This window comes from Acinonyx jubatus, chromosome D3 (genome assembly GCF_027475565.1).
Source record: "Acinonyx jubatus isolate Ajub_Pintada_27869175 chromosome D3, VMU_Ajub_asm_v1.0, whole genome shotgun sequence".
Taxonomy (NCBI): domain Eukaryota; kingdom Metazoa; phylum Chordata; class Mammalia; order Carnivora; family Felidae; genus Acinonyx; species Acinonyx jubatus.
This window is the reverse complement of record NC_069392.1, coordinates 852,722-974,617: the sequence shown is the minus strand read 5'-3', so window position 1 is coordinate 974,617 and position 121,896 is coordinate 852,722. Positions and strand designations below refer to the sequence as shown.

The 121,896-nt window shown below is 62.6% G+C and overlaps 1 protein-coding gene and 1 long non-coding RNA gene across 5 annotated transcripts; one reads left to right on the top strand and one right to left on the bottom strand.

The window, feature by feature from the left end:
- Positions 1-15,654: 15,654 nt before the first annotated feature.
- On the bottom strand, positions 15,655-118,433 carry GALNT9 (polypeptide N-acetylgalactosaminyltransferase 9). Of its 3 annotated transcripts, none has more exons than XM_053206771.1 (11): positions 118,290-118,433; positions 72,093-72,273; positions 57,399-57,565; positions 55,647-55,821; positions 51,618-51,815; positions 45,780-45,897; positions 27,128-27,313; positions 24,446-24,583; positions 23,401-23,496; positions 20,533-20,700; positions 15,656-17,735 (listed from the first exon to the last, which is right to left on the bottom strand). In XM_053206771.1, the coding sequence occupies exons 2-11, from the start codon at positions 72,215-72,217 to the stop codon at positions 17,589-17,591; spliced, it is 1,518 nt and encodes a 505-aa protein (XP_053062746.1). In that variant the 5' UTR covers positions 72,218-72,273; positions 118,290-118,433; the 3' UTR covers positions 15,656-17,588. The 3 variants fall into 3 exon arrangements, with proteins under 3 accessions (XP_053062745.1, XP_053062746.1, XP_053062744.1); XM_053206769.1 differs by lacking the exon at positions 118,290-118,433 and adding an exon at positions 97,120-97,498 and having other exon boundaries at positions 15,657-17,735; XM_053206770.1 differs by lacking the exons at positions 24,446-24,583; positions 118,290-118,433 and adding an exon at positions 97,120-97,498 and having other exon boundaries at positions 15,655-17,735.
- Positions 98,248-101,510, top strand: LOC113596968 (uncharacterized). 2 transcript variants are annotated; one of them, XR_008291955.1, is made up of 2 exons: positions 98,248-98,814; positions 99,442-101,510. It is a non-coding gene; the product is annotated as an uncharacterized LOC113596968 (long non-coding RNA). The 2 variants fall into 2 exon arrangements; XR_008291954.1 differs by having other exon boundaries at positions 98,248-98,818.
- Positions 118,434-121,896: the final 3,463 nt, after the last annotated feature.

Sequence of the window (121,896 nt, the reverse complement as noted above, 5' to 3'; positions counted from 1 at the left end):
CAAGGTTCCGAGGAAACCCTACACTGGTTTCACAGCAGGAGGGTATTGGGTCCCGGTTTCTCCACATCCTCACCAACTTCCGTTGTGTGCTGTTTTGTGACAGTAGGTTCCGGTGAGCATTTCCCTGGTGACCAGTGACATCGGGCTTGCTCTTTGCTCTTCGATGAGTGTGGGTTGGACGAGGCCACCCAGCTTCTGCAGAGTCTCTTGGGACACTCACCTCCGGGTCCTGAGCCGCTGTGGGAGCGGGGGGTCCCCAGGCCACCCTGCCACGTGCTCCTGACGGCATGGAGGAGCTGGGTCTGCGTGAGGATACAGAGATGGTCACCAGAACGCGGCGGCTCCCGGCCCTGCCGGCCCAGCCCCAGCCGTGGCACACACCAGACCCACCCAGGCCGCCCCGTGTTCCAACCCCCAGAGACCAGGGAGATGATAGAGTGATTGTCGTTGCTTTAAACTCCGGGATGGCTTGTTACGCGGCTTAGATGACCATACCCGTGGGCTTGAAGCGCTCGACCTCCCGCCAAAGGGCAAGGATCCAACGCGAAGGCAGGAAGATGCTGGCCCCTGGCAGCACTGTCTTCTCCCCTGGGGTGACCCCAACCCCCTCACTGCCCCTGGGGTCTTGGGGGTGCATTTTGGGAGGAGGGGGTGGCATTGGGCTGAGAGCTAACCTTATTTACATGCCATGGGGTGGCCACACAAGCTAGAATGGCTCCAATGGTTTCATTGTTCAATGAAAACAATTCCTGGGTGTCTCAGTCGGTTAAGCGTCTGACTTCGGCTCAGGTCATGATCTCGCGGTTCGTGAGTTCGAGCCCCCCGTCGGACTCTGTGCTGACCGCTTGGAGCCTGGAGCCTGCTTCCGATTCTGTCCCTCTCTCTCTGTTCCTCCCCGGCTCATGCTCTGTCTCTCTCTCAAAAATAAACTTTAAACACACACACACACACAATTCCCAAAGGGCCCGTCCAACAACAGCGAGGCTCCCAGCAGACCTGTGCGAACAGCCCTCCCGCGCACCGTCTGGGGCAAAGTCGAGTCTTTGGAGGGCCAGCTCAGGCTCCGGCGTGGGTCCCACGGTGGCAGAGGCCTGGCCACGCCACGGCCCAGAGCTGGTGTTCGGAGGGTGGGGTGAGGCTGGGCCCCAGGAAGACCCCATCGTCAGCGCCTCTCAGGCCACGATGGGGCCAGCGAGCCCGCCACACCGGCCTCCCCGCGCGTCCCAGCCCCTTGGGAGCTTTGCTGTGCTGTCCCGGTGTCGCTGGGGTGGGCTTGTGGTCGGCGTGGACAGGGCAGAGCGTGTGGGCTTGGAACCCTGGCTTCCTGCACCTGCTGGCCACCGAGCCTCAGCACCCCCCCCACCCCGTACTGCAGGGCAGAAAGAGTTTTTGCCACAAGATCTCTGCTGTAGGGAACCCGTGGCCCTCAGGCTGCCGTCGGCTCTCGGGGAGGCAGGTGCTGAGACAGGAAAGGGGTGCAGGGTGGGCAGGGGGGCTCGGACCCCACCGCTGGGGGCCCTCCTCCTGCACGAGGTGAGGTAGTTGGCCGGTCGGCCTCCTGGGGCTGGTGGGGGCGGGCGCGCAGACCTTGGGCTGTGCCCACACCACGGTCCTCCTCCTGCACAGACCGTCCTTCCCTTCCAGCCAAGATGGGAGGATCCCTGTCCCCGCAGGGAGGACCATCCCCTGCCAGACCACCACCGCCCGGCCCCCAGGAGCCTCGTAACTCGTCAGACGGAAAATGTCACCTGGTGTTTCTGCTTGGTGTGTGTGATCAGGCCTTTGGCTTCTCCCCAGCCAGGGAGGCTGGGTTCACGCTCGTTTAGCCATTTAGCCCAACAAACAAAATCGATGCGTTCTCATGAAACACCGCTGGCAGGCAGAGCTCTCCGAGGGGCTGGTCAGGAGGCTCTGTCTCTGATGGAGGCCCGTTCAGCTGGGGTGGTGGGGAGGGCCCCCAGCTCCTCCTGGAAGGATGGCCAGACACAGCGGGCAGGGGTGGGGGGAGTCGTGGAGACGTTCCGTGATTCTTCCAGAAAGGCGGCATTGCACAATGTGAGCCGGCCCTGGAGCTGCCCTGGGGGTGGTCACAGACCCCACTCGTGGCCGTGGGGCCGGGGGCTTGGGGACCTGTCTGGGGGCCATGGGCGGTGGCTGCTGACAGGCGGGTGGGAAGGGGGCGAAGGCCTCCAGGGCTGTCTCCCTCAGTGCTCGTTCATTCAACAGGCACTCGCGCACACGCCTGCTGTGTGCATACCGGTGTCCCAGGAAGTGGGGGTACTCAGGGGGCTCGCCAGACTCCTGTCCCGGCCCTCCTGGGGCTCGTTCTGCGGTGGAGGGGACAGATGGTGAGGGGACTTTAGTTAGTCTGGGGTTCTAGAGGCAGTCAGCGCCCTGGAGGTGGAAAGGGAGACGAGCCTGCCAGCAGGGCTGTTGCGCTAGACAAGGGGGCGTCTGAGCAGAGCTGGAGGGCGAGGGGGGAGACCCGGGGCTGTGGGGTGACGGGGAGAGGGCTCCAGGAACAGGCTCGCCAGTGCAAAGGCCCTGGGGCAGGAGTGTGCCTCGGGCACCAGAGACCATTGCGGAGGCCGCTCTTGCCAAGAGTGGAGTGAGGAGGGGGTGGCAGGGAGGCGGGGGCAGAGCCCCGGTCCGTCTTGCTGGCTTGGACGCTCTTTCTCAGTGGGGTGAGCACCGTCCGTAGGCCGGGACGGGCGCAGCCTCAGTGGGCTCAGCTGGGCGGTTGTGAGGGCGTCTTCCGTGTCTGTCGGCGGCACGGCCCGCTGAGGCTCTCGGAGAGGGTCCTGGGCGCGAGCTGCCCGGGCGGGGGTGGGGGGGGTGGCAGTCTGCTGCTCCTGGACCAGGCTGTGTGGGTCCCCGCGTCTCCCGGGGCTCGGCCCAGGGCGGGAGGGTGGGCGGCCTCGGTTCGCAGGCTGAGCCCGTCGGCCGCAGGGAGGGCGGCGGAAGCTCTCCTCTGGGCTCTTCTCTCCGTCTCTGGGGGTCCCGCAGCCTCCTGGAGCCAGACGGGCTGGCGGCCCGGCCCGGGGAGGGGACGAGGCCCTGCCCGCCGGGCTCCCATCGTGCCGGGTCAGGGTCAGGTCGGCCGTGCAAGACGAATTCGAGTTCTCCCCCCATTTTTCCGGGTCAGGGAAGGCGGGCCCCCGGGGCTCCAAGCTGCTACCCGGGTTTGGGGAGCTCACCCACACCGACCACGGGTGCCGCTTCCGGTGTGCGCCCTGCCCCGGCCCCTGTCCCTGCAGGTGGCTCTGGCGCCCTCCCGCGGGGGCTCCTGACCCTCGGCGCCCGTGCCTGGGGGCCCCACCCTGCGGGCTGCGTGGCCAGGCACCTGGCTCTCCGCGTCGCACAGTCAGCGCTCCCTGGGGAGGGGAGGGGAGGGGAGGCCCCGCCCCGGCTTCCCCTCCCCGCCTCCGCCCCTGGCTCCCACCCTCCTTCCTGCACCCGCTCCGTGCCCAGAAGCCCACCGCAGGGCGGCCCCGGGGGAGGGGGGCGAGAGGAGAGCGAGGGGAGGCCTCAGGCGGGACGCGTCCCCGCCCCAGCCCCGGCTGCCTCCGGGCGCCTCCCTCCGCTCTGCGCTCAGGTCCGCCTCTGCGGGGTGGCGAGGTGTCCTCCGGGGCCACCGTCACCGGCTGCAGGCCCTGCCGGGCGGATGCAGGCGGTTTGAGGCCATGACGCTGGCTAGAGGGGCCGTGAGAGAGCAAACACGGTGTTGTGACGGCTGGGGTGACGGACTCGGGACGGACGGCAGGGGCAGCCAGCGGCCGGGGCCTGGGTCTGGGCTTGGAGCCCGGATCCGGGCCGGCGGGGGCCTCAGCCACCCCCTCCCAAGCCTCGAGTCTCTGCTCCTGTCCCCACGAGGGGCCCGGGCACACCGGTGACTGACCCCTGAGCTTCCGCTCGTGGCCCTTCCCTGGCCTGCTGGTCCCCGGCCTCAGCACCACGCCGGATGCGGGGGGCCCTCCGCTCGGGGTCAGCAGGCCTCCGCCGGGGCTGGGACTTGGGGGCCAGGAGGGCAGAGGGGCCCCCTCAGCGGAGCAGCGGACACGCCCCTCGAGGCTAGCCATCCACGGCGCCCACAGACCGATGGCTTACGGGGCTGAACAGAAATGTCTCCTGTCCCGGCCCGGAGGCCAGAAAGTGGGGTGTCGGAGGGCTGTGCTCCCCCCGGGGCCCTGCCCGTCCCGGCCACCGCACGGCTCCCCTCCCTACAGGGTCACAGTCACAGGGATTCGGCCCACCCACTCCGGTTCCAGCTCATTTTAACCTGGCCGGTTACACAGAGACGGAAACGCCATGGAGACGTTGAAACGCCCAGGGTGCCGGTCGGGGAGGGATTGGGGTTGTAGACGGCAGAGCCACGGCGACAGCGTGGGCGGAAGGGCTGTAGCGAAGGGCAGACGGTCGTCCCCCGCATCCTCCTCGACAGCCTCTGCGCGGCGAGCGGGACACCCACCTGCACCGCGTGGCTTCCCCGGAGGACACTCCGTGGCTTCCACCTCCGTGGCCTTGGCGCGGAGGGACAGGTTTGGCTTTCCACACGCAGCGCGTGGCGGGACCTCTGTCTCGCGGTGTGGCGCAGCCTGGAGGGCACAGGGGCCTTGGAAGGGAGCTGGCGGGCTCGGGGAGGACCCCGCGTGATCCGGCGTGGAGGCTTCGTGGAAGGTTCTGGCTCTCTCACCACGGACACGCGGGACTGGAAGGGCACGTGGTCTCCCTATGATTTGCTTCGAGAAGTAAGTGGGAGCCCACCTGCGGACCGTATGCTCTGACGCGGGACATCACAGGCCGTTCTAGGCCCGTGAAGGGCATCCTATGCCCCCACAAGCAGGGGTGACGACAGTGAAGGAAGCTGTGGTCTGGGGGGGTTGGGATGCCTGCCTTCCCGTTGAGGGGGCGGCTCCAGGAGGGTGGCCGCAGGGCGGCGGGTTTCCATCTGCGGCTTAGGTCCTCGTGGCTGAGCAGGGTCCTTGGAGCCTCGCGGTCACCCTCGGCTGGTTAGAGATGCGGACGTGCGGGCCCCGGCAGCCTCCTCTGCCTGCTTATTCTGCAGGTGCACACGAGGCCTGTCTCAGGGCCCCTGATGCGCGGCCCTCCCCCAGTCCTGTCCGGTCCTTCATGGAGCTGGGGGGCAGCGGGTGCCGGTCCCAGGCGCCATCAGGCACAGGCAGCGGTGGGAAAGCCTCTTTTGGGGTGTGGCCCTCAACCCGGGACACTGCCCAGCACGTCTGTGGCAAGACCTCCTGTGTGTCTGATGCAGGGGTCTGCTGAGCACCCCCCCCCCACCGTGCTTCTGGGCCATCGAGGGGGTGTGGCTGGGCTTGAAGGGGGGTGCCGTGGACGAAGGACAGTAGGCTTCCCGAGAGGATGCCCCTGCCAGCCCACCCCTCATGTCTCTTTCCAAAAGGACAGCAAAGGCAGGGGGCCTCTGAGTCTCTGAGGCTCGGAGCCTTCCACCGGCTGGGTGGGTGCTGGGGGGGTGGGGGCTGGGGATGGGGGTGGGGAGGCTGGCAGACCTGGCTGGGTGGGGGCTGGGGGAGGGACTGGGAGAGTCTGGCGTCTGCCCCCAGCCCAGATGGGGAATTTATAGACCAGCTTGGTGTTTGATGAGCACAGAGCCCAAACGCATCTCATCAGTCAGCCTTACTCTGGAACTGATTCCGCGCTAAATTTTCTTTCCTTTGCCCCGGTCAATACCTGGGAGCAATTGGGGGCCACTGGCTCCGCGGTCTGTCTTTGCTTGGAGTCTAATTTCCCGTGTTTAAAGGTGCAAACTCTCTCCCTGCACGACGGAAAGTGCCATTAATTAGCCTTTCTGATGGTTACAGGAATTCTTAATCACACACTTACGTTCTTGGGTTTCTGGGCCGGGCGCCTCCCAGGCAGACCTCGAGCTGCACCCACGGTCGGCGGCGATGGGACGAGAAACGTGATTTCCTTTCCAGACCTAATGACCTCACGAGTAAATTGCCGTCAGCTGGTGGGACAGGCGATCGATCAGCCCTCCTGTCTCCTCGATGCTGCCTCCGGCTCAGAGGGGAGCGTGGGGGCTGCCCGGTCGTCCTGGGCCGGCTCCCGGGTCCCTGTGGATCCGCACGTGTGGTGAAGCCACTGGCTCCCCGGGCCCGATCACAGCCACTCTCCCGACACCACCCACCCAGGTCCTTTCAACACCAAGAGCGGGAAAGTCTCCGGGCAGAGCTGGTTCCGGGTGAGCCCAGGGCCGTCCCGAGCTCTGTGACCATGGCTTCTGGAAGAACGACCTGGACAAGAGGAGAGAGGCTGCGTCGCGGCCGGGGTCGTGGAGCAGCCACAGGGACGCGGGCAGCGGGAGGTGCATCACTGCCCCACAGACACATTCACGGAGCACCTGCTGGGTGCCTGGTGCACGCGCGAGGCCCACGGGAAGGCCAAGGACAGGCCACAAGGGGCAGTCAGCCCCCCTCCCCGCCAGAGACTGACCAGGAAATACTGGGAGAGCCGGGGGCACGTGAAATACTAGCTATGCCTGATGGTCGCCCCGACCACTTTGTACGGGCAGCTGTGTCCCCGTTTGGACGACTCCTTGGCGTTAACAGCAGATCCGGCCGCCCGGCCAAGGGCGGGGAGCCTGGGCCAGCCAGGAAGGGGGTCAGGACCGGAGACCTCTGCCACCCGGGGTGTCTCACGTAGGGAAGTCCACGGGGCCTCCTCCATCCCCACTATCCCTGTCACTGTCACTATGTGACAGCATGTCCACCCGGGGCCCTCTTTCCACAATCCAGAAACCTCCACGGCCTTCCAGAGAGACAGCAGGTGGGACAATGGGGCAGCTGTGAGGGTCGCCTCCCACGCCCCGCTCGGAACCACGGGGTGACCATGCCGTGGACTGGCTTAACCAGCATCTGTCCAGCCCTGTTTTCTGTTCTCTACTATTGAGCCAACAAGCTTGTCAGACTCTCTTGCAGCGGGAGGTGGCCACGTGAAACGCGTACCCCTGAGACAAAACCAGAAGTCTCCTGAGGACGTTTGGGAAAGCCTTTGTCCCTCTGATATACACCATTGCTTTCTCCTCCTTCCTCTTCCTCATTTGCATTGCCTAGAAAGTATGTGTGATGGTGGGAGCTGCAGCAGCCATCCTGGGGTCACCAGGAAAGGGTAAGGGAGTCTGAGACACTTGGTCCTGATCTCCTGGAGGCTCTGAAATGCTTCCCCAGGGGCTAAGTGTGTGAGAAAAACGGATAAATAGCTAAATGCTGTCTCGTCAAGTTCCCCGTTTCTCCCGGCCGAGAGAGACTGACCGTCTCTCCCACAGTGGGTCTCTGCTCTCCTTGGAAAGACACTCCCATTCTTCCACAAGACCAGATTTCCGAGTCACAAATGACCAAAAGATGGGGCTTTTTGTGGAAAGGATTTGTCGGAGAAAGAAAGTCAGGTGCAGGAACGCGGAAGCCAGAGGACCTGCTCTATGTTTTCTTTCTGCCGAGTTCTACCAGAACGTCAGCTCCGTTGGTGGACACACGCCCTTTGTAGTTTCTTCAAACAGGGAGGTGGACCCAAATGCCAAGTGAAACGAGCCCGTTAAGCAAACAACGAGCAGGAAACACAAGGTGTCCGTTGACGCTGTGCTGTCGATTGATGTAAATGCTGGGAAAGGAGAGAACACATCCAGAGCTCGTCTCCAGCAGAAGTCGTGTGTTTTGGTGGCAAATGGCTCGGCTGGTTCTTGGGGCTGGGCCTCCCCAGACGCTTACAGATTAAAGATGGTGGCGGAATGGCTCTCTGAAGCTGGGACGGGGGTCCCGGCTGGACGCCAAGCACCACGAGGCAGTCCCCCAGGACGCCCGCAGGTGGCCGGACGGCGTGTACCCAGGTCCCGGGGTCCCCGTAACAAGCGACCGCAACTTGATGTCTTCAGACAACAGACGCTTGTCCTGTCACGGCTCCGGAGGCCACGAGCCCGGAGCCAGGGTGTGGCGGGGCCGAGCTGCCCCTGAGGCTGTGGGGGAGGGTCCGTCCTGCCGCCCCGACCCCCCGGCATCACCGGGCCCCCGTGTCCTTGGCCCGTAGGCAGATGCTCTTTTCTCCCCGGCCGGTGCCAGGACGGACGCGAGGCTTCGAGGACGGGGCTCCTGCCCGCTGCCCCCAGCGGCTGCCTGGCCCAGCGTCCGTTTCCATGCCCCGCGTCGTCTGGGGCTTTGCGGACCCCGGTTCTTGTGGAGATCGGGGCCGCTGGCCTTGCCGGCCGCATGGACACACGGTCCCAGACGCCGGGCTCACGGCGCCGGCTGAATCCCCACAGAGGCCCAGAAGCGGTGCGGCCGTGGGCTGTGGTCGGAGGCACCTGGGGGCTGGGACCCATGTGTGCGCTCACGGCGGTGGCGGGGAGCACCCCGCACACCGGAGCGTCGCCGCGGCAGGCCGGGCGCCGAGGGCCCGGAGGGGGGGCCACCGGAGGGTCCGATGAGGCGGCGGACAGGCGCACACGCACCACATGCGCTGGCGGGAACGGGAGACGCCCGGGGGGGCCCTTCCGGGCTTTGCTAGCGTGCGTGGCTGCTCGAAGGGGACGGCAGGCAGCGCAGAGCGGGGGGCGGTGCGGGCGGGTGCGGGAGGACGACAGTACCAAGGCGGCCGGAGCGCCCGGTGAGCCCACCCCCGGGCTCCCGTAGGAGCAGCGGCGACCTCTGAGGGCCGCGTGCGTCGGGTCCCGCAGCTTCTCGGGAGGCCGGGGCCCCCGAGCCTGTTCGAGATGCCGGTGACGCAACTGCGGGGAGATCAGCCGTGGTCTGTGCGCCGGGACGTCCCGTACGCGGCCCCGCCCCCCCGGCACGGAGCCTCCCCCGCCGAGGTCTGATCAAGCCTGCCCGTTTTTCCACGTGACTTTTCCACGCAGACCCGGAGGTTCTCTGTATGTTTCGGTATGGTTCTTTGCGGTGGGTAGGACGATACCTTTTTGCTCTAAGAAAAGGGGTGCGGGTTCTGGCCCCAGCCGGCTCGGAACTTCCGGGGCTGGCTATTTTAAGTGAATAACATAGCCATCATCTTATTGTGCAGTTATTAATGATAGCTATATAATTTTTTTAATGTTTATTTATTATTGAGAGACAGAGAGAGGCAGAGCGTGAGCAGGGGAGGGGCAGACAGAGAGAGGGAGACACAGAATCCGAGGCAGGCTCCAGGCTCCGAGCTGTCAGCACAGAGCCCGACGTGGGGCTCGAACTCACGAACTGTGAGATCGTGACCTGAGCTGAAGTCAGACGCTTAACCGACTGAGCCACCCAGGTGCCCCTATAGCTATATAATTTAAGCACTCTAATTATTAGTTATTGGCAATAACTATATAATTAATACGCCGTTAATTTAAATAGTTTATCTCATTTATAGCAACAGTTAAATCTAAATTAATATAATTGCTATAGATACCATAACAATTATAATTCTGGGAAGACGATAGAATATTATTTTCTTACTATAGTTAAAACAGAAAAGCAAAAATAAGACGCGAAAAATCTGATGTGCTGTGGTGTTGGGGTACGTTTGCTTCCAAACCTTTCGGCGTGCACGTACGAACACATTTCACTCACTAAGCAGAATTATGCTTTATGCAGTTTTGAAATAAGTTTTTCTTTGTTGAGGTACGATTTACATCGGATAAAATGCGCATTCAAGAAAGCGTTTTCTGACTCTTATTCATTTCGAATAATTTCACAAGGACGCTGGTGCACCTCCCCCTACACACACACACCCCGCCCCTGCACGGAAGAAGTGAGCCCAGCCCGCAGGTGCTCCGGGCGCCTTGGCCTCCGGCCTGGCCGGTCCTGCCCGCCTGACCTGTTATCACAGGCCCCCCTGACCTGAAACGCAGGAGCCAGCCTGCCGGGGGGACGGGGTGTCCGTGCGGACGCTGCTCCCCCCACCGGACGACACCTCAGAGGCGGGTCCTGAGGTTCCAAAGGACAAAAATTGGAGCCCGCGCGGCTGTTACCTTTGAGAAACGAACCCAGGGTATCAGTCCCAAGCCCGCGGCACGGCCGGCCTCCCCGCTCCACGGCCGGCCTCCCCGCTCCACAGTGAGCTTGTAAGTGATCCGCGATCAATTAGTCGTAGAAGACGGATCGCCCTGTCGATTCGAATTAGCACAGATAAGCCACTTAATTTAATCTTAAAATGACTATCAGCTGCTTAAAACAGCAGAAGAAATAACAAACCAGGCTTCTCATCTGATTCCTCAAGGCGGTCGGTTTAATTAACTCCAGCCATCGGGAGAGGCCGCTCTTACCGCGAGAGGAAGTGCCCGTCGGCCGTGCAGCTGCAGTTCGGCCGGGGCAGGCTTCCGGGGCCCCCGCCACCCCCTCCTCCGCCGCCCCTGCTCTCAGACCCCCGGGCTCCCGGCAGCTCCCTCCCCTGCTTCCCGGGCCCGGCGCACACCCGGGCATCCGAGTTGGACCGCCGGAGCCACGTGCGTGCGAGAACACTCCTCGAGCGTTGAGGCCCCGATCGCCTCAGCGGCTCGGGGGCCTCCTCATCACCCTCCCAGCCTGGGTCTCCGGCCTCGCAGGCGTGACGGACGGACACCGGCCCGCCTGACCCTCGTAGTGCCAGTGCGCCATCGACAAAAGCCGCGAAGCTGTGAAAACAGGCACTAAATGGCCCGCGAGGACCCTTGTTCGCAGGCAACAGCCAGGTGAGAAGGCGGGTGGAGACGCGCGGCCGGCCGCTCACGGCTGCGCCGCTTGGGCTCCCTGGGGCGGATTGCAGAGCCGGCAGGTGCGTGAGGGCAGAGCGTGTGCGGGCAGGATGCCCGGCGGGGGCGGCTGGCCACACTCTGCTTAGCGCCCCGCTCTTGGCGATTGCGTCACGTGGAAATCATGCAACGCGGCCGTCATGGGAGAAACCCGCGGGGGGTCACTCAGCGTGGCCCTCGTGGCTGTCTCACCTGCCGATCGGTCTGGGTACTGGATGCACGAATGCCGGTGCGTGTTTCCTTCTCATAGTTTGCAACTGGCGGTTTCTGTGGGATCGGTGTCCTCTGTAATACTACGGACTCTATTCCACACACTAAAATACCTGACTGTGGTGCAAATGGCTGCCAATCCCCCCCCCCCCCACTTTCCTCCTCCCAGTGGGAGGCATCATCCGGGTCTCGGAGCTGCAGCCCCTCTTCCCCATCCTTGTGCAGTCTCCAGCACGGACATCTTCCGGACCAGGATTTGCAAACCTGACTTCTTGCTCTGCCGCCCTTCCGGGGGCGTCGGACGTGCGCAGGCGTGGCTGCTCCGGAATGTCAGGCAGAGAGTGGGAGGCCACGGGGGTCCGCTTGGGGGTGTGTGTCAGCGTATACATACGAAAGCCGCAGCCCCACTCAGACGTGTCCGGCGAACGGCGAACGGCTGGGCTTCGGTCCTGCTGTGTCCCCACGATGCTCTGTGCGGCCAACAACTCACCTCACGTCTCTGAGATGGGAGCGGACCACACACAGGTGGCTGACCCCAGCAGGTGCTTCTTCTCTGGAGCCCACGTGTCTGAGAGCAGGCTGTCACGCGGGGCGGTTCCGGGACTGGGGAGAGGTTCCGTTCCAGTCCTTCTAGCTTCTGGTGCCACTGACTCCGGGGCTTGTAATGCATCCCTCCCGCCTCTGCCTCCGTCTTCCCCGGCTTCTTCCTCTGCGTGTCTGTGTCCCAACCCCTCCTCCTACAAGGACCTGTCACTGGGTCAGGACCCACCTGACTTGCGGGCTCTCATCTTTACCAATTGCACCTGCGAAGACCTTATTCCCAACAAGGTCGCCTTCCGAGGTTCCAGGTGCCCACGATCTTGGCGGGGAGACCTTCTCACTGGCCGGCCCACAGCCACGGAAGGCATCGCTGAGCCAGTTGGTGGCTGTGGCTCCCGAGCCTTCTGACCCTCGCCTGGATCCCCCCCACCGCCCTGCTCTGGGGCTCCTGTTGCCCTGGGCTTTCCGGGTGGAAAGTGCCACCGCGCAGAGGCACAGGCCCCTGCCATCCCCAGGCCGCCCTCCGGGCTGTATCGAGAGCCCCGCCTGTGGAGAGCCTCACCCCTAGAAACCAGCCTGGTGAGACGAAGGTCTGTGTGTGCAGGACAGGCCGTCGTGAGGGCCTGGCCACCTAGTGGTCGGGCTCCTGAGCCGGCAGGCAGGTGACGCGGCTCCCGGGCCAGCTGTGGGCGCCTGTGATGTGCGCCCGGGGGCGTGGCTGGTGATCAGTCGCCCTGACCTCCTCAGTGCCCCGGGGCTGACCCTCGGGTGGACTCAGGACCCAGGCTGAGGTTCGGGAGAGGTGCACATGGCAGGCACCTGCACCAAGGCAGACCTGCAGACAGGACGCTTCCCCGTGGCTTCTAGGTGCCGTGGGTCACAACATGGGTGTTGAGGGCAGCTGGGACACTGTGTTCCTGGTGCCCAAACATGTGGGGGCCTCCCCGAGCTCCTTCGGGGGGTCTGTGAGTCTCGGGACTAGCACTAAACCCCTCCAGCTGGAGGAGCTCAGGGCCCAGGGTCGGCACGACCAGGAAGCAGCCGTGGCTGGCTCTCAGGGCACAGAGAGCCCGTCCCTGCCCTGCTGCCCCCCCCGGGCTCTGAGGAGGGGCCCTTCCCCCCGGAAAACCGCACCCCCAGAGACAAGGTTGGGGCTGTGTGGGATGTCCTGCTGCCTCCTTTCCCAAGCCTCAGGGGTTCCCCGGGCCCGTCCAGGGAAACATGCAGGCCCCAGACACTGTGACGGCCCATCCAGTGGATAACCGCCAACAGTTGAGGAGCCACATAAGAAAGCCACGCCAGCAGGGCTTTTGGAGACCTGGCGACCCCAGGAAACGGCAGCCGTGTCAGGTGTCAATGCAGGGATCCAGAGACCAGCCGGGCCCCTGAGACCGGTCGCCCGACCCCACTCCTGCCACCGCTGTGCTCAGGCCGCGGGGCCAGGGTGGCGGCTGCGTGGGGACCGGGCACCCGTGGAGCGAGCTTCAGGCTCCACGTGCACACGAAGCTGTGTGTGGCATCGACGGCTGGTGCCGACATCCACCTGGGCCACGGAGCACAGGCGTCCTTCTCTGGGCCCGGCTGGGGTGGCGGGGCTGGGGGCTCTTGCCGCCTTTGCCTCCCACGTTCCCTGCCCCCCCCTCGAGCAAGCGAGCAGGGGAATGAATACCCTGGTGAGTGACCCAGGCAGCCCCACGGGGAGGGGCTCGGGAAAGTCTTCTGGGTGCGGCGGGCGTGCACACGGGACCCTCCTGCGTGGGGCAGGCTCCTTTTTCCGACGTGACCGGAATCCCGGGTAAGCGTTCACTCGGGCTGGGGCCCTGCTGGGGCCGGGGCTGCGGGACTGGTGGGGGGTCTGGGCGGTCTGTGGGGGGCCGAGGTGAGCCCCCCTCGCCGCGCATCCTTCCAGAGTGCAGCCGCCGGGCCCTGAGATAGGCCGGTGCCCGGACCCGCACGCCCTCCCCGACTTCTTGTTCCTGCAGCTGGGTCAGGGACTCCCGGACTGGACCTCTGGGCGCTGGAGGCCCGAGGAGGAGGCCTCGGACCCCCAGCACCCCCCATCCCGTTTCCTCTTCCAAGCAGCCCCTCCTTTGGGGCCTCTGCTGCAGGGAGAGGGTGGGGGAGGCTTCCGGGCTTCTCAGAAGAGTCTTTCATCTCTGTGTCTGTTGGGTCCCTGGACAGGCCTGGGTCCCCACCGTCCCACCTCACTCCTGTCCTCCCTGCTCCCCCTCCTCGTTCCCCTTCTTGTGCCCTCCCCCCCCCCCCGCTCTCTGGGCCCCTCCACACCCTCCCGTGCCCCTACTTCCCTCTCCGCTCCCCTACCCGCTGCCCTGTCCTTCTCTTGGGGACCCCACCCCCAGGCCAAACCCCTGCTTCTCACAGGATCCACTCACCCAAAGGGCCTCAACCGTAAGTGAAGATTCACTGAAGCCATGAACGTTTTTATTAGAACTAAATTGATGTACACGATCAGTTCAAGAGCAGAGGGAAGGGAAAAAGCCTCTGTGCGTTCACTGCTTTTCATCAGAAACGTCTGTATATCAACAGCCTCTCCCGGAGCCCCGGTGGGTTATCACCAATGAACTGTCTTAAACAAACAACATGGGCTTTTTCTGAATTCGCTGCAGAGCCGATTTATAACTGAATTGATGGAAGAGGCGGGTCTGCTATTAAGTTTCAGCAAATTCTGTTTGTTTGTGTCTTTGCCATTTGAACATGAAAAAAAAAGAAAAACAATTGTTTAAAAAGAAAAAAAAATTCTAGGCAGCCAGGCAGAGTGGAGGGGACACCGGCTTGGGGTCGAGCAGATCTGAGTATGAACCCCTAGACCTGCCCCCGGGCAAAGTGTGCGCCTTGTGCCAAGTCATTTCAGTCCTCCGAGGCTCCGTTTCCCCATCTGTAAAATGGGCACAGAAGTCCTCAGCACTACTGAGGGTTATTTAAAGGATGTAGTGGGATTGTAACTCTAAACCTATGTCTCCCTCCTTTCCTTCCTCTCTCCCCTTCTTCCTCCTTCTTCCCAGAATGGGCACTTTCCCAAGCAGGTGGGGAGAGGAGGTTTCGTGGCCGTGCACCTTCTTCCCTCCCGCTTGCAGACTCACGCCTGATTTCATCATGGGCACCGCACGGCGGGACCCCGGGGGGTGAGGGGGTCACCTGTGCTGGAGAAGAGTCCCTCTGGCTGCCGGCCCCGGGTCGGCGCCCAGACCCTTTCCTGCCTCCGTTCTCCCTGCTGGGCTGAGAGGCGCCCACGGTCCCGGTCTTGAGATTCCCTGAGTCGTAGCTTCTGGGAGGCTCAGCCGCAGGGGCCGTCGGTGGGAAGCCGGGGGTGCAGCGGCCGGGTGTCCTCTCCCATCTCTGATGGGGGGGGGGGTGCTCCCATCGCTCCTTCTGTAGCGTCAGCCCCATAAGTGGCCGGGCTCCTGGGTCCCTTCAGCCGACAGAGGGTGCGTCTCCAGGATGCCCTAACACCCTGGCCAAAGCCTCAGCACCTCCCACCCCTGCATTAAAGTCCCTGTTTGACGGATGGGGTCTTTCCTGGGGCAACCAGGCGGCCTCAACCACAGACCGGTGTTTGAAAAGCGGACAAAGAAACATTTTTGTGCTTTAAGGCAAAGGAAGTGTGAACTAGAAGTCAGGGTCTCAGGGGACTGCGTTCACTTCAGCGCAGCCCGTGGATGGTGCAAGAGCTCCTTCTGAGTCCAGGGGGGCGGTGGGGGCCGGGGGACTACGCATCACCAGGAGTTAGAACACACAGGGATCTGCACAGGGTGGGGGGACGCCCACGGCCACAGCCACCGCCACGCTGTGACCGCTCAACTGTGCGAGAGCGTCTCCACAGCGCCCCCACAGGGCATGGGCTGTAACAGCAGCGGTGGTCGGCGGGGCCGCCCTCCTTCCTCCCAGCCTGTGACCTTTTGGGGTTCTCTGGGTCCAGTCAGCCACGCCCCCCCCAGGATCCTCGGGGCAGGCCTCGGTGGGGGGACACAGCTCTCACCAGGCAGCGGGGGCAGAAGTGAATGGAGGTGAGGGAGCTCCGTGGCCCTGCCCCATGAAGAAGGCGGTCTCTCCATCTTGGTTATGGTAGGCCAAGGGCCTCTCCCCACCGTGGTCCTGCTGCCTGTGGGCCCAGCTCGGCCCCGCCGACCCTCGTCCTCGTGCCGAGGCAGGACCCGGGGGCCAGCCAGTACCCGACAGCACGCTATCAAAACTCGCCGCCTCCCGCAAGGACGGGGCGTGGGGGGTGCTTGTCGAGACACCTTCCGCGTCCCGTGGGCTACAAACCCTCACATTGGCGGTTTCGATAATGCACGGTATGCAACAGCGAGTTTTCTAGGTTTCAGCCGAGATACTTTCTATTTTGAACCACGGGCAATTAGCTCAGTCTGCCCGCCAAGGGCTGCTACCATTTCACCTTCAGTTGGGAAACTTCTGGATGTGTGCCCAGGGCTTTGGCTAGAGGCTGACTCTCGAGGTCTCGCTCACTGCTGGCTTTTTGCCTCCATTATGGTCTTAAAATTTGGGCAAGATCTGAAAAAGACAGAGGGGCTTTTTGGGGAGTTGGGTGGGAGCTGGTAGAGTTCTCTGGGGAGAATGGGGAGGTTGGGGCCGGCCAGGGCTTCCCACAGTGGCAGGAAGCAGGGGACGGGACCCAAGGAAGGAGCAGAGGAGGATGGGGCTGGGGTGGGGGGTGCCCAGGGGGCAGGTCAGAGCCACCACCTTCCCCAGAGACTCAGAGCCTGAGAGGTGGAGAACGAGTGTGGTCTCACGGCTCCGAGCCCCCCTGGCACTCTGAGAACAACTTTCTGCTTCAGAAAGACACTGCGGGGAGCGGCTGTGACGCCTTCCCCGGAGGGGCAGCCGGGCTCCCCACCCCCCGGAAGGCTGACTGCCTGGTCCCAGCTCGGCGGGACCAGCTAAGTCCTGTGTGAAGCAGCCCGGGTGTCCAGGAACCCTGCTCCGGGCTGCTCTACAAGAATGGGGGGGGGGGTGGTTTGGAAGTCTCCAACACAGCCACAATTTCTGCCCCGGGGGAGACCCCTAGGCGCCGGGAGACCGCAGTGTGAGGGCTGTGCAGGCGTTGGTCTGGTAGCTGTCCCCACCGCTGGACGACTGAGGCCTTCTGCCCAGAATGAGGGCGCTAGTGTGGGGTACTGGTAGTACTGGGGAGCAGCTAGTGTTGGGCGCACCTGCTGCTGGGCGTAGCGGACGGTGGCTCTGCTGGGGGACAGGGACGGGCGGGGCCCTGTGATGTTCACCGCAATCATTAAGCGTCGGCCCGCCCAGAGACGGCATCTCGGAGCCCCTGGGACGGCCCCGTGGGGCACGTGCTCCTGCTCAACTCTGGCCCCGGGCGAGAGGGTCGCGCCGGACCATACAGAGGCAGGTGGGTGCGGCTGTGTGCCAATAAAACTTTATTTATAAAAACAGGCACAGGGCTGTGGGTCGCGGTTCACGGACCCCCGCCTTGGAGCAACAAGGCGGGGGGGGGGGGGGGGGGGAGGCGCCTGGCCCCGGGCGAGACGCTGGAACAGGGGCCCCGACCCCGGACGACCCAGCCGCTAGGGCTCCGGAGGACAAGACCAGCTCTGTCCTGTTTGACCCGCTCGGCGCTGGATCGGGGCGGCAACCAGCCTCCTCGTCAGCACTGCCTGGGACGTCGCCGGGACGGCCGCAGCCGCGTCCCCCCCCCCCCGTCCCCAACCTCGGAGAGGGGTCTGCTTTGCTCTTCTGGGCTTTTCCTTAGATGGTCAGAAGACGGGAGGAGGCCACGGTCCTGCCCGGCCGGGACGGGAGCTTGGGCCACCCACGGAGCTCACGGGGGTTATTTCCGCGAGTGGGGGAACGTACAGGGGGCTTCATGCAGAAGAGGTGGCCGGCCCGGCGGCCTGGACAGGAATACCGTAGAAAAGGCACGTGATTCCGAGGTGGGCTTGGTTTCGGGGTCTGTGCTCCTGCTGGGCCGGCCGGTCCCTGGCACCTGCCTCCGGACCGCACAGGGGGCCCCCGCGGTCCCAGGGACGCGGCCCAGCAGGCGGCCCGACGCCCTCCCCGGGTCCTCGGGGTCTGCATCCGGGAGGGCACAGGGCGGGGCTGGCGGTCAGTGTCGCCCGCGCTTGAGCCAGCTCCTGATGGTCCACTTCTGCCCCGAGCATCTCTGTACCACCAGCCGCAGCCCGAAGTTGGCGTCCTTGGACATTTCCACCTCCAGGCACCTGCCTGTGTCTCGACTCACAATAGGGCCGCTCTGCCAGGAGGGGAGACAGGTCAGCATGGACGCCCAGGGGGCCCGTCCTGAGAGCACCTCGGGAGTGGGGCGCTGACCGGCCCCATACAGGTGACTGCATGGCCACCCAAGACTCTGGGGTCTGTTTCCCATTCTTCTGTCCCCTCCTGGCCCTCTGTCCCCTCCTGGTCCCTCTGTCCCCCCACCTCCAATCCCTCTGTCCCCCTCTGGCCCCTCTGACCCCCCACCTCTCTGTTCCCCCCCATCCCTCTGTCCCCTCTCGGTCCCTCTGTCTCCTCCTGCTCCTCTGTCCCCTCCTGGTCTCTCTGTCCCCTCCTGGTCCCTCTGTCCCCCCACCTCCAATCCCTCTGTCCCCTCCACCTCTCTGTTCCCCCCCATCCCTCTGTCCCCTCCTGGCCCTCTGTCCCCTCCTGCTCCTCTGTCCCTCCTGGTCTCTCTGTCCCGTCCTGGTCCCTCTGTCCCCCCACCTCCAATCCCTCTGTCCCCTCTGGTCCCTCTGACTCCCACACCTCTCTGTTCCCCCCCATTCCTCTGTCCCCTCCTGGTCCCTCTGTCCCTCCTGGTCCCTCTGTCCCCTCCTGCTCCTCTGTCCCTCCTGGTCTCTCTGTCCCATCCTGGTCCCTCTGTCCCCCCACCTCCAATCCCTCTGTCCCCCTCTGGTCCCTCTGACTCCTACACCTCTCTGTTCCCCCCCATTCCTCTGTCCCCTCCTGGTCCCTCTGTCCCTCCTGGTCCCTCTGTCCCCTCCTGCTCCTCTGTCCCTCCTGGTCTCTCTGTCCCCTCCTGGTCCCTCTGTCCCCCCACCTCCAATCCCTCTGTCCCCCTCTGGTCCCTCTGACTCCCACACCTCTCTGTTCCCCCCCATTCCTCTGTCCCCTCCTGCCCCTCTGTCCCCTCCTGCTCCTCTGTCCCCTCCTGGTCCCTCTGTCCCCCCGCCTCCAATCCCTCTGTCCCCCTCTGACCCCTCCACCTCTCTGTTCCTCCCCATCCCTCTGTCCCCCTCTGGTCCCTCTGACCCCTCCACCTCTCTGTTCCCCCCCATCCCTCTGTCCCCTCCTGGTTCCTCTGTCCCTTCCTGGTCCTCTGTCCTCAGGCATCTTCACCCTATCAGCTGTGTCACCTGCCTGCCTTGTTCCTGGGGTCCAAAGAGTGACTAGCACAATGGAGACAGGGCCCCTGAGACGGGGGCTCCCGCAAGTGCATCCCCACTGCCTGGCATATCCGATCTGCCCACAGGTCACCCATGCAGGCCCTCTGGTCTCCCAGACATCAAGGACCCTGGCCCAAGCCTGAGGACCTCAGGATTGTACACTGCATGTTTTCCTTTCTTTTGCAGACAGCTCCTTCTAGCCATCCCGACCCCAACCCAGCCTCCTGGGGACCTCCGACCCTTGCTGGCTCCGCCCCCGAAACCGTGACCGCTCACCCCTGCAGCCCCTCCGGTCGCTGAAGGTCCCAGCCCCCAAGGCCCAGGGCAGGGCTGCCGAGGGTGTTTATTTGTCACAGGGCTGCCCGGTGGGAGCGGAGGCAGGGAGTGTGTGGGGTTGGGGCGGGGGACGAGACCCGGGATGTCCCCTGGAAGATGCCCGCTGTCAGGTGGAAGAGCCCGGGGCGGGGTGGTGGCGGGGCTGGGAGTAGCTCCCCGGGCCCAGAGCCTGGCTACCGAGTACCAAGGGCAGAGAGTTCTAGAGAAACAGGTCGGACGCACCAGGCCCTTGCCCCCAGGACCTGGCGCTGTGGCCCGAGCGTCTGAGCAGATGTGAGTGGTGAAGACAGGAGAAGCCAGAGCAGGGCGCCCTCGACTGACCAGGGGACAGGTTTGGAGACCGGGAGGCCAGACAGCGGGCTAAGGGAGGAGGGGTGGGGCCACAAGCCCAGGAGAGGCTGGAGAGGCAGGAAGGAGCCCCCAGGGCCCTCGGCACCTGACCTCAGATGCGAGAGCATGCACATCTGGGGAGTTCAGCTGCCAGGGGAGATGGCAGAGATTTAGGACACAAATGGCTTTGAGGGCGAGGGGTCGGGGGCACTCAGCAGGGCTGGAGGGAGGTGGGGTCTCCAGCAAGTCACCAGAGGGCGAGTCCTGGGCTGACCTGGGCGGAAGCCTGGACGCCGGAGAAGGGCGTGCGGTGTTTGGATGGAGGCATGTGGGGTGCAGGGGGAGCAGGGGGGCACAGAGGGCGGGAGGGGCTGCAGAGAGGGCCACACGGAGGAAGGCAGCCGGACAGAAGTGCCAGCGGGATTCGGCCCAGAGCCGCCCGGGGCTGGGAGGCCCCCTCCTGCCCCTTCCCTGGGGGCCGGCTGCCCGCGGCGACCCGCGTGTCGTTCTGGGCCAGGCGGCATCCCAGCCGGTGCCTGCTGTCGGGGAGGGGCCTGGGCCGGGGTCCCCAGGGGTGGGGGGGCGGGAGTCCAGGCTGCTGCACCAGGCAGGGAGGCCGCCACTGACTCGTCCGCCCCAGATGTTCTCGGGGCTGGAAATTCTAAGCCAGGGCCCAGCAGGGGCTGATTTCGGCAGGGAGTCCAGCCTGGCCCCGCTTGGCCAGGAGCTGCCCTGAGGGCTTCCCGGTGGCGGTCACACCCCGTACCCTCTGGGAGGCCAGAGGAGGCGGGAGCTTGGGCGGCCACAGTGCTGTGACCAGACCGGCGGGCCCCTCCCTGGCTGTGTGGCCAGAGGCAGGTCACCAGGGGGGGTGGACCCGGGAGCGGCCGATCCAGGACCCCTGTGCCCTCACAGCTCCTCCCCCGCACCTGGGCCCCGGGGGCAGGGGTGGGGGCGGGGGATGCTCAGTGCCCTGCTGACCTGGGTGAAGTCCCACAGCCGCTGCGCTGGCCGGGCCACGTCCTCACACGTTTTCAGGGCGGGCACGCGGCTCCTGCCGTCGTCCACCAGGCACTTGGAGTCGGGCAGGAAGGCGGTGGAGCCCAGGGGGCCCAGCTGCAGCAACCCCTCAGCGCTGTAGCGCACCAGCTGCGGGAGGACCGCGGGGACGGGCTGGGCGTCAGGGAAGGCAGGGGGGCGGGCACCGGGCGAGCCGGACGCCCCGCTCCCCTGGCCCCCCCATTCCTTCCACCAACGCCCCCCGCAGGACTGCCTCAGGCCCCTTTCCAGAACTTTGCTCAGCCCTTGGCTCCCCGGGGCCCCTCTCTCGGCCCAGAGGAGGGAAGCTCACACGTGCCCTCAGGGCGCACCATCTGCCCAGAACCACCAGGGGGTGAACGTTCACTTCCGCGTGGGGAGCGAACCCAAGTTCATGTGTGCCTGGGTCCCACTTGTTCGCAAAACACCACGAAAGTAACAACCAAACCCTCAGGCCAGGAGCCAGTTCATAGATGCCTGCCATTCCCCAGCCATGTGGCCTTGGGCAAGTCACGTCACCTCCCTGCGTCCGCGTCCTTGTCTGTACACAGGAGGTCGTGACAGCACCTGCCTGGCTGGGCTACCGGAAGGATCCAGGAGGCACGACACAAAAGTGCTTAAAAAGCAGCTCACGCTCAGTCAACAAGCAGGTGCTACAGCTGCGTCTCTCTCCCCTCCCTGCCCCATCTTTTCCCCCTCATGCGTGAGCACGTGCACATACGGGCACACGTGTGGACACGCACAACGCACACACACCTATGCATACACGTGCACACACGCATGCACGCACCCATGCACGTGCACATGCACACGTGTACACACATGCACCCACGCATATATGCATGTACACGCACATATGCACACGTGTACGCACACGCATGCATGCACGCACCCACACGTGTACACACGTGACGCACCCATGAATGCACACACATGCACACACGTACACGCGCACAACACACTCATGCATGCATGCGCACACATGCACACACGTGTACATACGCACACCCAAGCGCACGCATGCACGCACCCACACGTGACGCACACATAATACACACTGTACACACGCACCCACCCACATGCACACATCCATGTGTGCACACGTGTACACATGCATGCGCGCACCCACACGTGTACACACATGATGCACCCATGAATACACGCACCCATATACACACACTCATGCATGCACACGCACATATGCACACACGTACACGCACACGCACCCATGCACACACATGCATGCACGCACCCGCGCGTGTACACACATGATGCACCCGTGAATACACACATGCACACATACACACACTCGTGCATGCACACGCACATATGCACACATGTACACGCACCCATGCACACGCACACACACTGCCCGAATGCACTGCGGGCCCCCCCCCCTAAGGCTGTATTTTCCGGCACAATCTTATGGAACACAAGCTGTAATGCTGCCTCCCGCCCTGCACGCTCCGTAGCTGTGACTTTGACCCCTCCTGTTAAGGGTGGGGACCTACAGTCTCCCCCGGATCTTTCTGGGGAGCGAGTGGACACCACGGACGTGCCGTCTGACTCCTGAGGCTGGGTGTAAACGGTCGTGACGCCCCTGTTCTCCTGGGGTGCTTGCCCTGGGAACCAGCAGCCTGGGGAGAGGCCACGTGGGGAGGCCCCGAGGTCCTCCTGAGCTGACGGCCGGGCGAGCGCCAGCCCAGAAGGGGATCTGCAGCCTCGCCGTGGCCTGGCTGGTGCTATGCGAGCCCAACGGCACGTGTGAGCCCCTCCAGGAGGGTCGTGTGGGCCACGTCGTTTATGGTGTCCCCTCTCATGCCGCAGGACTTGCTGGGGAAAACTTTGGTCCACTGATCCCCTCCGGTGGCTCCTTGTCGGGCGTGTTCAGAGACGCCCAGCGGGACGTGGCCCCTCACATCGGGTGCCAGCCGGAGAACGGGCCAGTGGACCGATTTCCTCCCAGAGGCCACGCTTGCCTCCCGGTGGGTGACTGTCTTGTCTCAATCCCAGCTGCTGCGGGACGAAGCTGCAGGAGGCGGCCGGGGGCACCCACGCTCTCCGCTCCAGTGCCACAGCCCGCCATGAACCACCGGGGGCCTCGTGGACACGACAGCTTCTCGCTGCCCAGGCCGGCACAGGTCACCGCGAGGTTCCCCCGGACGACGTCCGAGAGCGCGGCTGAGACTCAGAGAGTGCCTTCGGGGGAGCTGAGGGTCATTTGGGGAAAGCACCCTGGGGTCTGGCTGAAATAACAGCAACATGCAACCAACAGAAGCACTGCCTTCGCCAGCGGCGGGTCCCCTCGGGGCCAGAATCCCCAGGCTCTCCGCCGGGGCCGCCTCGTCCGCATCCCCAGACCTGCCCCTGTGCCGCCTGGTGCCGCCGGCCCGGGCGCTGGGCATCGGTGTGCGCGTTGCTAAGTCCCCTCAGGTGATTCGGGCTGGAGCCCGGGCTGAAGATCACGTGGGAGGAGCTCAGCCGGTAAGGACCAGTGGGGACCGTGACACCTCCCCGGTTCTGCCCCCGCCGCGGCAGACGCCTTCCCACGTGATCCACTTTGGTCCGCACAACAGCCCCGACAGGTTAAGTACCTTTAGGGTCCCATCTGCTGGATGGGGAAACTGAGGCGAGGGATGTGACGTGACTCGCCCAGGGCTTGTTTGGCTCCAAAAGCCCTGGTCTCGGTGTATCTGGGGCGGGGGTTTCCCTGAGGGTCTCCGCGCTGCCCGAAGCCTGGACTCAGCCTGCTGCGACCCGCCCCTCCTGCACGCACCTCCCCCCGTCGTGGGGTGCAGCTGCCCCTCGCACCTGAGAGGACATCCCGTGGCAGGGGTAGAGGATCGCGTGGTCGTCGTCTTCCGCTCCCTGGTCCAGGCAGTAGCCACTGGCTTTGCTGTTTCTCACCTACAATCAGAAACCGAAGGAGAAACCCCGTTGTTGGGGGGGTCCCAAAGGCCAGCGCGAGGCCGCCCCCCTTCCCCAAGGGGCAGAGAAGCCTGCTCTGCCGGAGAACGTGAGCTCCAGGAACAGACAGGCCGGCCCACACTGTCCACCCGGGCACCCTTCTCGCCGCGCACTGAGCACGAGCCCAGGGCCAGAGGGCACGCGCTCCTCCCACACGGGGCCCGGGTCCCCCTGGAGCGGCAGACGCCCCGACTGAAGGGAGACTGCCCTCCCCGCCAGCACAGACCAGGGTGACGGGATGGGGACACAGCATCCTATTGCCAGCTCTACAGAGCTGCGTGCGCTGGTGCAGGCAAGGGCCCGTGTGGCGGGCGTGTGGACCCATGTGTGTGTTCTGTTTGCACTTACGTGCGTGCTCTGTGCATACGAGCCCGGCTACGTGCGTGTGGATGCGTTGGCCCGCACATCTCCGTGGTCAGGGAGCACCCGCTCGCCTGACGTTTTGTGTCGAGTATCGTGTGTCTTCGTGAGCGCAGGCGGGCACCTTTGGGTGTGTGCCCCTGAGGGAAGGTGTGTCAGTAGCTCCCTGTGTGTGCTCGTGAGCCAGACTGTGTGCAAACGTACCCTTTCAGGTCTCACACACGTACACATACGTGTGTGCAGACGCTAATGCACTCGGGTCCGCATTCGTGCACGTGGATGTGTGTCCACACACACGTGTGGATGTGTCTGTGCACACGTGCGTGCGTGCACGTGTCCCTGTGTCTACTCTGTGTGCTTCCGTACGTGTGAGTACCTGCGTGAGCCTGGGCTCTTACACTGCTTTGCGCACGCGTGCACGAGAACCCGTATGCACACTGTGCTGGCTGGTGGCGGGCACGTGGGTGCGCGTCCAGGCGGGAAGCCTGCCCGACCCGCCCGCGTGGGGCCCCCCAGGTGGAGGCGGTACCTCTCCGTACGTGAGGGTGTCGTTGTAGGTCCGCATCTCCGGGTACACGTTCTCTAGGTACCACTTGAAGCTGCGGCATTTCAGCCTCTGGCGAAGCGCCAGCCGCTCAGACACGTCCCCGAAGTCCACCCCTGGGTTCTGCAAGGCGGGAAGCGAGGCGGGAGCTGGCCGCGTCCCCCCCCCCACCGCCCGTGACAGACGGGAGCAGCCCCACCCCTCAGGGCTTGACCAGCGGCAGCCCCCCGCCCTCCCAGGACCCGTGCTGGCCCGGCTGTTCCCGAAGGGGAGGGCCTGGCCTGTCCTGCCTGCTGGAGACCAGCCCCGGCCTGACAGACGGCCACGGGCTGTGTGCTGGCTCGTCCCCACGCACACACTCCAAAGAAACCACTTGCCCTTGGCCCCCACCCCCACCCCCTGGGAGACGACCTCTGAGCCCTGGGATCATCCCGCCTGTCACCGAGCGTCTACCTGGGGTTTAGGCCCGACAGTCTATGCCGCAGGGCGATCTCTGGGGGGCTTTGGGCCGTGGTGGGGTATCAGCGTGACCTACGGACTACGGTCAGCCGTGCGGAGGCTGGCTCCTGCGTGGACAAGCCCCAGGCTTGGGTTGGTGTCCCTGGTTGTTGACCCGCCATGCGGACCGCCACACGGCGTGCCTGGGAGAGGTGCGTGCTGTCTATACGAGCCCTGGGACTCTGTATTCTCTCGCTGCAAGAAACCACAGGCTGAGCAGCACAGCTTTTTGGAGTTCTGGGTCCTTCCGGCCGAACGTTGAAGCCCAACACCGTGACAGGCACTGAGCCCTCTGTGAGTGGGTCTGGGAGAGTGCCTTCCCAGGCCAGGGTGCCCGGGGCTCCAATGCCAGCCAAGCCCGGCGGGGAGGTCGCTGCCCAGGGAGAGCCCCTCTCCCTCCTCCACGTGGTGGCCGTGGCTACAGAGGAGCCCCTCACAGCCTTCACACGAGCAGCAGGTGAGTCCGGGCAGGGGGCGGGGAGCGCGGGGCTACAATGAGATGGGGGAGGGTGTCTGCCAGCCTCTGGTCCGGAGCCGTGGACCCCGCGTGCACGCGGACTGCAGGCCCCGTGGTGACAATGCCCAGGTTCCCTTTTGAGGGGTAATGGGGTCGTTTCCTGAATGGGGTCCCTTGGTGGAATATGAGGGTTCATAAGGGACTGTGTGCCCTCCTTCCATCTCTGATAAACGTGTGTGTGTTTCCACGGTGTCGCTCACGTGGCTGGAAACTACCGCTCGAGGAGCCTCTGTGCCCCCCACCCCCGTCCCTGCCTGGGACAGCGGCCTTGTGAGCAGGTGGCCCAGCCTGGCCCTCCAGCAGCGTCACCCAGACTCTGGGCACGCCCTGTTGGTTTGGGAGGTTAGCTGGTGGCAGCGAGAAATGCACGTCACGGAGATCAGTGGTGTTTCTGCAACTTGTGTTACGTAGTGGGCGTTCTACACGTGGGCAGATAATCACACACACACACGTGTACACGTGTGTGCAGGCTCATGACGCGAGATCTGGCGCTTATGGTGTGTTTTTCACAAAGCCGTGTCCGGGACGGGTGTCCCCAGGGCCCCCAGCCTCGCACCCTCCGGTGGCCGGGGAAGCCACACGTTGAGTGAAGGCTGGTTCCACAGCCGATGCGCCGGGACCGGCGGCCTAGACATCGCCCCACGTGAGGGGCAGCCTCTGCTGGGTACCCGCCCTCATTACCGTCACGGAGGCCGGGGAACCGGGTCTTCTGGGTTTTCAAGAGAAGCCAGAATACAGGCTATTTACGGGACTCGGTTGACCACAAAGTAAAAACAAACAGCAACCCCTAACTAGATGTGGGTCGAAACTGCAAGGACCAAAGAGACAGGAAGCAACCCAGGTATCCGTGGACGGTGTCCGTGGACAGAAGGCCGGCTAGACCAACCATGGTCCATCCATATGTGGAACGTGACCCGGCCATGGAAAGGAAGCACTGATACCCTGACACCCGCCACACGTGGACGGAGCTGAGAACATGGTGCTCCGTGCAAGGAGCCAGACACAAGAGGAGAAATGAACAGGTAAATCCCGGGACAGAGCAGACGGCTGGGTGCTGAGGGCTGGGGGGCGGCAGATGGGGATTAGCTGCCTACCGGGTACCGTGATTTTTTGGGGGACTAGGCAGGTGGGTGGTCGTGCGGCACCGTGGGTGTGTGCAAGGCCCCAGAACTGCGCGGTTTAAAAGGGCTAAAATGGAGGGGCGCCTGGGTGGCTCAGTCGGTTGAGCGTCTGATGAGACTTCGGCTCAGGTCACGATCTCGCGGTTCGTGGGATCGAGCCCCGCGTCGGGCTCTGTGCTGACTGCTCGGAGCCTGGCGCCTGCTTCGGATTCTGCGTCTCCCTCTCTCCCTCTCTCTGACCCTCCCCCGCTCACGATCTGTCTCTCTCAGAAATAGTCAGAAACAAAAGGCCGCAATGCAGACTCTATACCGCATATAACTGGCCACGAGAAAGCACAAGCAAACAGCACGCAGGGTGCAGCGGGGCGGGCGGCGAGCTGGGGCTGCACGCACTGCCAGAGCCCGCGTCCGGCGAGACCCTGTGCTTGTGCGTCTGCACGTGGGCCCCGGGTCCTTGCTGGCATCACCACGGGGCGCGGCGAGGCTCGCTCGCAGCTGCCGGCCCCCCCACCCCGCCGCGCCCCGGCTTACGGTCATGGGGATGTTCCAGGCCATGTACACGTGGGACTTGAAGCTGTCCATCCACACCTCCGCTGCCCGCAGGGCGTTGCGCTTGGCGTAGTAGTCGATGTCGTTGTTGTAGGGCTTCTTGCTGCGCTCGATGTGGGCCACGCGGGAGCAGGGGAGCACCTCCATGCTGCCGCCACACTGCCACACCTGTGGGGACACAGCACGGCCGCCCGCGGCCCCGGGACCCATGCTCCAGAGCCTGCTCCGGGGAGATGGCCTCCCCTTCCGGGTCTCCCACCACATTCGTCTCTCCTGCCCGCTGCCCCCCTGCCCTGTGCTTGCTCCGTGCGGGGGAAGGGGGTCCTGGCCCGGGGGCTTCAACACCAGCCGCTGCCCCCCCGCCGGAGGAACAAGCCCACAATCCAGTCTGGAAAGAGCAGGCCAACCATCCAGACACCCTCGACCCGCGGTGCTGGCCGCGCAAACGCTGCCTCAAGCACCCCAGACACACCCGGTCTCGGCCAAAGAAAGCATCTTACAGCTGCTTCCCGGAGCGCAGGACTCCCTGAAGTCCCTAACTGTCCCCAAAGACCCTGACCCGCAGGCGCACCGTCCTCTCCTCGTCTGTCTCAGTGCACAGCCTGACCATCCAGACACCCTCTTGGGGCTGCCGCTCACTCACTACAGAGCCGAGCCCTCGTTTGGGGAAGGTGACGGGGGATCCCTGCCTCCTCCCCTGCCCGAATTTGCCTTCAGAAAGCAGGGGAAGGAGGAGGGACATCTCGCAGCTGAGGGTCCCCGTCCTGACGCCCCACACGGCCGCAACAAGTCATGTCTGGGCAGGTGGGACGTCCTGTGTGCGGGGGGAGGCTGGGGGTTCCTCACGGGTTCCCAGCACGCGGCCAACAGTCTCCCCCTGCTGGGCTCCTAGCCCGTGGGGGACCCGCGCTCTGCCCGCTGCACAGAGCCCAGGGGACAGCGCCAGCTCCTTCACGCTGATGGTGGGACCCTGCCCCCAGCGCCTGGTCCTGGGAGGCTGCAGGGCAGCGGGGAGGCTGGGGACGCAGCTGGATGCCTGCTGAGCCAGGAATGTTCCAGAAGGCAAACATGGAAGCGCCACAGTGGGAGCCTGGCGGACCTGCGGGGACGGCGCCGTGATTCCCCCCCCCCCCCCCCGCCTTCGCCCCGGGCCTTCTGCAGCCGCCATCACTGTGCATCCTGGAGGGGCCTCCGTGCCTCAGCTGGCCCCTGGTGCTCCCAGGGCTCCCTGCCCCCACCTGTCTCTCCTCTGCTCTCCCCACGGCCCCAGGGCCTTTGCACCTGCCCGCAAGCCTCTGCTCAGATGCCTCCTTTTTGTGGTCCCCTCCTCACTCTCTGATGTGACGCTGCAGCCCCTTGGTCCCGTCACCCCTGGTCTGTCTGTCCCTCTGAGGCCTGCGCTCCAGGACCATGGCCCCACCCACTGCACTCAACAAAACGGGTGCGTGGTCAGCACTCAACGAAGGCTGTTCAATGGATGAATGAATTCACGTTCAGGAATCTGTTAGCAACCCCCAGACCTGCCCAGCAGGACTTTCTGCGGTGACAGGCGTGTTCTAGATCTGGGCCGCTGAAAGGTGAGCCACAGCTGCGCCCGGCCACTGAGCCCTTGAAATGTGTGCGGCTGGTGCGGCCACCCTGGAAGGCACGGCCGCAGGACAGGATGGTGGGAAAGGCCCCACTCGGTCTGGTTCAGTGGCCTCAAGCCTTAGTTACGTGAGGGCGGCTGGACACAGACTCGCACGTGGGGCTTTGTGGGCAAGCTCAGGGCCCCGTCAGACCCCCATCTTTCCTGGGCAACACTCGGCCACGGTCTCTCTCCTCCGCTCAGAAAGGCGAGAGCGTTTCCGGATGGTGGGAGCTGGGGTCATTCTCCCCGTCCTCCGGGCTGGGCCCCACAGGGTGCTCAGGGTTGGGGGGCGAGGGCCGCAGGTGCCTGAGGTTAAGGGGGCATCTGCAACCTTCCCCAAGCCGCTGGACGTGCAGGAACACGCCCGCCTGGCATCCCAACAGCACCGTGGGCTCAGGGATTTCGGGGTGGAGGGGGGACATCCCCACTCGCTCTGCAAGCACCCCAACGGTGGAGGAAAGGACAAACGCCCGCCGACCAGGCCTCACCCAGGTCAGCGTGCTGGCGCACAGCCCCCATCCCGGAGCCCGGCCGTCAAATCTCTGCATTGGAGCCCGCGGACGACCCTACCGAGGGCAGAGACCGTCGCCTGAGCCCCCGGGTGCGTGATTTGCGCACACCAGAGAGGGGCAGAGCGGCCGAGTGCCGGGTCCCAGCTGGGGTCCCAGGACACCCTGCTCGGGCCTCAGCTCCTTGTGCCCCGGCCACCACCACGAGGACGAGCAGGGGCCGGCCCTCCGGAGAGGGCGTGGTCGGCCCATGGCTTCGCAGGCTAAGGAAATGGCTCCTAAGCCGCAAAGTCCGAAGGGAGGCTCCCCAGCCGGGAGCTACCTGATGCAGCTGTGAGGGGCGGCTGCACGTGGGGGCAACGCAGCAAACCCTAGTCAACACCTGCTGCCCGGGACAGGCCCTGTTCACGCCCGCTGACCTGGCGTCCTGGTCCACAGCAACTCTCGAGGGCGTCCCGGTGGACGACGAAGCACGCGGTCGCCTTGCTCTTGTCGGAGGCCTGCGCGCCCGTCACACCGGTAGGTGTGCGTCCGAGAGGGGGCTGCACCGAGGGGCCGTCCGCCTCCCCCACAAACACTCCCGGGGACATCGCCTGCAGGCCCCAGCGAATGACACGCTCCCCTGCGCCGAGTGGAGGCAGCGAAGGCCGCCATGGGGGGTGAAACCCCCCCGGGAGCCTCACCCATGCCCCTAAACCAGGACAGAGCGAGCAGGACGTAGGCAGGTGAGCTCGCCCGGGGTTCTGGGCGTCACCGGATGGAGAGCTACTGTGTGGGGCAGGAGCGAGGTAGGGCCAGCGGGGGCACTTCTACGTGGAGGTGACGGGGCCAAGGCTCCGGTGACATCATGGACCCCACTTTTCCACTCCCTTGTAGCTAGAGGAGGCCGTGCCAGACAGTTCTGGCCAACGAGACGAGAGCAGAGGTCTCGGGGTGGGGCTTGTAGGAAAGCTACGGCTTACCCTGATTAGAAAAAAAAAGAAACAGACTCAGCTGCAGGGCCCTTTGCCCTTCTTTCTGGATACAGACGTGAGGTCTGGAGGAGTGGCAGCCACTCTGTGGCCGGGAGGCAACCATCGTGAGGCTCAGGGTCTATACAGCAGGGCCGGCCGGCCGGCGGAAAGTTAGAGCCGTCAGCTCCGTGCTTCGTGAGAAAAGCGGAGCCCCCCATCTGCTCAAGCCTCTGTTGGTGGGGATCCTGTCGCTGTGTTCCTGACTGAGGAGGCTGGACTAGGTGGTGCCGGGAGGACAGAAAGCCCAACGACCCTGTGTCAGTGCGGCGCAGGGTTAATTCCGGTGGAAACAGGGGTGGAGGCACCGAGAGGTCACGAGCGGCCGGCTCGTGGTGCGGCAGGCAGCCTGGAATGTTGCGTGAACCCCTCTCAGCCCGGAGGCGCCACGGAACTGAGTCACACCCGCCTGTGTCTCAACCAGTAACTATCTTCGTCAACCCCGTCAACTGCCCCCCAAACAGAACAGCAGACGTGAAGGGGGGACCAGGCGTCAGGTCGGCAGGCAGCCGTGCAGAGGGAAGGAGTGCGGGGCGGGGGGACCTCAGCCCCTCAGATCCCAGCTCCTCGGACGTCCTGCCAGTGCCAGGGGGTGCGTGGTCACCGTGGAGCGGTCGGACGGTCCCCACCGTGGTGGCGCACTGTGGGCCCGCAGGGCTGGGACTGAGACCCGCCGCGGCCTGGCCGCCACGTCTGCCGCGGGCCGGCGCTCTCAGAACGTTGGGAAGCCAGGAGCCGCCTGCGCGATTCCCCGGTCCCTCCTCGCCCCCCCCCCCCCCCCCCCCGCCCCAGCACAGTCACCCCCGGGGGCTTCACCCGCGTCCACGCGGCTACAGGAGGGGGCGTGCCCCACAGCAGTTTCCGGAGACGCCCTCTGGACCCGGAGCTCATTCAAGGTGCCAGGAGCGCGGCCCCAGCCCTCAGGGCCCTGGGCTTCTCGGCCAGCCCGCCCGCCTTCACCCGCGCTGAGCTGTCCCCGTGCAGTGAGGCCGTCAGCCCGGCACGCGGAGCACCGCCTCTGGAGAGCGGCTGTCACCTGCCCTGTGCTCTCGGTCAGAGTCTCGGGGGCCTCACGCCCGTCCACTACGCCACGCACGCCCACGTGCACACGTGCACGCTCAGCCCTCAGTCCCTCCCGTCTGTGACAGCCCCCGATGGAACGGGCCGCGGTTCCACGGGGCCGCCCTCCTGCCCCGTGGCGAGGCCACTCCGGAGGCCACGGGGCCTCCGCTCTCCAGGCGGGGCGGGAGCCCCATGCCGACGCATCCGGAGGCCCCCGGCACACCCGTGTGCTCTCAAGGCTTTCCGTGTCGGCTCCACGCAGCATCGCTGTGGCCTCTGCGGGGCCCCCGACTCACACTTCACCCCGCGGGCCTCACCACCTCCCTGGGAAGACCCACCGAAAACGTCGGTTGCAGGCGGAGAGGCCCCCGTGGCCAACTTTGGCCATGCTGGACAGCTGGGGTGCAGCGGGAGAGGGCCCATGGAGGGCGTCCATGGAGGGCGACCACGGAGGACTGCCCGGGGTCAAGACAGGCAGAGCACACGTGGCTCCCGGGTGCTCAGCATGGCCTGGGCCATGAGCGGTGCGGACGGTTGGGCTCTCCTTCATCAGTGTCTGCATCACAACGTCTGAGAAGCACCTTGCGGAGATCGGCGTGGGCGGGGTGGGGGGCGGGGGCGGCCACTGTGTCGGCCACGCTCCCACCCACGGCTTGGGCACTCCCGACCCCTCCAAACAGATGCTGGCCCCGAAACCAGGCCAGCCCAGCAGCCCCAAAGTGCAGGGACAGGCCGGGCCATGGGTGGGGCTGGGGACACACCCATCCCAGGACTGTTCAGGAGGGAGGGCTGCCCCAACGGGGTGTGGAGAAGAGGGGGTTGATTCTGGAGCGCTCAGATGTTCGTGGCCGTGACGGGCTCATTCAGAAAGGGGCCAGTCCTGAGCCGCGTGGACGAGGCAGGCGGGGAGACCGGTCCCTGATTCCGCTGCTGCGGAGGGAAAAGCCAGGCCTGTGTGTGAACCTCGCCTGCTGGTTTTCTGTGTCTGATGACGTGACTCCTGGGCCTCGCTGTCCTCAGGGTGGAGGGACTGTCCTCCTGGACTAGCCGATTCCCAGGGGCAGCAGACAGCCTGCCCGAGGGGCTCCCTTGGCGTGCAAACCACCCGGCCCAGGACAGCCTCCGGCCCAGCCTCCTCCAGCCTGGCCTCCTGGCCTCCTGGCCCCAAATGCGCCCTGTGGCCTGGCTGCCCCACCTCTGGGCCCCCGAGGAACACCCTCTCCTCAGAGGCAGCCGGGCCCTGACCTGCTGGCCTTACCACACCCGAAGGCCGGCAGCCGGCCGGGGGCTCGGACAGCGGGACCTCGGGCCCGTTCCCCAGGCAGTCGCCTCACACAGGCCCCACTGTCATCCCACAGCTGGGGTGAGGAAGGTTCCAGCCTCTTGCAAAATCAGAGTGTGCTGCTTTGAGGGTGAAGACGCGGGCCGTGGAGGGGCCCTTCCCCGGGGCGTCCTCGCCTGGCTCTCTGGTCCAGCCCACGGGAAGCACACTCGGGAGAAAATGCTGCACAGACGTCCTGGGCCTTGCAGGCCCGACGGGGCCCACGTCTTCCAGCCACTTTGGCAGAACAGAAGTAACGAGGTTTCATCCGCGACCTGCCCAGGGTCCTCATCTCTTACTCGTGGGATTTGCAGGTGGCACAGCACAGGCTTCCAGGGACAAAAATAATTCCTTGCTCTGGGTGGCATTACTGCGTGTGCAGACGCAGTCAGCGTCTCAACTAAGGCTCCGTGGAATGCGTTCCCGGGCTCTCCGATGTGACTTCAGGCAGGAAGGACTTTCTGAGCACGGTCCTCAGCTCCCGGTGACACTGCTTCTTTAGTAGCCGCCTTGACTGAGACTGTTCGATAAGCCCACCTAAGGAGACACCCTTCCCCACCCACCTGGCCATCCCCATCCATTTGTTCACCTGCCCTCCCATGCATCCACCCACCCACCCACCTGAACACCCATCCCACCCCTCCCTCTCTCCCTCCCTCCATCCATCCATCCATCCATCCACCCATCCATTCACCCACCTATATACTCATCCATCCATCTCTCCATCCATCCGTCCATCCATCCATCCATCCCTCCCTCCATCTGTCCATCTGTCCATCCATCCATCCATCCACCCATCCACCCCTCCCTCTCTCCATCCGTCCATCCATCTATCCCTTCATCCATCCATCCCTCCCTCCATCCATCTGTCTGTCCATCCCTCCCTCCATCCGTCTGTCCATCTGTCCACCCACCCATCCCTCCATCCTTCCATCCATCCATTCACCCACCTATACACTCATCCATCCATCTCTCCATCCATCTCTCCATCCGTCCCTCCATCCGTCCATCCATCTGTCCATCCATCCATCCATCCATCCACCTGTACACCCATCCACCCATCCCTCCCTCCCTCCATCCGTCCACCCACCCACCTGTCTGTCCATCCATCCATCCATCCACGCGTCAGTCCACCTGTCTGTCCACCCACCCATCCCTCCATCCATCCATCCATCCATCCGTCCGTCCATCCATCCATCTATCCCTCCATCCCTTCATCCATCCATCCCTCCCTCCATCCATCTGTCCATCTGTACACCCATCCACCCATCCCTCCCTCCCTCCATCCATCTTTCCATCCCTCCCTCCATCCGTCTGTCCATCTGTCCATCCACCCATCCCTCCCTTCATCCATCCATCCATCCACCCACACACCTATCCCTCCATCCCTCCATTCACCCATCCGTCCACCCACCCACCTGTCCGTCCATCCATCCGTCCATCCACGCGTCAGTCCACCTGTCTGTCCACCCATCCCCCACCCATCCATCTGCATCAGTCTCTACAACCAGCCTGACTATCCAGGCACGATGCAGACCTCTCTTTTTAAGACGAGGGGGTCAGAACCAGATGTCCACGCCCGGCCTCCTCGCCGAGGCCTTCAGACAAGAGGCTGGAAGCCCAGAGGCTCAGCTGAGACCCAGCCTCACAGGCCATCTCACCCGGTGCAAACCCAGCAGGTGCCCGGCCACCATCTTCCTTTCGGGCAGCGCACAATTTCCCCCTTGAACAAGCAACCACTTGTAGTCCCTCAGGAGACAACCACGCGTAGCACTTTTAGAGATTTTGCGTCTGAACCTACTTTACAAGATTTACAATCAGCTCGGTGCCCCCCCCCCCCCCAACCCCAGCCCGGGTCCAGTGCTGCTGCCTCTCTCTTGTCCCACGAACCCCTCACTCTGCAGGAACGATCCAGCTCCAGGGAGGGGCAGAACAGACTGGGTTTAGCTTGGGAAAGGCATCTCCCAGGGCTCGGCTGGGCTCAACGCATGCATTTCTGACAAGTAAACGTCTCTCCCTGGGACGGTCTGAGCACACACACATATGCTTTCAAACAGCTGCTTCCCCGCTCCGTTCCCTGCGTCAGACCCACAGACACTCCGAGTGGGGCTTTCGTTCCAAGCTCCTGCCGCTTGTTTCCGTGAACGTGTCGAACGCTTCAAACAAACAAGAGAGAAAAAATAGCTTCCTTCCTTCTAAACGAGTGGTTCTCAAAGTGTGGTCACAAGACCAGCAGCAGCGTCACCTGGGGCACCCCAGAAACGCAGGTGGCCGTCCGCTCCAGACCTGACCTGCGGAGTCAGAGGCTCTGTGGCCAGCCCCGCAACCTGCACTTTAACAAGCCCTCCGGGGGGTCCCGACGTGTGCCGGGGTCCGCGGGCAGCTGTGCAAAGTGCTCAAGGGGGTCCCGACGTGGTGGGGTCCGGGGGCGGCTGCATGAAGTGCGCGAGGCCTCTGTCCCCGCCTCCGCCCTCTAACCACCTCGCACACTTGGTGCCACCGTGTGGCCCAGAAGCCCCGTCCCTCGGACACCACCTGAGGCTGCAGCTGTGTGGTCCTGCACTTCCTGTCCTCAAGCGGAGGTGAGGCTATACCTCTTAGGTGATGGCCCCCACGCGCCAAGCCCCCTGCAGCTGGACGAAGTGATGGAGGGCTCTGGTCAATACCACGGACGCGGGACTCTTCCCTGTCTGCTCTGAACACGCGGAAATGGTGGGTAGGCTGCTTAGGAGTTAAAAGCATCCGTGGAAAACCACAGTTAATTCCCCACCGCTCAGAAGGAGCAGAAGCCCGCCGGCCGGAGTGGGGCTGGCGCCACAGGGGCAGGACCCTGAGCCTCCCGGAGGGCCGGGGACCGGGTGGGGGGCCTGGGGCCGGGCCGGGTGCCCCAACTGTGAATGGAAGCTGACACACCGGCTCCGACTGCCCCCTGGGATGCAGCCAGACACGGTGAGAGATGAAGCAGAGACCGGAGCCGGCGACTGTGTGACGGGGGGAGTCTTGGGACGAAACCCCAGCCACCCAGTTTTGAGCGGAGGCCTGGGGTGGGGGTGGGGGCAGGCACGCAGAAATCTGCGACTCCCGTCCAGGGACAAGTGAGCGTGAAGGTGCCGTTCCCGCAAAAGGGAGATCTCCACACAAATGTACAGAGCACACGTGGAAAATCCAGTTCCGGAAGAGTCACCTACCAACCCAAGACGGGACTTCGGGAAAGAGAGAGAACGGGCAGGAAGGTCGTAAGCAGACCGCGAGGACTGACCGCGAGGACTGTCGGAGCCGAAGGAAGGAGGGAAAGCGTCCATCGAGAGAGGAGAGGAGGTTACGAGTTACGGCCAACGGTCACAGAACAGCCACGTGTGAGAAGCACCAGCGGAACACGGCGTACACACGACACGCGCTCGCGGACGTGAGCAACCACAGCTACGGAAGTGGCCTGGGTCGCCGTCTGGACATGGCCAGAGACACTGGTCCTTCACGGGGACGTGACTGAGCGGGGCACCCAGGAGGCACGGCCCAGCGGCGAAGGGACGGGAGGTGGGGGGGCCTGTGCGCGCCCGGCAGCACCCCGACGTGAGGGGGAGGCCTTCCCGCCAGCGGTCAAGGGTGGAGGTGTGGGGGGTGGTGAGGAGCCACGGTCTGCTGTGCAAAACAAGAAAGATGACGAAGATCCATCCCTCAGGGATTCAAGCCTATGCTGCGGTCAGACAGCTTCTCGGACAGGCCAGAGACGAAGGGGGACAGGCGTTTTCACGAACGTCCTGCCTGCGAGGGGCTGCGTCTGCATCGCACGGTGCAGGTTAAGACCAGCTGGAAGACCAGGAACGCCGTGGAAAAAACGGGCAGTGGCCGGAGCGTTCGTGCTCGTTAGCAACTGAAAAGACGCAAAGTGAGTCAACACAGACGCTCCCTTCGTGTCTGCCTCGTTTGCCACAGGTAAAAATTACTCAGATCCCGGGGCCCCGTAAGACCCGGGCAGTTGTCTCTCGCACGCACCGCTGATGAGAGTTCACACGCAGACACATGCACTCACACGCACTCACGCACACAGAGCAGAGAGGCGCAGGGAGGGAGATCTGGCAAGTTCCACAAAAGCCACGGAAACACAAAGTCCGTCTGGCTCAGCAGGTCCGTCTCCAGACAGTCCTCCGGAGGGAACCGCGACCGGAAGGCGCACACGGGGACACGGACCAGCGTGTGGCACAGAGCGGCGAGCCGGCGGCCGCGGACGGGGGTGTGAAGCCCGGTGGGCGCCGTCCCGACCCGCGGCCCCGGGAACGCCCCCCGCTAGTGCAAGGCACGGGGCCATGTCACGGGTGTGCGAGGGCACATGTGGACGATGCTCTCACGTGTGCGACACGGGTCCGATGAGAATCACCCGGACTGCGGTCCGGTTTGCCCACCGCGGCGTTTCCTCTGATAAAAGCTGCTTTTACGCAGGAGAGGAGAGGGTGTTCCGAAACGCCTGCATAAACACGGGCGCTCACTGCCCGTCTGTTGTCTCAGGCACAAAGTCCCCCGGCCCTGACTTAGGGTCACATCACGCCTGCGACAGATGGGGAAACGGAGGCTCGGAGAGAGGCCTGGCCAATGCACACAAGTCTCGAGGGGTCTTCCAGAATCCTCGTGTGAGCAGTGGGGCTTTTCCACAAACATGTTCAAGAGGACAGGGGCGTCCCCCCGCCTGGAGGCCTGCTTCCTCCGTCCAGGGGGACCTTGCCCTGTGGGCTGCTGGGCACTGGGGGTGTGTCCCCCCATGACCACTACCTTGTCAGGCAGACCCGCCCACTTGTAACTAGAAGAAGCCCTTCCTGAAGGCGGCGGGACGGGCACCTCACCGCCCGCCCTCCCCTCTGCCCGCTGCCCCCTGAAGGTCTAGGACTGGCCTGGAGACACCCTGCAGCCCTGTGATGCCTGACGGCAGAGCCCCCTGCCCCGAGCGTGGACGGCGTGGGCACACCTCCCTGGCGCCCCCCGCTGGGAGACACAGGAGCTCAGATAAATGCCCCGTGGGAAGACGAGGGAACACCCGCCCCCCCCAGCCCCCAGACGGTTAATGCCACCGCACCCCTCAAAGGGCCGGGCTTTGAAGGCACACTGACGGCCCCCAGGGCTGAGGGGGATTTCCTGTAACACCCTGGAGAAGTGGCGAGTCTGAGAGTTTCAAAACAGCGAAGCAAACGATTTCCGATTTCTGTTCCGCGGGAGGCTTTCCCAACCCAGACCCAGGCCGCTGGATTCTGTCTTGACCTTTATTAACCAGATGGACGCGAAGGATTCATTTCCCCCTAATGGGCTCTCGCACTCTCCTCGTTAGGGGAAGAGCAGTCGGCATTTTTACAGTCACAGAAATGTAACCTGGCCGCGGGACCCCAGAATTACTCCTCTAAGCGGGCAGAACCGATGACACGTGCTGCACAGCCACCCGTGCCAAGGACAGATTGGAAACAGCCGCGGCTGCGAGGTCCACCTGTGCGGGAAAGGCAGCAGAAAGGCCACGGGGCCACAGGGCCGCCTGCGGTCTCTGCCACGAGGGCCATGCTCCTGCCACAGGGCCTTTGCACTTGCTGCCCCTCGGCTGGGAATGCCCTTCCCCATAGCCGCATGGCTCGCTTCCTCTCCGCCTTTACGCCCGCTCGGACGTGGCCTCCCTTCCCTGATTGTCCCGTATAAAATGACAAGCCCCCATCCCTTCCCCGTGCATGGTTTTCTATGGATGACACATGCCACATGCTGTCCCCATTTATGACCCGTGCATGCTCTGTCCCCTGCGGGGCCCCCAGCATCTAGCGCGGCGTGGCAGACACCCGCGAGAAGTTGCTCAACAAACGAAGCGCTTGCTTTCTCTGCCGTGCCCCCCACCCCGGGCTCCAGCGTCTAGCACGTCACAGGGAGGCCGGCCCTCCCCTCCCCTCCCGGAGGCCTCCTGTGCCCACTCCACAGATGCACTGGCGCTTACACCGGGTTGCACACAGCAGGGAAGGAGGCAGCCGCGGCCCCTGACTATTCCAGCGGGTCGGGGGGCGGGAGGCATCGGTGGGAGGCGGTGGGCAGAGCCAGATCGTGTGAGGAAGAAAGCACCGTGGAGCCGAGACCAGGGTCCAGAAGCAGCAGGGGCTGGAAGGACTCCCCGCAGAGAGGGGCCAGCCTGGCTCGGCCACGAAAGGGGAGGGTGGGTGGGGGCACGTGGGGAGGGGTGCTGAGGATCACGGGAGGGAGTTTGGGCTCAGCCCTCAGGGTGAGGGGGGCCCTGGGGCTCCCTGGGCTTCTGAATGGAGCGGATAAGAAGGGGGACAGGGCGAGGCCAGGTCAGATGCGGGGCACCAGGCAGCTGCCACAGACCCCCCCCCCCCCTCAGGCCGCCAACACCTCCACGGAGACAGACCTCCCCCTCCCCCCAGCCGTCAGCACTTCTGCAGGCACAGACCTCCCCAGCCACCAGCCTGTCCACGGTGGACGTCTGCTCTGGGGATACGGACGGAGGGCACCTGGTCACCCTGCGCCGGTCTCTGGCCCACGGTGGGTGGGTTTGTGGGGAGACCCTGCTCTGAGGTCCGGGACCGGCAGGCCCCCGGCCGGCGACAGGTGTAGGTGCAGGCGTAGGGCGTGACCCTGGCCCCCAGCACCGGGCCTCCCCGCTGGCCCCCTTTCACGTTCCGTCCTCCCCTCTCGTGTTCCCAGTGCCCCTCATCTCTGCGTCCTGGCAAGCTACCTGAACCCCGTCGGCGACGAAAGTAACAAGGATAAATGTGTGCGCCCACGCTGGTGCCTGCCATGCACCTGCACCCCGATCTACGCCCATAGTTACCTCGTCCCCTCCTGCAGCGGACCGCACCTCCCCCCTGCCCCCGCGTCTGCCCGAGTCCTCCCCGCACAGGCGGGACCCTGCCCAGCCCCCACTTTACAGAGCGGACACCGGGGACGTTGGGGTCCCAGCCGCGGTCACGGGGCCAGGGGGCCAAGCACAGAGGCTTCTTCCATCGCCACAGAGGCTCCTGTCTTCCTGCCACGGTAACGCCCACCTGCGACCCTGTGGGCGTCACCACCAGTGAGAAGCCACCCAGGTGAGACCATCCCCGTCCCTCCTCTGCCATCTGAGCATCAAAACCAGCAGTGGCTGCCGGCGGTTTCGGGGGGGCATGTCTCGCCCACGGGACTGGGGGTCTCCCAGTCTCCACCACCCCCCGTGCCCTTGTGTTTACCAAGCCCGCACCCCGCTTCTGGATGCCCCCTCCCTGCGGGCGCTCACCACACGGGCCCAACATGCCCTCCGGCCTCTGTGGGTGACCTGTTCCCGGCCGGGCGTCCCCGTGCCCCGGCCACCATGCTGTGTGGTGCTCTGTCCTCTGGGACAGTCCCCTCACGGGACTCTCCTCCTTTCCTGTTCTCTGACCTGCCTAATTCCCAGGGGGGACATCCCGTGCTGGTGTCCGAGACCCCGTGCAGCGACTCCAGGGACAGTGCTTCCCGCCCTCGTGCCGAGTTCTTGCTCAGACGGGCCGGGCTCCCGGGGCCACTGTCCATGCAGAACCTGGCTCCTGGCCTCTGGGGACCCCAGCCTCAGGAGAACGCAGTCGCACTGCTGGGGGGAACCTGGCCTGGTCCCCCCCTGCCCCCCCCCGTCTCTTTGGGGGTATGGTTGTCTGCCCTCCCCGGCCCCTGTGGGCCCCTGAGCCTGTTTGTCCCTCCCTGTCCCGTCCCCCAGCCCACCTTCCACCCTAACCCAACCAGCCCCGCTGAAGCCAGGGTTCAGCCCCTGCCCGGACCTCCTCCGGCCTCAGGCTGACATCCTCTGCCTGCCCTGCTGGGCTTGTGGGGCTCCCCTCTGCCCCCGGGAGGACCCCGGAGGGACTGCTCTGAGCCTGGGGGTCCTCAAGGCTGCGGGAAGCCTCTCCCTGAACCAGATTCGGGAATCGTGTGCGAAGGTTTGGGGTCCGTTGATCAGCACAGCTGAGAACAGTCGAAGGTGGAAGAACCCACCACGTTAACCTCCGGGTTCCGTCCTTAACACGTGTGACTGAAGGTCGAGTGTACATTTTTTATTCAAAATTGGACCGTGTCAGGGAATTAAATACAGATGCAAACGAGCCCGAAATGCTTCCGAGAACTTGAGATTTGGTGTAAGTTTAATTTATTAGATACACTAGCGTTTTTTAAGCACCTGGGGGAATTTCCGCTGTGGTATCAGGCATTCCAAGCGCTTAAAGGGAAAAGTAAATACGTTATATTTATAAGTGTCATTTTAAAAGGTTCAAGGGAATTTAATTAACTAAAGGCAGAGAGGGAACTGATTGTTGTTTAATGGCATTCAATCCGTTCAACCCGAGTTAATCAAACATTAATCAAAGAAAACAGGGAGGTGAGTGTTCTCTCTAATCTCAATCGATTAGACTTATAACCATAATGATATGAGCCCCCAGGTTTAACTTAAAAGCTTAAAGCAAATAGGTTTTGAAAAGTATAATTTCAATAAACCGTGTAGAAAATTTTTAAAACTCTCCTGAAATCATCCCTGTGAATAAAGGCTCCACAGGTAAAAGTAAACAACCCAGAATCCCAAACCAACCAGAGCTCAGCTCAGCCCAGCTACCGAGCCCACCGAGCCCACACCGGGACATCCCGGCCCTGCTCCTGGGCGCGGGGTGCTCGGCAGAGCGGGGGACATGTATGCAGGCGCGCCAGGCGGGCTCGGGGCCCCAAAGCAGCAGGCCGGCGGGGGGCCGGTTCTCAGAGCAGGCGCCCTGGGCAAGCAGTGTCCGCAGCCCTGAGAATGTGCTGGAAATGCAGATTCCTGGGCCCCGTCTTGCCCTATGGAGTCCAAATCCCTGGAGTGGAGCCCAGGGATCTGTGTTTTTTTTTTTTTTTTTTTAATTTTTTTTTAACGTTTATTTATTTTTGAGACAGAGAGACACAGAGCATGAACAGGGAGGGGCAGAGAGAGAGGGAGACACAGAATCCGAAGCAGGCTCTGGGCTCTGAGCTGTCGGCACAGAGCCTGATGCGGGGCTCGAACCCACGGACCGTGAGATCATGACCTGAGCCGAAGTCGGACGCTTAACCGACCGAGCCACCCAGGCACCCCCAGGGGTCTGTGTTTTAAGGAAACCTCTAGAAGATTCAGGTCGGAAAACCGCAGCCTGGGAATCTGGCCCTGCCCTCGGCCTGCCAGCCAGGCGAGCTCCCAGACAGAAGTTTACTGCAGTGCGGCCAGTGGGGCTGTGACTTCAGGGTGCCATTCAGTGAGCCCCGAGGCGGGGTCCCACCGGAGAGGACCCCATTCCCGAGCCACCTGAGCGGAAGTACTCCACAGCTCGGACCCAGGGCCACGGGAGCCAGAAACCCCGGAGGAAGGTGGAGGCGCACGTGTCACGGGCAGGGAGGGCCGGGGACGGAACCCCAGGTGCGCGTGGGCCACGGGGGAGCAGAGGACGGGTCACGACCGGGCAGCTGGCACTCGGGGCCCAAACCCCGCACCCTGGAAGCGGGCTGGCTGTCAGGAGTGGCCCTGGAAAGCCGGCCCAGCCCCGCCGGGAACAAAGCCCTGCACGTCAGCCTTCGAATGCGCCCTCTGCTCCGAATCAAAACCCAATTTTATTTTATTTTTTTCAGACTAAAACGAGGCGCTGCACAACTTTTTCCCCACCGAACTTTTCAAAAGCCAACACAGCAGGGAAGCCACTTTGGCAAAGGAGGCCACGGCCCCACGAGGGCCCAGTGGTGGGGCGGGGCCGGCCTCTGGGAAACCCCCCACTCCAGGCCACCACCCTGCCCGCCCACGGCCCCTCCATCCAAGAAACCTCCCCACCCTCCCAGCTGCTCAGGCCCGAGGACGAGCGGGAGACTGTTCCGGAGCCCCCACCCCCAGCAAGCCCTTCGTGCGCTCCCTCGAGAATGTACCCGGACGACATAGGATCTCACCGTCCCCTCCCCGGTCCAAGCCTCACCTCCCTGCATTATCCCAGAAGCCCTGGCCTCCCTGCTCTGGCCCTCACTCGCTCCACCCCAGAGTCGCAGGGGTCAGGGGAATCCCTGAAACGTGGAAGCCAAGCCTCTACCCAGAGCCTCCCGTGCCTCTGGGCTCCCTCAGAGCAGAAGCCAGACTGCTCTCCCGCCCCCGTGCCCCTCGGCTGCACGTGTGTCACATCTGGAGCACATCAGGCACGACCCTGCCCCAGGGCCTTTGCATCTGCCGTGCCCTCTGCTTGGAACACCCCTTCCCCTGGTCATCCACAGCTCCCTCACGGCACCAAGAGGTCTCTCTATAGACATCCTTCTGACGGGGGCGGGGGGTGGGTTCCTGACTGATGTCTTTAAAACTGCCCCCACCCCTGCTCTCCTGCCCCCACCCCTGCTCTCCTGCCCCCACCCCTGCTCTCCTGCCCCCACCCCTGCTCTCCTGCCCCTCCCCTGCTCTCCTGCCCCTCCCCTGCTCTCCTGCCCCTCCCCTGCACCCCTGCCCCTCCCCTGCACCCCTGCCCCCTCCCCTGCTCTCCTGCCCCCTCCCCTGCTCTCCTGCCCCCTCCCCTGCTCTCCTGCCCCCACCCCTGCTCTCCTGCCCCCACCCCTGCTCTCCTGCCCCCACCCCTGCTCTCCTGCCCCCACCCCTGCTCTCCTGCCCCCACCCCTGCTCTCCTGCCCCCACCCCTGCTCTCCTGCCCCCACCCCTGCTCTCCTGCCCCCTCCCCTGCTCTCCTGCCCCTCCCCTGCTCTCCTGCCCCTCCCCTGCTCTCCTGCCCCCACCCCTGCTCTCCTGCCCCCACCCCTGCTCTCCTGCCCCCACCCCTGCTCTCCTGACCCTCCCCTGCTCTCCTGACCCTCCCCTCCCCTGCCTCCTGCCCTGCCCCCCCTCCCCTGCCACCCCTCTCCTGCCCCTCCCTGCCCCTGCCCAACCCCTGCTCTCCTGCCCCCACCCCTGCTCTCCTGCCCTCCCTGCCTCCACCCCCCTGCTCTCCTGCCCCTCCCCTGCTCTCCTGCCCCTCCCCTGCTCTCCTGCCCCCACCCCTGCTCTCCTGCCCCTCCCCTGCTCTCCTGCCCCTCCCCTGCTCTCCTGCCCCCACCCCTGCTCTCCTGCCCCCACCCCTGCTCTCCTGACCCCCCCCTGCTCTCCTGACCCTCCCCTGCTCTCCTGCCCCCTCCCCTGCAACTCCTGCCCCCTCCCCTGCAACTCCTGCCCCCACCCCTGCTCTCCTGCCCCTCCCCTGCTCTCCTGCCCCTCCCCTGCTCTCCTGCCCCTCCCCTGCTCTCCTGCCCCCACCCCTGCTCTCCTGCCCCCACCCCTGCTCTCCTGCCCCCTCCCCTGCTCTCCTGCCCCTCCCCTGCTCTCCTGCCCCCACCCCTGCTCTCCTGCCCCCACCCCTGCTCTCCTGCCCCTCCCCTGCAACTCCTGCCCCCACCCCTGCTCTCCTGCCCCTCCCCTGCTCTCCTGCCCCTCCCCTGCTCTCCTGCCCCCACCCCTGCTCTCCTGCCCCCACCCCTGCTCTCCTGCCCCTCCCCTGCTCTCCTGACCCTCCCCTGCAACTCCTGCCCCCACCCCTGCTCTCCTGCCCCTCCCCTGCTCTCCTGCCCCTCCCCTGCAACTCCTGCCCCCACCCCTGCTCTCCTGCCCCCACCCCTGCTCTCCTGCCCCCACCCCTGCTCTCCTGCCCCTCCCCTGCTCTCCTGCCCCCTCCCCTGCTCTCCTGCCCCTCCCCTGCTCTCCTGCCCCTCCCCTGCTCTCCTGCCCCCACCCCTGCTCTCCTGCCCCCACCCCTGCTCTCCTGCCCCCTCCCCTGCTCTCCTGCCCCCACCCCTGCTCTCCTGCCCCTCCCCTGCTCTCCTGCCCCTCCCCTGCTCTCCTGCCCCCACCCCTGCTCTCCTGCCCCACCCCTGCTCTCCTGACCCTCCCCTGCTCTCCTGACCCTCCCCTGCAACTCCTGCCCCCACCCCTGCTCTCCTACCCCCTCCCCTGCTCTCCCGCCCCTCCCTGCTTCCTTTCTACCTTTGGCGCTTCTCGCCAAATGACACACTTCTCTTCTTTTCTCGCCTCCTCCCTGGAAAGTGAGCTGCAGAAAAGCAGGATCTGTTCCATCTGTTGGTTCCCTCTGGAGCTGCAGGTTTGGCATACAGCCGGCGCTCACAGCGCACGGTAAATGAGGCCCAGCTCCCTGCAGGAAACTCGGGCTCTGGGGAAGGGGCTGGGAGGGTCTCTGGCTGGGAACTCGCTGTCTGAGCACATGGGATCTCCAAAGCCACCTGCTCAGATGCGTCGTGTTCTGGTTCTGGCCGTTCACACTCTTCCACGTCCTGCCCAGGGTGCCGTCCCCAAGGGGACGTGTGCCCCAGCCACCGACATTCCCCAAAGCACTGGACGACGAAGCGCCCTCCCACCGAGGCTAGGTCGGCCCTCAGCTTTGGGCATCCAGGAGGGAATGAATGAGCTCTGCTACCCCAGAGTCCCTGACCTGCAACCAAGATTCTTCCAGAACTTTCCATCAGTTCTCCAAGCTGCCAGACAAGGAAGTTTGAAAGCAGAGGGGCCACTGGGGTGCGGGGAAGAGGGTGGCAGGGCCGGGGGCCAAGCCTCACGGATCTCAGTCACTCCCCAGGGCAGCTTGGGGCCTCCCTCGGGGGCTCCCCTGCCCGTGCAGCCCCATGTCCTCCCCAGTCCGCAGGGCCTTTGCACAAACTGCCTCCACGCCCACTGGGAACAGCCATGGTGGCCTCAGGTGACCATGACCCGCATCTGCACCCCTGCCTCCCACATCCAACCAAGACAAGCACAGAACCGTGTGCAGGGCACGCAGGACAGCTCGGGGGCGGGTGTCCCGTCGTGGACACTCGGGTCCCTGTGCCGAAGGACCAGCTTCTGACGTTTCCAAGCACGCGTCAGTGCCGCACGTTCAGCAGCAACAAGTGACTCGGCAAACGAAACCAACACGAAATACCGTCCTTTGCTGTCGCGTTCGACAGGCGCCCCGTTCCTCAGTCCCGCACCACCGTGGGTTCTCGCGACGACTCCCGGTTCGGGGCCTTACGTCCCACGGACCCGTAACCAGCAGCGCGGCCCGGCCAGCCCCACCGCCAGCAGCCCTGCACCCCCGTTCCCAGGGCAGCCCCGCGCACCTACCCTCATGCCCAGCTCGATGTTCTCTCCACCATACACCTCCATGCCCGGGTCCAGCAGGCCGATGTCCCCAAAGTACTCCCGGTCCACCACGAACGAGCAGCCAATCATCGCAGGGGTCCTGGTGGGGAGCAGAGACGGCACGTGAGCAGGTCACAGGTGCGTAATCCTGAGCCCCTGGCTGCCCAGCAGCCAGGAGGGCCCAGGACACGGGCAGGCCCCCCACGGGGTTGTCTTTGCATCCTTCAGAGCCTAGTGAAGCGCCCGGCACAGACCAAATCCAAACGCTAATTGAAGAACATCAACGGGTGACAGAAACCAGCAGTCACCTCAGGCAAGTTAGTGCAGGGAATTTTAAAGAAACCAGTTTTCTCAGTGAGTTGTCTGGTTGCCTAAACGTCCCCAGGCTTGAGTCACTTGCCTGTCTCCTTCATCATGTTGTCCTACCTGTACACTAGGAGTCGGGGCTGCAACAGGCAGGCAGTTGCCTAGGTTGTGCACTGCTCCACTCGATGGAACCTCACTGATATCAGACTCTCTCTAAATGACATACCTTGAAGTTGTAGAGTGCGCAACCTGTGCAGCTGTAGGCCACAGACTGCCATCTGTTCCATTATTTCTGTAATTACTTACACCTACACGTTCAAAAAAACGTCAGTAAACGTTGCCTCGTCTTAAGAAACTGTGTCTGTGAAATCATGCGTCTAAGTGCTAGCTGTATTTTTTCTACCCACAACAGTGGGTCCCTAGGAAGTGGCCTCACAGGTCACAATGACACAAAGCCGTGGCGAGTAAGAGGACAGCGTCACTGTGGACAGTATCACACGTTTGGTTCTTCACGCACGCACCATTCATTCCTTCATTCAGTCGTGAACTTAGGACCCAGTGTGTGTGTTCTAGGTGGAGAGGATAGAAAGAGAAACAGAAAACGTATCTGTAACAAGAAGCAGGTCCAGATGCTGTTAGAAACCAAGACCTTTTAAGCTTCTGATGAAGGATTTGGTCTCAAACAAAGACAAGCACGGTCTGCTTGCAGGCTGAGCGACTGGAGCCTTCTGAGCCCTAAGCGGAGTGAGCAAAGGGTTCCGGTTGTCCTCGAAGGGCCCCAGGCCACTCTGGCGCCGGGGTGGAGCCGCCCCGTCCCTGCTGTTCCTGCAGGAGCACATCCCTCTTCGGCAAAAACAACACCAAAACTTGGTCTCGGTCAGAATTTAAAAGAAGCACTTCTGCTCAGTGACTGGGAAGTCAGGAGTCAATGCCCGTCAGTCGTCCCAGAATAACAGGGGCATTAAAGAAACGATTGTCCTTTGATTTATGCAAACATTCAATTTGTCCTGTCGTTAGATTTTGGTCACAAATCTAACGGCAACGAAATTTTAATGCTGCCTTTGGCGTTTAATAGCAAGCGTGCGACGGGCTGCGCTCACCGACGTGCAGAGCCATTTCTCCCGTTTTCTCAACAGCCGTGGAAAAGCTCAGGGCGCTCTCTGGTGAGTCAAAGCGCCAAATTCCCTGCCACGTCTATTATAGCCGGTAACAATTTGTTATCCTTGCTCAGAGTTCCAAAATAGACTTAAGATAAACTCACAAGGTGACGGGAGCAGAATCCGTGGGCGTGGAGTTTACCCGCACGCGAGATTCTGCTGTGATTACGGAACGGGGCAAGGCTCGGGATGTTCTGGCTGAGGGGCTCCCGGGTTTCGGGGGACGTCGTGGGGCATCCTCGCATCGGGGTCGTCCTGTGGCGCACGCGGTCGTGCCCAGGGACTCCCCCAGGAGAGGTAACAGACATACAGGTGCACACGTCTGCAGCAGACACACGGACACACACGGACATCCACGCCCCTGAGCCGTGAAACTCTGGAGCCCCAGACAAGGGGGGGGCTGATACAATGAGGATCCCAATGCGCCCTCTGGCCTCCAGGAGACCGACAAGGGTCAAGGCGAGCCAGCGTGCCCCAGCACCTTGAAAAGCACGTGCTCACGGGCTCGGCCAGGCAACGAGCACCCGTCGCGCCGGGCACACGCTCGCTGAGCGAGCACAGGCACCTGGGAAGTGCGCCACGGGCTGCGACTGGGCAGCGGGCGCGCGGGGAGCCACTGTGCACGCATCTGGCACTGAGGGCAGGCAACGTGACGCTGGGCGGTCTGTGGGGACACTGGACGCTGTGCCCTGAATCGGCGCTCTCGGAAGAGTCTGGGGCAACGGCTAGAGCGCCAGAGATGCCCACGCACTCCGAGAGGCGGTGGGGGGCAGTGGGGATGGCACAGGCGTGTGCAGCGAGCGCCCAGCCCGGCTCGGAGCCACCGGCCATGTGGCCTCAGGCCCGCTGCCCACCACCCCGTGCTCAGCCTCTCTGCCCGCGCCCCTGTGGAACCCGATCCGCACGAAGCCGTGTCGCGGCAGAAAGGAGCTCGGCCTGGAGGCCGTCAGCCTGGAGGCTGGAGTGGGCTCGGGAGACGGGATGGGACCCAGTGACCGAGCCTGTGGCCGTGGGGAGCACCCAGCACCCCGGAAGCTCCTCTCCGGAGACCAGCAGAAAAGTCAGACAGGGAACAGCTACGGTTCCTCCCATGTAGCTAGAGAAGCGACCACACGTGTGCGGTGACGTGCATCTGTGTGTGTCTGCACACTTACGTGTGTGTGCGTCTATGGGCACTCGTGCCAGTGAGAATGTGTGCACAGGTGTGCGTGTGAGTGTGCAAGCATCTGTACACTCCCGTGGCTGCGTGGCTTTGTGTGCACAGGTGTGTGTGCATATGGATGTGTGTGCGGGTGTGTGTGCAGCTGCGTGTGCATGTCGGGGTGTGCATGCACGGAGGGGGTATGTGTGTGTGTGTGCTCCTGTGCAGGTGTGTGTATACTGTGTGCATGCAGGTATGTGTGTGTGCAGCCGGGAGCGCATACCTGTGTGCTGGTGTGTGTGTGTGTGTGTGTAAGTGTGTGTGAGACTATGCTTGTGTGTGTGTGTGCGGGATTCGGGCCCTTGCCGCCGCACCCCTGACCGTGGGAGGGGCAGGGGGCTACGAGTGGCCCCCCAGCCCTGCCCTAAGCTCCCTCCACGAGCTGGAAGCCGGCCGACACCCGCAGGGCCCTCGCCGTCCCCCAGACACACGGGTGGGACTCTGGACGGGTCCTGGGGACGGGAGGCCCCGCCCCGTGCAGGGGTGCAGGGGTGCAGGGGCGCAGGGGCTCAGGGCCTGGGACGCGGGCGGGCTCCAGCACCGGAGCGTGTGCACAAGTCTCCCCCGGAAACCCAAGCCTTACAACTTCCATCCCTTCTCCTCTCTCCCTCGAGCTTCGAGGGTGAGGAGCGGCAAGAAAATTCCTAAAGTAAACCCTCCAACACCAGCCCCTCGGGCGCGGAGTAAATTCCCGGCACGGCTTTCGACGTGGACGTGCGAGCTGTGTGCTTCGGAGGGGCAGTGGCTCTTCCGGCCAGGACGTGGGAGGCGACAGACCAGCCTGGACCGGCCGCCAGGCCCGTGGAAGCCAGCTCTCCGGTCCGGTCCGCGGCGAGGAGCGCCTCCCACAGGCAGCCGGCCGTGCGTGCTTCCCCCGGAGGGCCTGCCAAGCGGGAGGGCCCGAGGGCGTCCTCCCGGTGGGGACCGGGACGAGGCACGAAGGACCTCGAGGCTGCTCGCCTGCACTCCGTGTCCGCGTGCGCCCTCCTTCCGTGAATCTGTACTCCGGTGCGTGAGGCCAGTCGTTCCAGAACCCGGGGGACCCGCCCGACCCTCCGTCACCGGCCTGAGCCAAAGGCCCTGGCCCCTGACCTCCAGAGAACATCACCCCGAGTCCCCAGTTCAGAGCCGCTGTCCAGCCCCCCCGGGAAGCCGGTCATTTCTCCTCTCCTGACGGCGCCTCCCTGGACGGTCCTGTGAGCCGCGTCACACAGCGTGGCCACTTCCGTGTTCAGCGTCTCTGGCCCCGCCCAGAGGCCTGAGGTCCCACGGTGCCGTCACTCGTAGGACAGCTTGTCCCGTTCACTCCAGGACACGTTCCGGCAGCTGGGCAGATGCCAGCGGGTTTACCTGTGACACCTGATGACACCTAGGGCGTTTCCGTCCCTGAGAACGACGGGGCGGCTGTATGCGTCTGCGAGAGTCTCTGCGTGGACACGGGCTCTGGTTCCTTCCCGGCGGACGGCGAGACGTGCTTCCTACCTTTGTGGAAAACCACCGATGGCCTCCCGAGCTTTGGCCAACTCGCTCTGCCTGCAGCCTCGCATGGGTGTCCCGCGGGCCCCGCGCCCTCGCCCGCGCCCAGCTGGCGCCTCTTCTCACGCCGGTTCCTCGGCTTCCCTCCTGACCCCCCGACGGGGTGAGCATGCTGGCCACACCCACCTCCACTTGTGGAGAATCTGTTTAAAGCTTCACCTGGAGTTTGACCTCGGGCGTCCAAAGCTCTCAGGGCATGCTCGGCAGGAGCCAAGTTCAACAAGACACCGTCTGGCCAGAAAATCCCGCTTCTGGGCAGCCCAGGGGGTCCAGGGGCTGCCAGACCTTGGGGTCTCTGAGTCCTGAAATGCAAAATGCTAGGCCCCTCTTCTGCTCCTAGCTGGGGAACGCCTAGTGTGCTGTGAACGAAGAAAAGTAACTTTCAAGCCGCTCTTCCTGGCTCCCGGCCCGTCGGTCGGCTTCTGGACGCGGATGGCTCTGGGCCCGGTTTTGACGGCAAAGGCTCCAGAGCCCCAGCTCCTGCTCCTTCCGGCTCCCAGGAGCGTCGAGGGCCTGTCTCTGAGAAGCGGCCGTGGGGACAGAGCCGGGCCCCAGGCCCCGAGGGGACTGCTGCTCCGCGTCCGGGGACCCCTCGTACGGGGCGCCCCTCCGTGCTGGCGGCAAGTCAGGGAGGTCGGGGCTCGGGCTGAGCTGTCCATCCCTGGTGTCCGCTGACTTCACTGCTGGACGTCCAGGCCGTGCGGGGGCCTGACTTAGCGCCCGTGGCTCTTTGCCAGCAGGGGGTGGGGGCCCGGAAGCCCCCACAAGACCCTCCCGAGGGAGAGAGAGCTTCCGAAGGCACAATGACACGTGGTCTCGGCCACTTCCACGCACAGTGACCCGTTTCAGCAGGATTTCAGCAGGGACGCACCAGCTTGGACAGACAGGAAGAGGGACGGTTCCCAGCCCCTGAAACCTCAGACCCCCGTGGGAGGTCTGCAGAGGCTCCGGGGGGTCAGCGGGTCCTGAGAGGGACATTCGTCCCAGGAAACAGGCCCCACGGCTGCGTCCCCAGGACCTGGTCACGGAGCGCGGATTCCCAGGGGCTCAGCACCCCGCGGCCGAAGCTGCAAACATGAGCCAGCGCGAGCAGGTGGCGGAGGGCCTGGGGGTGATGGGGAGTGAGGGACTGGGGCCTCTGGAGGCCCACGCCTGTCTACACGGGGCCCCATCCCGGCCGCGGCCAATGGTCGCCTCGCGAGAGTGTGAGCCTTCCCCCTGCCAAAAGGTGCTGGATTTGTGTATCTCGTGCAAAAATCTCTCTGCCTTCACGTCTGGGAGCCGACCTGAATACGTGCACGCATTTGAGGACAACTGTGGGCTCTCCGTCTGAAGCCCTGTCTGCAGAAACCGGTGACTTCTGCGCAGCCACGCTGCCCGGCTCCTCCTGTCTCCCTGCAGGCTTCTCGGTCCCTGGTGCCCCGTCCCCTGTCCGTGTCTGCTTCTCCCCCACGGGCTCCTCCTCTCTGCTCGTCTGCTCGGTCTCCCTCCTTCTGTCCCCACCTGACCCGGTCGCCACTCAGGCCACATGCCGGGGGTCAGCCCCCAGGCCCCCGAGTCCCGCCCAGAGCACCTGCCCCCGGCAGCCCCCGCACCCACCGCATCCCGGCCCCGGCTCACCTGATGGGCGCCGCCTCGTCGCCACGGTCCAGCCAGTCCTGGGGGGGGATGATGTACATGCACCAGAGGCCCCAGTTGTAGCCGTGGGCCGCGCTGGCATACTGCTGTACCTCGAACGTGTCGTACTTGATGTTGTCGATGGCGGGCAGGACGATGCGCCGGCGGTCCTCCTGGATCCGCGTGAGCGCGGGCTCGGCCCTGTGGGGGGGAGCCACGCGCCTGTGAGGAGGGGCGTGGGGGCGGGGACCCCCACCCTGTGCCCCAACGAGGGGCCCGGCGCCCACAGGCAGGGTGACATCAGGTGACCGCCGGCCCACGGAGTGCAGGTGCCACAGATTCCCCGCCACAAGACTGGGGGTGGTGGGGCCACGGACGTGCCCCGCCTGGGGCCCTGCCCTCCCCTTCCCGGGCTGCCCACAGCCAAGGACTGACACCAAGGATATAAAAACCACTTGGGCCCGGGATGCGACACCCCTGAAGGGCAGGCCTGGCTCCAGAGCCCCTGCAGGTCGGCTGGGCCGGCCACCGGCCAGCCTTGAAGCTCAGCCACTCCCTCCACAGAACCCCACTCCCCGCCCTCCTTCCCTGCTCTTGTGGAAGATACATCTGCTCACAAACATGAACTGGAGGACCGAGTAAGGGCCGTACCCTGTTCTAACAACGGAATACATTCATAGGCTTAAAAAAAAATCCACGCCTCAGGGAACTTATGTTGGAGGGGACCAGAGAGGTTACCGGGTGCTTTAATGCAGTGCACAACCTACACAACAGCATGTGGCAGCCCCGACGGGGTCGGGGGCCAAGCATCAACATAGAAGTTAACGTATGTTAGAAGGTGACAGGTATCGCGTGGGAAGGACAGCAAGTCAAGAGTAACTTGGAGTTGCAGTTTTAAATAGGCGTCTGCGTAGGTTGCCCTGGGCAATGACCAGAAGGAGGTGGGCGGCCGGTGGGTGCCAGGGGGATGGGCGAGGGCACAGCCAGCACGGGAGCCCTGGGACGTGCGCCTGGGGAGCAGACAGGTGGCTGGACTGGAGAAGTGGGGGCAGCGTATGCGGCGAACCGAGAGAGCGGGGCACCAGGGGCGCTCGGGCGACCTCTCTGGGCAGCAGACTCTGCAGGGATCCCCGCGGAAGCAGGCTTCCCCCTCGGAGGTGGCCCGTCCCTGCAAGGATGAGACGCCACCAGAGCCCAGCCTCTGGGCCGGAGTCCAGCTGTGGTCGTGGGCCGCCTGCTGCTGGGGGGCCGGGGCTGGCGCCGTCGGGCGGGACAGGAGGGCCCGGGGTGAGTCGTCTGGTCCCACCCCACCTGGTGACAGGTGCCGTGTGGCCTTCCTCCCACCCTTCTGATCAAGAGCCGGGTATTCGGCTGCCTTTCGGCTTTGCGAGGAGGACTGATTAATTAGTGTCAGCAAAGTGCCTCAGAGAAGCAAAGCCCTCTGCAAATGTCACGTCTGCTAACAAGGCAGGATCTGTGTGGAGGCGACCGTGGCGGGGAGGGCGGGCGGGGGGGACTATTTGCAGATGGATAGCTGGGTTTTGGGTTGTGGAAATTAAAGTCACACTGGTTTAAAGTCGCGTCTGATGTGACAGCTCCTGGCTCTCCCAAATGGCTCCTTGGGGGAGCCTGCGATGTAGCGATGGGAGGAATGGCCACTGAGGACGGCTGTGCAGTGCACAACCCACACAGCACTGGGGAGCGGGCCTGGGGCGGGGCGGGGGGGGAAGACGATAATCCGTAATTAACGGCAGAAGGTGGTTACGCGTGGTGGGAGGAGGGCTGTCTCACGAGGCTGGGAGAGCAGAGAGACGCGGGGGCCAGGAGGCTAAGTCCAGCAGAAGAGACTTACGTCTCTGTGAAACGTGTGCAGGGTCAGAACCAACCCTTGCCACAAACGCGTGGTCCTGGGGCAGCTGGGATGCTCCCGGAGAGGGGAAGGAAGAAGGTTCCACGGCCCGCGGGACGCCGAGCCCCTGCTGGAGCCGGCTGCTGCTGGCAGGAAAGCACAAGCTCGGAGACCCCGGGGCGCAAGGCCCTCCCAGACAGCTGGGGCCCCGGGAGCACGCACAGCAGGGCTTGTGCAGCTGAACCGCACAGGCTCAGGACTTCATCCACCCCGCCGTCTTCGGTCAGCACATCCCCCCGTTTCCCTCCCGTGGGATCCCGGCGAATGTCTTACGTTGGCTTCGCGAAGCTTAAAAATATGCATTGGGAGGCTTGATATAAAAATCGTGAATTTTACGGGGCGTCTGGGTGGCTCAGTCAGCAAAGCGTCCGACTCTTGATTTTGGCCCAGGTCATGATCTCACGGCTCACGAGTTCGAGCCCCACGTCGGGCTCTGTGCTGAGAGCTCGGAGCCTTCTTGGGATTCTCTCTCTCCCTCGCTCTCTGCCCCTCGCCTGCTCGCGTGTGCGCTCTCTCTCTCTCTCTCTCACACACACACAAAATAAATAAATAAAATAAACTTAAAAAAGAATCCTGAGTTTTACTTTTTATTGAAATGGGCACGCTGGCCACCCTGGGCTGACTTTTCCCTGCGGCTCAGCCCCCCCCATCCTCCCCCCCCCCCCCGGCTCACTGAAGGACCCACCCGCTACGGTTTAACCTAAGGGTCTTGAGAGCAGAGCATCCTGCATGACAAGGGTGGCCCTAAATCCAATGACAGGGGCCCGCCTGTGAGACAGAATAGAGACACACGCTAGGTGCGAGGACAGAAGAGGCCAGAGGACGAGGCGGGACCCTCCCCGGGTGCCTCCTGGCAGTGAGACACCTTGTGTCCCAGGATTTGGAGTCGTGTCTGCTGTTTGAGCTGCCCGGGGGGTTGTGGTCACTGTTCGGCAGCCCCAGGACACTGACACTTGGGGTCGGCCCTCCCTCTGCCCGTGGGCCACTCCCGACACACACGCTCCGTTGTCTAGAGCGTCCCCTCGCCTCCCAGGCAAGCACCCATCTGATCCGGAGGGTCTGGAGTCCGTTGCCGGCAGCGGCTTCCGCAGCCCGGACAACAATCCCCGCACCCCGGCCGCGCTCCCGGCTCCCGGCTCCTGGCTCAAGGACCAGGAGACAGGCACGCCTCCCCTGCCCCCCCCCGCCCACGCCATGTTGGCAAGCTGGACTTCTGACCTTGACTCTTGTTCCCTGACCTAGAACATTCCCCCTCTCCCAGCTACCATAAGGTCCTCGCTCATCTGCGCAGGGCCCAGCCGCCAGACGAGAAGTTAACAGCCGGCACTTTCCAGAAAACTCTCAAGCACTTCCCGCTGCTCGGCCAAGACACCCACTGTGAGCACGTTGGTGCACCACCTGCCTCGGGTCGGCGAGGTCTGGGCCACCCCCGGCTCCCCCCTGGCTGTGGATAATTCGCGGGACAACTGACGCCATTCCTAAGGCATCGCTGGCCGCCTCAGAGATGGAGAAGGTGTCAGGGGGCCCAGGCTCCACGCCTGGCTCTCATGGGGACCCCTGGGTCGCACCCGAACACCCTAGGCCATGCAGACCTGCACTTCGTGCAGCTGGCCCGGAGGCCACGCTGAGCATCAGGCCTGCAGGGCAAGCACAGGCCCAGGGCCAGAGCCCGGCCGTCCCGCCGGGGTGCAGGGTGGAGGTCACACGTCTAAGTCCCTCCCTGGCCGAGTCCCCTGCAGGTGTCTGGGCTAGAGGCCCATTTCACCCCCTGCATGGTGACGAGAGGGTCCCACGGGGGATGAGAAACTGCTCCCAACTCGTGCCCGGTGCCTTGGGCAGCTAGCCTTGGACAGCACGTGCCCACAGCAAATGCCCCAAAGCCGTGTGTGCTCCCGGATCCGAGCCCACACCGGCGTGCTCGTGCTATGCCACCCTGCTGGCCAGTCCCAGTCCCTTTGGGAGCGAGGTGAGGGCACGCGACAGTCCTCACGTGCAAGCGTCCCGAGCCGTGCACCCCACAGATCCCCTCGGCCGCATCCGGATGCCGGGGGCCCCCAGGCTTATCCTCCCGGGCTCCTGAAGGGAGTCCCTACAGCCAGGGCCCCCCTGCACCCTGCCCTCACCAGCCCGTGCCGAACTCCACGTGGGCGTCGAAGAAGCCGACCACGGGGGCCGTGGCCGCCTTCCAGCCCTGCAGCCGTGCCCGGATCAAGCCTTCCCGCCGGCTGTTGCGAACGATCTTCACCAGGCCCGGGTACCTCCTGTTGACGTACTGGTCCAGACTGGTCTTGAGCTCCACTGCAGGGACACAGAGACGCCTCATCGCACCCACACCTCGGGAGGGCTCTGAGATCGCCCCGGGTCGGCGGGGGCAGGCTGGGCCGCTGCAAGCCCCGGGCCCGTGGTTCGCTGCCGTTGAAGAAGGCCTGCCGTAGCGGGTTGTGACTCAAGGGGCTGGGGAGACGGCAGAGCCACGAGACCCCAACCCATGTGGCTGGCACTCCAGCAGGGGGACAATAAACAGAAGACGGCCAAACGGGACCGACTGGATAGAGGCGTGTGTCACTGGGACGGGAGGAAACAGGACCGATTCACTCAGCCGTGAGAGGGAGGAAGTCCACAGATGGACGGATGGGGGATCACGGTGTGGTCATCCACACCGTGGAATATTCAGCCGCGGCCAGAGGGAAATCCTGACCCCTGCCACAACACGCATGAACCCCCAAGGACATGACACTCAGTGAAATAAGCCAGACAGAAACGGACAAACACTGCGTGACCCCACTTCTCCAAGGCCTCCAGGGTCGCCACATTCATAGAGGCAGAGGGTGGGGTGGGGGTGCCAGGGGTGGGGGGAGTGGAGGGGGTGAGTGTTCGGTGGGGACAGGGCTCCAGGGTGGGAGACGGAACGTTCTGGGGACGGATGGTGGGGAAGGCTGCACAACAGTGTGGGTGTGCTTCCTGCCCCTGAGCTGCACACTTGCTGTTTAGACGGTTAATTTTATGCTATGAGAGCTTCAGATCGATAAATTATTAAAAAATTGATGAAGGCACGGACAAAAAACAGGAATCGACTTGAGGAAACTCCCAAAGGTAACAACCTGCAGCAGGTTAGGGCCTCTAGGGGAAGAGAAGGGGGGCTGCCGCTGGCGGCTGGGCAGGGGCCACCCCCCACGCCTGGGCCCCGAAGACACCTGTCCCCCGCATCACCGACCCTACGGGACCCCCCAGGGAGGACAGCCGCTCCTTCCCGCCCCATCCTGCCCTTGGCGGGCTCTGGAGGCATCCCCCAAGCGTCCCCTCCGCAGCACAGAGGAGAGGCCACCATGATGCGCCCACGGGGACCTCAGTCTGGGGGCTGCCCGTGGCAGGCTCAGGCTTCTCGCTCTGCTCCCGCCTGGGGACCAGTGCCTGGCGGGTGTGGGAGGTGGACGGGGGCCCCACCCATGAGCCCCAGCCCTGCTTCTCCCCACAGACCCTCGCTGGAGCACAGGGCCCTGCACGCACAAGGAGTGACAGGTGAACTCAGCCTGCTGGGCTTTTCTGGACAACATCTGCAGGGAACAAACAGAGCCCCGAGTTCGAGTCCACCCAGAACCTGGAACGGGACCTTATTTGGAAAGAGGGTCTCTGTGGATCCTGAGATGAAACCCTCCTGGATTTGAGGTGGCCCTAACGCAAGGACAGGTGTCCTCCGAAGAGGAGAGGCCCCCAGCAGGGAGGCCACGTGAAGAACAGGCACAGGTGGGAGGGTCGCGTGAAGGGGCCCGCGGAGCCCGGAGAGGGGGCGGTGGGCAGGACGCTGGCCTGGCACCTCCCGGGAGTGCGGCCCGAGCTCCTGCAGGCCATCGGCGAGCCTCGCAGGCCCCACTCACCGCTGTCACTGTTGTCGTCCACCAGGATGACCTCCTTGAGGAGCCGCGAGGGCGTGCGGTTGACCACGCTGTGCACGGAGCGCAGGATGACGGAGAGGGCCTCGTTGACGAAGATGAAGACCACAGAGATCTGGGGCAGGTCGGCGGTGTGGGTCACCTGTCTGCACCTGCGGGAGACACGGTTCACGGGCACCGGTCAGCGCGGGGCGCGCCCACCTGGCCGGGTCTAAATCTCACACCCAAGGGCAAGGCCGCAAGCGGGGACGCCGGGCCTCCGGAAGACGTCCGTCAGAAGGCGCGTGTGCAGCTCCGAGCCTCAGCCCTGCACCGGGGTGATGCTCTGCAGGGGTGCAAACGGCCGCTGAGTTGCTGCGGACGAGGGGTCTGCAGGGACGGTCTTGTCGGGGCTGAAGGTCACAGCCTCGGCCACACATAAGGACAGAGTAGCACAAGGGGGGGCACGCACAATTCTCCCCAGTGTCTTGTCTTGGAGGCTGGGGTGGAGTGGGGTCCCGGAGGTGGGGCGGGGTCCCGGGAGTGGGATGGGGTCCTGGGGTCCCAGAGGTGGAGTGGGGTCCCGGGGATGGGGCGGGGTCCTGGGGTCCCAGAGGTGGGGCAGGGTCCCGGGAGTGGGGTGGGATCCTGGGGCCCCGGGGGGTGGGGCGGGGTCCCAGAGGTAAGGCAGGATCCCGGGGGGATGGGGCGGGATCCTGGGGGATGGGGCTGGGTCCTGGGGTCCCAGAGGTTGCGCGGGGTCCTGGGGGTGGGGCGGAGTCCCGGGGAGGCGAGCACCATCTCCTTCTTCCGTGTAACTGGATGACGCCCGTTTATGGGGAGCCTGAGAAGGCGAGGGGCTGTGATGGCATGAGCGTCGTGGAATGAAGTCACAAGGGGACAGAGGAAGACAAGCGAGAGCGCGGTGGAACCGTCAGAAACACGCTGACGGGAGGAAAGAGACAACAAAGTAAATACAAAATAAACATGGGAGGAAGCCAGCCAAGTGCGTGTGCCTCCAACTTCGTGTAAATACACCCGGTCCCTCCTAATGGCAGAGGCCACTCGATTAAGGTGGACACACCCATGCTCCCACGCCCACACTCCACAGCCGCTCACACTCGCACACACTCGCACACAACCCTGCTCCAAAGGGCCGACTTCCCTCCTGCACAGTAAGTGCAGCCGGGGTTCAGGCTGGAGCCACCAGCCTCTCCCGGGCCGGTGCAGGCCCAGCGCACGGCTGGAGGGACAGAGCTGTCTGTCGACGCCACGTGGACGCACCACAGGTGCACAGCCACGAGGATCCGTCACTCAGAAAACGCCACCTGACGAGAAGCCTTCGCCCCACTTCTCCTTGGAGGAGTGAGGTCGAAACGCACAACTTTCATGAACTCGCACGATGGGTCCAACACAAAAGACAGTTGACGACGGAAATTCGTCTCGAGGGTGGCAGCTGGTGGCAGGAGGCATGGGGAATGGAGGCGTGCCATGGGCTGAGAGGCCGGCCTCCCCGCACCTGCTCCCTGCCATTCACCGTCCTCCCGCGTGGTCTCCCTCACCTGTCTGCAGTTCGGGGTCCCCCCACCGAGAGCAGGCTCCTTCTCTGCCCACAGCCCAAGAGCATGGAGCTGGGCCTGCACGCACCAGTCCCTTGGCACAAGTCTGTGAACAAGTGGACGCCCTGCTCACGGGCCCTGAGGTGTGAACGTCCCCTCCATCCCAATTGAGTTCGTCCCGGCTGCTCCTAGGTGTGGGGGAAGCCAGGCCTGCTTTCTCTGCCTGTGCAGGGGATCTCTCAGGTGGCCACTGGGCCATGTGTGGCTGTCCCAAAGCAGTGTGCTTTCACAGAGAAAGGGGAAGAGGTGGGGCCACTGGTGGGGACCCTGGGGGGTCTGAAGACTAGGCGGCCAGGGAGGAGCTGTGACCAACCCCGTGGTAAGTTCAGTTCTGCCTTGTCAACTTGGCCGTGTAACAAACACCACCGACCGAGGGACCAAAACCACAGGTATGTGCTCCTAACCATTTGAAGGTGGGAGCCCAGGTCTGGGGATAGGGGGGGTCCAGGTGCAGGTGGGAGGGGGGTCCGGGTGCAGGTGTGGAGGGGGGTCCGGGTGCAGGTGTGGAGGGGGGTCCGGGTGCAGGTGTGGAGGGGGGTCCGGGTGCAGGTGTGGAGGGGGGTCCGGGTGCAGGTGTGGAGGGGGGTCCGGGCGCAGGGGTGGAGGGGGGTCCGGGTACAGGTGTGGTGGAGGGTCCGGGTGTGGCAGGGCTGGCTCCTCCCAGGCCTGCCCTGGGCCTACAGACGCCATCTTCCTGCCTTGTCCTCAGTGGTCCAGCCCCAGGTGTCTGTGTCCTGCTTTGCTCTCCCTGGGGACTCAGTCGGACGGGGCAGGCCCACTGGGGACCCCACTTCACCTCATCACCTCTGTAGGGTGCTGCCTCCACACACGGTCGCATCCTGCGTTGCTGGGGTCAGGGCTCCCCCGTGTAGGTTTGGGGGGACACAGCTCAGCCCACGAAAGACCTAAGGATGGGGAGGAACCAGCCACGCGAGAACTGGGAGACACGGGGCCCCTTTCCGTCCTCCAAGACTCTGACGCAGCCGCGAGTCGGGGGTTTATTATGGCGTGGCGGTGCAGGGGCGCTGGCTCTCGGCCCCTCGGCCGGTGGGGGACCCTGCGAGGTGCCTTCCACATGCTGTGGACGTCCCTGACAGGCAGCCCGCTCTTCATCGTGCGTGTGGATGGCGGCCACTCACCTCAGAGCCACACCGCCTTCACGGGACGGAAACCGTCCCGCCGCAGGCTCGTGCCCCTGCTGGTTTTTGAAACGCACACGGGGCCCAAAGGCTGCAGCCACTCTGGGGACAGCACAGCCTCCCAGGAGAGTGGGCGACAGAACCTTCCGGATACACTCTCCATTCTCCGCTGGGCAGGTACATCCGACAGGAACAACCCGCGGGGCGGAAAATCAACCAAACTGGCCCGAGGGGGTTCGCCGGGGTGCCGTGGTTTTGGGCGCGCTTGGCCGGGGGCTCAGAGGACGTGGCAGGACCCCGCGGGCGCCCCTTCTCGGCTGCACACCTTCCTCTGTCCCGTCTCCAGCGCTGGGGAGGCTTCTCTTCTCCAGGACCCGTGGGAAAGCCCCCTGGGTCGCCTCGGCTGATTGGGGACGCGCTGCGCTTGGGCCAGTCGCTGTGGCCCGAGGAAACTGCTTGGCTTACGCTCGGTTCACATCATTTCCGGGGTCCCAGAGTCAGGAAGGCGCCTCGCCAAAACCACCGTCCAGAGCCGGGAGCTGGTCCCACGGAAGACGGAGGAGCCCGCGGCTCTGCTGACTCCCAGGCTGCCACGCCGGGGCTCCCTCCCCAGATTTTCCCTCTGCGCTCCTGGCGGGAGGAAGGCGCCCTACTGGGCTAACGGTTCGGCCCGTGGACTTCCACGCTGAAGTCTTCCCAGTGGCTGTGGGTTGAAAGGTGCCAGCCTCCTCCAGAGAAGAGCCCGCGAATGTGATCTTTGGGAATAGGGACTTTGCCGATGCACTGACGTTACGGATCTCGGGGTGAGGACGTGCTGGGCTTCGGGTGGCCCTGGTTCCAGGGACAGGGGCCCATAAAGAGAAAGGCAGAGGGAGGTCTGAGTCAGCTGGGCCTGCTGCCAGATCTGAGCATGTGCCACCCAGCGGGAGGCCGGCACACTGTGGTCACAACCCAGGCTCTTCGTGCGGGCGTCCCGTCAGGCAGATGTGAGAACGGGCGGGGGCCAACAAACACAGTCCACCACCTTCGCCTCCGACGGGGCAACCCAGGAACGAGGTGCGCTGGGGCATCGTCGCGAGTGGCACCTGACCGCTGTGAGGAGCAGGGAGGGGCAGGGGCGCACGGCCAGGGTCAGATGCGGTCTCTGCTCAAACACCGGGTGACCAGAGAGAGCAGGCTGCGTGCCCCAGGGGCTGTGAACCGAAATCATCTGCGTGGAACACACGGGAAGGGAGGACGCGGCGGGGGGGGGGGGGGGGATCCGCGGGGAGCCTGCGTGGGCGTCGGGACAATGCCTGGGGCCAGGGTAGCGCACCCCCGAGTTTCCGGCTGACGGAGGAAGCTGGTGCTCTCAGCTCGGGGCTGGGCACCCTGGGGACACACGCTGCTGGGCTGGGTCGGTTCTCTGGATAACCTGAGGGCGCTCTGTTTTCTGGACTCCGCTCTGGGGGCCTGAGGTGCATGGGGGACCCGCCGTGTCATGGCATTCACCGGGTAATCTCTCCACCTTTGCCTCTCTGCCTCAGAGACCATGGTCTGGGAGGAATTCTTCCCACGAAGGATGTTGCTTCTTGAGATTCTTTCCACTTCGTTCTTCCAGCAAGAATAAGTCCCATTCGGGCACTAGAAAACCGACAGGTCCCATCTGTTACAGGATCTGGTGCATCCAGGTGGCCTTTGTAAAAATGGTCCATTGATCGTGGTCACGACGATTGTAAAACACGGGATAGATTAATACAGAGCTTGGCGAACACGGACACTTCTAACCCTGGGTGTGACAGAAACTAAGCCGGCATCATCTCCTGTGCGTAGGCTGTCCCCTCCCTGAGCCCAGTAACACCCACGTATGTCTGTGAGTGACTGCAGGATAGCCCGGGGGGGGGGCACAGCTGGGGGGACAGCCGGGGGGGACACAACTGGGGGGACACGACTGGGGGGACAGCCAGGGGGAGACACGGCTGGGGGACAGCCGGGGGGATGTGACTGGGGGGGTAGCAGGGGATGACATGACTGGGGGGACAGCCCTGGGGGGCACAGTTGGGGGCCAGCCGGGGGGTGCATGGCTGGGGGGCCAGCCAGGGGGGACACAGCTTGGGGGCTGTGGGGGGGGGCACAACTGGGGTGACAGCCTGGAGGGGCACATGGCTGTGGGGACGCCAGCACCCGCCCATGAGTCCCGTCCCACCCCGCCAGGGCTCCCAGGGTGGGGTGCAGCCACGCCGGCCTGCCGCGCACCCTCAGGGCAGTCCGGGGCGGGGGTGGGGGCCCCTAGCGCTGCGTGTACTCAATGCTAGCCCCCGTCATGGGGCAGGGACGCTGGCCCCACAAGGACACAGGCAGGACACCGTGGGCCTGGTCTCCATCCAGGGACTTGAGCGGGCCGTGGTGAAGGGGCCCGCAGACAGTCGCGACCCCCGCAGGTGTCCACGGGACGGAGGCAGCTAGTGCTCCCAGAGAACGGGGACTCCCCCAGGGCCACTGCTGCCTCCCCACCGCGCTCACCTGCACTTACGCGTCTCGCCCGTCGCGGACACGCACAGCTTGAGAGTTGTTTGAATTAGAAGCGTGCCGTGCATGCCGCTCTTGTCGGCCCGGCACAAACCTGCATTAAAATCATCTCCTTTACTCACAGCGCGACCCCCCCCCCCCCCCGACACAAAGCCCGTGGAAAACACTGAGCACACAGAAGGCGCCGTCATCCAGCACAGGCCCGGCGCGACGGCTGGTGAAGCGGTAAAACCCGTGTCTACCGTGTGGGAGCGTGACCACGACCTCTGTCCGGGGGCTGCAGCTCCCGGGGCTCTCCTGCGTCACCCGGCTCTCCTTTCCCCTGGGGACAGGCCACACATCACCTGAGGCAGGCTGCCCTCACACCCGGCTCCTTCCACCAAGCGGAAGCTTCCGACGCCGCGGGACTGCGGCTTTTTTCGGGACTGCGCAGAGGAGCCACGACTCGGGGACCCTGCCGTGTGCTCCTCCACGGGTGGCCCTGGTGACTGTCACGTGCTTCTGCTCTCCACGCCCCCTGCCCTGTCTCTTGTTCTCGCTTAAGCCAGTTTCAGGTGGGTTTTCTGTTTCTGGCGACTGAAGGGGTCCCGACCTGGCGCTGGCCCGAACGTTTGCTGCGTGCACCATGGGGACCTGCTTCCCTAAGGTACGGGGTGCTGGCGGCGGTGGGGGGCGGCGTCTCACTGCCCCCATCTCGACAAGGCTCCATCCATGGGAGCTGGGCTTTCTCGGCACAGGGCTTGGTCCCCAGCCCGCCCTCAGCCAGCACGCAGACAGCCCCTGCTTGGGCCTCCCCTCCGTGGGGGCAGGGAGAGTGCCGCCTGCCAGCCCCTCAGCTGAATCCTCAGCCAGCCCCGGGGCCTGAGACCAGGGCGTCCCCACAATCCTGAGCGGCCAGATGCTGGGCAAGCCAAATGACACAGGAGTAGAGAGGAGCAGACGAGCATCCCGCCCTCACGGTTGACAGGGCAGATGGACAGCCGGCCCAGGACACCTGAGGAGGGGTCTGCAGGGACTTCCAGGAAAGTTTTCTCTATTCTTGAACAGAGACAAGATGCAGGAACATGTTTGTTCTAGCCCGTGGGGAAGTGGGCCTGTGATGATGTGATACCCGGAGCTGCCGCAGCCACGTTGTGACCATGCGGGGAGAAGCCCGACTTTCTGGATGCGGCAGAACAGAGAACTGGGGAGAGCCTGGGTCCCTGACTCTGTCAGCCGCTGCCAGTCAAACCACTGTGGACCCTGACTGCAGACTTGTCCTGTGAGGTCAGGGATCTCATCATCATGCAGCCACTTCTGGCTGAGTTGTTGTCTCGTCTGAAATTGTTGTCATCGACAGAGAACATCCACTCTCTCTAGGGGGACCCCACTCCTCCCTGGAGTGTCATCCAGCCCATGTACCCCAAACACTGTCACGCACAGTCAGGCGCCGTGGCCACCCGGCTCACCAGCGTCCCCGAGCGCCTCTCTGCACGCAAAGCAACGCCAGGTGCTCCCACGTGGAGTCACCAAGAACAGGAAGCCTCTTTTTAGAGCCCCGAGCTACCATGGAGGCAATCTGACCGCCACGCGTTGGCGCTCTGGGGGCCGCTGGCGGCTGGCCTACAGGCTCGCGACAACCCCCACGCGGCACCAGCCTCTGCCGGACCCCCCGCAGAGCCCCGAAGGCCCTCAGAGCCTGTCCCCACACGCCCCGTCCAGATCCGGCCTCTGAGCCCATGAATGGGAATGTAGCTTAAGTGGGGAATCTGCTAAGCACACGGGAGCCCGGCCCATGGGGTGGGAGTTAGCGCGAGTGCCTCAGGTCCCCGCAGCAGAGGGCTGGGCTTTGTGCCACGGGGGCTGCGGCTGCGACTTCACACCCCCACCTGGAGCCGGAGAGGCAGGAAATCCTTAACCACAGAGACGTTTCTAGGAGGATTTATGAACCCACAGAGGAGCGGGGGTGGTGCCGAGGCTCTTGAAAGCCTCTTCTGAGGTCTCGGGGAGAATGCGTGGCGGGCACGTCCCCGCCGGCCTCACAGGAAACGGGGCCGCGGCAGCGACACTAATGGAGATTGATGGGGACGCCCTTTGTGCCGCTGGAGGAATAACCGCAGGACGGAGAGGGAATGAAGTGTGGCGTCCCTCCCGGGGGAGCAGCGGGCTTCGCCTCCTGACATCGGGACACGTCCGTCTCCTGCCGGAGGCGCCGCACGCACCCGGGAGGCTGCACCTTCGGAAGCCATGATGGATGCTTCTGGGAACAGCCGTCTGGAGGCTCTCGGAGGTGGGTCACCCGAGGAGTGTCTCCACCTCTTGGTGGACGCCTTCCTGCTCGCGGCACCGGCCCACTGTGTGTGACCCGCTCCCACCCCCGTCCCACCCCCCTGGGAACGCCAGCAGGGACACGGAGTCCCGGACGAGCGAGGCCGCACCCCTGCTGAGGGGACACAGAGGCAGAGTGGCCCCCGCGAAAGCAGCACAGGACAGCCTCTTGTCTTGAGGTCCTGTCTTCCCCAGACCGAGTCCATCCATCCGTCCAGGCAGCTGGCCGTGAGACCTTCCAGAAACCTGTATGTGTGCGCCCACACGCGTGCACACATACGTGACACGCACACAAATTCACGTGCGCGCACACACACACCATCTCCCATAGAGACCCAGGCACACACCACGGAGATGGGCGGCCCGGGAAGGACATCAATGGCTCGTATTTATTCGGGGTGCCTGTTGGCGGAGTTGAGCGCACACACAGACCACACTCGCTGCCGCACGCACCCAGACCCGGATGTGCACGGTCAACACAGCCCCAGGACCTCCGGCCGTCCCAGCTGTCTTCGCACAGACAAGGTCCCAGGGCCAAGACGCAGCCCGTGTCCCCGGCTGCGGGGCAAAGGCTCACCTCGCCGTGTACTCACAGACGGACGGACAGGCACACCGCCCTCAGACCTCACGGCAAACGCTTTGGAGGCTACAGACTCACACGCAAACACCCACGTGTCAGAAACAGGACACGGGACACACAGAGACCCCTCCCACGCCCCTCCTCATACCAGGCAGGGGGCGACGGTCACAGGGCTCGTGGGGTCACCACCCAGTACCCTCATGGATACCATGTGGCAGCCTGGAGGTCTTCACGCACCCGGCGAGAGAGCCGGCTGCGGGGTCACCGAGGCCTCTGCAAATCACTGGGTCACAGGGAGTGTCACCGAGGTCTCGGTGAGAACACATGGCGGGCACAACCCGGCCACAGGAAACGGGGCCGCGGCAGCGACACTAATGGAAGTTTTGGAGGACGCCCTTCGTGCCGCTGGAGAAATAGCCGCAGGACGGAGAAGAAATGAAGTGTGGCGTCCCTCCTGGCGGAGCAGCGAGCTTCGCCTCCTGACACGGGGACACGTCCGTCTCCTGCCGGAGGCGCCGCACGTACCCGGGAGGCCGCGCGAGGCTTCAGTGCCCAGATGCACAGTCTCCGGGGCCTGTGACCTCCAGCCCATCCAGTCTCTCCCTCGGACACCCCCAGGGGCTCGGACCTGCCAGGGGCCAGGCGCAGAGCGAGGGCTCCGGGCGGGCAGAAGGGAAGCGTGTCTCCTTCGGGAACTGACTGCCTGGTCAGGATGCTGCCCGGCCTGCAGTTCCGTGCTCCCCGGGGAGGCAAGGAACCAGGTGTCTCTCCCACGGCTCACCCCACACGCTTCCGTGACGATGCCCCGGTTTTCCCCGTCTCCTTGTCTGAGACCCCTGCCCCCTCTCACAGACCCTAGACACTCAGAGGGGCTGGGGGACCAGGCGCAAGGTACCTCTGGTTCTCCGTCCACTAGATACGACTTATTAGAGTTGACAGCCAAGCCGTTCGCAGCTTAGTTAATATGCACGAAGGCTCTGCAAACACATTGGGGGGGGGGCATTACTGCACACGATGTAGGACAAGCTCGGGCACGACCACTCATTTTTATGATCCTGTTTAATTTGGATTTGCCAGTCTCCCTTTTATTATCCCGTGGGCCAGTCTTAATAATCAAGATCTATGTTATGAGCTTTGTGGCATGATTAAAGCTGCTGCTTAATTAGAAAAGCTACCTACCTCCAGACAAAGAGAAATCAATAACATGTCTAACGGGAGAAAGCAGGTGAGAACTTTGCTTTGAGAGTGGACGGATCTGCCGGGCACGCATGCACACATGTGAACACACACAAACACAGGTGCACGTACATGTGTGCACACAGGTACACGTGCACGCGTACACACAAATACATATGCGCATGCACACTTGTGAACACACAGGTGCATATACACGTGTGCACACAGGTACACGCGCACAACGCACAGGCATGCACACACAGATGCACACAGCACATGCAGGTACATGTGCACACGTACACACACAAATACATACGGACACACATCGACACATAACACGTGCACATGCACACCTGCACACACATTAACACGCATACACGTGCACACACAGGCACACTTGCACATGCGTTAACATACACATGCATGTACACATGCACAGGTACACATGCACACAATATACATGGCATGAGCAGACACGTGCACGCGTACGCACAAATACATATGCGCACGCACATGTGCACACAGACACATGCACACGTGTGAACACACAGGTGCATGTACACATGTGCACACAGGTACACACGCACAACGCACAGGCATGCACACACAGATGCACACAAATACGTATGGACACACATCGACACATAACACGTGCACATGCACACCTGCACACACATTAACATGCATACACGTGTACACACAGGCACACTTGCACATGCGTTAACATACACATGCGTGTACACATGCACAGGCCCACATGCACACAAACATACACCCAGTAACACATACACACACGTACCACGCACGTGTACGCATGCACACACAGACACACGCGGGTAGGCACACGCACACGTGCAGACACACATACGCGCGCACGCACACACACTCCCACATCCCACGTATGTTTCTCGCGGCTGCACCTGTCAGAATCCAAGAGCAAGGCTGTTTCTCATTGGACGGATGGGCCCCACAGGGCGCAAAGCCATCTAGGGAATTGAACTCTGAAAGCTTAAAACGGGCATAGACTGAATTGCACTCATGTACTCATTCGCTCGGTCGTCCGTAGACGTTTGGTGAGGGCCTACAGGACGCCAGGTGTGGCTCCCAACGCATGGCCACATGGAAGGTTCCCGCAAACAGCGCCTGGCCTCACAAACCCAGAACTCGGCACTCTGCAGCGGCCCGCCCGGCCTTCCTCCGTGGGCTCGTCCGTGCGTGACTCCCTCCGACCCCTGCTGCAGCGTGTCCGGCCCCGGCTGGCACGTCTCTGTCTGGGCGTTCGCAGGCCTGGCCATGGGGCGCCCTGAGCGACCACGTTTGGGCTTCAGGACCTGCAGACTGCTTATATGGCAGCTCGCGGGCCCACACCTGGGCCGGGGTGGAAACCCCAAAAACCGCCCTCTTCACCTCTGCCCTCCTCGAGAGGACGGCCAGCCAATCTCAGGGAGAGGGACACAGATCCCACCCTGGGGGGTGAGGGGGCAGATTCGAGAAGATCCCGTCTTTGGAAAACACAACATGCCCCACTGGGCTCTGTGGGAACGGTAAGAGCCCGGGGGGAACGCACGCCGCACGACGGGGTTCGGCAAACTCTGGCCCACGGGCCCAGTGCGGGTACTTGACCTTTCCTGCCTCGGTCTCCTGTCTGTAGAGTGTGGGCAATGCCGGTCCTCAAGGCCCTAGCACAGGGCAGCACCAGCAGCACCTTCTTAAACAAGCCCCAGGGACATGAGTGGCCCTGTGCTCGCCAAGCTGCACGAGAGCACGAGTCTCCCTTAGACACTATGGCCGTGTTCTAAGCCACGGGTGCACGAGGGCTGTGGCTGCACGCGAGTAACCCCCACGACGCTGTCCCCTGGGGGGGGGGGGTGGGCAGCACATCCAGACAGGCCAGGAGCCGGCGGGACAGGAAGGGCTTCTTTCCAGCTTGTCATTCACACGCGTGACCGGGCTGGTCTGTGCGTGTCCCGATCACAAAGCCTCCGCCTTTCTTTTTGGGAAAGAAATGGCTACAGATAAACATGTAAGAAAATTAAACCCACACTGTCTACTTCAGGGAGGCGGGGAGCTGTGCCCTTCCAGTCGGAGTGAATGTAAAGTCAGGTTTCTATCAACTAAGGCGTATTGTAAATGGCGGCCCTTTGAGAGTTTGCCCTGACGTCTTCTTCTGCAACGTGAGGCTGGCAGGGAGCTGGTCGCTCCTGTCGGTTTTTATTTTGGCAAACGGAGGCTTCCTACAGGGGGAGTCTCTGCCACTCAGGGAGGGGCGGTGGGTCTCAGTCCTCAAAGGGAAACCCAGAGGAGCATCTGCGGCTCAGGCAAATCCCAGCAGAGTGAGATGCCGGAGCAAAGCGTTCTGGGGACTCAAGGGTGTGCAGGGATGAGCCAGACGCAGCAGGGAGAGCCCTTTCCACTTTAAGAAGCAGGAAACAAAATTCCAATTGATTAAGCAAAAGATTTATAAATGTATATGTGTGTGCGCTAGTTTACTACAGAGCCTAGAAGACTTTTCATTTGTGTATAATTTATCGCAACGGTAGCTTCAGGAACAGCTGGATCCAGGTGCCGCGACGGTAGCACTGGAACCTGATTCCCCCCCACCTCCCAGCTCTGCCAAGCCCTGCACTGCATTTGCCCTCGGGGTTCACGGGTGGGTTGTGGGAACTCCCAGCCTCCCTTTCATGATAATAAGATGGCTAAGCTCCCCCAAGTTCCCATAATTGCAATTTTACTTTGACTGAAAGGCCTGATTTTTTTCCCCAATGGCCTGAGGTAATTCCAAGGTGCACTCTGATTGGATGGGCCCAGACCATGTGACAGCCCCGAGCCAGTCGCTGAGGTGGTGGACACAATGCTCTAATCACCTTAATCCCAAATCCTGTGATCTGCCCCGCAGCTGGAACAGCAGCTGGAACAGCAAGTTTCCTGTGGGTTCCCCTGTGTGAAGGGGGAGCTGGTGCCCAGAGAAAGACAACAGGATTCCAGGGAGGCAGACAACAGCGTCTGTCACACACGCTACCGTCTGTCCTATACGCGTCCTGCTCTGACAGTGGATGATGCAGCAGGACCACCAGGAGAGCCTGCCCCCAGCCCAGGGCTGGCCGCGGCAGACGGGGTAAGTGTCCTCGACCCCATGGGCTCCCTTGTGGCCACAACTGCCACCAGATGACGACACAGACAAGGACAGGTTTCCGAGAGTCTCTGGTGGCGAAGTCCCCGAGGCTGCAAGTGCCAGAATCAGATCGGTGACATGGGAGGTGGGGGCCACTCCTACCACGTGCACAGGAAAGGGCTGGCCCTTGCCAGCTCCTGGGAGGTGGCTTCTGAGCCCTTGGGACATCCTGCCTGACGAGAGCATCGTCGCCTATGTGGGATAGTCTATGCTGCGGCGTGATCTATGCTGGAGCCCTGACCCACAGCATGGCCAGACCTCTGGGGACGGGGACTGAGGTCGGCCGGCCAATAAAACCCCGGACACCAGGGCTCGAATGAGCCCCCTGTTGTAATTCTTCATACGTGCGGTCACTCGCCATTGCTGGGAAAATTAAGCGCTCCCCTGGCCCCTGCCCTGTTCTCCATGATGTCATTCTGTCCTTTAACAAACCGCATCGGGCGTATAACAGCTTTGCCGAGCGCGGTGAGTCCCTTCAGCGAGTTGCTGAGCCTGGGGTGGCTTCGGGGGGCGTCTCTGAAAGGCACCGCGGGTGCCCAGCTCAGAGCCAAGAACAGCGCCCGACTCCAGCCGCAGGGTGAGGCCTGAGCGGCAACTTATTTAGGTCCTGCTCCAGAGGTCGGGGCACGCTGGGGGGCGCTCAGGACTACCACGCGCACTCACGCATGTGCACACACACATCCACACGTACATGTACACACGTGCACACTCAAACACTCACAGCCACACTCTCAGAGCACAGATTGGGTACGTCGCAAACCTGAGTCACTCAAGCCCGTGTCTGTGACTTTGTCACATCTGGACGTCCCCCGCGTCCTTCACTTAGCATGCTTCTTCAAATTGGCCTGTTTTACACTTAATTGCATTTTTGACTCAAACAAAGAATCGTTATTCCATCTCACAAGAGGAAAGCCGGCCTTACTCATGCTGAATCGATGGTACCCTCGAACACAAAACTGTTCTCGCCCGTGGCTGGGGCTGAGGCCGCGGGAGCGCGCGCTCCAGGCCTCCGCCCTCCGGGGCCACCCAGGAAGGGGGAACCTCTCTGGGACGAAGTCACAAGACAAGCAGGAGAGCCGGGCAGTGAGCTGTCACCGTGCGGCTCCAGAGAGTAGGCCGCACCTAACGTCCTTGCCGCACCACAGACGCACGGGTTTCGGGAACCGCCCGGCCAGCCCCGCGCAGACGCGCACGCCGACACCCAGAACCAGCTCACCTGGGAGACCTGCTCTCCGGCACCTCACCCTCGGAGCAACTGACGGGGAGCTGGCGGTCGGATCCCGCTGCCTGGCCTCGAGGGGCGGCCCGGAGGCCACCTCCGCCTTCCCAAATCCGCCGCTGCCCCACCACGTGCGCCAGCGGGCCCCACCGGTAACCACGCCCAACACGCACCTGCCCACGCTTCCTCCCTCCGGGCCCGCCGGCCCTCCCACCTCTCGCGGGGCTTCCTGGGACGGCCTCCCACCCCAGGGCCTCTCGACACAGCCCAGAAATGCTCCCCGCCCCCTTCATGGAGTTTCCTCCAGGGCCCAGGCCCCGCCCATCACCAGGACCCCCACTCCCGGCCCCGCCCGTCACCACCACCCCCTCCCCCACCCCCGGCCCAGCCCGGGGCCTCGGCACCTCCCCGGGGAGTCCGGGGTTCCCGGCCGCCTGCCCCATTTCTGCAGACGGAACCACAGAAAGGAGCCGGGCCGAGCCTGCCTTTCCTTTCCAGGACCCAGGTTCCAGGCTGGCGGGACTTTTTTCACGCAATGACGTCCGCTTAATATGGCATTTTGTTCCAATTTCGTCCCCGCCAAGGCACCTAACGAGCTTTCAAACAGGATGCCGCGCTTGTAGAGCAGGGCTCAGTCCTGAGAGGCCTCAAGGCCAGGCCGCATCCGGCGACAGATTTGGGGGGCGGGGGCGGGAATAGTGGACGCCTTTAGATGGTGGGGGAGGGGGGCCCCCACCGCAGCGACGGGACCACAAGCAGCGACGCAAGCCCAAGCCGGCTTTCTTACACCTGCGCGCGTCTGTGTCGACAGAGACACCAGAAGGCGGCGCGGTCGCGGGTGTGGCCAACTCCACGTGCCGGGTCTCGACCCCGTGCCACCTGCAGGGCCTTGAGCGCACACGTCGCCGTGCTCCGGGGGCCGCAGCTCGCGGGTGCGGGGTGTGCGGGAGCGGTGCCCGGGAGGAGGGCCGCGAACTCACTTTTTGGGCCTGTAGTCCGGGATGGTCCTGTCCAGGGAGATGCGGTCGCTGAGCTGCGCGTTGTACCCGTATTCCTCGTATTTGCTTTCTGTCTCCTGGCTGTCCTCACGCAGGGTGGCCGCCATGCCGCCCTGGCCCAGGCCCCCAGGCCCCTCCACCAGGCCGATGGGCTTGGCGAGGCCTGGCGGGAAACGGGAAAGGAGGGCGGTCAGCCAGGCCCCGGGACCCCCGTGCCCTCCCGCGCCCGCCCCCAGCCTCCGCTGGCGGCCCCTTTCTTTCAGGCCGAACTTGGCAAACCCCCTGCTCGCTGAGGGACCCTGACGCTCGGAATTCAAGGAAAGTCTGTTAACTGTAAAAATTAAAAAATAAATAAATAAATAAATGCTCACCGACCCTTGATGTCGTGGGTCTTTCTGACCTGCACACAGTGGGACGCTAGCTGGGTTAAGTACCCGCGGCCTCCTGGGAGTCCCAGAGCCCCCGACACGCAGGACACCCGCCGCAGGACCCTGCCTGGAGCGCCGAGCCGGACGGAGCTGACTTGGGGGCCAGGTGGGAGACGCGGCCTCTGGGCGGGGCTGCGGGGCCACCAGGCCTGTGTGCTGGTGCTCGTGGGCTACCGAAGGCCAGGCCAGGGGCTTGTTCTTCTGGAAGGTTCTTCTAAGTGGCCACTCCTGCCAGAGGGGAACGCGGCTCCGAGGGAACCGGACCCCAGCGCAGCACCCACCGCATGCGTGGGGCCAGCACCCTGGCTCTCCGTGGGGCGGGGACCCTGGTCCCGGCCCAGCTGCGCGGACTAGTGCGCAGTCCCGCCTTGGCCCAGATTGCAGACCCCAGGGAGGGCCGGACCCCGAGGCCACACCTCGGGCAAGGGGCTCTTCTCTGCGCCACTGCCCCCCTGAGGTTTGTTACTCAACGAGACCCCCCAGGGGCGCAAACCGAAATCCAAGCTGTACCGCCCTCCAGTCCGGCCCCACCCCTCCCCTCCCCACGCTGCCGCCCTGCAGGGGAGCCCCAGGCCACAGAACCTCGTTTTCCGGAATCCTCCATCATAAACCGGTTAACCACGTAGGACGGAAGGGTACGCATTGGGTGTAAAATTGAAAAATTATGTGACACATAAATCATTTCCGCTTCTTAGTTTAATGTTGTAAAAAAATACATATAATCATGCTATTTTTAAATGTCTGTGCTGCACCGCATTTTCCGCCTTCAAAAGTCTGTTAATAGCCACCCCCCAAAGGCAGATGTGCCCCCAAACCTGAGGGGACAGCAGTGTGGCTGCTCAGGGCCAGGCCCAAGGGAGGGGGGGCTGCTGTGGGGGGTGGAGGACCCAAGGGGTGGGGCCTGGAGGTGGGGCCTGGCAGGGGGTGGGGGCCCAGGGATGGGGTGGGGGCCCAGGGGTGGGGTGGGCCCACGGTGAGGGCTGGACTGGGCTAGGACTGGAGGAGAGGGAGAGAACCAGCCTGTGGGGTCAGGCCCCGAAAACTCACTGGGCTTCTTCACGTCACTTTTCAAAGTCACTTGTAAAAGTGAGATGCACGCAGGTCAGAAGATTCAAACAATGTAGAAAGCTCTGGAAAGACCATTTCCTGTGCCAGCCCCACTCTGCAAAGAACAGCACTTTTCTGGCTTGAGCTCTCCGCTCTGTCCCCGCACATGCGCGGGATCTTACGGTCACTTTCCCCGGACGCCTGCAGGTGCACGGGCGGGGGGGGGGGGGGGAACGGAGCTAAGTCCACCCACCCGCCCTCCTCCCGTGGTCCCGGCTGTGGCATTATTCTCGGTGATGCCAGGGTTGCCTTTGCGACCTTAAGAGGAATACTTTCGGCTCTATTTCTGGAAGCGTCACTTTAGACAGAGCCTGCCGACTCCCTAGCGGGTTAAAGGAAAAATTAGCATTCTCCCGGGAGTTCTGCTCAACGGCTCTAAGTTTCATTTACACGTATATTTCTCCAGTTATACAGACTCCTAACCGTATACGAATAAGCTAGAGGTCCGCGGCACGAGCTGTGCCTCGTTAGCAGCCCCGTATTTATCATGCGCTGAAAATTTTGTCAAGAAGGCCGTTTGCATGTTGTTGTTCTGACAACAATAACAATTTAAAAATAAGACGATGAATAACCCCCCAAAAGAAATAGCTATGCCATCGCTCCCACATCGTCCGAGGTCACTTATGGCATCTAATTTTGTTCGACGAGCGTGACCCAGCCCTCCCTGACTGGTCTGTAGGTTGGTTCTAAAATGAGGAGCGAGCCCGCATTCGCCACCTGCTCGCTGCAGAGGGGGCCTCAGGCGAGCCCCCCGACCCGGTTTGTGACCCCCCCCCCCCGCCGTGAAGAGCTTTCAGACGTCAAGGCGTCATTGCTTGCCTTCCAGACGCTATTAATTTCCCGAAATGTGTGCATTTTGGTTGGTTTTAGGCTCGGATCTTGACTTTCTGTCCACTTTTTAGGTAGCAACAATACACAGCGTGTGCCCTGCCGACACAGGAACTCGGCCGGCAGTCCCATGCCACCACGTCCCCGGGCCCCAGACAAGAGCACCTGCTCCGGGGAGGCCGGCGGATTCCAAGGGGAAGGGAGGCAGGAGGCCTGTGACACAGGAGAGCCCGTGACCGCCAGCGGTCCGTAAAAATCCGTGAAATTTGCACAAGGCGTTCCCGCGGTTTTGGTGCTTTTACAGACAGTGAAAGAGGGATGTCCCTGTCACGAGGGAGCACCCTGAACACCGACGTGGGGTGAGGCGCCAGGGAGCAAGGCCCTGGTCACGTTTCCATCAACCTGCCAGTACACAACCCAGGTTTACTGTGTTCCTGTCAAAGTCACCTCGCTGGACATGGACCTTTGACTCACTGGCCAGCACCCGTGTAACTCACGTGTGGACGAGCCCACGTGCCACACGCGTGTCCCCGGCAAGGCACCGCCCTCCGCGCTCACCGTCACCAGACGGTCTCGGCAGCAGGCCCGGGGCGGTTTGAACAGCGAAACCAATAAAAGCACGAATGCATGAACAAGAGGCTCTGACAGACCTTGAACAGGACACTTGTCCAGGGTGGGGGCGCCGGGACAGGGCCCTGCCTTATGCCCCCAGGCCGGCCTCAGAGCTCCCGCCTCCACCGCGAAGACGCCCCAGCACTGATTTGGGGTAAAATGAACCCAGAGAGCGCCAAAGCGGCATCCCCAAACCATGTGAGTGAGTGAGCCCCGGAGTGTGAGCAGCGCCTGAACTCCCGGCCGCACCCCTGCCACCCCACTACCTCGGCCCTGGGGGGCAGGGGCTCCTCGGAGGAACGGGGGCTGTATAGTCCTGGGGGCCTGGCTGGGACACAGACAGCAGGGGCCCACGCAGAGCAGCAGGTTCGCAGGTGTGGGGTGGGCGGAGCACTGGCATCTCCAAGAAGCTTCCAGACATGCAGATGCTGCCTTCCAGGGACCCCACTTCTGCGTGGTGCAGGGGCTCCCGGCCTTCTGTGGGGGTAGGTCATGTGCTGCTGGTCCCAGCAGGAGTTTCGTGTGGAACCCGCCTGTGGCTCCAGGTAAGGGTTCGGGGCTGGTCACTTCTGGGCCTCGCCCTGCGTCTTGACCCCTGACCTCTGAGCAGCTGCGGCAGCTCTGAGAAGCTGGCCCTGGGGGGCACAGCTGGGGGGAGACAGTCAGAGCCACCAGCCCAGTTAGGACTCTGCCTAAGCCGGAAGGTCTGTTAGAGCTCCGGCAATTAAAAACCTGCGGATGTGATTTAGCTTTTAAGGAGTCGTGCATATCAGTGCTCCCTGTGGGGTTGCCGGGACTCTCATCTTCCCTCTTTCTGGGATGCCTGGTGTTGACTCACGTTCTCTCTCATAGATCCTTCTGGAGAGGCAGGGTTGCTTGATTCTCGGGTAACGAGGGCAGACGGAACCAGGAGGAACTTGTGAAGATTGAAGGTGGCCTGTCATTACTGGGGGGCCAAGGCCCGAATTCCACTGAACTGATGGCTGACAGCCGGCCGAGGCCCCTGGGGTCTACACCTAAAGACACAGCTCTGTCCTCACATCTCCCAGAGTTCTGGCTTCCGAGCACCCCCACTGGGCCTGGTTGGGGGTGGGGGCAAAACGTCCTGTTCCTGCTGCCGCCTCTGGGGTTCATGCTCTCGTTAGCCGGGCCACCAAACGCATGACCCACAGGCCCGGCGGCCATGTGGGTTGAATCATGGCTGGGCCCTGGTGCTCCGGACTCGTGGCCGTGGCCTTATTTGGAAAGGGGTCTCTGCAGAGGTAATTACTTAAGATGAGGTCATCCTGAATTGAGGTGCGTCCTAACCCACTGGCTGGGGTCCTCATAGGAAGAAGGGATTTTGTACACAGACGCACACAAAGAGAAGATGGCCACGGGACGACCGAGGAAGAGCCTGGAGGGACGCGGCCACGAGCCAAGGAACACACGGGGCCACCAGGAGCCGGACGAGGCAGCACGCACCCTGGAGGGAGCCTGTGGAGGGAGCAGGGCCCCGCCCCGCCTGGACCTCAGGCTTCTGGCCTCCAGCCGTCTGCTGTTCCAGCCGTCGCTGTGTGTGGTGCTTTGTCAGGGCAGCTCCAAGAGACCAGGGCGCAGACCCACCGGTCTGCCACCCAGACCTGCGTCAGCTGGGACAACCGGACACACTGACGGGAGCCGTACATCGGACAGCGCTCAGCGCAGCCCATCTCGGGCCACCCTCCCGGGCAGATGTGGGTGCAGATCACAAAGGCACCTCCTCAACCAGAGTGAGAGGTGGTTTTTCCTGTGAGCAATTTTCCACTTCCTCCTGTAGCGGAATCGGGGCCCCAAACTCTTGGTTCCATCCTTGAATGCGATGTGATTTTGACAACAATGGGAAATTGGCATGCGTCAGCTCGGCCTTTGAAACGTCTGTCCAAGGACTTCAACGCAAACAGAAGCCACACCTCCTACCCGTGACTCTGGGACTTCCGCAGGTCACAGGCTGGTGGGACAGCTGTCGGTGGTTTCACTGGCCAGTGGCCGATGGGGCTTCCTCTGCTCCCCGTGGCGGGCCCTACACCACGTGCTTTTCTCACCGCATTTCCTAGAGGGGACCCCTGAAGCTCACAGTGGCTGCATGGCCTCCTACCCACGTGCTTTAAACTTTAAAACCTGAAAGAAGAACTTTATTTTACTTTCTAAAGTTTATTTTGATTTACTTTCGAGAGAGACAGACAGATGGTGCGTGGGGGAGGGGCGGAGAGAGAAGGAGAGAGACACAGAATCCCAAGCAAGGCTCCTCGCTCTCCGTGCGGAGCCCATCGTGGGGCGGGAACTCATGAACCGCGAGATCGTAACGTGAGCAGAAATCAAGAGTCGCACACTTACCTGACTGAGCCACCCAGGCACCCCAGAGAATTTTAGAGGGAACCAGGCACGGTCACCAACTTTCCACTTTGCCCTCGCGGATATTCGTTACAACGACCTGTTCCTATCGGCACCGTTCCAGACGGTGCGTCCTCGCCTCGCCTCGCCTCGCGGCAGCAGGGCCAGGTGCTCTTGGGCGAGCCGCAGGTGCGTGAGGTGGACGCTCCCCCCTGCGCAGTTAAAGAGGCTCCCCCGTCCGTGGGGCCGCCCCTCCCCAGCCCTTGGCCCTCCCAGTCGGGCTGGAGACGAGGACGACGGTGCAAACACCCACGGCCCGTGTGGCAGGAGGACGGAGAGGCTGGCCACGGAGGGTGAGTTCGGCCATATCACGGCGCCCAGGCCGAAAGCAAGTCCTGGCTGCGGGCATCCGGGGGACCCCTTTCACATCCAAGAGGAGCCTGATGCCTTCTCAAAAAGTGAGCTTCCAGCAGGCATTCCGGAACCTTCTTCAGGTCGGCAGGAACCCCACGATGACTGAGCCCTCCCCGGCTTCTCCAGTGTCTCGGGCTCCGGTGACCACGCTGCCCTAGGAGAGGCTCCGTGGGACGTGCCCGCACTCAGTCCTCCGGCTGGAGAAGTCCACATCCTGCTTTTTGCTTCCTTGAAATTATTGCCAAAAGTGTCTCCCCTGTGATCATATGCAAAACTCAATTATAATTAACAATTGCCTTCTGAACCACCACGTAAGAGCCTGTCGAACAGATAGATACACGTTTGCTTGACACGTCCTGCGTGTTTGCACGTGTTTGTTAGCTCGCGTGGCTCCAGCTCTCCCGGGGGCCAGCCCCCTCCCGCACACGGTGTGGTCGTCACCTATGCAGCCCACTGTCCCCACCCAGGTTCCCGCTGGACACAGGGCGGCCGACGGTCGGTCTGTGCCTCAGTGGGTTAAATCGCCAGGAGAGAGCGCCCCCTCCCCTGGTATCTCGAGCATCCAGAACAAAGGGTTTGAGGGCCGGTTTTGTCTACACAGAAGGAGGCCTCCCACTCAGGTGTGCTCCATCCTGGAGCAGGTGGACGGGAGCCCGGCCGGCTCGGGCAGAACAGCCAGCCTCGGCAGGGGCTGCTTAGACGGTGGCTCTCCCGGGGCTCCAGACGGTCGGGGCCTGGGTGGAGGCGACAAAGCTAGGCCCCTGGCCAGGAAAGCGAATTATCAAGGTCGGAGAACCCACAGCTTCCAGAACATTCTCTGCTCTGGGGCTCTCGCTCCGTGAGGTGGGTTTGGCCTCAGAGGCAGGGACCCGGCTTTTTGGAGAAGGAGCTTCCTTCCAACACAGGGCTCCTCCCGCTTTATTCTCCCGGGGTCGCCGGAGGGGAGCGCATGCTCCTGAAGTGCACAGAGGTCACCGTTAGGGAACAGCCATTTCAAGCTCCTGTCGTGTGACCTGAGGGAACGCGCTTTCTGAGCGCGTGAGGTAATTTGGAAGCCATCGCGGCGCGGAGATGGCTGTGCCTGCCCCCCCAAAAGCGCCTACTCATACGTGGTGACCCGTGGGGCCCCGGCCGTCAGGGGCGCACTGGGGCTCCCGGCTGTGGGACTGGGGCCGTTGCCCAGACACTTTCTCTCAATTCACGAGACCGGGGACACTGTCCCTCGGCACCCGCATCACGGGGCCAGGGGTGGGTGCCCCCGTGCTCCAGACCTCACCCAGCCGAAGACCCCAGATCTTCCAGGCTTTCAAGAGAAGGCAGCAGGACAGAGCCACTCTGCATAGCAGCAACCGGTCCGGAAAAACTAGCATTAAGGTACCAAAGGTCTGTATCTGTCAGCACAGGTGTGGGAGACTACATGACGGCTCCCAAAGATCCCCGGAACCCGTGGCCGCGTCGCCCTGGTGGGAAATGGGTCTTGCAGATGGGATCACCGTCAGGACCCTGAGACGCAGAGGGTCCTGGGTCGTCCAGAAGGGACCTACACGCTACAAGATGCCCTTAGAGCAGAGAGGCTGTGGGAGGCAGACAGCTGTTTCTGTGGACGGCCCGGGCACTTCATAAAGAGCCACCGACACGGAGGCATTGAGAGGGGCTTGGGGCTCAGAGCGAGTCTCAGGGGCACTGCCCCCTGGGGCCCCGGAATTCAACCCGAGAGGTTTCATGTGCAAGCCTGAGCTCCCAGCCCCTTCGGAAGGGTCCAGCCTTACACAGGTGCAGGAGGGCAGCTCCCCGTCCCCCCCCCACCCCCGTTTTGCACGGCTGCCTCGAGGTTGAGAGGTTGTGCCCTGGTTTAGATGGCTGGGGAGGGCGGTGGGTGGAATGGGGGCCCCAGGAGCTGGAACCCACGAGTGTGGCCTTATTTGGAAATGGGGTCTTTGCAGACGTAACTAAGGTAAGGACTTTGAGATGAGACCGTCCGGGATTAAGGTGGGTCCTAAATTCAACGCCAAGTATCCCGATAGTTCAGAGAGGGCTCAGAGAGGCACACACGCACCGGAGAAGCCACATGATGACGGAGACAGATGGAGTCAGGTGTCCCCAAGCCAAGGATTGCCAGGGGCCACTAGGAGCTGGAGAGACGCCTGGAACAGACTCTCCCTCAGAGCCTCCAGGAGGAGTCAACTTTCCAGCACTTGGATTTCAGGCTTCAGCCTCCAGAGTGTGAGAGAATGAATTCCTGTTGTTTTAAGCCACCGCATTTGTGGTCACTTACAGCAGCCAACAGAACACTCACACAGGGGGAGGGAGGGGGAGAGGGTGTGGGAGGGGAGGGGAGGGGAGGAGAGGGAAGAGAAGAGGAGGGGGAGGACAGGTGTGGGAGGAGGAGGGACAAGGGGAGGGGGAGGGTGGGGGAGGGAAAAGAAGAGGAGGAGGGAGAAGGTGGGGGAGGGGAGGAGAGGGAGGGTGGGGGAGGAGAAGAGAGTGAAAGGAGGAGGTGGAGAGGGAACCGAGGAGGGGAGGGGAGGGTGGGGGAGGGGAGGAGTGGGAAAAGAAGAGGAGGGGAAGAGAAGAGGGGGCAGAGGTGGGGGGAGGAGGAGGAGGAGGGGTTGGGGAGGGGGAGGGAAGGGGCGACAGAGGTGGGGAGAGGAGGGGAGGAGGGGGAGGAGGGGTTGGGGGGAGGGAAGGGGGCATAGGTGGGGGGAGGAGGGGGTGAGGAGGGGGAGAGAAAGCAGGGCAGAGGTGGGGGAGCAGGGGGAGGAGGGGGAGGAGGGGAGAGGTTCTAGGTAAAGGGATCGTGGTAGACACTATGGATGCTTGGCCAGCAGTTTGTTTGGGGTAGAAATGAGTCCAGCTAAAATGCTCGCCTCCCCGGGCTGACCTTGCAGCCAGGGGTGGCGAGTGACCAAGATCTATTTGCTGGGTGAAATTTCTGGGAAATGTGTCTAAAAGGCACAGACTTGGCAGGTGTATACGTCTGTTTGCCTTTGTCTGCGGTCCTTCCCCCCTTCTCCTGCCTGGAACTGGGACTCGATGCCCAGAGCCGGAGCAGCCACCGTGTGACCACGAGGCCGAGGGCCACACAATAGGAAGGGAGAGGCTAGAATGAAATGGGGCTGGGCCCCTGAGGATGGCCTCCAGTCCCCTGGGCTCGGCGTCCCCGAGAAGAACGGGCCCCACGCAGTCAGGACCCTGTGTGCGGTCCCAGAGCGAGGGAGCCAGGCTGCCCCCCCCCCCCCCCACACACACACACAAGGACAGGGCAGGCCGTCCAGGGGCCTCTTCCAGCCCCCTCCCAGAAGAGTGACTTCACACCTGCCAACCCACGCCTTCCAGACAGGGTACCTGGTGAACGTGGGCGGCCGTGAGTTTTCAGCTCGGGAGGAAGCGTGGCTTTCAAGCTCGCAGCTTGTTTGAGTCACGGATCCCATCTGCCACCGTGACTCAAGCCAATATTCCGAGAGGAAACGGCCCACATGGAGAGGCTGCCGGTCACAAGCTAATCTGAGGAAGAGGCAGAGGGTAGGGCCTGGGGGGGGGGGGGGGGGGGCGGGGAGGCTGGGAGGGCGCACGCTCAGCCAGCACCCAGGGGCTCCCAGGGGCAGCCCACTGACCCGCTACCCTGAAATCCACCAGGAGCCCTGGGTCAGAAACACCAACTGCTAAAAACCAGCGGATCTCTGACAAGAGGGGAAGACAAATGAGAAAAAAAGGGAGAGGGTGACGTGAGTGTGCTTCTGGGAGTGGGGGAGGGGCTGTCCTGAACACCGCGAACTTGACATTTCAAGGACACGGGGATGGGGGACAGAAGTCAGAGGTCCGGAAAGCCCCCTAAGTGGAGCACATGGCCCCCCTCACAGCCCGGGAGCCTGGAAGGGCAGGTGCAGAAATCCCGTACCCCTGACGTTCCCCGCCCGTCACCACGCATGCCTCGCGCGCCAGGGCACCCGGGCAGAGACGGGACCGGCTGCCGTTGGCTGTGGTGCCCGCACTACCCTCACCGTCGGTCTCCCGCTCCTGAGGCCGCCCAGCACGTGGGACCCCGCGGTTCTCGGTGGAGACACCACCCTTCACCTGCCAGGCTCCAGGCCGTACCCTCTTGTACCCTCGGCCTTGGCGGCGGCCTTCACGGGGAGGGGGGTGGAGGTGGCAGGGAAACGGGAGGGAGCAGAGCACCCCGCAGCCCCCGGCCCCCCTCTTCCCCGGCCTATGAAAATGCAGGCCAGCCCAGCACGCCCGCTATTAATTCTGATGGCTGAGAAGCCCGCTTGGCTTTGCGGCCGAGGTCCCTGCCCCCGGCTTCCGCGCACCCACTCTCTCCACGCGCAGCAGCTCCTTCCATTTCGGACGGTCTGTTAAGGCTCCCTGGGGACCCCAGCCACTACCTGGTCAGCGGCCAAAGACGGACTGCCCTTCTGAAACTGTGAAGTCATGACAATTGTGCAGAACGTGGAAAACTTGCAAGACATATTCTCCCTGAGCCCAGTAGAGTGTCCTAACGTGAATATTTATGGGGCCAAAGCACACGAAATCAGGAGTGACTGGAAACACCTGGCAGAACGGATTTTCTGGCTCCTTCGGGCACTTTGTAGGCGTGCGGAGCGTCACGCGGCCGCCCCGTCCCGCCCCAGTTTGGGCCCCCCAATTCCTGAGGACCGGGCACGGGGACACTGGGGCGTCCTGTCGCTCAGCGGCCACCAAGGGAAGCTGTCCGGAAGGTGGGAGAGGTCGGGTCCCCACCCTCCCCACACCCACCCGAGCCTCTGAGGGGTGCGCTCTGGCTCCACTGGGCTGGCTTCTCCGCTCAGATCCCAAACGAATCTCCTGGGAAGTGTGGTCCTGTGGGCCCAACTCCGCCCTGGGGGTCACAAACAGGAGGAACTCCAGGGCCTGCGCTCTGGGGACGGCAGTGGGGATGCAGGGCCAGATCCCAAAGAGCTGAGAGTCCGGCTGGGTCTGTCCGGGAGCCCCTTTGGCCGAGGACGGAGGATCCGGCCCCTCCTTCACCTTGCCTCCCGACCTCCAAGGGCAGGACTGCCTGCCTTGCTGGCTCCCGCAGCCCCAGGACCTGGTCCATAGTAGGTGCTCACTGAGCGCCTAAATGTGAGAGAATGCATGCACGCAGGAACGAATGAATGCAGAAATGAATGAGCGCAGGAACGAATGAACGCAGAAATGAATGAGTGCAGGAACGAATGAATGCAGAAATGAATGAGTGCAGGAACGAATGAATGCAGGAACGAATGAGTGCAGGGCTGAATGCCCGCCTGGGCTGCCGGAAGAGACACTGCAGACTGGGCGCTTACACGCCTCTGTTTGTCACAGCCCTGGAGGCTGGGCATCCAGACCAAGGTCCCGTCTGGTTTCCGGTCAGAGCCTGTTCCCCGGCCACCTTCTCGCCGTGCCTTTAATGGCTGTCCCGGGTGCGTGTGTTCAGAGCCAGAGAGGGATATGCCGTCTCTTCCTCTTCTTACAATGGGACCCCCCAGGACCACCTCCAGCCCCATCACCCCCCAGAGACCCACCTCCTAATGCCGTGCCCTCGGGGAGAGGTCTCTCGTGTGGGAATCTGGGGCACAGACGTCCAGCCCACTGCGTTCCACCTCTGCCCCCCACTCGCGTCCTCCTCTCACGCAGACCGCAGGCCCCCCGAGATCTCAGTCCCTCCAGCACCAACTCTGCCATCTCGACTCAGAGCCCGTCTACACCTCACACCCGCATCTCCCCAGACCCGAGCCCACGGGGCAGCAACACGTCCCTCATGGCCGCGGGGCCAGGCCCAAACCCTCACCCGTTCCTGGCCCAGCTCACGTCCCCACCCACCCACCCCAAACAGAGCTGGAATGCGCTCGGGTGAGCTCTGCTTGTCAGCTGCGGCCAAGCCACCAGAATTCAAACCCCACCTGCACCCACATCCCAACTGTGGGCAAAAACTCAAGCCGTGTGAGCCTCAGTTTCCCCACCTGAGCTAAGGTGACGGTGCCTCCCTCACGGGACCCACAGTCCCCTAGTGGATCCCTCAGTTCCCCAGAGGCCCCTCCAGCCACCGGGCCCTAGGTCGTGGACAAAGTCCTGGGCTAGAGGAGCTGCCCTTGACGTGAACAAGACTTGACCTCAGCTGGTCCTCACTGAGTGCCCGTGACCCCGCAGGCCCCAGGTCGGGGAGAGAGAGGCCAGAGCTGGGTGTCCGCCCTTCCAGCGGCCGGCAGGACCTCCGGAGACAGGAGACGGAGATGGTCTGGAACCTGTCCGCATGATTTCTGCAGGACTCAAACACCTATGCTGTCTTCTCCCGTCGTGTCCCTGCACAGCTGTTCTGGAGGTCGGGAAGGAGCCCGCCCTGAGTTCCGCAGTCCTGGGACAGAGAACACGCCCCACACCCCCGTGCGCAGGGCGGCAAGGGCTTCTTGAGGTCGTGGGCAGTGCCTATGGTCGCACGTCTCTGCCCCCAGAGGGGGCCACCCTTCTGGGCCACACTGGACGCGAGGCTATCAGACCCACACTTGTGCCTGGCAGGCTATCTGCCCGCACGTGGGTGCATTCGGGCCCGACTTGCCTTCCTGGCCTTCTGCCCTCCTCCAGCCACTCGGGATACTTGCTTCCCTTCCTCGACACTTGACTTCGCTCACTGTGCAAGGTCCTCTCCCTATCCACCCATCCATCCACTCTCCCACCTGCCCATCCATCCGTCCCCCATCCATCCATCCAGTGAACAAATATTTACCAAGAACCTGCTTCGTGTCAGGCATCGTGCCATCCGTTTGTCCCAATACCACCCAATCGCAACTGCTTGCCTTCAGTTGTCTTTGCTCCCATTTCTGAGGACCAGCTATGTGTCAGGCACTTTGCGAAACACTTACGCGTTACCTTATCGAATTTCCTCAAAATCCTCTTGCAGAAGGATAATCGTTCTTCCCAGTTCACGGATGTGGAAACCACGGCTCAGGGAGACGAAGGGACTGCTCGAGGCCGTCCGGGTCCACCTAACTCCCGGTCCCCCTGACCTGCCCCCTCAACACAGGCCGCTCTCTCGTGCTGCTTCGAATGTCGGCATTCCCGGTAACCGGCCGCCTCCCGCCTGGCTGGAAACTCTCAGAGGAAGGCGCGTGCTCTGAGCACCGTCCTAAGCTCCGCGTCGACAGGTTCTGTGACAGAAGCGTGAACTGGAGAAACCACTCCCTGGCGCCCGGCCCCAACTTCCCCAGGAAGCCTGGGCGCCGCGCATTTCCCGGCAGGGTGGGCTGCGTCAGAAACAGGGTCGGCCCGGTGGAGGTGTCCGGAAGATGCGTGCACCGTGGGTTTGCAGGCTGGGCCACGTCAGCCAGTCCTGCTGAGCGGGGACCACACGTGGGGCTTGTTCCTCTCCCCCCACTCTGGGAGCAGTGCCGGTAGACAAATGCGGCTTCAAGCCGTCTCGCGGGTGAAGGGACCAGAAGCGAGGAAGAAAGCCGACCGGGGCGGTGAGGGCTGGGGTGACTCCAGCTCCCAAGTGGCCACCTGGCTCCGTGGCTCACGTCCCCACACCACACTCTCCCTCCTCCCAATTAGGATAAGCGCGCTTGCTCCGTGCCCGCTGCTAAGTGCTCAAGCACACAGAATATTAACAGGCATTTTCCACAATCTGCTCGGAAGAGTGTGAAAACGGTCCCTTGCATAAGCCGGGCCGTTTCTCTGAAATAAAATCAAGGCTTGCTGGTTTCAGACGGGGGCTACACGCAGAGCCGACCTGACCAAACTACTCCGTGGAAAGTAAAAATAGTTCCCTTTCTTGCCGTCAGAGGCAGGAGCTGTGACACCGGACGCTGATCTAAGCTGGTGTCTTCGCCCGCCTCTGGGGAGGCGTACGGGGCAGGGACCCTGGGGATGTCACTGCTTCTGTGGGGGCGGCGTGGTCAGGGCCCCGGGCCCTCGGTGGTGCACATGCACCTGGCTGCTGTTGCCACCAGGTGTGAGGAAAACCCCTAGGACAGAGGCCCAGCCAACAGCCTGGACCCTGTGAGCAAGGCCCCGTCCTGGTGGAGGCCGGGAGGGGCCCGAGGAGGGCGGCCCCTCCCCTGGGCACGTCCCCCGGGGGCCTCCCACCTGTCATACCCGGATGGAACCGCCCTGGGAGGGGGGGTGGAGGCAGGAGACAGGCGCTTGCCCCCCCCAACCCCTCCCCCGGCCCCTACAAAGTGGGCGCCCCGTCTGGTAAACACTGACCACCCACCCCCATCTGGCAGACCAGCCGCCCCGTGTCCGCGCCGTGGGACGTCCCTGTTCGGAGCCCAAGGGCACTGACCGAGCACCACCTGACACGCTTTCTTCTCAGACACCCGGCTGAGGCTGTGGCCCCGCTTTAACAAGAGGGGAAGGAGGGAGCGTGATTTGTACCTGCAGCCTCAGCTGAGGACCTTGCTTCCTGCCTCCCCTGGAAAACGGAAGAATCGGAAGAGACACCCAGGTTCCCGCCCCGTCGGCTGCCCCAGAACCGGCCTGTGGCGCTGGGGTCTCGTCAGTGTCACGCGCTCCGGACGAACACTGCCCCCCCCCCCACCGCCTGGTGCCCTGTCCCGTCTCAGAAACACCCCCTCTGCGGCACTGACCTGTGCACCCCGTTCTCAGCGAGGGGTGCCCCCAGGGGACACCTGGCAGCACTTGAGGACACTGTGGGCGTCACAACCAGGGCAGGGGTGCCCTGGCATCAGCGGGCGGAGGCCAGCGGTGCTGTTCCACATCGGGCACAGCACGTCTGCGTCCAGAGCTGGGAGGCGGCCCGCGCGGAGACCCGCCTGGCCCCACACGTCCCCGGTGCGGCCCAGAGTCCCTGCTTCACCGCAGAGCACCGCGCCTGCCGAGTCTAATCCCCCTGCACCCGCCCCCTCCACTAAACTGACCTCATCGGGTCACCTGCCCCCGCAAGCAAGCAGCAGGACCGTGTGAGGACCGTGGCCTCCCGGAGGGAGAGACCCCAGGAGCGTGTGCACACAGAGGAGAGGCCGTGTGAAGCTCTGCCAGCACCTTGGTCCTGGACTTCCAACCTCCAGAACCGTGAGACAATGAGCTACCGTCACACAGGCCGCCTGGTGGGTGGAGGTCGTCACGGCAGCCCGGGTGGGTGCCCGGGGTGCCCAGATGTGAGTCTCCAGCACACCCCCCCCCTGCTTTCCAGCCATCCCGCCAAACGCACTGGGCACACGCTGCCCCAGGACCTTGGCACTTGCTGGGCCCAGAGCATGTCCCGCCCTCACCTGTCTGACACCAGTCAGTCTCTTCCTGAGGCCTCCTCTGGGCACCCGGCAACGACACCGGTGTCACCCGCCAGCTCTGCCCTTCCCCCCTCCCCGCCTTATTTTGTTGTTGTGTCAGCAGAGTTTGCCCACTGTGGTCGGCAGAATAACGGGTCCCCAAAGACTCTCACGTCCCAGTTCCAGAGCCTGGGGATGTGTTCGGTTGTATGGCGAAGAGAGTAAGGTCGCCGACCAGCTGACCTGGGGCTGGGCAGGTTGTCCTGGATTATGCGGGCAGGTGGATGTGGGCACAGGGAACTGACAAGTGGAAGAGAGAGACAGGGAGGGAGAGAGGAGGGGAGCAGTAGAGGGAGACTGGGCAGGAACGGGGGGAGGTGTGGAGGGAGACGGGGGGGGTGCAGAGGCCCACACTGCTGCCCGTGACAGAGGAAGGGCCATGGCCCCAGAAGCAGGTGCCTGGACACTGGGACCCCCCCCCCCCCCGGGCCACAAGGAGCCAGCACTCAGGACATCCCGCCTTTAGCCCCGAGAGGCCTCCGGAACCAAGAGAATTCCTATGTGCCACGTTGAGCCACTAAGTTGTTCTAACTGGTTTCAGCAAGAGGAAATTAAACCTGCTTATCCTTGTGTCTCCCCTCTGTCCTCACAGGACACGCGAACTGTGAGGGTGGGGTCCACACGTGGCCTTGCTGCTGCGTGTCTGGTGCCCGGAGCTCTGCCTGGAACATGGCACCGAGAGAGCCGCCAGCTGGGACCCAGGCGGCGGGCCATGGGCAGAGCCACTGTGGGGTCACCGGAGCCACTGCACTGCCCCAGCGGACCTGGGCACGCCCTTGGGACTGACCTCTCAGTGCATTTTGAGCAAAAACCTCTGGCCTTCCTGGGAACACCCTGCAGATGTATTCTTGGAAGTTTGAGGTTTACACCATGAAAAATATTATTTGTGTTTACGTGAAAAGCAGTTGAGTTTTGACTCGTGGGTTTGCCTACACGGACGCCACACGGGTGCCGGCCATTTCCCCCCTCCCCACCCCAGCCCCGCAGGTCCTGCCCTGGGCTTCCCGTCGTGGACGTGTGGACCCCAGCCCGCTGACCGCCAGATGCCGAGGGGCCCGCTGTGTGACCAGCATACCGGGCGTCCAGAACAAGCCGGGTCAAGCCATCCTGCGATGCCTCCCTCTCAGGGCCAACGGCAGGCCGACATGTCCACTGCGACCCCGGGGGGGCCTCGAGGGCAGCAGAGGACCCAGCCCTCATCGACAGCAGCCAAGAGGCCCCCACCGCCTATAAGAAGGTGTCTGTCAGTGACTCTAAACGCCTGGACTCCTGGACCGCGGTCCGGGAGAACCCACATTTCTAGAACGCCCCGCCTTCCTGTGGGCAGCAGGACGTGCCTGCAGTGTGGAAAGCGTCAATGCGCTACCTGCAAATGTCGAAAACAGGCCGGGGTCTCGGCGAGCCCGCCTCGAGATCTCTTCCCTGGTTCCCGCTACTAATCCCGGAAGCTCACAGACCAGCCGTGACCCCAGCCGCTCCAGACCTCCCGGTGTCGTCCAGGCAAGGCCGCCCACCCACTGCTAAGACCCCCACAGCCAAGGCGTCTCCCCGACCTTCGTCCCGGAGCCCCACCCCCACCCCGCACGACCCCTACGCCCCCGCCATCTCCCCTGCCTTCCCCCACGCACCCCCGCAGCCCACGCCCCTGGGCCCCCAAGCTGGGCCAGCAGCCGAGCCCCGCTTGTAACCTGGCCGCACAGGGGCTGCTTCTCAAGGCCCCGCCACAGGCCTGACGCCGCGCATGCGCACTGCCCCCCCTGGCATGCTGCCAGGCCCTGGGGCCGCGGTTTAAGGAACTATTTGCCCTTAGCTTATTTACTAAAACATGGAAGGCCGACAGCTGAGGTCTCTGAGTCCCCTGGGAAGGCCCACGTGGCCGGTGCGTCCTGACCTGACGACTACAGGTGCTGCCTGCAGTGCGGGGAGCCTCTCAGTGGTGGTGGTGGCGGGGGGGGGGGGGGGGGGGGGGGGGGGGGGGGGGGGGAGATGCTCCCAGAACCGCCCAGGGACAGCAGGCTGAGCGAGAAGGCATGGAGTGTGGGAGCTAGCATCTCCGTCCTTGATGTCTCGCGGAAACTCCCTCTTTCCCATTCTCAGTGTCCTGTGCTTCAGGAACCCAAGCTCCAGGAGAGACATAAAGCTGAGGCTCCCCCGAGGGTGGGCAGAAAGGGCCAGGCTGCTGGTTCAAGCCTCACCTGACGCCAGCCACTGAATCCTGCAGTCCCAGGGGCCAGCGAGCCCTACTAGAGTCACGTCTGTCAGGATTGAGTTTTCTTTCCCTTGAAAATCAAAGATCTCAACTGAAGCCAGAACCGATAAGCCTCCTTTGAGGCCTGAGAAGATGGAGAATCCCACGGTGATGTCCCCAAGTCCACGTGGCTGACAAGTGCCAGGGCCCGACGGCAGGATGTCTCCCACACCACGTCTGCACTAGCGGCTACGTTATTTTCTTACTTGTGTTCCATCAGACGGTCGCAGAAAGGCTGGAGAGAGCCTCCCTCCATCCGTCCCGGCCACCTGTCCGCGACCCCGGGGGGGACGCCGCCCTCCCAGACCGGATGCCCTCGCGGTCAGCCGCTCAGCAGCCCCATTTGTTTCTTAAACAGGTGACCTGTCATTATCAAAAATAGGAAGCCTGTAGCGTTTGTCCAAAGTGTCAGCCCGCAGAGAAGAAAACCAGCGCGGCTGTGAACGCCTAGCCCACAGCTAGAACAGCTGGAACCTCCCGCCACAGCTGGGGGGCGGGGGGAGGCGAGCGTGTCTGGAAGGGGCCTGGCGAGGGCGGCATGGAACCGAGAACCCTCTCCGTAGCACTGGAAAGGCGACGGTCTCAACGGCACCTTCTCGGTGGCCGTAGGAAGGTGCACCTTCCACAGAGTGGGTTGAATCGCGCTGGGCGCAGGGGCGGCCCCCGGCTCAGGCCGGCTCCTCTGGCCTTGCAGGACCCCTCTGAGGACGGAGTGGCCACCGTCCCCACGTCACGGCGAGCACGCCAAGCCCCGGAGCAGGTGAGCCACTTCGCCGAGGGGTGGAGCAGGCCCTCGGGGTGAGACAGGGGTCTCCACGGGGGTGATCTTGCTCTGGGGGACACTGGGCAACGTCTGGACATTCCCCATGCCACAACTGGGTGCACAAACTGGCCTCTGGTCTCTGCTCAGCCACCGATGTCCTGCAGGGCACGGGCAGGAAAGACCCATCCGAATGTGACAGTGCCGGCTGGGGAAGGCCTGGCAGAAGCCACACGCGGACCCCAGGCCGCCCGGCCCCTCCAGCCCCCGGGGAGGCCCTGGTCTTCTGCCTGATAACTGGCAGGCAGGGCCTCAGCCTCGTGCAGATCTCATCTGAGTCCCAGGAGCCGAGTGAGATGTGCTGTCAAAGCCAACCAGCTAGACAGAAGGACGTGCCCCCACCGCCTCGGGTGGAGGCCAAGGGCCAGGCCCTCCACCCCCCGTCCTGGCTCCTGGACGTGTCACTGTCCCCACCTCCACCACCACGCGGCCTCTCCTCCCTGTCGTGCCTCTCTGCCTCCTACAAGGACACCCTTGTCCTTATAGGTCCCTGGACCGGGGCCCGCCCTGCTCCAGCGTGACCTCAGCTGAACTGAGCACCTCAGCAAAGACGCTGTCTCCACAGAAGGCCCCATTCCGAGGGTCCGGGTGGATGTGACCTTGGGGCGTGACTCAGCCCAGCGCCCCGTCCACCCGCCCACTCTGCATCGCACTGCCTTTTGATGGCACTCACCCGTGCCTGACCCTGTTCCTCGTCAGCCTTCCTCCCTGGGGCACCTGCGTCCCAATCGCTTACGTCTCCTGACTTGGCATCGGGAGCATAGCAGGTGCTCACTAAACACGAGGGGAATGAACAGCCACGTGGGTAACTGAGTCTGCCTTCACGCAAGGAGGGGGACCCTCGGCTTGGAGAGGCTTCTCTACACACGGCCTCTGCGGCCTCCAGGGTGCGGGGCGGACATCACGGGACCATCCCAGGAAGGGTCTGCAGTGGCCCGCGGTGTGAGAGCCCTGCTGCCGGCCGGCACTGCCTCCTGAAGACAGGCCGCGGTCGGACGCGGGGCCACACCGAGGTCATGCGGCTGCGAGTGCCTTTCAAACAACCGGGGAAATGAGTTTCTCCTTTCTGGGAATGGCAGTTAGACGGCAATTAGACGTGCTGGGTGGTTGGGAGACCATCTCGGTCCTGGCGATCCTGGGTGGAGTTCCGGGAACGGAAATCCCACTGGGATGGAGCTGCCCTCCTCTGGCTCCCGGCCGCTTTCCCTTCCAGGGTGTCTGGACCCTGTGGGAGCAGGAGCCTGGTCCTAAGACGTGGGTCCCGCCCTGGAATGCCTCCAGGGGGATATGGAAACATACAGACAGTTCTTTCTGTCGAGTTTCCAGCGAACGAAGGATAAACTGTCTTTTCAGAAAGCAGGGCCTTTGAAATATGCAGATTTCGGAGCTGAACTGTAAATGCAATCACTTAGCCCCGCACCTCCCGAGCGGGGATCATCACCAGCATGACTTATTCCTAGCAGCGCGGCTGCGGGGTCTCCGTATGGAGCCAGGCCTGGTGAGGTCCATGTTTATCACGGCATGGAGCTCAGTCCTGTGTCCAGGGAGCGGCCTCGGCTGTCCTGACTCATCGGTGTCTGGACGGGGACCAGGGCCGGCCCAGCAGGCTGAGATGCACAGGCAGAGGGGAGGGAAAAAAGCAAAACCAAGTGCTGTTCACCTGCTCGGAGTGATGAAAGGTAACCACAGGCTGCTGTCAGCACTGTGCCCACGGCAGCTGGGAGGCGGGAAAGACGGTTCCCACCAGACAGCCACAGCCCCGTCCCGGCGTCCCGAGCGTCCTGCGTGAGGCTGGGCTCCAGCTGGGAGCGCTAGGGGCAAAAGCCAGCCGATTACACGCTGCTGCCCTGCCAGGACCCTCGATCACATCCCAAACAAGCTACGGCTGTCTTTCCGGCCGCGGCCACTTGGACAGCTGAGGCCAGCAGTGCAGGATGTCACGACTCACAAAGCAGGTTCGGGAGGAGGAGGCCGGGCGAACGCAAGCTAGGAAGGTGCCTGGAACCAGCGGGAAGCCATCTGGGGAACTAAAATTCACCACGAACAGGAAAGCTTTCTGTGGAACGCACGCCCCCTAACAAGTGGAATGTCCTGGAACGTTTCCAGCCTGGACCTGCCTATGTGCACAGAAGAGCCGGGAACCCCTCCTGAGAAACACAGGGCTCTCAGGGCGGCTGTGCTGGGGGCGAGGGGCGAGGGGTGTCCGGGGGGGGGACAGCCAGACACTGGGCACTCTCCCCAGACCCCAGCCACCCCCTTCTCCGCACCCTCTTCTGTGGGCTCTTGCCATCCGATCTACTCGTCCTTTTGTGACACAAACAGTAGGTGGGGGGGGGGGGGGGGATGCGGTGAGACCATCAGGGGCCTCATGTGGCTTCTGTTCTAGCAGAGCCTCTGAAACCCTGAGCCGGGCCTCCGAGGGGCAGAGAGCACGTTCTGACCACCTACCATTCAGAGCAGGTGGGGAATCTTGGGACAGCCTCCCCAAATTCAGCTTCTCGGCCGTGATTATCTACCAATCGCTAAGGCAGACACCACAGTGGAAGACAGGCACACCTCTGTGCGTGTGTCATCTGCGGCCACAGGCCCAGGGCAAACGTTGGGTAAAAATCCAGCATCACCACCTCACCCCCACCCCGACAGCCTCTGTGCAGCTCAACTAGGGTTTTATTATTAAAACGCAGCGCGGGGCGCCTGAGTGGCTCAGTGGGTTAAGCGTCCGACTTCGGCTCAGGTCATGATCTCGCGGTCTGTGAGTTCGAGCCCCGCGTCGGGCTCTGTGCTGACAGCTTGGAGCCTGGAGCCTGCTTCAGATTCTGTGTCTCCCTCTCTCTCTGCCTCTGCCCCCTCATGCGCGCTCTCTCTCTCTCTCTCTCTCAAAAATAAACATTAAAAAAGATTTAAAAAAAACCTCAGCGCTCTCAGATTGTCGGTAGGATTTTCGCCTCCTGATCAGAAATCTGGGACCCCGCTGCAGTGGGCATGTGCCCCTTAGCCTCTGACCACCCGCTTCCCCTCAGGACACAGTCTGCCACAGACCAGGCTTCCCAAGGCACAGCCGCAGTCCTGGAAGGACCCACAATCCGGACAGGATTTGGGGGAAAAGAAGGACATAGGGTTGAATGACACCGACTCCCACCATGAGACAGATTCCCTTTTTCAGACGTTCTGGATCACCCGTTTCTCCAAGGAGAGAGTCTTGGTTTCGTGCTAATATGTCCCTGCACGTGTCTTTCACTTGAGAATCTCCCGTTTCAGGAAGAGTGGGCTTGGGCTCAGAGCCCCGTGGACCTCATGGCCTGCACGGTCTCGTCATTGTCGCTTGGTCCCCTCTGCTTGTGGGTGTGGTGCTGATGTGCACCTGTTTTTTTAAATACATTTACTTCATGCAAAAGCAATGAATGGTTTAGAGGAAGGTCCGCTTACTCGCTCATTCCACAAACGTTTCCACAGCACTAGGTACACACACAATGCGGCCGGAGACCCCGGGTGTTAGAGCCGCGGGTAAAACAGACAAAATCCCTCAGATGAGTCAGGGCCGGCGTCATCCACAAATACGGTGTAGACGGAGCCGGTCACGCATGCATTGCTGGAGCTCGAGAGGGAGCAGCGTCGAAACCATCTCTTCCCCAGACGAGCGCGAGTGGCCCGGGGCGCGGGCAGAGCTGGCCGGACTCTCTGGCGGGCTCTCGTGTGCCGTCCGCACAGCGGGCCCACGCTTTGACCCCCGACTGCAGGGTTGGGGCGGAGGTGAGTCGGGGTGGAGGGATTGACGTGTGCACTCTGCACGTTAGAAAGTACCTCCCTCTAACGCAGCTGGCCCCCCACAGCTGGCAGCTCCCGGCCCAGCTCCGCCCACAACCGTGGCCCCAAGGGTCGGAAGATCGCGTCGGGGGGCAGGAAGGAGCAGGGCGGCTGGGTGGTGGGTGGCCTCCCCTGTGCAGGGAGGAGGCCCGGCCTCGCTGCACGCGAGGTCCGAGGTCTGCTGGGAGGTGACTGCCTTCACCTGGGTCACGCCCACGACAACAGAGAGCCGCCCGATGTGGCCGGAGCAGGGAGAATTCTTTTGCCCTTCCCATCCCTCGGGGGCTGGCTTGCAGACCAGGCGGCCGACTGGGGACATCTCCCTCCCTCTTGCCACCAAGCTTAGAGGCTCCCAGACACCGCGTTCATGAGACTCCCTGTGCCAGTCGTACCCACAGAACCATGGATGTGATTTAAGATATCCAGAAGGAAGATTTCTGGCTATACGCATTTTTTTTCTTGCCTTGAGCACTGAATTTAGAAGCAACTCGCATGCACATACAGGATGTGACTACATTGCTTTTCCTTAAGGAATATTTTCTCCCAGGTCCTGTGAATTTGGATCTATGTACACCATTTGTTAGGTCTTTGCTGAGGTCCACAGGACATCCTGAGTAAAGGTCACCAGAGCGGCTGAAGAAAGGGTGTGGGAAGAATGTCCTGCCTCCCAGCCCCACTCCTGGGACACCCCTTCCTTCCCACCAGCCCCTCTGAGCCAGGAGAGGCGTCTCCAGGAGGCAGTCAGGGCAGAGGAAATATAAGTGATACGTCATTTTCTTTGGATTCCTTCCTCTCCTTTCCACACTCGGTGGAGACTCCCAGGAATTATTTCCTCTACATTTCCTGAATCTGAAGCGGACAGGCAGCCATGGGGAACACCGCCCCCGCCCCCCGTGTTTTCAGTGTCCTTTCTCATAGGGAGTCGGGAGTCGGTACCCGTTTGGAGGGCTAAGCACTGCTTTCAAATGGCTTCTCGTGAGCAAATGTCAACCCTGTAGCGGCCCCTCCTTAGGGACCAGCCTGGGATGAGGGAAGCACTGTCTGTCTCGTCATTTCCAGGAACAAATACTGAGTGACTCCTGGGTGGGACACCTTGTGGGGTACACGGCCTTGAAGTGGGGTGTAAGAGCCTCATCAGAGGAGAGCAGGGAGGGGAGACAGGGAGAGAAAGAGACAGACAAGGACATAGAGACAGTGACAGAGAGAGACAAAGAGAGGGAGGGAGAGGGATAGGGAGACACAAGAAGAGAGAGAGGGAGAGAGACAGAGACACAGAGACAGACAGAGACGGAGAGAGGGAGGCAGACAGAGAGAGAGCCGGTGGCACATTTGGAGAAAGGTGGGTGAAGAGTGGAGGAAGGGGAGAGGGGAACTGGGGACACGGGGGAGGCCGGGGTCAGCAAGGGGATGACACTCGCGTTCCCGAACCACTTCCCCTTGTCCCGCTAGCGTCGGGAAAGTCAGTCAGAGGTCCTGGGCTTCTCTGCCACCGAGAACCCTGGCTTCTTCTCACCTTGAAGGGCGAGGTGAGAACAGCCCACGGTGCTGAGCCGGCCGTCGCGATGTTACACAACCCGACGTGCTGCCAATGTTTTTATATAATCCTCCGGCTCTCCCCATAAAACAGACCATAACTCCCTGGCAAATACACTTCAGTAAAGCTACGTGCTGTCACGGGGCACGGCTCTTCCGGAGGATGAATCACAACATCGGAACAGCAGTGGCAGTTGGACTAAACTTTTCTCCCCTCGTGGCTGCGGCTCGGTGGGAGAGATCAGAAAAGCCACACGGCTCACTCGTGAAAGGCGCCTCTGGGGGAGAGCCATGGGTCCTGGTGGGGGGGGGGGGCGGCGAGGGGGCACTTGGGAGGCCAGAAGGATGCTTGGCTGCCTCCCAGACAGCGAGGGAGGCTGCGGACGGTCCCCTCATCCCAGCTGTCACCGAGCCCCTGGGTCGCAGGGTGCCCTCCCGAAGGAAAGGCCGAGAAGCCCCCCCACCCCCCGCGGGCAGGGAGCCGGAGCAGACCCCCGGTGGTGCAGGCCAGACACCTCCACCCAGAGCCTGCTGCCGATGCCTCCCAACCAGGCTGGCGGAGCTGCTGGCTCACTTGCAGGACAGCACAGAACAGGCAGAAAAAGCCCACTAATGAGGCAAACACACAAACTTCTGTCCTTCCTCCTCGTACCTCAGCACAGAGACCGACCAGGGACCAGCACCCACTGTATTCGGCCCGCTGCCTCCCCAGGTGGAAAACACCCATTCCTCCCAGCTGTGGCCAGCGGCCCTGACCCTCAGTCACACTGACCCTCCGTCGCGCTGACGCTGGGCTTGCTGACGAAGAGCCCAAGGACCATGGGCTCCCACGCACCACGGCCCAGGGTCCGTCTAGGTGACTGACACCTGCCAAGCCCCTGCTGCACCCCTGACTCAATCTGTCCGCGAGGCGCCAGCCCCCGGCCTCATGCTTGTCCCACAGCAACACTGTCTGGAGGGAGCCCCAGGCGTCCCCAGGACGGGAGGCTGGACAGGCCCGGGGTCATAGGGAGGCACCTTTCCCCACCGGCGTCAAGGAACACCACGCCGGCAACCGCCGAAAGGCAGCACCACCCTCCCTCCAGTGCCCGCGTCTTCCAGGAGCGAGAGGGGTGACGGCAGGCGAGGGCCCCCCGCCCCCACAGCTGCCGGAAAAGCAGAACCTGCCCCTCACCCTCCGACCTGGGCACTGCCTGTTCTTGAAGCAAGTCGTAGAGCTTCATTAGAAGTTCTCTCAAGTTCTCTCAGGGAGTAAGTTGGAGACGTCACATGTGGGCTGATGGGGAGGGCTCTCAAGTGTCCACTGGGTGCGTGCACGAATGAGTGGTCACCCAGGCCACCGCTCTCTGCTAAGGGAGCCCTTCTCCTCCTTATCCGCCTCCCACCCAGCCTCCTCCAGAAGTAGCACGGAAGGAGTTTGACCCCAGCCCCTGCGGGGGCCATCAGGCCCCTGGGGTCGGTGTGGGCTCCAGTGGCTGGGACACAGTGCGGTGTCCAGAGAACTGGGGACAGTTCCCCGCCCTCCGGTCCCTCTGTCCAGCCCCTCTGTCCCGAGAGGGACGCTGCCCGGGCTCACCATTCAGCTGGTTGTAGACCACCTCCTCCAGGTGGTCCAGACGCTCCAGGATGGCTTCGCGGTCGGCGAGCGCGCCCGCCTTGGCGTGCCGGCTGCGCACCCGGCGGTCGGCGCTGCGCACGGTCTGCACCAGCCCCTCGGAGCGGTCCTGCAGGCGGCAGTACACGGAGAAGACGATGATGCCCACGAACACCAGGATGTTGACCGTCAGCAAAGTTTTGATCTTCCTGGCCACCGCCATGAGCGCGGCTGGAAGCTGGGGGCTGCCTCACCCGCGGGGCATCCCCGTGGGCCCAGCGGCCGCAGGAGCCTCCGCCCGGCCCGCCGCTTCGGGGACCATGAGCCAGCCCGGCTGACCGCGGGGCCGCGGGGGGGGGGGGGGGTGCTGTGGGCGGGGGCTGCGGGCGCGGTGGGGGAAGGGCGCGGGCGGGCGGGGGGGGGGGGTGGGGGGAGTGCTGCGGCAGGGGGGCTGCGGGCGGGGGCCGGGGGCTGTAGGCCGGGGGAACGCGGTTGTGGAGGGGGGGAGGCCCGGGGCTGCGGGCGGGGCGGGGGTCTGTAGCGGGGGGTGGGGGCTGCGGGCCGGGGGGCTGCGGGCTGACTGCGCGCTCTGCCGCCCGCGCCCGGGAGCTGTCCCTTCAGCACCACCCGCGCCCGCTCAGCGCGCCCGGCCGCCGCCGCCCGGGGTCCCCGCGCGCAGGGGCTGCCCGGGGCCGCGCGCGCAGGGGGCAGCCGGCATCGTCCGCAGAGGGGCGCGGCCCCGGCCCGGGGGCGGGGGGGAAGGAGGGGGGCGCGGCGGGCGGGAGACGCGAGGGAGGCGCGGGCCGGGCGGGCGCTCCGGCGGCCGTGCGGCTCCTGCCCGCCCCGCAGCCACGGCGCCGGTGCGGAGTGACGCGGCCGCCCAGCTCATCAGCATGCACGCGGGGCCTCCGCGCCCGCCCCCCGCCGGGACCGCCCCCCCGCCGGGACCGCCCCCGGCCACCTCGCGGGGCGCAGGGTCCCGGACGAGCTCCCGCTGCCCGGAGCGGGCCGGCCTGGCGGGCGGGGCGGGGCGGGGCCGCGCGCTCTGGACGCCCGCACCAAGGGCAGCGCGGACGCGGTGGGGGGGGGGGGGCGGTTGCTGCGCGCGGACCCTCCTTCCCAGAGCCCTCGCCCCAGACTCAAAACCTCAAACTTGACCCGAGGAAGAGGGGCCTTGGGGAATGCCTGGTCAAGGCCGTGATGTCTGCGTGCACGGGCCTGGGGTGGGGGTGGGAGGTGCCTTTGTAGGGAGGAGGGCGGGCGGCAGGGTCAGAGCCACCTGCTTGGTCTCCCCGGTTCCCTAGGCCAAACTGAATCAACTCCGGGCCTCCTTCCCCTCCCCCTCTGTGGCGCTAAGGGCTGGGAGGAGGAGAGTTCAAGGACCGCGGGACCCAGCCTGAGATTCAGCGGGACCGGGGTCCCCACCGGGCTGAACCTGGAAACCCACCAGGAACAGAAAAAAGGCGCAGATCCCTAGGCATCAGGTTCTCCGGGTCCCGGTGCACAGACCTCAGGGGAGAGCAAACCTGGCTGCCCCCACCTCACCTCTAGCCCCACACCCGCATATTTACAGACAAGACAGCTGGACCATGACAGGGAAAGACACGCCCCCCCAGGGAACTTGTGAGCACCCCCAGGCAGAGGTTCCTGTTTGCTCCACGCGCGTCCTGCTGCTCGGTAGGTATTTGTTGAATGGCTAAATGATGGAACATTTATTAGGAGCTAACTTGGTGCTGGGTCCCCAATATACACAGATGGATAAGACAGGACACGGGGCTTCAGGGAGCTCTGGCTGTGTGTGTACACGTGTCTGTGTACCTGTGTGTGCATTCGTGTGTGTCCGTGTGTTTGTTCATGTGCCTGTGCATTTGTGTCTCTATGTGTGTCCCTGTGTGTGTGCATTTGTGCATGTCCGTGTGTGTGTCCGCGTGTGTGTGCATTTGTGTGTGTTCATGTGTGTGTGCATTTCTGTGTCTCTGTGTGTCCATGTGCATTTGTGTGTGTCCATGGGCGTGAGCATTTGTGTGCGTCTCTGTGTGTGGCTGTGGAGAATCTCTGTGTGTGCACTTGTGTGCATTCTGTGTATCTGTGTGTCAGGGGACATTATGGTTTTCTGGCTCTTGGTCCGGAAAGAGCTCCCTGAAGCCCCGTGTCCTGTCTTACTCTCTTCTCCAACGCACATTTCTTGACCTCAGGCAGGCCAGCCTACCCAGCTTGAACATTTTGTGCCTCCTGGTAGAATCTGATGAGAGTGAAAACACCCATTTCTCCTTGTCCTCATCAAAACTATCTTTTCTTTCTCAGGACATTTGTCTCAAGAAAGTCAGAGGACCACCATCAGGAAGCAGCCGCTCCTGGGCCTTGCAGCCAGCTGTCTACGGGGTGTTTACCGTATAAATCAGTTGTTCTGAGAGGAGCCTGAGAATTCAGTTTTTAATCATCACTCCAGGAGAGTCTTACGATGCAGCAGGTTTGATAAACACTGGTCTGTTTTTGATAAATAGCCAATCCCATGTCCCTTCTTAGGAAATACTGTATTTTTCTGTTTATAAAATGCCATGTTGTAAGATGTTCCCCAATTTTACAAGGATAGCTTTCTTTCAGAATAATAATACAAAAAGCTAACATTTACACAGTGGTAAGATTTTTCCCAGGCACTCTTCTGGTTCCTTTATGGCTGTTAACAGATTAAGACAGACAGCAACCACATGACCACGTAAGTTGGTATCGTCTAATTTTACATATGTAGAAACTGAGTCACCAAGAGGGCCAGTGCCTCGCCCAAGGTCACATGGATGGCAAAGAATTTCCGGGATTCAAGCCCAGACAATTTGGCTCCAGAATCAGATTTATCAGCCTCTGTCGCTCAAGAAAAAAAATCAAGTACTTTTCATTATATGTTTATTGAAAGTGATGTTAAAGTGGTTTTGCAGGAGAAAACATTATTTTGTTCATGTAAATACATTGTACTGCGTTCTGAAATTTATCAGGAAACGGTACATCCAAACTACGTATCAGTATTTGGCTAAATGTTTCATTTGAGATACAAGCACATTGAAGATGTGGGGTACGCTGCAGAGAGGGGGTGCATCCGATCCGACAGCCCAGCAAACCACGTCTGATGTGCAGTCACACCGAATGCTCACCACGAGGGGTGCCACAATAACGTGGGTGGGAGGCAGTGACCGTGGAAGAAGCAAAGCCACTCCGGGGCAGCCGTGCTTGAGAATGCACACGTGCACACTGCCCACGCACCCCTCCCTCCGCCACAAAGCCCCAGCCTCCAGGGGTGTCCCTAGACAGGCAGACAGCCCTCCAGGAGCCCTGAGCGGGTCTGAGGGCCAGAGTGCCCTTTGCCGGTACAGAACAAGCCCACCGGGTCTCACAGGTGTCCTGTGGGACGGCATCGACGGGTCCCGGGGGAGTGGTGTGAACCAGACCTTGAGGGGACACTGTTGGCACAGGCGACAGGAAGACGGGGGCCGTGGAATGTAAACTAACACCAGTTTAGGGAAATGCCAGGCTCTGTAATGTCAAAGAAGTCACACTGTGCCGAGAGCTCGGCCTTGAGACAGCACTCAGATCTGAACAGAATTCCCTCCAAGCTGGGCCACAAGTTGGGTCCCAGACTGGGCTCCAAGCTGAAGTTTGGCACACCCCAAAGTGGGTCTCTCGCATCTCACGGAGAGAAGGGTGTTTCTCTTTTGCAATCGAGCCTCTGTTTCCCATCTCGGGCATCAGTCAGGACAGGCCGGGTTCTGCTGCAGTAACAAGCAATCCTCAAGTCTCACGTGCCGCGACGATGCGAGGCCACTTCTCACACACGCCACGTGTCCCCGACCAGACGCCACGGGACCAGCCTTCAGAGAGCAGCTCGAATGTCCCGACGGCTGTGCCAAAGAGCGAGGGAGAGCCTAGGAGGGCCTCGTACTGGCCGTTAAGTGCCCAGCCTAGACGTGGCACCTGCCACTTCCACTCTCACGTACTGGCTGGAAAGTATCACGCAAACTCCGCAGGCAGAACAGCGGGGGTAGGAGTGGACTTCCGTGTACTTTGGTGAAAACGCCATGATCTGCACAGCAACCCTCCAACCAATCAGGAGTTGGCTCCAAACTCACCCCGACTCCCAGATACCAGGCTGTGCAGGGTAGTGAGGCATGACCTCTATCACATCAGAATTCAGGGGCGCCTGGGGGGCTCAGTTGGACAAGCGTCCGACTCCGGCTCAGGTCATGATCTCGCGGTTCGTGGGTTCGAGCCCCACGTCGGGCTCTGTGCTGACAGCTCAGGGCTTGCAGCCTGCTTGGGATTCTCTCTCCCTTTCTCTCTGCCCCTCCCCCTACAGTCTCTCTCCCTCTCTCTCTCTCTCTCTCTCTCTCTCTCTCTCTGTCTCTCAAAATAAACTTAAAAAAAAATAGAATCTAATGCAACCATCGTATAGCAGAGAATCCTAATGCAAGCAAAGACTGTAGGGAACCCGGTTTCCACCAGATCACCGAGGAGCCGTGTTTCGGCCTCTGCCTCACATCCCTGAGCCAGGAACGGAGAGTCGAGACCCCGCGTGGCGGCAGTTTCTCATTCTGGAGGCCCCGGCCAGACGCTGTGCCAGCACGGTTCTCGCTCAGTAACTGGCCTCTGGAAACCCCATCCACAGCTCGGACCTGCGCTGCAGACAAAGCAGTGGCCAATGATACCCAGAACCCCGACTCTGATCCCCTCTCCCCTGACTCTGACATAGGCCACCAGTCTGACCTTAGTGGCCCCACAGAGTCAACAGAGATGGCTGTGCTCTGTTTGTCACCACAGACCCCCTGCCAGACGCCCCCGCGTGGCAGCCGGTGGCCCACAGGCCACTACCTCTGCCGACAGGCATGTCAGTCCCGGGCGGGTGATGCGGTTCACGGCGTGCCGGACGTCAGGGAGGGCGAGGGGCGTCCAAATCTGGAGGCCAGGCAGGTCCCAGCAGGTCAAGGGGAGGAGAGGTGGTGCCCAGATGAGAATGTGCTCGGCGGGGGGGGGGGGGGGGGGGGGGGAGTGTGCATGCGTGTGTGTGCGTGTGTGTCTGGTGGTGGGGGGTGTGTGCAGGTGAGGTGGGGGCGTCTCAGAGACATCGCAAGATCAGCGGGGCACGGCCAGGATTGAAGGGAGGCAGTGACGGCCCCGGGGCTGCCGTCCTCCCTCCTGGTTCTGCTGCTTGGAAGCAAACCTCAGGTCTGAAGGCGTCCCAAGCGCGGGACCCCCACCTGGTGGTACCAGACTGCCACCTGCACCTGACCGGGAGGCCACGTTTCCAGGCCACCTGACTGCGGGGATCGGGCAAGGAAGGCATGGGCCCTGCCCCGTGTCTGGGGCCCAGGGAGGACCAGGATGGGAGGCCCCGTGTGGGGTCCCCGTTGCCGGCAGGCCGGGAAGTGGCACGACCTTGGGTCTGGGCCTCCTCAAAGGCAGCCGGCACCCCCGAAGGGCAGCACGTTAGGGACACGAAGTCACCAGCAGCGGCCGACAGAGGGCTTTGATTTCCCTGTCTGCTGGAGGGGGAATTAGCTCAAAGCTCACAGAGAACATTTCGGCTGGACGCTCTGCCTTCTGTCAGAGGAAAAAATAGCCATCAAAATGGTTTTCATTTCCCTCGACTCTCAGGCCTGCCCTCCTTTGTCTGGGTCCCTTGACAGGTTTCCAATCACCCAGCAGGACCTGAAAATCCACTCCTCGTGGTTTCCGGGGACCGTGGCTCCCTGTGGGTTTACCGCCCGGACTTCGTGAGCCCCTGTCCGAGCCGACGGAGACCCCCATGCCCCCATCGGGCAGGCAGCGTCCGGGGCAGCCCCGCTCCTGTCTGGGGGCTTCTCGCTGGGCCGCCAGCCCCCGGACCCACAGGACAGAACGGCCCGGCCTGTCCGACGGCTAGCACGCGGGCGAAGCCTGACCGCCAGGCAGGTTCCTTCCCCCGGGGACGAGCCGGGCAGCTCTGGCCGGTGACGGTGCCGCGGTCACAGCCGGAGGAAGTGGCCTCAAAACAATCGCGGAATAAGATCTCCATATTTTAGCTCTATTGGGTGTAATAACAATTGTCGGTGTTTAAGAGGCAGGGCGTGACGACGTGATACGTCTTGGACGGATCCCGGCAACGGCACCCACTCCCCGCGTAGTCACCTCTCTGTGCGTGCAGGAGAATAAGGGAGGTGGCCCTCAGCGGATTTCAAGTTCACAACGCAGTCCCGGTCCCTGCGGTCCCCGTGCCGGACGTGGGACCCCCAGAACTCACCGACAGCTGGACGTGTGCCCCTTGACCCGCCTCTCCCTGGCCCCCGGCCCCCAGCCCCTGGCCCCAGCCGCCCTCCTCTGCCTCCGTGAGCTTGGCTTTTTCAGATTTCACATATGAGGCCGCGCAGTCGGCTTAGTCCACGGAGCGTAACGTCGCTCAAGGCTGTCCGTGAGTGTGGCAAATGGCACAAGTCCCCTCTTTCTAGAAGTTGAGTAATATTCCATCGTGGACCTGAAGGCACAGCCCCCACGTTCTCTTCAACAGGGTTCTGTTTTGTAAACTGTGCATAAATACACAGACGCTGCTCCGAAAGCACGTGTCTGCTTGCTCCCCACAGCAACCCCAGGAGAGTGCGGCCGGGGGACGGCCGGGGCTCCCCTTCTTGCGGGGGGCTGTCTGGGGGGACCACCCCTCCTTCAGTCTCACTGCAGGGTCCGGGCTCAGGCTGGCACCGGGCGGGGGCCCTTCAGACCTGCTCTGCGCGGAGCTGAGACCCTGGAGTTGTTGGCCGTGAGGTCAACGTTACTGAATCAACAGTGTAGATTTAAAAGGTGTCTCTAGGGGCGCCTGGGGGGCTCAGTTGGTGGGGCGTCCGACTTCGGCTCAGGTCGTGATCTCGCGGTCCGTGGGTTCGAGCCCCGCGTCGGGCTCTGTGCTGACGGCTTGGAGCCTGGATCCTGCTCCCGATTCTGTGTCTCCCTCTCTCTGACCCTCCCCCACGCTCATTCTGTCTCTCTCTCAAAAAAATAAATAAATAAATAAATACATACATACATACATACATACATACATACATAAATACATAAATAAATAAACATTGAAAAAAAATTTTTTAATTAATGAAAATTGATGCAACCAGAAGCTAATAGGAATCTAATCCTGGTTTTTCCCCTAGGAGCTATGATTTAGTATCCACTGCTCTAGGATTCGCAGTAACTTTATAGAGCATAGCTATCGAGAATAAAGACAGTATCTGCCCCCGAGACAGAGGGGTGGATTGCGAGGACATCATTTCAGCGCCTGGATCCAGCTGTGCCTGAAGCTCTGGGTCCATCATACAATCCCCACTACACAAATCAATACATTTTCTGTTTTGGTTAGCTTGTGGGCTGGGTCCCTGCTGCTTGCTAACAGAATCTTCCATAATAGCACAAAACCCCAGTTGTACCAGGAGATGGCTTCTTTGTCCTCAGGCGTGGTCTCCTCTGGAATCACAGAAGGACTTTTACTTCCCAGGGACTCGACGCTCGGGAACTGAGAGCGGCAGGAGGGGGTGCTCGGGACCCAGGCCACCCCCCACCCCCTGCAGTGGAGGTCCCTCTCCGACTCTGGTGTTTCGTTGACCTCCCCAGAGACAGGCCACAAAGCAAAGCCGTCTCGCAGAGAGATTTATGGCGGTCGTTGGGGCACACGAGAGGGCTTGCAGGCAAGGCGCCCCCACCGCCACCTTTCCATTTCATTTAGTGTGAAGGAGCAAGCTGTTCCCAAACCACATTGACACATTCCTCGTAAATCAGACGTCGTGCAGCGCCTTCCGGGATGGCACAGGGGCAGCCGTGTCCTGGCTGCCCTCTCGCGCGGGAACCATCAGCCCCCACGCCCCCACCCCGAGAACCTGACTGGGGAGACCCGGTCCAGAGTGCGGGGTCGGCTCACTCTGCGACGCGTCCCAGCACCAGCCAGGGGCCCCCGTGAGCCTGTAACAGTAGATGAAGGGATACCCCAGCTCCTCCAGGGCTGAGACCCCCCCCCCCCCCCGCTCAGCACCCTGCCTGACACAGAAACCGTGTGCAACCGAGTGTCTGGAAGAAAACCACGGGCGCCCCGACCTTCACCCGCGGCTCCTGGGCGCTTCTGAGGGGCAGCTCCCCGGTTCTTGCACAACTCGCCCCTGCTTACGACCAGCTCGGACGTCACGGCCCCCAACCCCCGGCGCCCCGGCCGAGCCCCCCACATCCCGCCGTGCGTGAGGGTCCTCGGCTCGGGAAGGCGGGGCTCCTGGTCTCACTTCCGTGCCTCCCATTCACACTCGGCCTCCGAGGGCAGGGGGCGCGGCCTGCACCTGGGGGGGCCGCCGTGATGCGCCAGGACCTGCCAAGGCGGTCCCGTGTCCCAGGCTCTGCCCCAGGGGACGGTGCCGCGGTGAGCCTCTGACCGGGCGGGCCCTCGGGCCAGCGGCGCAGTTTCCCATCAGCACCCAAAGACGACAGCGGGGACCCGGCAGGTCAGCAGGCAGGCGAGGAGAACTATCTGCAGGTGCCGCCTGGTCTGCGCCCCTGCCGGGGGTGAGGCCTTCGGGGCAGACGGGCACCACGGGCACGCCGGTTTAAACAAACCATCCCGAATAACCTGCAACAGCCTGGTTTTCAAAAATAAATCTGAGCCGGCGTCAAGGTCTCTGGGGCCGGAAGCGTGGGCTCCTCAGATCCCGTGAGCTCTGGCCTGGGCCTGTGCCAACCTCACGACTATATAATTTAATCTAATTGATCAATTAAATCCAAATAATTTTTAAACAAGCTGTAATAACAGTTATATAATTTCAGCACTACATATAATTTTCTTAACGACTTCACCAAAGGAAATTGCTCGCGGGGATTTGCCGTCTGCCTCGCGGAGACTGTCATCTTTGAGGCGCGAGGGGCCTTGGAAGCAGCCTGGCCTCGGCGCTCAGGGCCCAGGGAGAGGTCACGAGTGCCCACGGAGGAGGCAGCTCCCTGGAGGTCTGATTCGGGGGCCCCTCTGGGTCAGGTCTCAGGGTCAACGTTCGGACGGGTTCGTCACCCAGCCTCACGGGGATCTTGGGGTTCTTCCTGGCTGCTCTGTTGCATTCCACATCAGCCGTCTATGAGGGAGGGAGAGGAAAACAGAAACAGAGAGGGAGATGGAGAGGGAGACAGAGACAGGGAGGGAGACAGAGAGAGAGGGAGAGGGAGATGGAGACAGAGAGGGAGACAGAGAGAGAGGGAGAAGGAGACGGAGACAGAGAGGGAGACAGAGAGAGAGAGGGAGGGAGACAAAGAGGGAGAGCGAGACAGAGACAGAGGGAGACAGAGAGAGGAGGAGGAGACAGAAAGAGAAAGACAGAGACAGAGAGACAGAAAGAGGGGGGAGACAGAGAAAGAGACAGAAAGGGAGACAGAGAGAGAGAAAGGCAGAGAGATAGAAACAGACAGACAGAGATAGAGACAGAGAGAAAAAAAAAGGGAGACAGAGAGAGAGAAACAGAGAGACAGAGGGAGACAGAGACAGAAAGAAAGACAAAGAGACAGAGATAGACAGAGAAAGAAGAAGAGGGAAAGAGAGAGATACAGAGAGACAAACAGAGACAGACACAGAGACAGAAAGAAAGAGGGAGGGGAGAGACAGATACAGAGATATAACATAGAGACAGAGACAGAGATGAGACAGACAGAGAGAGGGAGGGGGAGATAGAGACAGAGGGAGACACACAGAGATAGTGAGAGACAGAGAGAGGGAGGGAGAGACAGAGACAGAAAGAGAGACAAAGAGAGAGAGAAAGTCAGAGATATAGAAACAGAGATAGACAGAGATAGAGACAGAGAGAGAAAAAGAGGGAGACAGAGAGAGAGAAAGAGACAGAGGAAGACAGAGACATAGAGAGAGCCAGCGACAGAGATAGAGACAGAGACAGAGAGACGGAAAGAAGAGGGAGAGACAGAGAGATACAGAGACGGAGAGACAGAGACAGAAAGAAGAGGGAGGGGGAGACAGAGACAGAGAGACAGACACAGAGAGGGACGGGTGCGGTCAGCAGAAGCAGAAGGGACAGGTGTCAGCTGCAGAAACCACAGCGCTCCGTGTGGCGTCCTGGGTGCCGGCTGTCCCTCTGGGTCACCTGGTGGCCGAGGCCGAGGGAGGTGGCTTCGCTCCCAGCCTGGCCCACGGGGCAGGGCCCTTCCTGAGGCTCTGTCTCCTTTTATCCTCTCGAGGGCCTGGGGGGCTCTCAGAGCACCTCGTGGTGAAAATCCCAAGATCTCTCCTTAAACGCAGCCTCCGAGCCTTCCGTTAATTCTCTGTGTAAATGTTCCCGCAGCTGCCATTACCGGCCTCCGTGGAGCCGGGCTCTCCCAAACCAGCCCCAGTTTAGTTTGAGCGTCAAACGCTTTGCACAGCGGCCTGCTGCGGCTCCCACCCAGCCAGGGAGGGCCGGGGTGCCCCCCGGGCCCCACAGAGCCCAGGCCTTGGAGACGGAGGGCAGACAGCCTGGGACGCAGGCAGAGACCCCGGGGGCCGGAGCCCTGGGAGAGACCCTGGCCCGCCTTGCGGGACGAGGCTGGCGGAGGCTGAGGGTCTCGCTCCCAAGGCCCCTCGCGTTTTGTTCTGTCCATCCTGCTCCGCGCTCCAGCTCACAGACGCTTTCGAGTAGCCCCAGTTCGTCTGTTTTCTTGAGCCCACCAACACTTGCTTCAAAACCTTGAGTCCTTTGCCAATATTTGGAAATCAGAACGGTTCACATTTCACAGGACCTGGGAGGTCTCTAGAAGTGCTGACAAGTGTGGCCACAGATGTGCTCCCGTTTCCTCATGGAAAAGTGGAGAGTGCTGAGCAAGCAGTGCTCCCTTCGGGAGCACATTTCCCATCTGGCCCACATCAGGCACGTCTTTTACTTCCCTGGTCTCTGGACTTGCAAGTTTGGAATCCCTTTTTTAGACCCCTGACTCCTCGTCAATTATTCTACGCCGGGAACAAAGTGCAACCACCATCACCACCATCACTGTCACCATCGTTACCATCATCACCATCATCACCATCACCACCACCACCATCACCTCCATTACCGTCGCCATCATCATCATCACCATCATCATCATCACCATCACCACAATCACCATCACCATCATCATCACTATCCTCACCATCATCATCACCATCACCACCACCATCATCATCACCATCACCTTCATCACCACCACCATCACCACTCTCACCTCCATTACCATCGGGTCATCATCACCATCATCATCGTCACCATCACCACAATCACCATCACCATCACGACCACCATCACCACCACCATCACCACCACCACCATCACCATCATCACCACCATCACCACCACCACCATCATCATCACCATCACCACCATCACCATCACCACCATCACCATCATCATCACTATCACCATCACCATCACCATCACCACCACCATCACCATCATCACCATCACCATCACCATCATCATCACCATCATCATCACCATTGCCACCATCACCACCATCACCATCACCATCACCATCACCATCACCATCATCATCACTATCCTCACCATCATCACCACCACCATCATCATCACCACCATCACCATCACCACCACTATCACCTCCATTACCGTCGCCATCATCATCATCACCATCACCACCACCATCATCATCATCATCATAACCCTATCACCATCATCACTATCCTCATCACCATCACCACCATCACCATCACCACCACCACCATCACCTCCATTACCGTCGCCATCACCTCTGTCACTGCACATACACACAGAGATTCCCTCTCCCTCATCAGACTATTTCTTGAACTCCGACCCCTATGGGAGCTCTGTCACTGCCCCCAAGTGCTGTTGGCCTATACAGAATACAAGTGAGCACAACCGGGTCAGAGCTGTGGGTAGTACCAACGAGCGGGGGTGGGGGGTCGGAACCCGACGTCAAGAATGCGCATCTTGCACGGGCCTAAAGATGTGTGGGTGAGGCTGGCCCACGCCAGCTGTGGAAGGATCGTCATCCGTTTCTCTGACGCGCCTGTTCCTCGGCTGGGCCAGCACCCACTTCTGCTCCTCTTAGACTGCTCTCCGGGATTTCTCTGAGGAGCCACCTATCCTGCATCTTTTGATTGATATGAGGCAGACCCCACCCCCAGACCCAGAAACGGTCCGTGGCTCATCTGGTCAGTTGGCATATTCCACACCTCTGATCCCAGGGTTGGTTTGAAGTTGGACACATGGCCCAAGACAGGACAAGACTGAATTCTTTGAGTTGTTGCTGTGTGTGTGTGTGTGTGTGTGTGTGTGTGTGCACGTGTGCGTGCGTGTGTAAGCCTGGAAGATGGTGCTCTTTTCCCAGAAGTTTGCACACCCGGCGGGGTGTGGGTGAGGAGGTTATGGGGACCACCTTTGCTGGCGACTGGGGCCTGGCTGAGAACGGAGAGCCCAACAGAGGATAGGCCACATTGAGGGACCCTGGGAAGCACGTGAACCCCAGCACCCAGTTAGCTGAACCCACTTTCGTGACCAGTAACTCTTCTCTTGTTGCCATTTTCAGTTGGGTTTCTGTCACTCGTTATGAGCAAAATAGTCTTGGCATATTCGTATTCGTTTCCTTTCCTGGAAGATGTTTCCGGAAATGCCCCGGCCCCACCTGGCTGCCGCAGGGCTCGAAGGTCACGTCATCCTCCCAGCTTCAACTTCCTTCTCCAAGAAATGGGAGGAAAGTGAGATAACACACACGCTGTTTGTCAACCGAGTTTCCTCCTCAGAATAAGAGAGGGGTGGACCCTCAAGGGTGTGGGCCCCGCCTTGCCCCCACCCCGTCGGCTCTAGGCCGGTCCTCTGGTTGGGGTCCTGGGCACCATGATGAGCATGCTCTCCCTGCCCTGGTGCCCACCTCACCCAGGCGGTCTGTTCTCAGAGACTGCCATCCAAGCACAGCCACGCAAAGGGCACCAGTCCCTTGAGAGTTCAGGCCAGGGGAGAGGGGTGGCTTCCCCAGGCATCCTGGCACAGCCCTAGAGGTGGGCATGAGGGGCGAGACGAGGGAACCATCGCAGCCCCTCTGCCAGAGAGCCCTGCCCGACCATTCTCCTCCCTCAGCTCAAATGACCAAGATACCCTCTCAAGACGGGCTCGGCCCCACAGGCATTGCTTTTCCCGTTGCTTTGGAAGTGCTGATCCGAGGTCCATCACTCACTGGCTGGGTGATCTCGGACAAGTGTCAGATTTTCTCATCTATAAAATGAACACGAAAATCCGAAGGTGAAAGTTTGAGAGCGAGAGAGAGAACCGTTAGATTCTGTTCCCACAGGCCACACGCACGGGCCGTGGCGAGAGCTCTGACACAAGCAGGAGCTGGCCAAGGGCTCTCACTCAGACCTCGCCTCCTGCCAGGTCGCGATCGCCCCTGTGGATGAACAAGGCAGGGGTTACGGTGATGCCATGGGGAAATGGACTCCCAAAGACTGACCGAACCACAGACACTGCAAATAATGACACAGGAGTGAAAAGAACCCAGAAGCCCTGTCCCTCCACGCGCCCCCACGCCTGAGTCCCCACGCCGGAACCGAGCATCTCCATCCCTCCCCTGGTCCCTCCCTCGTCTGTGCTCCTCCCCAAGGCCCCAGCGGGGCTACACTCCACATGCTCCGATACACTTTCATTTCCTGGCGCGAGAGACACTGGAGGGGACCGGGGGGGGGGCCACTGACAGAACGGCTGCTGTATGTTCCTTCCCAGACTGTTTGTCAAGCGGGTGCCTGCCAGTATTTCCACATGTAGCATCTCCAGCGCCGTGGGTCCAAATGCTTCCTTCCCTGCCTCCCCCTCAGGGTGGAAGGGAAGAAGGAGGTGCGGCAGGGATAGAAAGAAACGAGTAACGAGTGAGAAGAGTGTGGGTCTAAAGCGGGTTTGGGGCCTCAGACCCCTGTGTTACCCCGATGGTTAGCCCCCCGCCCCGTCTGCCCCTGGGGAAGGAGGCAGGATGGCGGCAAACAGCACGAAGCCTGGCTTCCCCTGACAGAGATGGTCTTCCTCTGGGTCCGTGGCCCTGCTTGACAAGCAGTGATTAAGACAGCAATCCTGGGAGGGAATCGGGAAGCAGCCCAGCCTCCGAAATTACTTTCTGCTAAGCTCCTCTCCCCTCTCCAGACGGCCACCTGTGTCCCGGATGGAGAAAAGGGGGCGGCTTCAGCTGCACTTGAAATATCTGTCCCATTAGCTCCCCCGTGGGCTGGCTTCCCTTTGACAGGCTTCGAGTGTCTCCTCGAAGGTGTGACCGGATTTTCCCAAAACACACTTCCCTTTAGCAACCCAACAAGCCTCCCAGGTGTAGAATGCGGCCTGGTAAGGCTGTGCCGAGGAGCCTGGGGGCCCAGCCAGCTGGCATCCAGGGTGGAGAGGGGGCCGGGGCTTGTGGTCCAGCTCTGAGCATCAGCCCGGCTTTGGGCAAGAAGCAAGCCTGGGACGTGTGCAGTCGCGCGGCAGGGCTAGGCACACAGCTGGACTACGTTTCCCAGACTCCCCAGCTGCAAGGTGCAGCCATGTGACCGAGTTCTGACCAATGGCATGGGAGCAGAAGTGATGGGCTTCCCTCCCAGGCCCAGACCGGATCCAGGCTCTGTCCTGGGCTGTCCCATGGCCAGCCGAGTACAGAGGATCACGGCACTCAGAGGAGGAAAGAGCCGCGGGACCCTCAGGCGCCTGGGTGGAGCCTACACCTGCCAACCAGCCCCGATGACCTACATCGAACAGTGACATGAGTTTTTAATGCCGAAAGTAAACGTTCTCTCTATTAAGCCTCCGAGATTTCATAGTTGTATCTGTCCCCACAGCTGGCATATTCTGCATTTGTTGATATAATGCCCCAAGTCAATATTTGGTCGTTGGTCGAGACTTTATTTGCGGCAAATAACGGAAAACCCAACATGTACGGGCTTGAACAGAGTAAACGGACGTTATTAGCTCCTGTAACTGGGAAGTGAGGGGCAGGCGGGGTCCAGGCATGGCTTGATCAGGGATCCAAAGCCGCCCAGGGAGTGCGTGCCTGTGTTGGCACAGCCCCCTAGGCTGGCTCTGAGTCAGCCAAGCCCCCGTCCGTGGGGGCCGAGGGGGCATCTGGCCACGACCGGCAGGGGCTGTCGTCCGGAGTTCTTCGCATGTCCAGGGGGACATGAGCCCCCACTGTCCAGGCTGAGGCGCACTGACCCCTGAGCTTAGAGCCGCAGAGGGGAGGAGGAGTGCACCAGCCACGCTGGAGAGTCGTGGGGGCACTCTCGCTGGCCCCAGGGGGCCGGGGACACAGACACGGTGAGAGGGGCTGTGGGAGACCCCGGCACGGTCCACCTGCCCTCCTCCTTTCGGGAAACGGCGGCAGCCTGCGCGTGCACGATCCAGGCCGGCCCGTGTGCTGCCGGGAGATCCTTGTTCCGCGTGGGGGGCGAGTGCGAGGCTCTCCGGTGACAGGTCTGTGAGCACGTCGCTCGGGGCTGGGAGGGGGGTGCTCTGCAGGAGCCGCTGAGCCAAGTCCTGGGACAGCAGACACGGGGGGCGGAGGCCCCGCGCAGCCGCGTCCCTGAGTCCCTCCCGCCCTGGGCCGTGCGGACAATTCCGTGTGTCCCTTCTCTGCCTGCTGCTGCGTGGCTTTAACATCAGTTGTGGCCAAAGGAACGTGGGAAATACGGACCTGGTTCCACGGACAGAGTGTCTTCCTTCTCTACTGCGGTGAAACTTCAGATTCATCTGGTTTGCTGAGTTTGTGACCTTACGTGACACACACACCCCCCAGGGCGGTCTGGGGCCAGGCCGAGCCTAAAGAATTCCCTGAAGTCTGGTCTCAAGATCCCGCCAAGGACCCCTCCCCTCATCCCCCTCAATGCCCTACTGCCAACTAAAAATAACAATGGTGACACTTCCCGCCGTGGACGGTGAGCATTTTGCCAGGCTCACGTGAATTCTCTCAATCTTACAGAACGGTGAAACATAGCTTCAGAAACTGTGGCTCGTTTCCCGGGTCTCTAACGTACAATTACCAGGTGAAAATAGGGCCACGTCACGTGGTCTGGTCTCCCCACATATCTGAAAGCACACGGAGCCCCCGCCCTGCCTTGGGGCTTCCTGGAACCACCACTGGCAAACGTGTGGGGCCCTGCGTGGCCCGTGCTGCAGCCCCACCCCTCCGAGCAGGGGGGAAGGGGCCTGGCCTGAGCACCTGCCGCCCCCACAGGTCACGCTCGCAAGCACGCTCCCGAGCCCCGAGCCTCTGCCCGGCCCTGCTTCTCTCAGACTCTCGGGGAACCCTCTGGAGAAGACGCAGGAGAGAAGCAGGAGCCGCCCGGCCTCCGCGGAGACAGACACGCAGCACAGCTTCTGCTCGGCAGGGAATGTTCCAACTTCCGCGGGAGCCGCGTCCACCGGCGCAGCCCCGCCATCTGGAACGTGCTGACTCGGATCCACTGGTGTTTACTTTCTAAAACTTTGCATGGCTGGGGCCTGAGATGGGGAGCAGCTGTGTGTGGAAAACACGTGCTTCCTCTCATATGCCGCAGTGACGCGTAGCAGCTTGCCTTCAGTCTTTTAAAAAACACAAACCAAAAAAAGAAGGAAAGAGAGAAAGAGCGTTGCCAAGGGCTCCCCTCCTGGAGGAGAGATACTGGTGGTTCTGGAAGAACGGAAACGGCCCTGGAAGGGGGAACGGCCGCACACAGGTGAGCTGGGTGGCGCCCGGTCGGTGCAGAGGACACGGCAGCAGGTGCGTGCCGCGTGAAGGGCCTTCTGCGCGGGATCAGGGGCCCCCGGCCGGCAAGAACCCCACACGCATCTGCCCGGGCTGCTCTGAGACGTGCAGGCCAGGGGAGGGGATGGGAGTCGTGAGTGGGGAGACTGGGGTCTCAGCTCCAAGCTGGCCCTCTGGCCCCACGTCTGTCCAGGCTCGTGTGGGGAGTGGTGGCAGCCCGACTAGAACCCACTCGTTACAAGCCATGTGTATTAACCCAGGAAATCTGACGCTGGGGGATGGCTGGATGAGCCTCGGGGTGGAGACCAGAGCCTTGGGTCTTGCCAAGCCCCCCTCTCCGACCCACCCCTTGACTTTAACGTCTCCCTGGCTCCCTCCGTGCCGAGCCCCCAGACCCACACTCCATAAGGCTTTGTCTCCCTTAGGTTGCCCCTCTCGACCCCTCACGTGGCAACAGAACCAAGGGGCCACAGCCCCCAGGTAAAGACTACATTTCCCAGCCTGCCTTGCAATAAGATGTGGTCACGTGACCCATCCTGGCCAATCAACTGTGGCGAGGGTGATGCCCAGAAGGCTGGGGCAGACATCCTCCCTTCCCGGGTGGAGAGCCGTCCCTGGGACCCCACAGGGGCAGAGGGAGAAGACATATCCAACGAAGGAAGCTGGACGACGCCGGGAAGGCCTCCCCCACCGTCAGAGATCCTGCTCAAGCCACGGCTGGCCTGAGAACTGGCCCACCCGGATGCACATGAGCCAGAGAACGGTCGCTTCAGCACTCGTCACCCATAGGTCTGTGTCTCTCAGCCAACTTGATAGAAATGCAATCCCGTGACTATCTGCTGAATGTCTTTCTTTCCTGACGGACTGGAAGGCTCCCTGGAAAATCTCCAGATACAGATGTTTGTTGAATGAAGGAGGGAAGGATCAACGGGCAGACGGGCCACACGGACACTGGTGAAACAGACTGGTTCTCTGTGGTCCCCTCCGCGGGGAGTGGGCCCAGAACAAGGGGTTCACACCCAACTCGGAGAAGTTGTCAGAGCCGAGTGAAGCTTCTGTCTCTGGTCATGACGCTGAACTGGATACGCGGCCATTTTCAACACGAATCGCCCAAATCGAGGAGCCAGGAAGCTCGGCTTCAAGGAAGGATTCGTCAGACAGGACATCTTCTGTGTCACCCGAGACAAAGCGGTTTAATTGTTTCCATTATCCGTGGGCTTTTATTATCCTGGCTCCTGATCGTCTCCTTTAATTAAGCCGTAATTAAGCGACCAGGATGCTTGCCTGGTGTTAACGAACACGCTCTCAGGCACGGCTCGGCCAGGGGGCCCCAGCGGCCAGCAAGGAGAATCCTTGCGTCTCCTGACCTCTTCTGGTCCTTGGCTGCCGTGAGGGGATGCTGTCACCAGGAATGCACCGGGAAGGAGCAGAACCGGGTGGCAGTGCAGTGGGGGTGGGCTCTTCCCGCCCCCGTGTCCGGCAGGTGGAGGTGACTGCGGCTTCCAGACACAGGTCACAGCGACGACCGGCTGTCAGCTCCGGAAACTCGTCTTCCCTTGTGTCTAGCTAGCCTCAGCCATGCGTCTGACCCGGTCCCTTGTGTCATAGACCCCCGTTCCTTTTGCCTGATGAGAACCTGGTGGGTGTCCCTTCTGCTGGTGACAGCATCGCAGCCTCCCTTGGGGAGTGCCCCCCCCCCCCAGCGTCAGTGCCTCCTTATCTGCTTGCAGGGCGGGCCTATGACCATCCCACCCCGTGGCCCAGTGACGTGCAGGACAGGGGACATGACCCGGCCAGGGGAGGGCAGGTGTGATCCTAGGACCTCTGCAGCCACTATTGAGAGATGGGCTTTCAGGGGCCACCTCGTGGAGAGAGCCAACCCAAGAGAGGACAGGGCTGAGAGCTGGAGAGAGAAGACTTTGGCAACACGTTTGTGCGCCTGGATACAGCCGAGCCTGAAGCTCTGGCTGTCTTTGAACTTTGAGTTACATGAGCCCTTGGGGCTGGACCCAGTCTGAGCTGAACCGCTCTCTGCTGTAAGAGAAACATGGCCCGCTGTGGCCACAGCAAGCCAAGGGCCCCACCCAAGGCTTTCCCCGCCACGGGAACCTGAGCGGGCGGAGAGGTCCACTCCCAGGAGCAGGCCCGGCTCCAGATGCTGAATCGGCAGCGGTCTGAGTGGGACCAGCACGGGGAACTATTGCTCCTCCCCTGCCACGTGGAGGCGCTGCAGAGCGTGGTCCCCGCACAGTCCCGTGGACCTCGTGGGCTGCTGGTCCAGGTCCCCCAGGAGGCTCTCGCGGCGGTCCCAAACTGTGGCTCCGTGCTAGCTGGGAAGGAAGCTGCCGAGACACCCTCTCCGGCCTCCAGCCTGCTGACGGAGCCCTGCCTCCCTCGGCCCTGCCCGGGCCTCCTCGGGGGGCTTGGTGGCACTCAGTGCATCTCAAACCGCTTAACAGCTCGGAACAGCAGCGATCATTTACTTTGCGCACCAATCCGCATCTGGGCACTTAGTAGGAAGGAGTCATCTCTAAGGCACCGGCTGGGGCAGCTCAGACGGGGCCGGTCACCAGTGCACGCGGCTGGCAGGCCGGCGCGGGCTCCCTCGGGGTCTCAGCCCACCGCCTCGTGGCCTCTCCGTGGGCCGCTGGGGCTTCCCCGCGGCAGGGAAATGGGTTCCAGATCCCAAGGTCTCAGAGACAAGTGTCACCTGTGTGACTTAGCCCCAAAGGTCACATGAGGTCCTTCCCATCACTAGGAACCATGCGGATTCCAAGGGAAGCGACGTGCCCCCCCCCCGCCCCCCGTGAGAGGCCGTCACTGTCACAGGTCAGAAGAACAGGAATGTGCTGGGCTGCAGTGTTTGCCCAAAAGACACCATGGAGTCCTACCGCCAGTGCCTCGTATGTGACCTGTTTGGAGGCAGGGTCTTTGCAGACGAGCACATTAAATGAGGTCACCTGGTGGACCCCGATCCGCATTGACCTTATCAGAAAAGATTAGGACATAGACACAGAGGGGTGACGACGGGAGGACATGCCAGCCGCGCACCAAGGAGAGCGGCCTCCAGAGAAGCCAGCCTGCCCACACCCGACCTTGCATTTACAGCCTCCAGGACCAGGGACTTGGCCATGGCAGCCACGGAAACTCATACAGTCGCAGCCACATCTGGAAAACGCGTGCTGTCCTGTAGCCTCTGACGTCGGGTCAGAGAGAGAGGGCGGAAGCAGGAGGAATCAGGATTTGCAAATGCTCAGCGCGGCCCTGGGGGGTCAGGGTCTGGGGGCAGGGCCGAGGCAGGGGGATGGGGCGGCCAGGTGTGACCCCTGACCCTGCACGCTGAGCTGGATGCCTCCGCCCGCCCACGCTCTCTCCATGCGTTTTCACTTGGGCCTCTGGAAGCAGGCTGTCTTTGTAAATTGCTAAAAAGCTTCCACGCGTGAAAATAAGTCCAGAGGTGACTCTTCTCCCAGAACAGCCGCCCACCCGTCCCCACACAGGCCTCCGTCTTAGAGGTCCCAGGTTCCACGCGCCTGTGGCCACGTCCTCCCCACACGGAGCCTGGAACGCACGTGGCCTGAAGGCCTCCCCATCCTACCCGCCCCCGGGAGCCCGCGCAGAGGCTCCCTTCACGGCCCCAAGCGACTCCTTCCACACAAAGGTGGCCCTACCCCAAGGTGGCCTGTTCTGTCCACCTACACAGAGAAGAGCCCAGAGTTTCTCTGACCGCAGGTGGGACGGTCCCCTCGGGCAGATGTCCTGTCACACAGTGTGCGGGTGAAGGCAGCCACGGGGACAGGGAGGGCAGGACATCTGGCCGGATCACCCCAGGGACAGCCTCAGCGGGGCCACGAAGTCTAGGCCCGGGACACCCCCTGAGGGCGCCCCGCGGGTGCAGCTGGCCAGCGCGCCCTCCCTCCATGCACCGCTCGCGCCCCGCGGAGGCTCCCTGCAGGAAGCGCTCGTGCCTCGAAGACGGTCCTGCAAACCGCAAGGCGGATGCGTGACTACCCTCCTCCTCGAATTGCGGGCGACTGCACCGGGGCGACACGTGATACTTAGTTACTGGCGATGGCACCTGGACTAAAGGTAATAGTTACAGACGAAGCTGCTGGTGCAACTGTCAGGGACGCTGCTTATTCAGCCCTGCCCCAGAGGACGGACAGGCACGGGGGAGGGAGCCGCACAAAAGAACAGTAAGATTGCATCCGGAATATTCTGCTCCCGCCTCTGCGGGCAGATGACAGGCTGTGCCACCATCTCTCTACTCGGAGGGGCTGGCGCGGCCGCCTGGCGACGCGGCTTCCTGACAGGCGGGCCGCAGGACGGACGCCTCCGGGCAGCACGGGGCCAGCAGGCCCGCTGGGGTCCCACGCCCTCAGCTCTTTCAATGCCCCCCCCTCACCGGGACTCACCCCTTCCGTCTTCCGGGTGCCACGGGGCAGTGGCCCTCCCGCCAGGCGGCCTGAAGTCCGATTTGGGCTCTGCTCCCGGGTAGCCGTGTGTGCCCAGGGTAGCGTGGCTCACAGCTCGCTGTCCCAGGGTCCTCCGTTGTGAGACGGGTTAGTAGCACGGCCTTCCTCGGGGGGTGTCGTAAGCATTAAATGATCACATAGTTAGGACTTGCTCGGGAGGCGCGCAGGGCGGTGAGGCTCTTGGAGTGACGCTGTGGTGGCGAAGCCGCGGGGCTGCCTCTGTCCACACCCACGAGTCTGCAGCGCAGGACGGAACCTGGTCCTCGGTAACAGCCTGTTCGTGTTGGCCCCTCACTTGTCACAAATGCGCCACTCTGATGACACTGACGTAAGAGGTCAACAACAGGAGAAACTCGAGGGGGTGGAATATGGGAACTGTACCGTCTGCTCAATTTTCCACAATCCTAAAACTGCTTGGAGGTAGCCAAAATCTATGGTTTTTTAATAAATAAACCCGAAAATGTGAATTTCACTTACTCACTACAGTTCCTCCCATGCTGGTCTCCCCACTTTATGTCTCACGGCCTCTTCCGCCTAGCCACTTTCAGCGGATAGCTTGGTTCCATGCTCTGCCCCATCCTGACTCAGTTTCTCCCCAGTGTGTGGGGGCCAGCGAAGCAAAAGGAGACACATCCCTGAGGATTTCTGGGAAAGTTTTGTTTTTGTTTTTGTTTTCCTGACGGGTTCTGTCTCTTCTTCCTGTTCTGAATATAGATGCAATGCTTGGAGATACAGCAGCCACTCTGTACCCATGAGGTCAAAAAGACATACACTAAGTATGATGGAGCAGGAAGTGAGTCTGGGGTCTCACTGACATGCTCTAGCTGTTGTTGGAGACTTTCACTGCCTATTTGTCCTCCTTTGCTTAACCTACTATAGTCAGGTTTTTGTTAGATGCCGTTGAACATAATCCCAAATAATGCGTTCTGCCTTTGGAACTAGCCCCTCAGGTCTACACCCCAAGGCAAACAGGTGGGTGACCTCGTGCCCACACCTTGGCCTCAGTGTCCCAGCCCCTGACGAGCAGCCAGGCCAATGCCAAGGAACCCCCATGACTTAGGCTTTCATCCAAGTAATGGGATTACTAAGCAGTCAAGATTCAGCAGAAGAATCAAATGGACTTTCTACAGCAGGAGTTCTGCAGAGCTGGGGGGTGAGGGGGCTGGCGTCAGTCCATATGGGAAGAGAAGGAGCTACGTTCCCGTGTGAGCTGGAGAGCCCCCTGCTCAGCCTGGAGACGCTTGGCCCCCACCTCTGAGCCATCCAAGAGAGATGCCATCCAAGGGGCCATCCAAGGGGCCCAGGGCAGAGCTGGCCAAGTGGCTCTGTGTCTGAGCGACGTGCAGTGCAGTGTCCTGGGCCCCTGAGCGCCCCCCCTCGTCTGGGTGGTGCAGCGATGAGCGAGTCTCCTGTGGGCACCAAGTCTGTGTGTGTGTGCCGGTGGACGGGCATCCAGCCCCACTCCCCCTTAATTTGCTTGATTGAAGCAAAAAGGACTCTTTTCATTTTCTGGAAGCATTTGTGTGTCTCAGCCCCCCTGCTGGGCCCAGGAGCCCGGCCACATCATGAGTGCAGGCTTCTCACTTTCTTTCTCAGGAGAAATTTCTTATTGCAGAGCATCTCACGGGGAAAGCAGGGTGGGTAGAGGGGGCTGACCTTGAGGTTCTGAGGCCAGTTCTGTGAAAATGACTTCAAGAAGCCAGCTTTGCACTAGGGCCGGAAGGCGCTGCCAGCAGGAGTGTGCATGTCCCACGTCCCTGGCAGCAGGCAGGGAGGAGGAGGAGCCTCCCAAGGTCACTGGTGAGTGGCAGAGGAATGCTCCTTCCCGGCCCAGAAGAACTTGGCCTCACACCGGCTGTGCAGAGCGGCGGCCCACGCAGCAGTCCACGCCCCCGGCGGCACCGACGGAGGTAGGGGCACCAGCCGCCACGGCCCGCAAGGCACGGAGCAGGGGCTCGGCCAGCCAGGATTCTGCCTCCAGTTCCAACACTGGCTCACCATGAGCTCCTGGGCAACTGGTTTCTTTTCTCCCAAGCTCAGTTTTTCATATTAAAATGCTACCGGGTATCAGCCAGGGATTGTTCAGTCACTGAGAACGGCGGACGCCCCAACTGAAATTGTAGAAGGGCGCATGCTGACAGAGTTGGCCAAAACGGCTGGGGAGAGCACGAGCTTCAGGTACATCTTGATCCAGGTGCTCCCGCAGTGTCATTGAGACCAAGTCTCTCTTGGCTCTGTTTCCAGGCCGCCTCTTCGCTCCCGGTGACAAGTTGCCACCAGCAGACCCCCAAGCACTCGGGACACGGGGAGCCTCCTTCCGGCCACAGCACAGAGCTCCGGTCGCAGCTCTTTAGCTGGACTTGGGTCACATGGCCTTTCCCGGCCAATCAGATGGCCAGAGTCAGGAGCCACTCTGATTGGCCGGGCCGGGTCACGTGCACGCCCGTGGCGCTCCCAGCCCCACCCTCACCACTGGACTAGAAGGGGGCCGCAGGGGCTCCTGTCCCAAGTTGGGGTGCTTTTCTCGGAGGGGCGCTGTGGGGCTTTGGGCTCCTCACCCTGGCCCCTCGCGACTTGGTCGGTCAGCAAGCCCCCAACCCCCAAGACCCCGGCCCAAAGCACTATGGGCACAGGGGGTCCCCCGGGCCTTGGGCTGGAGGCCATGCGTCTTGCAGCGCACCTGTGCAGCAGCAGGGGCTGGGTCCGCGGGCCAAGTGCAGGCGCGGTGCACCCCCCACCCGCCCCCGCCTGAAGGCGGCAGCTCACCAAACCGAACCAACCAGAAACCTCAATCATTTCCTGAACGTTTACTGCTGACACCCCGTGGAGATGGAAAAAATGAAAACCTGTCCAGCGACCCAGGTTCCACCTGCTGTACCCGGTCCAACCTCTGCTTTCCAGGCAAATAGGACAAGAGCTAGCCTAGCCCTCTTCAAATCCAGCCCAGACAGAGGCTGGCTGGGCTGGTTCCCGTCCTCTGGCGGGAAAGGCCAGGGGGTCGCCAGCCCCAGACCTTGAGCCCCAGGAGCAGCTCTGGCTGCAGAGGGATTTGCAAATGAATCTAGGGAGCCTCTGGGAAAGCAGCAGACTGCCCGGACCCCCACCGCCTGGCCCTTGCGGGCAGCGGAGACTTGCCGGTAAGAAAGGGGATTCCCATCTTACACGAGCCTTTCCTGGAAAACCAGGAGGGAGGTCTCCCCAACCCCCCCGCCCCCGACGAGGCCAGCGCCGCCTCGATGGTAACGTGGACACAGTGACCCCAAACCACGCTTCTTTCTAGATGAGAAGGCCTAATCTGGATGGACACGCTCCGGCCCTGGACCCAGGTGAGTGCTCTCAGAAGCAGAAGCCCAAGTGAAAAGCAGCTGAAATAATGAGGGTTAATGATCTCTCACCCATAACTATGGAAGCAGGCTGGCGGAGGGTGGGCTGATGGGCGGCTCGGGAGCGCTTCTCGGGGACCCCCAGGCGGCCGCCCTGTTCTTGCAGCCCAGCCCAGCCCTGAAAGCCTCAGGGAGCCACTCACTCCTTGTCTCCTGTCCCTTCT

Bases quoted from the DNA above. Each gene is read 5' to 3' on its own strand.
- GALNT9 (XM_053206769.1), bottom strand. From the start codon at position 97,360: ATGGCGGTGGCCAGGAAGATCAAAACTTTGCTGACGGTCAACATCCTG. The intron at 51,816-55,646 runs GTGAGGGCAGGG...TCCCCCCCACAG, and splicing joins GTGGAGTTCGGCACGGGCTG to GGCCGAGCCCGCGCTCACGC. The intron at 20,701-23,400 runs GTGCGAGGGGCA...GTCCTCCCGCAG, and splicing joins GCCACGGGATGTCCTCTCAG to CTGGTGCGCTACAGCGCTGA.